We start from the raw sequence: 144179 nt of genomic DNA, 5'->3' as shown, positions 1-144179 counted from the left end.
GACAACCCCTCCCCTTAGTAACTGGTTCCTAGTGAACAGAATATGGCAGAGCTGCTGTGTGATTTTTAAGGCGAGGTTAGAAAATGTGATATAGCTTCCATCTGACTTTCTTCTTCTAGGAAACCTCACACTTAGAATCCAGCTGTTGTGGGAAAGCCCAGGGTACCTAGTGAGTCTTCATGGAAATATTCCAGCTGAGACTGCCCTAGCTAACATCCTAGCCAAAAGCCAGCCTCAACAGCCAAACATGTGCATGAACAAGGTTTTAGATGATTCTAGTTCCCAGAGTCCAGTCATCCCAGGTGATGCCAAATGAAGAAGAAATGAGTTGGCCTTACTCAGCCTTGTCCAAAGATTTGTGAACAAGATAAATGCTGTTTTTTGAGCCACTAGGTTTTAAGATGGTTTATTATACAGCAATAAATAACTGGCACAGATACTGACATTAAAATGGGGTGCTTCCATTAAAAAAGAAAACAAAAAAACTGAAACTAAACCTTCTTTGAACCAGGAGGTGGGTGGAACCTGAAAGAAGAGTAAGAGTGAGAAGTAGAGAAGAGTAAGAATGAAAACCAAAAGGGCTTCCAAGAGACTGTGAGTGGAAACCTGATGGCCCTTGAAGAGGCTTACAGCAAAGGTTTCTAGACAAGTGAAGAAAATGACACTAGAGGGAAAAGGAACTCGTACCACAAACCACGTGAAAGTAAAACTGGTAGGAGAGATAAGCTAAAGAAAGACTATTCAATATGAAGGAACCAGGACTTACTGGATTCATCTATCTGTTCCTCATTTATAGCCTCTCCACATACTGTATTGCCAAATAACGCTAAAATAAAGAAATGGCTTCTGGGTTAAAAGCAAATCCAGGAAGACATGGCCTATGGATAAAGCCAAAACTATAAACCCTTTATTAAGACTTGAGAAGGACTTAAGGTGTGCCTCAAATTTCTTTAAGTATCTTAAGAGTGTGAGAATTTGAAAGGCATTGTCAAATGAGAGCTGCACGGGAAACCTGAGGTGAAAGCTTATCTCAAAGACCCAGGAGAATGGCTTTTCTAATGGCATGAAATCCAATCGTATTCTGTCGGGGGCAGCTACGTACATAATACGCAACATGGCGCTTGCGCCCGCAGCCAGACAGAGGACCTGCGCACCACCTGAAAGATGATTGGCTGTGCCCAGAACAGGAAGCCCGTGGACACTGCGTGCTTTCTATCATGCTAAGCGTTGATCATGCTTCCTTTCACGTGTACAGTCTGCTGATTGGAGGAGAGGGGATATAAATAGGGGTAAACATCCGGGTAAGGAGAGAACAATAAAGATTAGCAAGCTTGTCACTCCGTGTCTCCTGGTCGTTCTTGCTGGCGAGAGTGACAGTATTCATGGAAAACTCAAAAAACTAAGAGAAATATAGTAGCAAAAACACTGTTTGTGAGCTTGGACTAAAAGAGACCAAGATAGTACAAACTAAAAATAGGCCGTTGAGTCTTAGAATTCCCACCAGGAGGAAGCAGGCTGAAAAAGAAGCTACAAACACAGGTCATTCCTTATGAAAAGGACAGAACCAAGAGCTCAAAAAGTAAAGCAAACAGCCATGGAGAAGCATTCCCATGGTTAGGACTAAGTCCTCTCGGAAGAACTGACAGCATGCTTCAGGGTGTGTTTCAAAACTGCTATGGACTAGTGTGCCTCCCATCTTCTTTCAATGGGAGAGTCCTTAGCAGGTTATCAGAGTGTTCCATTTTGAGTGGTAGAGAACTGTCTTCCTTAATTCCCAAGTGTTCAGATAGAGAAGACTTGCACTCAAGGGACTCTACTTCAGGCACCTTATCCCTGCTGTACCTGATTAAGATGGTAAGATCTTGGACTCAAGCCCAAACCCAATGCCAGGAAAACTGAGATTTGTGGGAGGTATGGGGGGGAGGTGAGTGTATTTTTCATGTGGGAGGAATACAAAAAATTGTGGCCGGTGGGTAAATCATGCTGCTTTTAAAATGTGTCCATAGGTTTTTTAATATTCATTCCATTAAAAAAAAAAAAAGACCATGGGCCTACCTTTGTGACTTTCTCCTAATAGAATATGGTGAATGTGATGCTCTGTGTATTCCAAGGCTAGGTTACAAAAGACAATCTTGCTCTGCAGCTCAGGCAGCTTTTTTGGATTGGCATTTAGCCCCCCATCTTGTAAGAAAATTCAGGCCACAAAGAGTCTAGGTGTGCCAGTGTAAGTGTTTTGGCTGCCTGCCCCAACTGTAGTCCTAGACAATAACCAGCATCAACACCACCAGATGTGAGTGAGCAAATCTTCAAAGAGTTCCAGCCCTAAGCCTTTCAGCTGCCCCACCTGAAGCTAGGGGAAGAGAAAAAGCCACCATAGTCACACTTTTCCTAACAGTAGATCTGTGAACAAAATAAATGTTATTTAAGCCACTAAACTTTGGGGAGTTCGTTAAGAAAAAACAAACATAGAAAAATGGATGACAAAAAGTTAATAAGATACATAATTTATATATTAGAAATTGGTCTCCATTAAAGTGGGAAGTTAAAAAGGTTAAGATTAATTTTTTTTATTTTAAAATATTTATTCATTTGGGAGAGATAGAGAGAGACAGAGACCCAGCAGGAGGAGAGGCAGAGGAGAGGGAGAAGCAGACTCCATGCTGAGCTGGGAGCCTGACATGGGACTTGATCCCAGGACCTGGAGATCATGGCCTGAGCCAAAGGCAGATACTTAACCATCTGAGTCACCCAGGTGCCCCTAAGATTAATTTAATAATGACAAACAGTGCAAATGAGAAGAAGCCCATAACTAGAAGCAAGACCTAAGAAGTTTTTCTTTCTGTTTTCCCCCATTTAGGATGTCATTACCTGTGCATTTTTTAATATATGACCTTTATTATGTTGAAGTATCTTCCTTCTAAATCTACTTTTTGAAGGTTTTTATCATGAATGGAATTTTTACTCTTTTATCATGAATGGATGTTGCACTTTGTCAAATTCCTTTTTTTAAAGATTTTATTTATTTATTTGACAGCAATCAAAGGAAAAAGAGAGGCAGGCAGAGAGAGAGAGGGCGAAGCAGGCTCCCCGCCTAGCAGGGAGCTTGATGCGGGGCTAGATCCCAGGACGCCGGAATCATGACCTGAGCCGAAGGCAGAGGATTTAACCCACTGAGTCACCCAGGTGCCCCTCACAAGATTTTCCCACATCTTTTGAAATGATCAGATGATCCTTCTCCTTTTATTAATTTGGTGTATCACAATGATTGATTTGCAGATATTAAAACACCCCCATAACCTAGGAATAAATCCCATTTGATCATGGTGATGATTTTTTTAATGTATTGTTGGATTCAGTTTGGAGTATTTTGTTGAGGATTTTTGCATCCATGTTCACCAAAGATACTGGTTTAGAGTTCTTTTTGTGGCATCTTTGTCTGATTTTGGTATCAGGATACTACTGGCCTCATAGAGTGAATTTGGAGTTTTTCCTTCCTTTTCTGTTTTTTTGGAATAGTTTGAGAATAGGTGCTAACTTTTCCTTTAAAATGCTCAGTAGAATTTGCCTCTGGTCCTGGACTTGTGTTTGTTCATAGTTTTTGGATTAATGATTCCATTTCTTTGCTGGTTTTCAGTCTGTTCAAATTTTCTATTCTTGTTTCAGTTCTGGTCATTTATATGTTTCTAGGAATTTATCCATTTCTTCTACATTGTCCAAATTGTTGGCATATAGTCGTTCATAATATTCTTTTATAATTGTCTGCATTTCTGTGGTGTTGATTGTTATTTCTCCTCTCTCATCTATGATTTTATTGGGGTCCTTTTTCTCTTCTTTCTGATAACTCTGGCTAAAGCCTTATAGGTTTCATTAATTTTTTCAAAGAACCAGCTCCTGGTTTCATTGATCTCTCCTATTTTTGTCTTTTTAAAGTTTCTATAGTGTTTACTTCTGCTCTAGTTTAAAAAATATATATATTTGATAGGTGCCTGGGTGGCTCAGTGGGTTAAGCCGCTGCCTTCGGCTCAGGTCATGATCTCAGAGTCCTGGGATCGAGGCCCGTATCGGGCTCTCTGCTCAGCAGGGAGCCTGCTTCCTCCTCTCTCTCTCTGCCTGCCTCTCTGCCTACTTGTGATCTCTCTCTGTCAAATAAATAAATAAAATCTTTAAAAAAATATATTTGAGAGAGAGAGAAAGTGGGGAGAGGGTCAAATGGAGAGGGAGTGAGAGAATCCTCAAGTAGACTCCCCGCTGAGCACAGAGCCAGAAGCAGGGCTCAATTCCAGGACTCTGAGATCATGACCTGAGCTGAAATCAAGAGTCTGCTGCTTAACCAACTGAGCTACCTACTACTACTACTACTCTAATTTTTATTATCTCCTTCCTTCTGATGCCTTTAGGCTTCATTTGTTGTTCTTTTTCTAGCTTGTTTAGGTGATGGTTAGGTTGTTGCAGATTTTTCTTATTTCTTGAGGTAGGCCTGCATTGCTATATACTTCCCTCTTAGAACCATATTTACTGTATCTTAAAAGTTTGGGCAATTGTGTTTTCATTTTCATTTGCTTCCATGTATTTTAAAAAATTTATTCTCTTATTTCCTCATTGGCCCATTCATTGTTTAGTAGAATGTTACTTAACCAACATGTATTTGTCGTCTTTCAGATTGTTTCCTGTGGCTGACTTCTAATTTAATAGTATTGTGATCAGAAAAGGTTCATGGTATGACTTCAATCTTATATTTATTAAGACTGGTTTTGTGGGTATCATGGAGGGCACGTATTGCATGGAGCGCTGGGTGTGGTGCATAAACAATGAATTTGGGAACACTGAAAAAAATTAAATTTAAAAAAAAACTTGTTTTGTTGCCTAATATGTGTTCTATTCTACAGAATGTTCCAGAATGTGTATTCTGTTGTTTAAGGATGGAATATTTTGAATATATCTCCTTAGTCTATCTAGTCCAGTGCATCATATAAAGCCACTGTTTCTTTGTTGACTTTCTGATCTGTCCATTGATGTAAGTGGTGAGTTAAAGTATCCAACTATTGATTATTTCTATTTCTTCCTAAAATATCTAAATTGTACATTGTCTTCATGGATACTTTTGAAATTGGGAATAAAAGAAATGAATTTCATTTAAAACATATATAATAAAATTAAAGGACCCTAGTATTATTGTATTATTATCAATTAGTTCTTTTATGTTAGTCATTAATTGTTTTATGTGCTTGGGTGATCCCATGTTGGGTGCATAAATATTTACAATAGATAGTTCTTATTCCTGTCAGACTGTCCTCTTCATTATGATATAGTGCTCTTGTCTCTTACTGCAGTTGTTCTTTTAGACTCTATTTTGTCCAATATAAGTATTACTATTCTGGTTTTCTTTTTATATCCATTTGCAGGATACATGTTTTTTCCAACCCCTGACTTCCAATCTGCAAGTGTCCTTATGACAAAAATAAAACTCTTGCAAGTGGCTTATACATGGGTCTTGTTTTCTTCTTCTTCTTCTTCTTTTTTAATCCACTCTGACATCCTATGTATTTTTATTGGAGCACTTACCCCATTTATACCCAAAGTAATTATTGATAGATATGTATTTGTCATTTTACTACTTGCTTTGTGGTTGTTTCTGGAGATTTTCTCTGATCATTTTTTGTGTCTTCGATGTTTTACTGGTTTTCTTTAGTGATATATTTGGATTTATTTCTCCTCTTTGAGTGTTTATCTGTGTTTTGTTGTTGTTGTTGTTGTTGTTGTTGTTTGTTTGTTTTTAGAGAGGGCATGAATGGAGTGGGGAGAGGGAAAGAGAATCTTAAGCAGACTCCATGGCTAGAATAGAGTACAGTGCAGGGTTCAATCTCACAACCCTGAGATTATGACCTGAGCTGAAATCAAGTCAGATGTTTAACCAATGAAGCCACACAGGCACCACTATTAGTGGGTTTTGATATATAATTTGTATATAACCTCTTCTGCATATAGCAGTCTATATTAAGCTGCTGGTCTTTAAGTTTGAGCCCATTCTTTTCTCTTCTTCTCCCTATGCTTTAGGTAAAATATTACATTTTATATTCCTTTTTCCGGAGTTCCTTATTTTTTATATAAATGTTCATTTTTGCTACTTTTGTGTTTCCTGCCTTTATACTGTCACAATTGGTCTCTTTTTTCCACTCAAAGAGTCCCCTTTAATATTTCTTGTGGGGCTAGTTTAGTAGTCACAAAATCCTTTAGTTTTTATCTGGGAAACTCTATCTCTCCTATTCTGAGTAATAGGCTTGCTGGATAGATATTCTTGGCTACAGATTTTTCCCATTCACCACGTTGAATAGATAATACCACTCCCTTCTGGCTTGCAACGTTTCTGCTGAAAAAGTTCCTGCTAGCCTTAAGGGGTTTCCCCTGGAAGTTACTGACTTGCTTTCCTGCTTTTAAGATGTTTTCTTTATAGGTATATTTTGCAAATTCAATTACAATAGGTCTTGGTGTTAGCCTACTATTGTTGATTTTGATAGTTTTCTGTGTCTCCTGGATCTTTTAGATTATGGACATTTTCAGCTATATTTCTAGAAACAAGTTTTCTTACACCTTTTTTCTCTCTTCTTCTACTGGGATTCCTATAACATGAGTGTTATTACATTTGATGGAGTCAATGAGTTCCCTAGGTCTGGTCTCATTTTGCATAATTCTTTCTCCCCCTTCTTTGGCTTCATTGCTTTCCATTACTTTGACTTCTTAGTTGTTAATTTGTTCCTCTGTTTTTTCCAGCCACTGTTCATTGCATTAAGTGTGTTTCTTAACTCACTTATTCCACTCTTCAACTCTGATTCTTTTTTAACTCTTTTATCTCTGTTGTAAGGGTCTCCCTGATGCTGTCATTCTTTTCTCAAGTCCAGTGAGTGTCCCTATTATCACTACTTTAAATCCTCCATCAGCCATGATATTTACATCTGTCTCACTTCAATCTGGACCCGTGGCTTTATCCTGTTCTTTCATTTGAGATAAATTCCTCTGTTTTCTCATTTTATCTAAGTCTCTACCAGCTTCTCTGTGTTAGAAAAGCCAGTATGCCATCTTCTCCCAAAAGTAATGGACTTATGACAAAAGACGTCATGTAGCACCCAGGGTCTCATGCTTAGGGGAGTATCTCTAGTGTGTGCAGCATGCACTCTGCTGTTGTGTTCTGGCTGCTCTATCCCTCAGGCCAGACATCTGCAGAGGCTCTCCCTCACTGCTGTGGGCAGTGTTTGGTACCTGGCCTGAATGTAGCAACTTTTAACTAGGTGTGCCCTGGTGTGCTTGTGAAATGAGACCTGTCACCACCTCCACTGGAACTGAGGCCCTCCTGAATCTGGTCAGATGAGGTGTGGGCAGGGGCTTGTGCTGATTTTCTGGGGGAAAGGCCTGCTGTGGTGGAACTGAGGCAAGAATGATTGAGCAGGGCAGTTCCACTGGAGTGCAAGGGGATGGTGCTCAGTGTAAACAGATTAGGCAGCCAGTGTCAGAGCTGCACTGCTTCCCACAGATGACTCTGTGCTTGTGCTGAGGGGCACTGGAGGGAAATGGTAACAGCTTGTTCCTTTGTTCCTAGAGAGTGGTCTCTGTGAACACTGCCTCTCAGGGAAATGCTCTGAAAAGAGTGAGTAATTTCCCTACTGTATTCTCCAGACACTGTTCAGATCACTGTTTCCATGCTGTATGCTCCCGGGTTGTTTGCCTGCCTTTTCTCCAAGAGCAGCACAGTGCACTACAAGCTCTATCCCAGCCAAGCCCAATGACCTTTAGAATTCCAGCTTTTAAGCCCCCCTCATTGTAAGAACTCATGAAATTAAGCTCCTCTCACTTTCCAGTGTAGCCAGTGGCTATAGGGAAATGTTTTTGCACAGTCCCGTGTCTCGCTCCTGCCCTTCTCCATGACCGTGACTCCCTTTCCTCTGCAGCAGCCAGGATCTGTTTCTCTCCTAAACCACATCTCTGTAATTCCTACCTTATTTGGTGTGGCCTCTTCTCTCTAATAGTGGGCTTTGTGTTGTTAGTCTTCAGGGATTAGGTGAACCTAGGCTCCTCTTACTCTGCCACCATCTTCTTTTCTCTTGAAATATTTTTCTAAGTTTCCTTTCAATTACAAATTATTACAACTGGCAGGAACACCTTTTCAGATTTCCCCCTCAAGTTAGGGGAAAAGAAAAACTCGCAAGCAGAGAGACAATATGATTTGAATTATAATAGCTGAAAAACTAGAAATGGTTCAATAACCAAAATTTGACCTTTTACCTGATTTCCATTAACTGAAATTCTAAGAGAAATAGACAGCTTTGAGTATTTTTTAACCAATCTAATACTCAATCTTTATTCTGCTTTCATCAGGAGGAAATAAAGAGAACATTATGGAATCATTTTTTTTAAAGATTTTATTTATTTATTTGACAGAGAGAGAGATCACAAGTAGGCAGAGAGGCAGGCAGAGAGAGAGAGAGGGAAGCAGGCTCCCCGCTGATCAGAGAGCCCGATGCGGGACTCGATCCCAGGACCCCGAGACCATGACCTGAGCCGAAGGCAGCGGCTTAACCCACTGAGCCACCCAGGCGCCCCATGGAATCATTTTTAATCTTTTCATTCTCAAGCCCAAGCGCAGCTCCACAGCCACTGCAGGTCCTGCCCTCATTAGTCCGCCCTTTCCCCTCACACTGGTTCCTAGCCTGCCAATCACATTTTGGTCCCACCCCTTCAGTTCCAGAACAGAATTTTCCCGCTCCCGGCTCACCCTGCCCCTCTGCACAACCACCGGCCGTGTCTGCGCATCCACTGGCGTCTACCGTCTATCCTCTCACTTCGCTTCATCCCCACGCGGCACCGCACTCACCTTCTTCGGAGCGGGACTGCTTCGCTGAAGCCTGGCGGATGACGAGATGGAGCAGAAGGTCCCGGAATTTCAAATCCGTGCGCACCTCCGTCAGCGTGGGCCCCCGGGAGGAGCGTGCTGCATTGCCACGCCCCCACCCCAGTGCGCCTGCGCAGTCCGGAACTCGGAAGGGCGGGTGGGCTGACTCGCCTTTTGTATGTAGGCGCCTGCACAGCGGATTCAGCGGGAATTTTTTTTTCCCCCCTGGCGCCGGAAACCGTTGTCATGACAGCACCCTAGAGGCTGGGGTCAGGATTCTGGGCTTTCTCCTTTTGCCCTCCTGCCAGATGCAGGATGTTTTAGTGATCTTCCACTGACTGGCACCGAATGTACTGAAAGACCAAAAGAACCCCCCTGGTTAGAAGTGCATTTTTATCCTGCTAACCAGCTAGTTTCACTTCTGTAGGAATGCTTGCTTTTTCGCACACGCGGGCTAACCGGCCAGTTCTGCTTCTGTAAGACTGATTTGCTTGTTTCGCGCATGCGGGCCCCCTGAACCAATCCGCTGGCGCCAAGTATGCCTGTTCAAACTGTCAACCAATCAGCTCAGCCCCACTCGAAACTTGTTTGTATCTGTCTATAAAAACCCTGCACCAACCCAGCTCTGGACCTCTCGGCGTTATGGGCAACAAGCAGCGCAGAGGTCCAGGTTCAAACCTGCAATAAACGACCCTTGCTGCTTGGCTTTGACTCACATCTCTGGTGGTCTTTTAAGGTGGGAGTAATTCTCTGTTGGCATTTCATTTGGAGGTCCCACGGAGATCTCCCCTTCAAGCCCACCAGACAACTGGTCAACAGGTCGCTGCAACCAATCGGTAAGAAAGCCAGCTTTGTCTTTTGTCTCTATGTTTTTCGTATGCTTTGTTCTTATGTCCTGACTGTGTGTTTTGTCCTTTCTGTGATTATTCCTGAGTTAGAGTCCCAGGGCAGTGACTGGCAAATACGCCCCGGCGGATGCGCTATAGGGTTGCCAGCGAGCCGATGGAGACGTCCCTCGTGCCCGGCAGGAACGGCCCCTCAGAGATCGTGGGTTCGAGTCCCACCTCGGAGGCCAACAATGTATGTCTTCATGTATGTCTCCATGTTATGTCTTTAAATGTGGTTATATGTTCCTTGTACTGGTTATGAAGGTTACATTCTGTTTAAGGGGAGGGTGTCTAACCCGTTTGAATCTGAGGAATGCCTGACTGTATGAATGTGTTTGTGTGGCTCCACCGCCTTTGGCTACGGAGTCTGACTGGGCTGAACCCTGAGTCTCGCAGAGCGTCACACGGCATAACGGTCATCTACTCCATGGAGTAGCCTGGTCTGGGGTTTATATGGATAGACCTTAGCTAAGATGCTCCTAAGTTCCCGCGAGGGATGCGAGCAGGACAGCACCTGAAAGGTCTCCCTCCCCTTGTCTGCGACCTCGTACATATCGGGAGGGAATATAAGAGATGGGTATTAAGAGCTAAAACCAGATTCAATGAGTCAATGATATGAGAGTAAACAAATTATGAGAATCCTAACGTTCTGAATACCGCTGGTCCCTTGTACCTTAACAGTTCCTCCTCCAGGTTGGAGGAAATTATTTCCCTAATTATCCTGCCCACACTCTCCTAACCCATGTCACTTTCAGGTTCACCCTGGCGGACAGAGGAAAAGAATTCCTACTCTCGCCGTCTGAGGATGAAACTTGCCTAGCTCCTACCTCCAGGCCACCAAAGGCTTTCATCCACCCCTTCGGACTGGTTGAACCAGAACACACACCCTCAATTCGCCCTTTCGAATTCCTCACTTGCTCGTTCGTCTCGCTCCCCTTACACTGGTGTCTCTGTCGCTTTCTGCCTATTCTAGGCGCCTTTCTTTTCGTCTCAACTATTATCTTGATCTGGGAACAACCTAGTCTAATGGGCAAACTCAGAGTACCCCACTCTCCCTTCTCCTGGCTAACTTTAAGGATGTTCGGGCGAGAGGCAATAACATGAGCCTGGATACCCGGAGATCAAGACTTATCACTTTCTGTCGCTCCGAATGGCCAACCTTCGGAGTAGGATGGCCCACCCAAGGCACTTTCTGCCTCCCCATAATTCTTAAGGTTAAGGCTCAGGTATATCTCCCAGGTAAAGAGGGACATCCAGACCAAGTCCCTTACATTACAGTCTGGCAGGATCTTGTGGAACACCCCCCCCCCCTTGGTTGGCCCCCTTTCTGTTCCCAGAAAGCTGCAAGGTTCTCGCAGCCAGGCCGACAGAAGCACGAGGACCTCATGCCCCATCTGCACCCCCTCCACCCGTCCTCCCTGATAGTCAAGACTTACTTAGTCTAGATCCGCCCCCTTATCAAACCCCTCCCCTAGCCGCTGTGGCTGAGCTTTCTCCCCCTGTGCCCGCCCCAGCTGAAGCCCCCACGCCGGGCCCTGAAGCAGAAGGTCGAGAAGCAATTGCTGCAGTCCCTGCCGCTCAGGGAGGGACTGACGGCCCTGCCGGGCACACTAGGGGGCGCACTCAGAAAGAAAATCCATTTCGCCCGGCAGATTCAACTGTGGCTTTGCCCCTTAGAGAGATTGCCACCCCCCCCCCCCATGATACTGGTAATCCCCGACTCCAATATTGGCCCTTCTCAACTAGTGATCTCTACAATTGGAAAGCCCAAAATGCGCGCTTTTCAGATAATCCAAAAGATCTCATAGCCCTTCTAGATAGCATCATGTTCACCCATCAGCCCACCTGGGATGATTGTCAGCAGCTCTTGCATATCCTATTCACTACCGAAGAAAGAGAGAGAATCCAGGTGGAAGCAAGGAAGCTGGTTCCCGGAGATGATGGCAGACCAACCGTGAATCCAGACCTCATCAATGCGAGTTTCCCTTTAACTAGGCCCAACTGGGACTACAACACGGCCGAAGGTAGGGGACGGCTACTCATTTATCGCCAGACTCTAATGGCGGGTCTCAGGGCTGCTGCCCGCAAGCCCACCAATTTGGCCAAGGTATATGCAGTATTGCAAGGTAAGACAGAGAGTCCAGCAGCATTTCTAGAGAGATTAATGGAAGCCTTTAGGCAGTTTACCCCTATGGATCCTGAATCCCCTGAGAATCAGGCAGCAGTAGTCATGTCTTTTGTGAATCAGGCAGCATCAGACATTAAAAAGAAATTACAGAAACTAGAGGACCTAGAGGGCAAACAGATTCAAGATCTATTCCGCATTGCACAACGGGTTTATAATGCCCAAGATACCCCGGAGGATAAGCAACTCAAAGTAACAAAAGAAATGTCCAAAGTCCTAACTGCCTTTGTCCAGGAAGAATCAACCCTTCGAGGGGAAGGGGAACCTCAAAAGGCCCAAGGCTTCCAACGCAATCTGGACCCAGATCAATGTTCATATTGTAGAGAAAAGGGACATTGGGCACATAATTGCCCAAAAAAAATAAGCGTAGACCACAACCATGGGGGACGAAACCCAACCCCACTCTAGTTACCCGAGATTCAGAATAGAGGGGATGGGGTTCGGATCCCCTCCCCGAGCCCAGGGTAACTCTACAAGTGGAGAGGAATTCTGTACAATTTCTGGTTGACACCGGAGCTCAACATTCAGTATTGACCAGACCCCATGGAGAAGTTTCAGACAAATTTTCCTGGGTCCAGGGAGCCACTGGGACTAAAAGGTACCCTTGGACAACTCAACGGACTGTTAACTTAGGTACAGTAGAAGTAACTCATTCATTCCTCATCATCCCTGATAGCCCTTGCCCTCTGTTGGGAAGAGACTTACTCACCAAGATGGGAGCGCACATTTATTTTCAACCCGACGGCCCCACGGTAACTAGCTCTCAGACCTTGCCATTATCAATACTCACAATGCATTTGGAGGACGAACATCTACTCCACCAAACCACCCCCCCTTCCCAGGAACTCAACATCGAGTCCTGGCTTCACTGATTCCCTAAAGCCTGGGCAGAAACAGGAGGAATGGGGCTGGCTAGACATCGGCCGGCCCTCTTCATAGAGCTAAAGCCTGGGGCTGACCCCGTCCGAGTCAAACAGTACCCCATGCCCATGGAAGCCAAATCGGGCATCACCCCACATATTAGACGTCTCCTGGACTCAGGTGTGCTACGCCCCTGTCACTCACCCTGGAACACACCTTTGTTACCGGTGCGTAAACCCAATAGTGGGGACTACCAACCTGTACAAGACCTAAGGGAAGTTAATAAATGGGTTATGGACATACACCCTACTGTCCCTAACCCCTATACTCTCCTCAGTGCCCTGGGGCCCACCAGAATATGGTACACAGTTCTTGACTTAAAGGATGCTTTTTTTAGCTTGCCCTTGGCCCCCAAGAGCCAGGATCTTTTCACATTTGAATGGACAGACACTGAGAGAGGTATAAGTGGACAGTTGACATGGACTCGCCTCCCACAAGGGTTCAAAAACTCGCCCACCCTGTTTGATAAGGCCCTCCACGAGGATTTAAGTGAATATAGAAAGCAAAACCCGGATATAACACTCTTGCAATATGTAGATGATCTCTTAATAGCTTCAGATTCCCAACAGGCCTGCCTACAAGGAACTGAAAACCTCCTCCAGGCCTCAGAGAAAAAGGCCCAAATTTGCAAGTCTGAGGTAATGTACCTGGGATACTTATTGAAAGGCGGACAAAGGGGCACCTGGGTGGCTCAGTGGGTGAAAGCCTCTGCCTTCAGCTCGGGTCATGATCTCAGGGTCCTGGGATCGAGCCCCACATCGGACTCTCTGCTCAGCCAGGAGCCTGCTTCTCTTCCTCTCTCTCTGCCTGCTTCTCTGACTACTTGTGATTGCTCTCTGTCAAATGAATAAATAAAGTAAAAAAAAAAAAAAGAAAAAAAAAAGAAAGGGGGACAAAGATGGCTCACCGACGCCCGCAAGAACACTGTACTCTGCATTCCCTGACCTGCTACACCACGGCAGGTAAGAGAACTTTTGGGGACGGCAGGGTACTGTCGGTTGTGGATACCGGGCTTCGCTGAGATGGCCAAACCCCTGTACGTAGCCTCTAAAACTCAGCAGACCTTTGAGTGGATGGAAGAGGCAGAACGGGCTTTCCAACAGATGAAAAAGGCCCTCCTTTCAGCCCCGGCACTAAGACTGCCAGATGTATCCAAACCATTCCACCTATACATGGATGAACATAATGGGGTGGCTAAGGCGGCGTTGACCCAACATCTAGGCCCCTGGCCTAGACCCATAGCATACCTGTTAAAGAAACTAGACCCGGTAGCAGCAGGATGGCCTCCCTGCCTCCAAATGATAGTGAAAGACCCCCCCCCAGTCTTTAAATAATTAACTGCTCTTTTGTTGTGTAAGAGTACCCCTCCTCCCCTTGCAGTGAAAAGACCCTTCCCCCAGGGTTGAATTCAATGTAACTGCTCTTTTGCCTTTCTGTAACAGCTTGGCTACTAAGGCATGACACTTAACTCCTGTTTAAACAAGATACCCTCTCCTAATAGCAGGGGCATGGTCATGTAGGCAAGGGGGCTGCATGGTCACATAGGTCACGTAGACAGGATGCCTTTCTGCTGAGTAATAAGGTCAAGCTTCCCCTCTTTGTTTCCCCTTCCCGCCTTTCTCTTCGCTCGAGGGGGTCTTCCAGGGCCAATCCACTAACACCAAGTATGCCTTTTTCAAAAGTTCAAACTGTCCACCAATCAGTTGCGCCCCACCCAAAACTTGTTTGTACCTGTTTATAAAAACCCGGCACCACCACAGCCGGGTGTGCTCAGCTAGCAGGAGCTGCTGACCACCCGCAGGCGCGCGCTGACCACCCGCAGGCGCCTGCGTAACAATAAAGAACCTCTTGCTGATTGCATCCAGTGGCAGTGTTGGATTCTTGGGTAAGGGGATCCGCGGGTCTTTCAATAGCAGCCACCGCCTTGATGGTAAAGGATGCTGATAAACTGTCACTGGGTCAAGAATTACGAGTGACCACTCCACATGCCATTGAAAGCGTCCTCAAACAGCCCCCTGACCGATGGATGAGCAACACTCGCATGGTCCATTACCAGGGACTATTGTTCAATCCTACAAGGATAGTCTATACTTCCCCTCAGGCCCTAAACCCCGCATCACTACTGCCTGACCCAGACCTGGATGCTCCCCTCCATGACTGTATTGACTTCTTAGCCCAGGTCCATGGGCTACGGGAAGACCTGCAGGACTATCCCCCTGAAGTTGTTTGGTTCACTGATGGCAGCAGTTTCGTCTGCGAAGGACAAAGGTATGCAGGGGCCGCAGTCACCTCAGAGACGGAAATTATCTGGGCTGGTGCATTGCCTCCGGGCACCTCAGCGCAAAAAGCCGAGCTAATCGCCCTGACACAGGCCCTCAAATTAGGGCAGGGCCTCCGGATGACTGTATATACAGACAGCCGATATGCCTTCGCCACGGCCCACGTCCATGGGGCAATCTATAGGGAGAGGGGATTACTCACCGCCGAGGGAAAGGACATCAAAAACAAGGATGAAGTTCTGGCCTTACTAGCAGCCATCTGGGCCCCTAAGAAATTGGCCATAGTACATTGTTCTGGACACCAAAAACCAAGCGATCCAGTCTCTAGGGGAAACAATTTTGCTGATCAGATTGCTCACCAAGTAGCCTGTAGCAAAGTCCCGACTCTACCAATACAACTACCCAACCCGGGACCCCGAGAACTGCCACCTCATCCGGAATACTCCGAAAAAGACATCGCATGGATGAGTAAACTCCCAATGACCCAGGTTAAGGATGGCTGGTGGCGAGATATGAAAAATAACATCATCCTCCCCAAGGCCATGGGACAAGAAGTTCTAGAGCGAATTCACCAAACAACTCATTTAGGTTCCAGACGGCTACAGGACCTTATGCGACAATCCAAACTATCTATCAGAAACGTCGTTGAAAAATCAGAAAGAATTGCCACCGGATGTACAGCTTGCCAACTCCAAAACGCCTGCCCACACTCCTCTACAACCGGATCCCGAGAGAGGGGAACCCTGCCGGGAGCCTATTGGGAAATAGACTTTACAGAAGTAAAGCCTGGGAAATATGGCTATAAGTACTTACTGGTGTTTATAGATACCTTTTCAGGATGGACTGAGGCTTTTCCAACCAAGCACAAGACTGCACAGGTAGTGGCAAAGAAACTACTTGAAGACATTCTGCCCAGGTATGGCTTTCCTGTTATGATGGGATCAGACAATGGGCCAGCCTTCATCTCTAAGGTAAGTCAGGGTCTGGCTTCCATACTTGGGGTTAATTGGAAATTACATTGTGCATATAGACCCCAGAGTTCAGGACAGGTAGAAAGAATGAACAGAACCTTAAAAGAGACCCTTGCTAAATTGACCATGGAGACTGGCGCTAACTGGGTGGCTCTGCTCCCCTACGCTCTGTATCGAGTACACAACACCCCATATAAGCTGGGGTTCACACCTTATGAGATCATGTATGGTAGGCCTCCTCCCATCATACCTAAACTCAGAACTGACCTTATCCAGTCAGATCATGATAACTCCTTTTTATTCTCCCTCCAAGCTTTACAACGAGTCCATAAACGTATTTGGCCAAGACTAAGGGACTTATATGCAACAGGACCTCCGTCTGTACCCCATCAGTTCCACCCTGGAGATTGGGTTCTTGTCAAGCGACAATGAGCCGAGACCCTCGAACCTCGTTGGAAGGGGCCCTTCCAGGTTATCCTGACTACCCCTATAGCCATCAAGGTGGACAGCATAACAACCTGGATACACCACACCCACGCAAAGCCAGTTGACCCACTGTCAGATCTCATCAGAAAACCCAACCAGGATGTCAGTTGGACAGTGGACCGCAGTAAGGACAATCCTCTTAAACTAACCCTGTGCCGAAGACCTGACTCCCGTTTCCCTAATAATTAATATGAAACCTCCTCTCTTTGCTCTGCTGTTTATACTCCTGCCATGGTATGGGGCTTCCAGTCCCCATGCCCCAGCCATTTTGACTTGGCAAGTCACTAATAGTGTGGGCTTAGTAGTTTGGAACATGTCACACACAGCTACTCCCTACACCTGGTGGCCTAACTTATACCCTGACGTCTGTAAGTTGGCCATGGGAGCCCCAGGCAACTGGGACATAGAAAATTACTTTGACCTACAGAAGCCCCCTTCACAACCATCCCCCTGGGGGCGACTCGGGTTAGACCCTTGGGGAGGCTGTGGGGACTGGAGTCAACGAAGTATGTTAAGCACACTTACCTTCTATGTATGCCCCGGGTTTCCCAGGCCCAGGGAAAGGACCCACTCATGTAGTGGGGCAGCCCACTTTTATTGTCGCAATTGGGGCTGCGAAACCACGGGTGACACTTACTGGAAACCCACCTCAGGTTGGGACTACATAACCGTGATGGCGAATTATTCTCACACCAGGAGCATTCCCAAATGGACACAGAACCCAGCCTGTAAAGACCAGTGGTGTCACCCACTCAAAATAGCCTTTACTGAGTCGGGAAAAAGACAAACTAACTGGGTGAGGGGGTATACCTGGGGCCTCAGATTCTATAAAGAACGTTATGACGATGGTCTAACGTTCACGATAAAACTTTCTATAGAAACCTCTAAAGCCACCATAGGGCCCAACCCTGTACTTGCCCCACCACCTCCAACCAGGCCCCGTCTAACAGTTGTCACTCAGAGCCCTGCCACTTACGGAGCAACACAGATGGGCCACAATCGAACCGTAATCCTCCCACTCCCCACAAGCCCCACCAAACGACCTATAATAAGTACTGAAAAACCTAGATCAAGAAACCCCAATGACCACCTACTTAAGTTGATCCAATATGCCTTTCAAGTCCTGAATTATACTGATCCCAATGCCACTGAGTCCTGTTGGCTATGTTATGACATAGCGCCCCCTTTTTATGAGGGACTGGCCACTCCAGGAGGTTACAATCTATCATCCGCTCCCTCCATGTGATGGTGGACAAGTCGAAGCCCCCGCCTAACCTTAGCAGCCGTTCGGGGCCGGGGGACATGCGTAGGAAAGATCCCGCCTGAATACATGCACTTATGTAGTCAGAACCTTACTATAAATAACACAGAGCAATATGTAATACCTCCCCAAGATGCCTGGTGGGCCTGCACCAGTGAGATAACTCCATGCATCCACCCAGGAGCATTAAACCGGAGTGCAGACTACTGTGTAATGGTCCACCTGATTCCTCGCTTAATCTATCATCCTTATGAAGATTTAATGTCATATTGGGAAGGAGGATTATGTAGAACTAAAAGAGAACCCGTAAGCCTAACCCTGGCACTTATGCTAGGCCTAGGGTTAGGTACCGCCAGGGTGGCTACCGGGGCATCAGCCCTAATTTCACAACAACATCACTATCAATACTTACGAGAAGTTATTGATATAGATATACAGGAATTAGAATTATCCATTTCTAAACTTCAGGAGTCTGTCAGCTCATTAGCAGAAGTTGTCCTCCAAAATAGACAGGGATTGGACCTCCTATTCCTCCAACAAGGTGGCTTATATGCTGCCCTTAAGGAAGAATGTTGCTTTTATATAGATCACTCAGGAGTAGTCAAAGACTCGATGGCTAAGGTACGGGAAGGATTCGCAAAACGAAAAAAGGAACGTGAAGCTGGGCAAGGTTAGTTCCAGTAATGGTTTAATTCATCCCCTTGGCTGACCACCTTAATATCCTCCTTACTAGGACCCCTTTGTATTCTGATCCTTTTACTGACCTTTGGCCCATGTATTTTAAATCGTCTGGTGGCCTTTGTCAATCAACGCCTTCAAGACAGTACAAATCATGCTCCTAAGAAAGCAGTATCAGCCCCTAGACTTGAGCAACAACGACGACCTCACTGATGACAACCAAGGACCCAAGATTGGCTCCTCAGGCACCTGAGAGAAGGGGGGAATGAAAGACCAAAAGAACCACCCTGGCTAGAAGTGCATTTTTATCCTGCTAACCAGCTAGTTTCACTTCTGTAGGAATGCTTGCTTTTTCGCACACGCGGGCTAACCGGCCAGTTCTGCTTCTGTAAGACTGCTTTGCTTGTTTCGCGCGTGCGGGCCCCCTGAACCAATCCGCTGGCGCCAAGTATGCCTGTTCAAACTGTCAACCAATCAGCTCAGCCCCACCCGAAACTTGTTTGTATCAGTCTATAAAAACCCTGCACCAACCCAGCTCTGGACCTCTTGGCGTTATGGGCAATGAGCAGTGCAGAGGTCCAGGTTCAAACCTGCAATAAATGACCCTTGCTGCTTGGCTTTGACTCACGTCTCTGGTGGTCTTTTAAGGTGGGAGTAATACTCTGTTGGCATTTCAGTACTGAGCTAAACAGTTGCTTGACTCGATCAAATTGGCCAGTATTGATCAAACACCCGAAGGACGACGTGCTGTAACCAAGAATCAGAAAACCCCTATTCTGGTCCCAGCTCTTGTCAGGCCTTACAAATGAACCTCAAGTTATTTTACCTCTAAAATGGCCGGCATCTGCCTTGGTCACCTCGACAGGGTTGTGCATGGTCTTGGATATCCTGAAATCGTGTCAATTAAAGCACTCTAGGAGAGTGTAGGTTATTGTTCCCACCGAGTGCCAGGCACTACCCTGAAGGGAAGAAAAACAAGGAAATCTAGTAAAGCACCAGACCAGCTATCAGGAGCTTCTAGGTAGGAAAACAAACATGTCACCTTCACATCTCTGGAATTGGGTTCTCCTTTGTTTAGTCTGGGAAATAAAACTATACCTGATCCCTATCAACTTTCTGAAAGTATGTCCAGTGATACTATCTGGAGATAGCATTAGATCCTATGGGTTAAGGGCTCAGTCCTACAAGACTGCTCCTGCCCCCACTTCAGACACCAATTACAGGTCCGGGTTGTTACATATGCCTCTGACCCACTGGGCTATAGATGATGCGAGGTTCCCATGACCCCACCTTACCCTCCAGTCAGATTGATTTGCTGTAGAGAGTCAGGGAAACATTTGCGTACTAGGTCACCAGTTTATTATAAAACCCAGATGAAACAGACGCATAGGGCAAGGTTATGTGGGAATCGTCCATGCCTTATCTAGTAGTACTGATGAAGTTCTAGAACCTAGGTGAGGTTCGGTGGGCTGAAGTCCGGAGCCAATGACCAAGAAAGAATTCTTGAGACGTCTTTGGTGCAAAATGGTGGTTTACTAAAGCACGGGGACAGGACCCATGGGCAGGAACAGCTGCTGCCCCGGGTTGTGAGAGATGGCAGGTTATGTACTTTGCGGTTGGGGGAAGGTGAGGGGAAGGGAGGTTTCAACGGAACTTTCATATGTTAAAGAGGGCCTACAAGAAACTGAGGCCTTGCGGCTTGAGGCTTGATCAATGTTGTCTTTTGGCAAGCCATTCACATTTCTGCTATCAAGCGTCTTTGTTAGTGAGATTTGGGTTTAGAAGAAATTTAACTTTATTTAGGGCTTGAGGAACTGAGTTATTTGCCTCTGGAAATTGTGCTATTGATAAGGTAACTTCTTTGTAGATCTAGGACATTTGTAAACCAAGGGAGACTCTTGTCTTACAGGATTGTGATCTCTGCAAGTTAACTATTTGTTTCTCGCTTATGGCAGTCAGGGGTGCCTGAGGAATGTCACACACGTTACCGAGGGGAGCGGGTGGAGAGGGGGTACGAGGTGCCAGCTTTTGCTTTGTCTTCAGCCAGCCTCCTGCTCCTTCATCAGTACCACTCTCCCAGGACCTGCATGCATTCACTAACAGAAATCTCTGAACCCACTACTCCTGGGGTTTTACTGAAGTTTCATTATGCAGTCATGATTGATTAAATTATTGCCATTGGTGATTGAATATTTTTATCTCCAGGCCTTCTCTCTTCCCAGGAGGTCTGAGGGTGGGACTAAAGTTCCAACCTTTTAATCTCTTGGTTGGTTCCCCTGGCAACCAAGCTCCATCCTTTGGTTACCTAGGGGCCTTCCAAAAATCACTACATTAACATAACACGCCTCCATCTATCTCAGTAAATTCCAAGGATCTTAGGAGTTCTGTGCTAGGAATGGGGACAAATACCAAATACATATTTATTACCACAATATCACAGAATTATCCTAAGAAATGATAAAGGAGACATTTTATACTAAGTGCTTCTGCAGAATGACATAGGTAATTGGTCTGATGTCCCAGCAGGATCAAGGGATGTTAGGGATAGTTTGCTAAAATTTGAAGGCAAGGCTTTCAGGAAGAGGAATGAGTGTTAAAAACTGCATAAATCATAAAAGTTAAAAGCTGCATAAAAGTGGGAGTTTATAAAAGGTGATTCTGATGTCGGAAAGAACATTCAGGTTCGAAGCCCACGCCAAGAAAGAATTATTGAGACATCTTTGGTGCAAAAAGGTGATTTTATTAAAGCATGGGGACAGGACCTGGGGGCAGAAAGAGCTTCAGTGGAGTCATGAGGAGTGGCCCATTATATTCTTTTAAGCTGGAAGGGGACTAGGGATAATGGAAGTCTCTAAGGAATTTTGAAAGTGAGGTTTCCAGGACCTTGAGGGGGCTGGCTATTGTTGGGAAAAAGTCATTTATTACTGTCTAGCAAAACCTTAGGGGTCACCTGGGTAGCTCAGTGGGTTAAAGCATCTGCCTTCGACTGAGGTCATGATCCCAGGGTCCTGGGATAGAGCCCCACATTGGGCTCTCTGCTTGGCGGGGAGCCTGTTTCCCCCTCTTTCTCTGCCTGCCTCTCTGCCTACTTGTGATCTGTCTGTCAAATAAATAAATAAAATCTTAAAAAAAAAAAAAACCTTAGTCATGAACCCCTTTAGTTGCATATCGGTGGGCCATATGCTTGGGGGATGATGGCCAACATGTATCTTGGGGGGGTTAGAGATAAAGGAAGTTTCCAAAGGAATTTTTATATGTTAAAGAAGGCTTACAGGATTTGGGGGTGGGGGATAGCTAAGATTGTCTTTTGCCCTTAGCAAAGAGTCAATATGGAGGCAGTTGAGTCCCTAGAAAAATGTCACTCTTCCTGTTTCAAGGACTTGTCAATGGGCCATAGGTAGTAAGGAAACTTAATAATTTTCCTTCTTCGTTTCCCACATCAATTCCGGTGTCAGTTATTTTTGAGTACTTCTGACTACTAGTGACTGGGGGTAGTTCGAAGTTACTAAGAAAGTAATAGGGTATTGAGATGTGGCCCACCAAAATCCCAAAAAGGTCTCTGATGCCCTGCTTTTAGCTTTAAAGTTGATGTAATATTGTACTCTATAGCATGTTTAAGAAAAAATAAAACTTTTTTAGAGTAACTGTCATCTGGTAAACTTGACTCTTAGAGATAATGCTCACTAGGTTTTGGCCCTATTGCTTCTAAACTCCCTCTGTCTCTAGCCACACACACACACTCCTAGGGAATTGAAGCCTCTGATTTAAGAAGCACCATTGAAGGAATTAGAGAGGATAAGACTCATGAAGGTAAGTCAGGGTCTGGTTGCAGAAGACTTTAAATAGCAAGGTAATACATTTAGACTTCATACTTGTAAAAAACAAAACAAAATTCAAATAAGTAAATTTGAAGATCTAATTGGCTTTTTTAAACAATTCACTCATCCCATCTAGGAAGCCAAGAGGAGCTCCACTGATTTAAACAGAAGTAAGGTTTTTGAAGAAAAAGAAGGCATTTAAAAGGAAGAAAGGAATTTGTTAGGGAGGAATGAATTGTTTAGGCAAGGTTGACCCCTACCCTAACCTCAAAGGGAGTGGAAGGGATATATCAGTAAATTTCCTGGTCATTGACCAGCAAATTCCCTGTTGACTGATTGGTTAAAGGTTAAATTCTTAGGGGTTCAAACTGCAACTAGATTAGATATTGATTCTTGGTTTACCGATTTGGCCTAAGTGACAACATTTTGGACCTATCATCTCCTTTTTAACATACTGTAAGCAATTTGCAAGTCACTGAAATATTTTTGAATGGAGGGACAAAATTGAAAAAGCAATGTCTTGGAAATATTAAGCCGGAAGCAATGTGGAAGTGATGCCAACAGACTAGATCCCGGGACTCAGAAGGGGATCCTGCTGGACCAGCCAGGAGGCCCCCTGGCTGCACATAGGATAGTAATCAAATGTGAGCCCAAGAGGAGGTGAAAGCCAAGTTTATTGGAGATATTAAAAGAGTGCAGATACAGAGTGTCTGGGAGACTCAGAAAGGAAAAGAGAGGGTCTTGTCTATGTTTGGGGTCTGGGGTAAGTATTCTCTCAGGCATCCAGGAACCAGTTAAAACAAAGATGAGGGCCCAGTTGTTATTCCTTGGAGGCAGGGGATCTTGGTGTCAAGATGTCTAGCACCCATGGTCTGGAACACACATAGGATTGATGAAGTCCCAGAACCTAAGTCAGGTTCGGTGGGGTAAGGAGGTTCAGAGCCGACGACTAAAGAAAGAATTCTTAAGACGTCGTTGGTGCAAAATGGTATTAAAGCACGGGGACAGGACCCGTGGGCAGGAAGAGCTGCTGCCCCGGGTTGTGAGGGTTGACATGTTATATACCCCACGGTTGGGGGGAGGTGGTGAAGGGATGGGAGGTTTCAACAGAGTTTTCACATGTTAGGGAGGGCCTACAAGGTGCTGGGGTGAGGTCTTGCCCTTATGGCCTGATCAATGTCATCTTTAGGTCAGGCATTAACATCAAGATAATTGGGAGATTCTTGGTGGGGTATAATGATCCTGCTGTCATTTACATTCCCTTCTACCTCAGTCTCCTCCAGTTTATGGTGGGAGGGAGACATTAGGGCTTCAGGAACCGAGAGTTATTTGCCTCTGGAAATTTGTGCTATTGATAAGGTAACCTCCCTGTTTAGGTCTCTGGGACATCTATAGAGCAAGGGAGATTCCTGTTCTGCAGGATTGCGATCCCTGCAAGTTAACTATCGTTTTATGGCAGTCAGGGGTGCCTGAGGAATGCTACACATATGGAGGGGAGCGGGTGAAGAGGGGGTGCAAGGCGCCCGCTTTTGCTTTGTCCTCAGCCAGCCTCCTGCTCCCTCATCAGGATGACTTCTTCCGGTCATGTGCACCTGCTCCTTCCTTAGATGTTAATTACTCTAAAGAAGTCATAAACTCCCTGTCTCTTCCAAAGGAGGACCTACATTATTTGCACTATGAGGCGAGGGTATACTTTACCTTATACTTTAGGCCTTTACCCTACTTGCGTGCTGGTTCTAGCAAAGATAGAAACCAGAGAAGACGCAAAAAGTAGGTTTTTTAATCAAGTCCTTCAGTTTCTCCATCTCAAATGGTGTTTTGGAAGGGAAAGAGACCAGAAACAAGCACACAAGCCAGGTTGTGCAGTAAACCTGACCATGCAATAGGGATCTGCACTTCCAAGGGTGGCAGCAATAGAAATGAGAGAATGGAGGCAGTTACTATGAGGCTATAAACCTGCAGGTCACCCTCTATCCTCCCCTCATCCCCACCCCATGGATCATCTATAAAATACACACCCCTAACATTAGACCTTGGGCTTTGTCCTGAGGGTAAAATCAAAACTGTTAGACCTATGTGGTCCACCTCTGCATTTCTTATTAAACAGCCTCAGATAATGTCATTCATTGAATTAGCGCAAAGACTTTCTTAACAAACTCCTCCCTAAACTCAAGGCCAGGGAGAAAAAAAAAATATCATGTACAAATGTGCTTTCTATAACTCAACAGTGAGAGCTATTGTGATGGGGTCCAGGAGCAAACGGTCACGGAAAAATTCTTGAGATGGTTTTGGTGCAAAAAAAGGTGGGTTTTTTAAAGCACAGGGACCAGGACTTGTGCGGAGAAAAGGGGCACTGGGGTTATGAGGAGTGATGGATTGTATACTTTTAAATTGGGGTGGGGGGAAGGGGTAGAGACAAAGGAAGTCTCTAAAAGGATTTTCATTATGTTAAAGAAGATTAATGAAGATTTAGGATCCTGCAGGCCTAGCTATTGTCAAGCTAAGGTAGTTTTCCTCTCTAGCAAGGCATTAACATTAAGAGTTGGGGGTTGCTGCAAGAGTGTTAATTTCTGCCTGTCTCAAATATTTGTCAATGGGCAGCAAGTTAGAAGGAAATTTAATTGTATCTATATTTCCTTTTGCCTATGTTCTCTGCATCAAGAGCTCCTTAAGCCCATTATATGTTCCTCTTTGACTTTGCTAATAATCTCAAAACTAAATGTGTGTTGTTTTAGTTTTTCATTGGCTAGTGTTTTTTTTTTTTTAATTTACTGATTTATTTGAGAGAGAGAGAGAGCACAAGCTCACGTGCCCACCCATCCAAGTAGGGGGAGGGGCGAAGGGAGACAGAATCTCAAGCAGACTGCTGAGCACCCAGCCTGATGCAGGCTTGATCTCGGGACTCCTGAAATCATGACCTGAGCTGAAACAAAAAATCAGAGACAACTGACTGAGCCACCCAGCTGTCACCCCATTGGCCAGTGTTTTTTGATGCTTATTTTTTTTTCCTTATTACTTCTTGATCATTTTAAGTACACGCTGTAGTAGTCAGACCATCTGGGTTCAGATCCACAGTTAACAATCTTGGTGACTCTGGCAAGCTGTTTAAGGCCTATGGGCCTCAGTTTTCTCGGTTATATAATGGAGATAATAGCAAGACCAACCTTCCAGGAGTCTTCTGAGATAAATGAGATCATCTTGGTAACATTGAGGGCTTAGCTCCAGGCATCCCATGTTATAAAAGCTCAACAAAGATTAACACTAATATGAATTGGGTTTGGTTTTATTATAAGTTTTTATTTATAAAATATAAAATATAAAATGCTTTTATTATAAGTTTTCTTAGATCCCCTTTAGATAGAGCTGTAACATAAATCTAACAAAAATAAATAAAATCTAATAATAAGTAAAGCTGGGTTCTAGCTGTGAATCAAATTTTGAGATTTAGGCCTTTAGCCATTGCAAGAGCAGAAATGAGGTAAGGAGGAATAATGCATTTTGAAGGGGGATAGGGATATTCTACCTCTGAGATATCTGAAGTTATGCAGCTTGATGGGGTACACATGAGTTACATGCCGTGTTACAAGCAGGACCAGGGCATCTCAAAGGCAACTTTTTCCAGGGTAAAGCCTGGTCATCCTATTCATTCTGATGAAATTCTAGAACCTAGGTGAGGTTCAGTGGGCTGAGGTCCAGAGCCGACGACCAAGAAAGAATTCTTGAGACCTCTTTGGTGCAAAATGGTGGTTTATTAAAGCACAGGGACAGGACCCGTGGGCAGGAAGAGCTGCTGCCCCTGGTTGTGAGGGATGGCAGGTTATGTAACATGCAGTTGGGGGAAGGTGAGGGGAAGGGAGGTTTCAGCGGAGTTTTCATATGCTAAAGAGGGCCTACAAGGTGCCAGGATGTCCCAGGTCTACCAGAGGCCTTGCTCTTGAGACTGGATCAATGTTGTCTTTAGGCCAGCCATTAACATTAAGATACTTGGGAGACTTTTTGGTGGGATGTCACAATCCTGCTATCAATTGCCTTTGTTAGTGAGATTTAGAACATTTGTAAGCCAAGGGAGACTCCTATCTAGGAGGATTGTGAGCTCTGCAAGTTAACTATTTGCTTATTGTTTTTGGCAGTCAGGGCTGCCTGAGGGATGCTACACATATGACAGAGGGGGCCAGCTTTTACTTGGTCTTCAGCCAGCCCCGTGCTCCCTCATCAATTCATTCAATGGATACCAATGGAGCCTCACTCCAGAAGCTGAATTCTCTTAATAAACTCAGAAAGTTCTTATCATACAAATGCACAATCACTAAATTTACATCCCTGTCATTGGATTCGTTTATAAAGGAGCCACTTCCAGTGAGGGAAAAAAAAATTCATGTCTTCCTATTTGGAAAGCCAATGTGAACTGGAAGATTGCTTGGTAAGAATAGAATCAGAACAAGGAAATCATAGGAATCTGAGTGAAATATCACCACCTAGGCACTAGGAAGCTCCATGAAATGCACCTGTCATATAAGAGAAAACCTCCAGGGGCACCATGGTGGCTCAATCCATGAAGTCACTGAGTCTTGATTTCAGCACAGGTCTTGACCTCAAGGTTGAGAGTTCAAGTCCCATGCTGGGCTCCATAGCCAGTGTGGAGGCTACTTACAAAAAAGAGAGAGAGAGAGGACCTCCAGAGAGCAGATTGGTCCCATCCCCCCGACTCCATGTGCCACTCCCTGGAACAGTGCAGGATGCACTCTAGTAATACTTCTCCGAGCCCTGGTGTCTTTGAGTACTAGGTTTGGTATATATCTAGGTATAAAACTTTTCCTCACTAAGCCACACTCTAGTGAGCATAGAATACATTCTATTTCCTCATATAATAGGTTGGTCTCAGGGATACTGGGGTGGCTCAGTTGCTAAGCATCTGCTTTCAGCTCAGGCCATGATCCCAGGGTCCTGAGATTGAGCCCCACATTGGGCTCCTTGCTCAGTGGGGAGCCTGCTTCTCCCTCTGCCTGCCGCTCTCCCTGCATGTGTGCTCACTCGCTCTCTTTCTGACAAATAAATAAATTAAATATTTTTATTTATTTTTTAAAGATTTTATTTATTTGACAGAGATCACAAGTAGGCAGAGAAGCAGGCAGAGAGGGGTGGGGAATCAGGCTCCCCGCTGAGCAAGGAGCCCAATGTGGGGCTCGATCCCAGGACCCTGAGATCATGACCTGAGCTGAAGACAGAGTCTTTAACCCACTGGAGCTATCCAGGCACCCATAAATGAAATATTTTTAAAAACAAAATAGGTCAATCTCATTTGTCAGACTGAATTTCAGGCTGCCCCCCTCCCCAGTGTTTCTATGAGGTCTTCAGTGGTATTTGAAAATGGAGGACTAGAGTTCAGGAAAAAGGCAGAGGCTGGGTATATGAATTTGATCACCTCTGGGTTAAAGAATTAAAGCCATGATGAGTGATAAAATTTCTGAAGATGTGAATAATTTTTAAAAAGAGGGAGACATGCAAAAAATAAAGTCAGACCCTTACCTTATACCAAATAAAAAATTAACCTGGGGCACCTGGGTGGCTCAGTCAGTTGAGTTATCGATCTCAGCTCAGGTCTTGATCTCAGGGTCATGAGTTCAAGCCCCACATTGGACTCCATGGTGGGGATGGAGCCCACTTAAAAAAAAAAAAAAGAAGAAGAAGATTAATCTAAAATGATTTAAATGTAAAAACTAAAAGTATAAAACTCTTAGAAGAAAACATAGGGGATTTGGATTTGGCAATGATTTCTTGGATAAGATTCCAAACGCATAAATGTAACAAAGGTAAAATGGATAAATTGGACAACAATAAACTTTAAAACTTCTCTGCATCAAAAGACACAATGAACTGTGAAAAAGCCTCTTAATGAATGGGAGAAAATACTGGCAAATCCTACATCTGATAAAAGGCTAATATTTAGAATACGTAAAGGTCTCCTACAACTCAACAGCATCAACAACAAAACCAGCCCAATTAAAGAATGGGCCAAGTGTCTGAATAGACATTTCTCTGAACAAAGCTATTCGCATGGCCCAAATAGCCAACAAGCCCATGAAAAGTTGCTCAGCATCACTGACATCACTCATCACTAGGGAAATGCAGCCAAAACTGCAATGAGATACCACCTTATACCCACTGGGATGGCTACTGCGAGGACATACAGAAAATAATGAGGGTTAGTAAGTACGTGGAGAAATTGGAACCTTATACACTGCTGGTGGGAAAGAAAATGGTGTAGCTACTATGGAACAGTATGATGGTTTCCGAGACAATTAGATACAGAATTACCATATGATCCAGCAATTCCACTTCTGGGTAGCCACCCAAAAGCAGTGAACACAGGGACCTGAGTAGGTGTTTGTACACACATGTTTGTGGGCACGTTATTCACAATAGCCGAAAGGTGGAAGGGACCCAAGTGTCCATCAATAGATGAATGAATGAACAAAATGGGATATTTACATACAACAGAATATTTTCCAGCCTTTGAATGAAAGGATATTGTGACATATGTTTCAACATGGGTGAACGAGGACATGACAGGGTTATCCAGAAAGACAGGTTCAATATAGGATGTAGAGAGAGAGAGAGAGAGATTTATTTTAAGGAATTGGCTCACATAGTGGAGGTTTGGCAAGGCCAAAATCTGATGAGGTAAGCAGGCAGGCTGGAGACTCAGGGAAGGGGAGAATTTCAAGTTCAAAGGCTGTGGGCTGGTACAATCTCTTCTTGCTCTGAGGAATCTCCCCTTGTCTTGTTAAAGGACCTTCACCTGATTAAATGCCGCTGACCCACATTAGGGAGCATAATCTGTTCTACTCAGAGTCCACGCATTGCAATGTCAATCACATCCAAAAACCACCTTCATGGTGCACCTAGGTGGCTCAGTCAGTTAAATATCCGACTCTTGGTCTCAGCTCAGCTAATGATCTCAAGGTTGTGAGATCGAACCCCAAGTCATGCTCTGTGTGGAGTTTGCTTAAGAGTCTTTTCCACTCCCTCTTCTTTCCCCTCTACTCCTCCCACCTCTTGCACATGCTCTCTCTCAACTAAATAAATAAATAAAATATATTTTTAAAAAATCTTCATGGAAACATCCAGAAAATGTTTGACCAAATATTTGGACACCATAGCCTACTCCAATTGACACGAAAAATTAACCATCACATTGTGATAAGCAAAATAAGCCAGTCACAAAAAGACAAATACTGTAGGATTCTACTTACATGAGGTACCCAGAGTAGTCAAATTCATAGAGACAGAAAGTAGAATGGAAGTTACTAAGGGCTGAGTTGAATGGGAAATTGGGAACTGTTGTTTAATGAGCAGCGTGTTTCAGTGTTGTGAGAGGAAGGGATTCTGGACATCAGTTGCACAACAAAGTAAACACAGTTAACACTAAGCTGTACACTTAAAAATGGTTAATAGAGTTAATCTTACATCATGTATATTTTAACACAATTTAAAAAAAAAAAGAGGATAAAAGCAAGGAATGACCTTTAAGAAATGACCCCAACCAGGGAAAGGAAGTGAGGAATTGACTAATTAGAGCAGCAGAGGGCAAATTAGAGTCCTCATGAGAGCAAAAGAGAAAATGATAAAAAATACTGCATATGAGGACGCCTGGGTGGCTCAGGTGGTTGAGCAGCTGCCTTCGGCTCAGGTCATGATCCCAGTGTCCTGGGATCAAGTGCCACATCAGGCTCCTTGCTCCGCAGGGAGCTTGCTTCTCCCTTTGACTCTGCCTGCCTGTGCTCTCTCTCTGACAAATAAATAAATAAAATCTTAAAAAATATTAAAAAAATAAAAAATAATAATGCATATGGCGAGGTCAGGGAGAATAATAACTAGAAAAAAATTCCCCTGGTAACTTTAGGCAGGAGAGTTGGTACAGTAGTTGGAACAAAATCACTTAGCATGGTTTAAGAAGAGCCTAAATAATGAAGAGGTTGGAGGAGCAGAAGTACTGCGTCCATTTCAAGGACCTGGAGAGGAGAAGGGGAACAAGGGAGGGATTCATGCTAGAAGGCAGGAGGAGGGGAACTGGGCAAATGAAGACAGGATGCTGACATTGGACCAAGTGAGCATGCAACTTCTCCCCCTGCCGTTGACCACTTCTTCAGCTGGGTAGCCTGATTTGGTCAAGGCCCTCCCCAAATACAAGACTAGGGGCCCTACGAGAACCTGGATCTGGAGAGGGCAGCTATCTTCGCACAGAATGTACAGCCAGGGAGCAGTGACAAGAATTAGAGGTCATGACAAGGTTGGGGGTATCCTGAGAAGTCCACGTTTGAAGGAAATTGAAGAGAAAGTCAGAAAGTCAAAGATGGAGTGTACAGCTAGGCTGAAGGCCAGTGGAGCAAATGCCAATATACAAAGCACTGGAAGTCTCAGTGCTTTGGTTTGGAAGCTGGGTCACAGTAGTGTTTCTCCTTTAAAGTTCAGCTTTCCTACCAATGCTCACCAACTCTCCCCTTTGTCATCCCAAAGAAATGACACTTCTCTGTTGACTCAGAGGAAGCAGCCTTATACCTACTGTATTAGTCAAGATTCTCCAGAGAAACAGAACCAATAGTGTGTGTGTGTGTGTGTGTGTGTGTATAGAAAGGGTAAGGGAGAAAGAGATTGATTTAAGGAATTGCCGATTATGGAGGTCAGCAAGTCCAAAATCTGCAGGTTGGACCATCAGACTGAAGACACAGGGAAGAGCTCATGTTGCAGTTCAAGTCCAAAGGTCATCTGCTGGCAGAATTCCTTCTTGCTCTCAGGAGGTCAGTTTTTTCATTCCACTCATGTCTTCAACTGATTGAATGAGGCCCACCCACATTATAGAGGGCAATCTGATCTACTTATTTATAATTGCAATGTTAATCTCATCCAAAGGCATCCCCATAGAAACATCCAGAATAAAGTTTAACCAACTATGTGGGCACTGTGGCCCATCCACCATGACACAAAATTAACTGTCATACCCAGGTAATAATGAGAGCCATTTATTAAGCCATATCTCATTTCATTCCATAAAGCCTATAAAGTGAGTTCAAACATTCTCATTTTTAAATATGAGGAAAACAGTTTTAGACGGATTTTATATAAAAGTTCATAAAATTTAGAAGCAATCAAAACCATCCTGATCATGGTTAACTTCAAAGTTAACTTTGAAAGTTAACTTCAAAGTCAAATTAATCAGTTTGACCAAAGTGGGAACTAGTTCTTTGGTCTTTCCATACCTTTCCCCCCATCCCAAACCTATTATGTTTTTAAGTAGGCACCATGCCCAGTGTGGAACCCAGGGTGGGGCCTGAACTCATGACCCTGAGATCAAGACCTGGGCTAAGATCAAGAGTCAGAGTTTTAACCAACTGAGCCACCCACATCCCCCTTTCCATATCTTTCAAACTTTTCAGAATTGAGTTCCCATAGCCTAAATGTCAGGACCCTTGGGGAAAAAAAAAAATTATTTCCCTCAGGGCACCTGAGTAGCTCAGTCCGTTGAGCACCTGACTCTTGATTTCCACTTGGGTCACATCCCTGGGACATGGGATTGAGCCCTGCACCAGGTTCCTTGCTCAGCAGAGAGTCTACTTCAGGATTCTCTCTCCCTCTCCTTCTCCCCCTTCCTCTAGAGGCTCCTTCCCTCTCTCTCTCTCTCAAATAAATAAATAAATATTTAAACATTTTTTTAAAAAAAATTAGAATGGACTCAAAGTTATCTCATCAAGAATGTCATCCATCACCATCCAAATGCACTTTCTTCAGTGAGAGAGATCAGGCTGGAGTTATTGCCACTCCAGTGTTTACACCCACAGTCTGCCTTTTTCTGATCGGACCTGAAATCTGAACGTAATGTGTCAGGCCTGGGAATTTCATCCAGTGTGTGTGTGGGAGGAGAAAAAAAGAGATTGGACACTAGGGGCCACACTGTTCTGGCACCCAATTCTGCCTCCCTCTTATCATTCAAAACTTTACCTGAAGGTTGAAGGAGATAGTTCCAGAGCTGAACCTGTCACTTGAGTTTCTCCTCAGCCCCCCAAAACCAAGATGAACATCAACTTGTCTTAGGATGAGAAAATAAGTTTTATTGACAAATGAATATGCTGGTGGCCAGAAATCCCCAAGGGAGACAAAGGACCAGAAACACACTGTTGTCTTCTAAGATCAAAAGTGCCTCCTTGGGTGTAATCCTAAAGTAGCCCATCCAGTGGGACTATGGTCGGAGAGCTACTGGGAGGCAAAGTCCTGACATCTGGACAAACAAATGGAAAAGGCTTTAGTCCCAGAGCAGTTGGAGCAACTTAGTTTAGGCGGCCCCGGCCTCTGCAGATGGACTTCCAGACGTCGGGACCTGTGACCATACTGACTATTTCTCTGAATTGCCTATTATGACTGGACTATTTTTCACCCTCCTATTGGACCGCTTGCGCAGTAGATTCAGAGGGCTTTGAAGCCACTTCCAGATTTTCTGATTGTCATCTCTTTCCCGTTTGACACTCTTAAACAGCCTCTTCTTTCTTTTTGGGGTTTTCATGCCTGTGACTTTGAAGATGTTATTACTCAGCTGACTCAACCTGGAAGTAGCGACAAACCCGGGGTTAACATATTCATCAATTTTTTTCAGAGTTGTATTGACCAAAGACTGCACAGACTCCACAGGATCATTCCTCAGACTTCCAACAGCTGAAACCAGAAAGGAGGTCAACTCAGACTCTTGATCTCCAAGGACTACCTATCCAAACCCCATTATTTTCCACCCCACATACCAGGATATTCTTATATAACTTCATTTAGAATAACTTTTGTCACCGTTAAAGTAATACTTATTTTACTCTAGAAAACTGTTTACATAAAAATCATTCCAAAAGGAATGAGAGAAAAATCACTTAGCTGTCCCCCTGAGATAATATTATTAATATTTTCATACCAATCCCTGCAGTATATATATTTTTAAGTCATCTCTGTGCCCAACATAGGGCTTGAACTCACAGCCCCGAGATCAAGAGTCTCATGCTCTACTGACTGAGCCAGCCAGATGCACCTGTTGTAGTTTTTTTTAAATACCAAATATGCATACTTCTTTTTACAAAAATAAGATTTCCATTTTTTCGTCACATAAAATATTCCTCTATAGAAGGTGCTATCCAGTCATGTGATCCTATCATAATCTCTGTGATGAACCCTCTATTAGTGAATAATGAGGTTGTTTGCAGTTTTTCACTGTTAGAAACCATAACCATTAATTCATTTGACTGTGGATATGGAGTACTTGCTAGGTGCTGGGGTTGCAGTGGTGACCAAGAAAGTTTCCCCACCCTCGAGAACTTGACATTCCAGTGGAGGAAAGTCAAAACAAACAAGGAGGGGCACTGGGTGGCTCAGTGGGTTAAGCCTCTGCCTTCAGTTCAGGTCATGATCTCAGGGTCCTGGGACCGAGCCCCACATCCGGTTCTCTGCTCGGCGGGGAGCCTGCTTCCCCCTCTCCCTCTGCCTACCTCTCTGCCTATTTGTGATCTCTTTCTCTCTGTCAAATAAATAAATAAAATCTTTAAGAAAACAAACAAACAAACAAGGAAACACAAATGAAGTACAAAGAAGGACATTTAACAGAGTAATGAGAATGAACAACCAGGAAGGACCTCCTTAGGCCGGTCAGGGAATTGCTCTCTGAGAAGGAGACATGTGAGCTAAGAGGTAAGAAGCCACAAGAAGAGCTTGGGCAGAAGCATTCCCAAAGGTCAGGGAGGGGGTCACCTACTGTGTAAAAAGTAACCAGTGGGGCTACAGCTTCTCGTGAGAAGGGAGGTGTTACAGGCTCAGAGTGGAGAGAGAGTCAGAAGCTGGCTCAATCAGGGCCTTGAGGCCAAACATAAGGGACCAGACTTTGACCCAAAGAGCAGTGGAAAGCTACTGAAGGGATTTAAGTCCAGGGGTGACATGATTCAGTGTACACATTTCAAAGAGAATATGGCTGCTGTGTAGAGAAGTATAGAGAAGCAGGGCATGTAGGGATTGTTCAAGCCATCAGATTAGGGAATGGCAGCCAGGGGCTGAGATTGCGGTGGGAACAAAGGCTGCTAAATTGCTTGACATCCAAAGGATGAAGAGAAAAGGAAGAACCTTGGCTCAAAAGGGCCTTCAAGCCCATCAAAGTCTACAGTTCCATGCTGATCTCATTTATACTGATAACAGGAGAAAGCACCTGGCTTTGGCTACGCAGTGAATATGGAAATCCCACGAAGAACTATTTCTTGACCACAAGGCTTGTTAGGCACTGGATATGGATATAAACGTAACTAGAATTACCTTCCTTGGGAAAAAGTCCTCCTGTCTAGGTAAGGTAGGCAGTCTTTCTTGGAGGCTGGGTGGGATGAGGAAGGCAAGGTGAATTCTCTGATACACTGAGGAGCCTAGGGTTTTTGTTCTAAAATACTTTTGCTGAAATTCTCTGGTTGCTGGGAACAGGGGTTCCTTACCCTGTAGAGACTTCAATTGGAAAAAATGAGGAGAAGGCAGCACAGGTACAAAATGTCAGGGTCAGAAGCAAGGATTAGAACCCCAAAGGGACAGAGGCTACTACCTAGTCACTAGAGGACTGGAGAGAGCACAGCTACAGTCAGCAGCAGCTAACAAATTCATTCTCCCCTGACCAGAGCGCCAGGTGCCCTCCCTACCTGCCACTGCCAGCACCTTGCCCCATCTTGGCCCCGAAGCTGGGTCAACTCAACACAAAGGGTTGGTGGGACACACCCATTTGTAATCGATACTTAAACAATGTTTAAGGTCAGCACTGTTATGCCCATTTTATAGACAAAGAAACTGAAGCGCGCAGAGGCAGTGACGTGCCCAAGTTCACACAGCTCATTGCGGAGAGAGCTAGTATTTCAGACCGGGCTGGCTGACACTGGAGCCCATGCTCGTCATTACACACTGACTTGGAAGAAAGGACCCTTTAAAGTCATTCACCTCTTTTTCGTTTCAAGATAAAAAGCTGTAACAAAGCATAAAGGAAACAAGAACATGTCCATCTCCAGGTGTCTGCTAGGCATTTCCTTTGAAATATGACGCCACCATTCCTTCAAAGGCAGCGTATCCAGCTTATTAGCTTGAAGCAGGCGCCAGGAAATGAAATGGGCTCCAACCAGAGGGTAAGTGCCTGAGGACAAGCACGTGCAGGACCAGAACAGCCCCAACAGCGAAGCTGGAGCGTGGGCATTCTGACATACACGCCCGCTCTTTTGCCCAAAAGCACAGGCACCCACCAGCAGGGCGATAAAAGCCAGCATTCTCTCCATCATATCTCTCTATCAAAGGAAGCAAACTGTGGAGATGGTAAACAACAAATAACTCAAACATCATTTCTATTGGGCACTGGAATGAGTCACCTATCCAGCACCTATCACAGACACCCCTAACCCTTCCTGCCACCGCCCTTTAGAGAAGTGATGAGCTCTGTTTCACCAAGTACCCCTACCACCCACAGCAAAATCCTCAATCTTCACCACAGCTGAAAAGCCCAGTAGTATCCTGGCCCCACTGTGATCCTCTGAGTCGTTATCCTCCTCTTCCTTTGGTTCACTCCATGCCAATCACATTGACTTCTTGTTCTTCCTTGAACTGCTGAGTGCTCTTGTCTCAGATAATCAGCTGGTTCAAGCCCTCACTGCATCCAGGTCTCTGCTCCTGCACCCCTTCTCAGAGGGGCACCCCTTCCCTGCCCTCCGACCCCCAACCATTGGCCGTGTCTTACTTTCTCCATTGTGCCTGCTTACATATATGTACTTGGTTAGAGCCCTTTCCCTCCCCCGCTGGAAGGGGTGGAGGTGGTGGGAACGGACAACATCAGTTTTGTTTGCTGTGGTATCCCAGTGCTTAGGAGAGTGCCTGGTATACAGTAGGTTTTCAATAATTAAGAAACTCAGTTAATTGAGAGCAAGGGCAGAATTACCAAGAATAACAAACATAGGTGTGGCTGTTCGTCTCTTTGAGGGACCAAAGGGTTCTGAAGGGGAAGCAAAATTTCTCTTCTGATATACACTAGGAACACCAGCTCTTCTTCTGCCACACCCCCGATTCCCATTCCCTTTTTCTCAGGACTTTGGTCAAATTAAAGGACAATGGAGTGAGCATGAGTTAGTGCAAAGACCCCTGAAGTGGCAAGTCTAGCTCTGGCTCGCCCAGTAATTCACTTCTGTGACCTTGGACAAATGACTCAGCCTCGGAAATGAGGAGGGTTATAGTTCAGGAGGAGGAAATGCTTCTCTGAGGGAGCCCTAACTTCAGAGGCAGAAGAGAGTGAATGGACAACCTCAGGGGTCTAGATGAGTTACCTCAAGTGCCATATAGTCTACAAATCCTTAGGCTCTCTTTTATCTTAAAAATTCATGCATCATTTGCCTTGTACTCCAAAACATGTCTATTATTAAAACACTTCTAATGTTTTAATTTAATTATTTTTTAATTTTATTTCTTGAAAGTAGTCTTGCCATCCACTGTGGGGCTGGAACTCACAATGCTGAGATCAAGAGTTCATGCTCTACTGACTGGCTGGCTGGCTCAGTTTTAATATTAAAGGAGTTTTAATATTTTATGTTTTAATATTAAAAGGAGTAGCATTTAGAAATGCATACTAAAATTTTATAGATGAATAATATGAAGTCTGAAGTTTGGTTCAGAATAATCTGGCAGGGAGGGGTGCAGGTAAAGAAATAGAGAAAATAAGGTAACCATTAGTTGATCCTTGTTGAATCTAGGGGGCGGGGGGAGGGGTTATTAGGTTTCTAGACTTTTATTTTTATTTATTTTTTTAAAGATTTTATTTCTTTATTTGACAGAGAGACACAGTGAGAGGGAACACAAGCAGGGGGAGCAGAAGAGGGAGAAGCAGACTTCCCGCCGAGCAGAGACCCCAACCCGATCGGGTCTCCAACCCTGACCTGAGCCAAAGACAGCTGCTTAACCAACTGACCCACCCAGGTGCCTGATATTCTAGACTTCTAACGAATGCTACAAATGAAAAATATTAAAACAGCCAGCTAAAAGGGCTAGATTACCTGCAATGGAAAAAAAAAAAAAAATAGAATGACGCAGGCTTCCTTTTAGCAACAAAGAGAACCAGAAGACAGTAGCATGGTATCTTCGAAGTGCTCGAAAAGAAATTGTGGTCTAGAATTATGTCACTAGTAGGGGCCCCTGCTGGCTCAGTCAGGGGAACATGCGACTCTTGATCTCGGGGTTTTGGGTTTGAGTCCTACCTTGGGTGTACAGATTACTCTAAAAATACATATAAGATCTAAAAAAAAAAAAAAAAAAAAAAAAAAAAAGAATTGTGTGACTAATAAAGCTACCTTGCAAGAATAGGCTTAAGAAAAAGTCATTACAAAGGAACAAAAACCAAGAGAACATAATAGGAAGATACCCACACTAAAGAGACTTTCAAAAAGTGTACTTAAGGATGAAAAAAAAGAAGGATGGTCAGAGATACAACAAGGAATGGGGAGCATATGACATGGCAAGTAAATCTACATTGTTTGTATAAAGTAACAACAATAATCATAGTATCTAAATTGTGGGTTTAAAAAAGAGAATTGAAATATTCACTAACAAAAGCCTGTTAAGTGAGAGGGGTGGGCATCAGAATTCATGTCAATACTGGAGAGAAAGTTAAAATGTTTCCTTTAAACCCTGTTAAGCTCAAAGTGCATGATGAGGAGTCTGCTTTCTGGACAGATACCATATGATGTCACTCCTGTGTGGGATTGAAGAAACAGAACAGATGAAAAGAGGGGAAGGGAAGGAAAAATAAAATAAGACAAAAACAAAGAGGGAAACAAACCAGAAGAGACTCTTAACTCTGGGAAACAAACCGAGGGTTGCTGGAGGGGTGCGGGGTGGGGAATGGGGTAACTAGGCAATGGGCATTAAGGAAGCCCCTTGATGGAATGAGTACCAGGTGCAACTGATGAATCACTAAATTCTACCCCTGAAACTAATAATACACCATGCATTAATTAAATTGAATTTAAATTTTAAATGTTTTTTAAAAGTCTACTTTCTGGCTAACTCGCCTGAAGAAATACTTACACTTATATTCTTACATACAAAGAGACATACATAAGAATGCTCACGTAGCAGTTTTTGAATAGCAAAAAACTAGAGATGATTTAAATAATGATCTACCAAGATTGTAGCAGATCTGTATGTACCAACATAGGGAGTGGGGAAAAAAGCAAGTTGCAAAAACCGTGTATCTATATCTATATATCTATCCATATGATAAATATCACAAATTATATATTACATAACATATATTCTATGTGTACAACAAAAGAATACAAGACTAGAGCAAACAGACAGGAGGAATTGGGGAGAGGAACCAGACTTGGGGGTGAATAGAACTTTACTCTAAAACCAAAAACTTTATCAATAATGTTTCTACTTTTTTTGCACAGACTATATTCATGTACTTTTTCTATAAATATAAACAAATTTTAAAATATTTTACTGCAATAAAAGAGAACACAAAACTACAAGTTCTTCAGGGGACATGAATACCATTATAGGTAGCAGCTGACAACACATGATAAATGTTGAGTGACTAGAACATTTTTGTACGCTGTGTTTTTCTCTAACTAGCATGATAATAGATAACTCATTTTCTTCCTCTGACTTAGTCCCATTTTCTACTTTTTAAAATTTAGTCTTTCAAGGTTTAATTTTATTTATTTTTTAAAAGATTATTTATTTATTTATTTATTTGACAGGCAGAGATCACAAGTAGGCAGAAATGCAGGCAGAGAGAGGGGTGGAGGGAGGCAGGCTCCCCGCTGAGCAGAGAGCCCATTGTGGGGCTCAATCCCAGGATTCTGAGATCATGACCTGAGCCAAAGGCAGAGTCTTAATCCACTGAGCCACTCTGGCACCCTTCAAGATTTTGTTTTTTTAAGTGATCTCTACACCCAACATGAGGGTTGAACTCAAAACCCCAAGATCAAGAGTCACACGTTCCTCCAAATGAGCAAGGAAGGTGCCCGATTTTTTACTTTTATATATAACATTTATAATAGTAAAAATATACTTTATTTGAAGTAACAAAATAGGTCCTTAAGGAATTCTTTCCCCCACTTTCTGTCTTGCCCTTTTGCCTCATGTCACCCAGATCTCAGAGACAAGGCTCAGACTCACCATTCTGTATGACCTCCACATCATCATCATATATTTGAGTCATGTTTAGCTTCTTAGTTGTTAATCCTAAAGATAGGACAGATGCAAAGTCATTCCAGAATTCCTGGGTCTTTGGGCCACCCTTACCCCTTGGTCCCAAACACGGAAGCTTGTAAACCAGTTCTAGCAAAAAACGTTTCTATGAGATGCCTTGTAGCCTACATGTCAGTGTTCTAGTTGAACAACCCTCAGAGCAGCGGTGACCCAGAAAACTGTTGTTGACAGGTGACAAGTAGGGCATGAACCCAGGACGTCAAACTCCATAGGGTTCTCACACCAACAGAAAAATGGACAAAAGGCATGAGGCAATTTATTTGCAAAAATAAAATATGCTTTGCCAATAAACGTAGGAAAAAAATATTTCACCTCACTTCCGATAAAAAAAATATATATATTAATCCAAACAACAACTCTTTTCGCCTATCAAATCAGTAATGATTTTTAAACTATCACCGAGAGTTGGCAAATATCCACAAAATGGATACTTGCATATAATACTGGTTAACAATGGAAAATGATTCACTTTTTTTTTTTTATAATTTTTTTATTTTTTATAAACATATATTTTTATCCCCAGGGGTACAGGTCTGTGAATCACCAGGTTTACACACTTCACAGCACTCACCAAATCACATGCCCTCCCCAATGTCCATAATCCCAACCCCTTCTCCCAAAACCCCTCCCCCCGGCAACCCTCAGTGTGTTTTGTGAGATTAAGAGTCACTTATGGTTTGTCTCCCTCCCAATCCCATCTTGTTTCATTTATTCTTCTTCTACCCACTTAAGCCTCCATGTTGCATCACCACTTCCTCATATCAGGGAGATCATATGATAGTTGTCTTTCTCTGCTTGACTTATTTCGCTAAGCATGATACGCTCTAGTTCCATCCATGTTGTTGCAAATGGCAAGATTTCATTTCTTTTGATGGCTGCATAGTATTCCATTGTGTATATATACCACATCTTCTTGATCCATTCATCTGTTGATGGACATCTAGGTTCTTTCCATAGTTTGGCTATTGTGGACATTGCTGCCATAAACATTCGGGTGCATGTGCCCCTTTGGATCACAACATTTGTATCTTTAGGGTAAATACCCAATAGTGCAATTGCTGGGTCATAGGGCAGTTCTATTTTCAACATTTTGAGGAACCTCCATGCTGTTTTCCAGAGTGGCTGCACCAGCTTGCATTCCCACCAACAGTGTAGGAGGGTTCCCCTTTCTCCGCATCCTCGCCAGCATCTGTCATTTCCTGACATGTTGATTTTAGCCATTCTGACTGGTGTGAGGTGATATCGCATTGTGGTTTTGATTTGTATTTCCCTGATGCCGAGTGATATGGAGCACTTTTTCATGTGTCTGTTGGCCATCTGGATGTCTTCTTTGCAGAAATGTCTGTTCATGTCCTCTGCCTATTTCTTGATTGGATTATTTGTTCTTTGGGTGTTGAGTTTGCTAAGTTCTTTATAGATTCTGGACACTAGTCCTTTATCTGATATGTCGTTTGCAAATATCTTCTCCCATTCTGTCAGTTGTCTTTTGATTTTGTTAACTGTTTCCTTTGCTGTGCAAAAGCTTTTGATCTTGATGAAATCCCAATAGTTCATTTTTTCCCTTGCTTCCCTTGCCTTTTGCGTTGTTCCTAGGAAGATGTTGCTGTGGCAGAGGTCGAAGAGGTTGCTACCCGTGTTCTCCTCAAGGATTTTGATGGATTCCTTTCGTACATTGAGGTCCTTCATCCATTTTGAGTCTATTTTTGTGTGTGGTGTAAGGAAATGGTCCAATTTCATTTTTCTGCATGTGGCTGTCCAATTTTCCCAGCACCATTTATTGAAAAGGCTGCTTTTTTTCCATTGGACATTCTTTGCTGCTTTGTCGAAGATTAGTTGACCATAGATTTAAGGGTCTATTTCTGGGCTCTCTATTCTGTTCCATTGATCTATGTGTCTGTTTTTGTGCCAGTACCATGCTGTCTTGATGATGACAGCTTTGTAATAGAGCTTGAAGTCCGGAATTGTGATGCCACCAACGTTGGCTTTCTTTTTCAATATCCCTTTGGCTATTCGAGGGCTTTCCTGGTTCCATATAAATTTTAGCATTATTTGTTCCATTTCTTTGAAAAAGATGGATGGTACTTTGATAGGAATTGCATTAAATGTGTAGATTGCTTTAGGTAGCATAGACATTTTCACAATATTTATTCTTCCAATCCAGGAGCATGGAACATTTTTCCATTTCTTTGTGTCTTCCTCAATTTCTTTCATGAGTACTTTATAGTTTTCTGAGTATAGATTCTGTGTCTCTTTGGTTAGGTTTATTCCTAGGTATCTTATGGTTTTGGATGCAATTGTAAATGGGATTGACTCCTTAATATCTCTTTCTTCTGTCTTGCTGTTGGTGTAGAGAAATGCAACTGATTTCTGTGCATTGATTTTATATCCTGACACTTTACTGAATTCCTGTATAAGTTCTAGCAGTTTTGGAGTGGAGTCTTTTGGGTTTTCCACATATAGTATCATATCATCTGCGAAGAGTGATAATTTGATTCTTCTTTGCCGATTTGGATGCCTTTAATTTCCTTTTGTTGTCTGATTGCTGAGGCTAGGACCTCTAGTACGATGTTGAATAGCAGTGGTGATAATGGACATCCCTGCCGTGTTCCTGACCTTAGCGGAAAAGCTTTCAGTTTTTCTCCATTGAGAATGATATTTGCGGTGGGTTTTTCATAGATGGCTTTGATGATATTGAGGTATGTGCCCTCAAACCCTACACTTTGAAGAGTTTTGATGAGGAAAGGATGTTGTACTTTGTCAAATGCTTTTTCAGCATCTATTGAGAGTATCATATGGTTCTTGCTCTTTCTTTTATTGATGTGTTGTATCACATTGACTGATTTGCGGATGTTGAACCAACCTTGCAGCCCTGGAATAAATCCCACTTGGTCATGGTGAATAATCTTTTTAATGTACTGTTGAATCCTATTGGCTAGTATTTTGTTGAGTATTTTTGCATCTGTGTTCATCAAGGATATTGGTCTATAGCTCTCTTTTTTGGTGGGATCCTTGTCTGGTTTTGGGATCAAGGTGATGCTAGCCTCATAAAATGAGTTTGGAAGTTTTCCTTCCATTTCTATTTTTTGGAACAGTTTTAGGAGAATAGGAATTAGTTCTTCTTTAAATGTTTGGTAGAATTCCCCCGGGAAGCCGTCTGGCCCTGGGCTTTTGTTTGTTTGGAGATTTTTAATGACTGTTTCAATCTCCTTACTGGTTATGGGTCTGTTGAGGCTTCCTATTTCTTCCTGGTTCAGTTGTGGTAGTTTATATGTTTCTAGGAATGCATCCATTTCTTCCAGATTGTCAAATTTATTGCCGTAGAGTTGCTCATAGTATGTTCTTATAATAGTTTGTATTTCTTTGGTGTTAGTTGTGATCTCTCCTCTTTCATTCATGATTTTATTTATTTGGGCCCTTTCTCTTTTCTTTTTGATAAGTCGGGCCAGGGGTTTATCAATTTTATTAATTCTTTCAAAGAACCAGCTCCTACTTTCGTTGATTTGTTCTATTGTTTTTTTGGTTTCTATTTCATTGATTTCTGCTCTGATCTTTATGATTTCTCTTCTCCTGCTAGGCTTAGGGTTTCCTTCTTGTTCTTTCTCCAGCTCCTTTAGGTGTAGGGTTAGGTTGTGTACCTGAGACCTCTCTTGTTTCTTGAGAAAGGCTTGTACCGCTATATATTTTCCTCTCAGGACTGCCTTTGTTGTGTCCCACAGATTTTGAACCGTTGTATTTTCATTATCATTTGTTTCCATGATTTTTTTCAATTCTTCTTTAATTTCCCGGTTGACCCATTCATTCTTTAGAAGGATGCTGTTTAGTCTCCATGTATTTTGGTTCTTTTCAAACTTCCTTTTGTGGTTGAGTTCTAGCTTTAGAGCATTGTGGTCTGAAAATATGCAGGGAATGATCCCAATCTTTTGATACCGGTTGAGTCCTGATTTAGGACCGAGGATGTGATCTATTCTGGAGAATGTTCCATGTGCACTAGAGAAGAATGTGTATTCTGTTGCTTTGGGATGAAATGTTCTGAATATATCTGTGATGTCCATCTGGTCCAGTGTGTCGTTTAAGGCCTTTATTTCCTTGCTGATCTTTTGCTTGGATGATCTGTCCATTTCAGTGTTGGGAGTGTTAAAGTTCCCTACTATTGTATTATTGTTGATGTGTTTCTTTGATTTTGTTATTAATTGGTTTATATAGTTGGCTGCTCCCACGTTGGGGGCATAGATATTTAAAATTGTTAGATCTTCTTGTTGGACAGACCCTTTGAGTATGATATAGTGTCCTTCCTCATCTCTTATTATAGTCTTTGGCTTAAAATCTAATTGATCTGATATAAGGATTGCCACTCCTGCTTTCTTCTGATGTCCATTAGCATGGTAAATTCTTTTCCACCCCCTCACTTTAAATCTGGAGGTGTCTTCGGGCTTAAAATGAGTTTCTTGGAGGCAACATATAGATGGGTTTTGTTTTTGTATCCATTCTGATACCCTGTGTCTTTTGACAGGGGCATTTAGCCCATTCACATTCAGGGTAACTATTGAGAGATATGAATTTAGTGCCATTGTATTGCCTGTAAGGTGACTGTTACTGTATATGGTCTCTGTTCCTTTCTGATCTACCACTTGTAGGCTCTCTCTTTGCTTAGAGGACCCCTCTCAAGATTTCCTGTAGAGCTGGTTTGGTGTTTGCAAATTCTTTCAGTTGTTGTTTGTCCTGGAAGCTTTTAATCTCTCCTTCTATTTTCAATGATAGCCTAGCTGGATACAGTATTCTGGGCTGCATGTTTTTCTCATTTAGTGCTCTGAAAATATCATGTCAGCTCTTTCTGGCCTGCCAGGTCTCTGTGGATAAGTCAGCTGCCAATCTAAGATTTTTACCATTGTATGTTACAGACTTCTTTTCCCGGGCTGCTTTCAGGATTTTCTCTTTGTCACTGAGACTTGTAAATTTTACTATTAGGTGATGGGGTGTGGGCCTATTCTTATTGATTTTGAGGGGCATTCTCTGAACCTCCTGAATTTTGATGCTCGTTCCCTTTGCCATATTGGGGAAATTCTCCCCAATAATTCTCTCCAGTATACCTTCTGCTCCCCTCTCTCTTTCTTCTTCTTCTGGAATCCCAATTATTCTAATGTTGTTTCGTCTTATGGTGTCACTTATCTCTCGAATTCTCCCCTCGTGGTCCAGTAGCTGTTTGTCCCTCTTTTGCTCAGCTTCTTTATTCTCTGTCATTTGGTCTTCTATATTACTAATTCTTTCTTCTGCCTCATTTATCCTAGCAGTTAGAGCCTCCATTTTTGATTGCACCTCATTAATAGCTTTTTTGATTTCACCTTGGTTAGATTTTAGTTCTTTTATTTCTCCAGAAAGGGCTTTTATATCTCTCGAGAGGGTTTCTCTAATATCTTCCATGCCTTTTTCGAGCCCAGCTAGAACCTTGAGAATTGTCATTCTGAACTCTAGATCTGACATATTACCGATGTCTGTATTGATTAGGTCCCTAGCCTTCGGTACTGCCTCTTGTTCTTTTTTTTGTGTTGAATTTTTATGTCTTGTCATTTTGTCCAGATAAGAGTAAATGAAGGGGTAAGTAAAATACTAAAAGGGTGGCAACAACCCCAGGAAAATATGCTTTAACCAAATTAGAAGAGATCCAAAATCGTGAGTGGGGAGAAAGGGGATAAAAAGAGGTTCAAAAAGGAAGAAAGAAAAAAAAAAACAAAAAGAAAAGAAAAAAAAAAGAAAAGAAAAGAAAAGAATTTTTAAAAAAAGAAAACACCTAAGAAAAATGTAAAAAAGAAAAAATATATATATTAGATAAACTAGTAAAAAATCGTTAAAAAAGAAAAAGGTAACAGTTAAAAAAAAATTTTACCCGAAGGCGAGAAAAAAAAAAAAAATGAAAAAGAAAAAAATTAAATTAACTGCAAGACTAAAAAAAAATCACAGGAAAAAAGCCATGAGTTCCGTGTTTGGCTTTCTCCTCCTCTGGAATTCTGCTGCTCTCCTTGGTATTGAAACCGCACTCCTTGGTAGGTGAACTTGGTCTCGGCTGGATTTCTTGTTGATCTTCTGGGGGAGGGGCCTGGTGTAGTGATTCTCAAGTGTCTTTGCCCCAGGCGGAATTACACCGCCCTTACCCGGGGCCAGGGTGAGTAATCCGCTTGGGTTTGCTTTCAGGAGCTTTTGTTACCTGAGAGCTTTCCGTAGAGTTCCGGAGGACGGGAATACAAATGGCGGCCTCCTGGTCTCCGGCCCGGAGGAGCTGAGAGCCCAGGGCCCCACTCCTCAGTGCGCCCTCAGAGAACAGCGCCCAGTTACTCCCGTCTGCCTGACCTCCGGCCGCGCTCCGAGCTCACCGAGCCTGCGACCGGTTCAAGGTAACACGGAGCTGCGAGCTTACGGTCAGCTCTGTCTCAGTAGCCGGCTTTCCCGTTCCAATACCCGCAAGCTCTGCGACACTCAGACACCCCCGATCCTTCTGTGACCCTGCGGGACCTGAGGCCACGCTGACCCCGCGTGGGCTTCGCCCCGGTTTAGCCTCTGGAGCGATGTCCCTCAGCAGAACAGACTTTTAAAAGTCCTGATTTTGTGCACGGTTGCTCCGCTGCTTGCCGGGAGCCGGCCCCTCCCCCCGGGGTCTATCTTCCCGTCGCTTTGGATTCACTTCTCCGCCGGTCCTACCTTTCAGAAAGTGGTTGTTTTTCTGTTTCCAGAATTGCTGTTCTTCTTCTCTTCGATCTGCCGATGGATTTTCAGGTGTTTGCAATCTTTAGATAAGCTATCTAGCTGATCTCCGGCTAGCTCAAAATGATTCACTTTTTTAAAAAAGATTTATTATATTTATTTTGAAAGAGAGAGCATAGGGGAGAGAGGGAGAGGGAGACGGAGAGAGACAAGCAAGCAGATTCTGTACTGAGCATGGAGCCCGACATGGGGCTCGATCTCACAACCCAGAGATCAGATCTGAGCTGAAACCAAGAGTTGGATCCTCAACCAACTTTGCCACCCAGGGGTCCCCTGACTCAAACTTTTTAGAGGGCAGCTGAAGCACCAAAATCCTTAAAATTTTACATATCCTTTGGTCCCAGCAATTCTAGTTAAGAAATTTATCTTAAAATAATCATGATGGCAGGTAGAGATTTTATCCCTGTTTATAAAAACAAAAGATGAGGTGGCCTACTTTAAAAAAAAGACACAGTCTCAATATTCAAAAATAAACACAGGTTATATAATTCCAAAATCCACCCATAGTGGAATTAATATTACACAGTGGTGAAAAGCAATGCTGGAGGGCACATAAGGGCATGTATTTGTGACCTAGCAAAGGAAAGCAACAGTATACCAAGCCTCATATTTTTAAAATGGCTGTGTGTGTGTGAGTGTACGTGTGTGTAGAAATTCTAGAATGTTAACAGTGGTTAAATCCAAATGCTTAGAATTTCTGGCATTATTTAATTTCATCTTTTTTGCCAACTTGAATCTTTTACATCAACATCTAACATCAACACATCAACACATACTGTACTACTACCCTAGTTTAAAAGAAAAATATTTTTGTTTTAAAAATTTTTGTTTTGTTTTAAAATGCACAGGATTCCCATGGAAGCAATAGTTTTTCCCCTTTCAAATGAATACGGTTCCCTTCTGAACGCTGCAAAGTGCAGACAGCTGGGGTGGACTTTCCCAGAGTGCGGCAAAGGCACATAGCCTTCTCTTCCTCTTCTGGCCTAACAGGGACTCTTGAGCCTGGCCCCAGGACAACCTCTCTAATTACATAAGAGCTAAGGAAGGAAGTGACCCAGTTCACAGTACCATGTTTTTGGCTCAGTCCTTGAAGAAGGTTAAGGAGGGCTCCCCTGTTGAAGAGGGAAGGGTTGCCAGGAGGAAGCATCTTACCTATTAAGTTGATGGCAGCTGCCCTTAGGAAGGACTGAGGGCTCTTCAGGAAGTCAAAGCTCTGGGACAATAAGTCCCCCACCAGCTGGGTTTTGCTTGTGCTCACCTGTAAGGCCAAAGAGGGGGTGGTGCTGACCAGGAGCTGGGGGTGGGGAGCCCTGGGAATGCTCCTAATCCTCTCACCCTGTCCACAGTCCCCACTGTTCTGTCTTCACCCAGTGGAAGGTGCTTGAACCTATAGCCTCAGACACCCACACCCCAGCAACAAGGCAGACTTAGTAGGAAGGTCACAGAGAGAATTTTGCTCCTTCATACCTACATGGTAAGAGAAGAAACGACAGATGTGGAACCAGGAGACCCAGGATTGAATCCTGGCCCTGACACTGGCTTCAGTTTTCTGAAATAAAACCTGTCCAACCTCTTTCACCTAATTGTAAAGCTCCCATGGGATAATGGATATAGAACTGCTTTGTGAACTCTAAAGTGCTCTACCTGTGGAAGGTAATAAGCATCAAAATCCATAGTATTAAAATTATTAATGGTGGTTCCTAACCTACTTGCTTAGCCCTGAAATATTTACTTTTCCACCAGGATTCCTGATCCTGCCCTATCCTCAGCATCATAGGAGCCACAGACCCTTAATGCCATGACTGATGTAAAGCCTCAGTGACTCCTGCCACCATCTTTTCCTACCAGCTGTAACCAGAAAACCTCTGTTCCATTGCATTCTGCTCTCCTCGCTTGACCTTCCTCACCGCTGAAGGCAGAGACTGGGCTACTGCTAAGAGAATCAGATATGAAGAACGAGGGACTGGCCCAATCCATGTGCATTCCAAGAGTTTGCTGATGATAAAGAATGAGAATCAAGGAACAGAAAGAATGTATCTTTTGTCAGCCCTCCCATATTTAGCCTCTCAGCCTGCCTTTGAGCCCCTAACATGAGTACGGTGGGACTGGCTTCTCAGAGACACTCACCAGGTACTTGCACGTCTCTTCCAACACCTGGATGTGATCGCTGAGGGTGGCATGCTTGAATATCTGGGTGAGTGAGGACCAGCCGATCACAGTGGTCCACTCTGTCAGGGCCCCTCCGCAGGCCTACAGGATGGAGGGAACAGACTTCCCGAAGCCTCCTTCCTATGGCTCTACAGAGCCAGGCCATGAGGCTAAGGGGAAGACCATGAAGCTAGCCCCCAAGGGCTTGGGTGAGGGTTTGAAGCTGGGATCAGGTGAAACACGGGACCTTGGGCATGACATGGGACATAAACAGTTTCAGGGAGGAGAACTGTATCAGGATACGGTGAGGGGGAAAGTGCTCAGAGCTAGCCTGGAGGATGACACCAAAGCGGTGGGTGTATAATGTACAGCCAAGGCTGGGCTCATGAAAAGAGCCCAAGGCGATGCTCTACCAGCAAGAGAAATGAATCAGGCTGATTTGCGGGACCGAGGTCATCAATACCTTGACTACCTCAGGGTTGTTATCCTGAAAGCTAAGTAGCAGCGGGACTAGGAAACTGTAGATCTCTCTTCTGGTGGAGAGTCCAGGCTTGAATTTGTAAATGTGACGCAACATGTAGCCCAGGGCAGAGGTGGCCGAGATCTTCACCTGGTCCCTCTCCTGCCATACAGAGTGACATGGAGCTAAGTCGGCTGTGGTTTCCCTCTAGCCCCGCCTGGCCTGGTTTCCATACTCCCACATCACACTCCTACGTCCAAACTACATGGATGGCATCGCGTTACGTAATGTAAAGGCATCATGGTTTGTGTATCTCATTAGAGCCGCAGAGCTAACAAGTCCCTCTCTGTTAAGGCCCAGAGCTAGGGAAACCAAGACTGTAGTTTCAGCTCTGCCCTAGACTGTATCTACAGCTTGTAACTTAATCTATTCCTAGGGATTTAGCTTTACAATCTATGTATTTTAAAAATACATACAGTTATCCTAGTTATGCTATGAATAAATTTGCTGAATCTATATTGGTTTGTATTAATTATCAATGATCATGAACAGCTAAATTAGACGCTTTCAAGAGTGTATTATATAGGGGCACCTGGGTGGCTCAGGTGATAACAGTTGCCTTTGGGTCAGGTCATGATCCCAGCGTCCTGGGATCAAGCCCCACATCAGACTCCCTGCTCAGCAGGAAGCCTGCTTCTCCCTCTCCCACTCCCCCTGCTCGTGTTTCCTCTCTCTGTCTCTCTCTGTCAAATAAATAAATAAAATCTTTAGTAAACCAGAGTGTATTATATACTAATTGAACAAACGTTTACTGAGTAGCTGTCATGACCTAGGTATAGTGTCAAGTAACAGAGACATGGTGGGACAAACAGTTGCTGAAATTGTAGGATTTGGGAAGCAGACATTTTAACAAACTGGAGGCACACATATTTTGCCCAGTGAACATAACAACCAAACAGAGAGATGATTCAAAGTTAGTACATTAAAAAGTATCAATAGGCAGATCAGCTCAAGATCAACGATTATCACTTCAGTTATCCCTCCCTGCTCCAAATCCCTGAAAGAAATAGTAGAGATACAGTTTTTGTTTTTTTTTTTAATCTGTAATGGATCTGAAATAGTAGAAGGGATACCCCTACAGAGAACTAGAATATCCCTGAAAGACAAACAGCAGACAGGATTGGAATTAAAGTTGAAACCACAGCCTGAAGTGTGGGCAAGAACAGACTGCTGGAGGAGGCAGGTGTGTTCTGGGAACGTTCCAAGCCTAACAGCTGTGAACACCGGGAGCAGAAGAGGAAGCTGGGCAACTGACAGGGTGGTCACTCGGAGTGCCGTAGCTCCTGCATATACTCTCCTTCCATCTTCTCCGTGCACTCGCCTTCCCAGGGTCCTCCTTACTGAATAGCAAACAGCAGAGGAAGGTATCCCCCCAACACAGCAGGGAGCATGCTCTCTAGACCAGAGAGATTGGACGGTGCCCTGGGTTTCTGGCAATACCCAGAAAGAGCAGGGAGCCCTATAGTCAAAATATTGGCTATTGGCACATCCAGCTGTCCACATAGCTCTGGCTGCTTCCCCACAGTTACTGAAGTCAGACTGCAGGAATAGGCATTACTTTCACAGAGGGCTGGCCAAGAGTCAGTAGTGCAAAATCTCCAGAACTCTACCAAGACTCACCAAACGTTTAGGAAATTCAGCACCATGAGAGAAACGAAAGACCCCCACCCCCACCCCGCAACATCCAAGGGAGCAATTAGTAATATAATACAAACAAGACTTTAGAGAAAGTATAATTGAATCCTCGGGAAGATTATGTAAAAAAAAGTTACCGAGTCAGAAAGTTGAAAATAGAGCTACCCTACGACCAGGCAATTGCACTACTGGGTATTTACCCTAAAGATACAAGTGTAATGATCCGAATGGGCACATGCACCCAAATGTTTATAGCAGCAATGTTCACACAGTAGCCAGACTGTGGAAAGAACCTAGATGCCCATCAACAGATGAATGAATGAAGAAGGTGTGATATATAAATAAATAAATAAATATATATATATAGTGTGTGTGTGTGTGTGTGTGTATATATAGTGTATATACAGTGTATATATATAATATATTACATATATTATATATATAGGTGTGTGTGTGTACACACACACAATGGAATACTATGCAGCCATCAAAACCCCCAGATAAATAATAAATAAATAAATATATATATATATATATATATATAGTGTGTGTATATATAGTGTGTATATACAGTGTATATATATAATATATTATATATATTAAATATATTGTGTGTATATATAGTGTATATATACAGTGTATATATAAAATATATATCATATATATATAATATATTGTATATATATAGTGTGTATATACAGTGTATATATATAATATATTATATATTATATATATATAGTGTGTGTGTGTACACACACACACACACACACACAATGGAATACTATGCAGCCATCAAAACCCCCAGAATTCTTGCCATTTGCAATGACGTGGATGGAACTAGAGGGTATTATGCTGAGTGAAATAAGTCAATCAGAGGAAGATAATTCATATAATCTCTCTGATATGAGGAATTTGAGAGGCAGGGCAGAGGGTCGTGGGAGGTAGGGAGGAAAAAATGAAACAAGAAGTGACCGGGGAGGGAGAGAAACCATAAGAGACTCTCAATCTCACAAAACAAACTGAGGGTTGCTGGGAGGGGGGGGTGTGGAGAGGGTGGTGGGGTTATGTACATTGGGGAGGTTATGTGCTATGGTGAATGCTGTGAAGTGTGTAAACCTGATGATTCACAGACTTGTACCCCTGGGGAAAATAATACCTTATACGCTAATATAATTAATTAATTAATTAATAAGAAGTTACTGAGGACACTTTTTAAAATGGTTGAAAATCCAAACTTTGAAATTATAGATAAATAAGTAAATAAATAAGCACAGGTAAGGTAAGGCACTGTCCCTATAGAATAATGTAATAACTATTCAGATATCACACCATCAACCAGAAGAAAAAAAAAGCGAACCTGTGTCTTTAAAAAAAACAGAAAACAAAAACCCACAAACAAGCAACAGCAAAAAAAAATCCCCTAAAAATTCAATAGGTGTGTTGAGTAGCAGAATAGCCACAGCTAAAGTAAGAGGAGAATCAGCCCAGAAAATGTTCCAAGGTAGACAAAGAATGGGAGATAGAAAATAAAAATTAAGAAATACAGAGAATAAATCTAAAGGCATTCCAAAGAATAGAACAGAAAGAAGAGAGAAAAGAGGATACACTAAGAAAATAGTAGAAGAAAATTTTACAAATGATAAAACTACTAAGATTTGCTTAAGTAAGTTCCTATGAGTAGGTGAGTGGTAAAGCAGAACCAGGAACCTGGAAGACTAATATCTTCTTTTCATTCAGCCAGGTTAGCATTGTGTAGATGACATTTTACTATTTCTTAATTAGAATTTCCATTCTAGCAGTATGGAAGAAAAGAAAACCTGACAACTTTCCCACTATAAATAACTTTGAATGCTAGATAAAATATACAAAATCCTTTTTCAATGCATAGCAGAGCTTTAAGAAAGTAAGATCCCCAGAGGCCAAAGACAAAGAGGTGGCTGACCCTCAGCTACTGTGGGGGCAGGCAGACGCCACTGGTCTCAGTAACCCGGATCACACGGATCTCCCCTGCTTGTCTTACAAGGCAACCAGAAGCTGAGAAGCAAGCACCATGGACAGACAGACAGCTCCAAGAGAAGCCTTATTGGGCTCCCTGCTCAGTGGAGAGACTGATTCTCCTTCTGCCCCTCCCCCAACTTGTGCACACACTCATATGCTCACTCTCTCTCAAATAAAGTCTTTAAAAAAAAAAAAGAAAGAAAGTGGAGAAATACCTCATTTCTTTTTTCTTCCCTCTATTCTCTCATATCACAGTTCCAAAAGAAGACACTGGGGAGTGTACAGAAGCCAAAACTCTTACTCTCCATTTCAAGGAGCTGAGGTCCCAAGAGGATGGACAAACCCCATTGCTCTATTTCCTCTGCCCTCATGCCACTTGGCCCAGTTGTGGGCACAGTCACAGAAGTGCCTGACATTGCAGAGTAACTAAAGCACCAGCTTTTTTGGTGGACAGTAAAACAGTAAACAGTAAAACCAGGAAAGCAATGGAGAGGGAGAAGCCAGGGAAAGTGACCCTCTAAAGTTGTTTATGAACTCCTGTGCTCACTCCATGCATATCTGACCCTAAACCACATACCACCGACTTTGAAAACTGAACTACAGCAGAGACAATGGTTCAGATCTCAGACTGGCCAGTGGGTGGCTCAAACTCAGAATGGCAAAGGCTAAGAATTCAAGACACATTGAAATCACAGTCCACACACAGAGAAGGCTAGTCAGGACTTGCAGCCTGAAGTTAAACAGGTCAATGGTTACTAATGCTATTTATATCAACATTCTTCATAGGATTTAGGTGACACCAGGAGTCAATACTCATAGTGTCCATGATACAATCCAAAATTACTCAGCATGCAAAGACCAAAAGCAGTTACTGTACAAAATACTCCTAAAAAGCAACAATGGGCTCTCTTGAAATAAATACAGAAATAAACATTTTCAGAAAAGAAACAGAATATATCAAAAAGAAACTTGAGAACTGAGAAATACAAGACTGGGTACATTCATTGGCAAAACAGATGTCACAGGAAATAATCAGTGAACTTGAAGACAGAGCAATAAAAAGTATCCAGTCTGAACAAAAAAAGAAAAAGTGATTGAAAATGCATACAACCTTGGGACCTATGGATGAATAACAAAAAGCCTAAACATCTGTGCTATCAGATTTCTAAAAAGAGAAGAAAAAGTATAGTGCTGAAAAAAACTTGGAAGAAATAATGGCTGAAAACCTTCCAAGTTTGGTGAAAAACATAAACAGAGATGTCAAGAAACTCAGAGAACCCCAACCAGGGTAAACCCAAAGTAGTCCACGCCAGCACCTACTAAACTATTTAAAGCTAAAGACACTTGTGAGGCAAAATAAAGACATTTCCAGACAAAGACTGAGAGTGTTTCCGATTAACAGAGCCTTGAGAAAGAAAATACAAAGGAAGAAGGAAAAAATGTATCCAGAAGGGAAGAGAGCTGGGAGAAGAAAAGGACAGCAAAGACGTTTGTCCATGTTTATAAATCAAAATAAATATTGACTGTATAAGACAATAATGATGATGCTGATAATGACATAAAGCCCAAATCTGGGGATTTTAAAAGACTGTGGAAATGGGGTGCCTGGGTGGATCAGTGGGTTAAAGCCTCTGCCTTTGGTTCAGGTCATGATCCCAGGGTCCTGGGATCGAGCCCCACATCGGCTTCTCTGCTCACCGGGGAACCTGTTCCCCACCCCCCACCCCACTCTCTCCCTACTTGTGATCTCTGTCAAATAAATAAATAAATAAATAAACAAACAAACAAATAAATAAACTTAAAAAAAAAAAAGACTGTGGAACTAAAATCCTAGACAATGTTAGTCTATGATATGGGAGGGTATCAGAGTTAAATCATTCTTTTTAAAAAAAAATCAGGGGGGTCTGGGTGGCTCAGTGGGTTAAAGCCTCTGCCTTCTGCTCAGGTCATGATCCCAGGGTCCTGGGATCAAGCCCCACATCGGACTCTCTGCTCAGCAGGGAGTCTGCTTCCTCCTCTCTCTCTGCCTGCCTCTCTGCCTACTTGTGATCTCTGTCTGTCAAATAAATAAATAAAATCTTAAAAAAAAAAAAAAAAGACTCTGCCTTTCGCTTGGATCATGATTTCAGGATCCTGAGATCAAGGCCCAAATCGGCTCTCTGCTCAATGGGGAGCCTGCTTCCCCCTCTCTCTCTGCCTGCCTCTCTGCCTACTTGTGACTTCTGTCTCTCTCTCTGTGAAATAAATAAGTTAAAATAAAAATAATAAAAAAAATTTTTAAAAAGAATCATTTATTTATTTTAAAGAGCTAGAGAGAGCATGTGAAATGGGGGGAAGAGTCAGGGGAGAGGGAGAGAGAGAATCTCAAGCAGACACCCATTGAGCAGAGAGCCTGACACAGGGCATGATCCCACAGTGCTGAGATCATGACTGGAGCTGAAGACAAGAGCTGGACACTTAGTGGATGAAGCTACCCAGGCACTCCAGAGTTAAATCATTCTAAGGTCCTTTAATTGTTTGGGTGGAAGATAAAGATATTATCTTCAGGCTTTGTTAAGTATACATGGTGAACTTTAAAACATGTAAAAATGGATAAATCAGGTGTTGCCTGGGCAGCTAAGTCAGGTAAGCATCTGACTCTTGGTTTTGGCCCAGGTCATGATCTCAGGGCTGTGAGATTGACTCTGGCATCCGGCTCCACTCTCAGAGGGGTGTCTGCTTGAGATTCTTTCTCTCTCCCTCTGATCCCCCCCCACCTCAAATATACATATAAAATCTTTTTAAAAAAAGAAAAAAACTAGATGAATCAGACATTGACCCTGCCATCATGGAATGTCCAGGCTCACAGAAGATAAGAGACCCATACAAAACTAATTCAGATCCCAAATTAAAAAATGGAAGATGCCAGAATAAGAGCATTGAAAGCATGCATGTCTGTTGTCAAGTCTATTTTGGCTCTAAAATTCTACCATCTGTAGGGAGACCAAGACACAAGGTGGTATTGCTCTGGGCAGTTCAGATTCCTGAACCTTTGGGTCCTTTCCACAAGGCTGCTAGCCTTCTGGGGCTCCTGTGTTGTCTGGAAAGAGGGTAGAGCTGTGAGTTGTCTCCCCACTCTTTACTCCAGAACCAGTTTCACAGCAGCATGTCATTTTTTTTCCTCCAGTGGTTCCTAGTGGGAGAATAGGTAGATGAGTGTGTCTGGGTCTGTAATAGGGAATGCATTGGGGACAATCCTATACACGGCTTCCAGTAGCCAAGTCTCCTTCTGGCTGCCCTTCCATGACCTCAGCCTTCCACCACTGCTCCACAGCCCTGCCCAGTGCCCTTGGCTCAGTTTCCAGGATTCCTCTTCAGCCCCAGCCCATACGTTCCCAAATGATGCTAGGGATTTAGGCCCATACGTCATTGATGAGTGGACGAAGTTGCTTGGAGATGCTGCAAAAAACCACCTTCGTGTCCTCTCCTTTCCCATGACAGATGATGTTCCGTAGGCTCTTGACTGCCTGCACTGTTACTCGTGCTTCATTCTTCAGCAAGTCTCGCAAAAATGGAACCTGGCTCTTCAGCGATTCTGACTGTTTGGAAGAAGGCAGAGATCACTCACCCTGGGGATCGTGCAACCCTCTGGGAACAGAGTTTTGAGAAAACAGATGGGTGTTGAAGAGAAACAGACATGGGCAATCCGGGGGCTGGATGTGCCCAGGAAGTAGGAGGCCAGTGTTCATGGGGTTTTGGAGGCCCAATGACCAGTCTATGTAAGTCTTCAGGCCAGATGTTGTGCTGCCCTAGGATGAGAGGTTGGGGAACATGCTAAGCCCAAGGTCACTAAGAGACCCCAGGGAGGTAAATTAAGTGCTTCAAGGACTCAAACTTGACTCCCATTTGGTCCTCCCCACTCTTACTTGTCCTGGGTGCAGTGCCAGGTTACTGATTCCACGAAGCCCGACTTCTTTCATAATGAGGTTGGGGTCTTTGACCCACTTGATCAGATTGCTCAGAAAGTCTTGTCCCAGAGTCTGAGCCACTGACCGGTGCCAGAGGAGCTGTGGGTATGAGGAGACAACTGCTATGGATAGTGAAAGATTCATGATACCCGGCACCCACCTCAGCCCTCCCTCGGTACCCCACTCAGGTAAGGAGTATGTCCAGTTGAGAGCAATGGAAGATCTGTATAAATGGGCTGGAGACTAAGATAAGGAGGGAGGATAATGCTGGTAAAGTTTGAATCTTGAGTCAGATGCTAGGATCCACAGATCATTCTGGAGGCTGAGCTACTGGCTCCCTCCTCAGGCTTTCTTTTGCCTCCTTTAACCAAGCACCTGAAGTGCCAGAGAAGGAAATCTCAGTTTAAATGGCTCAGTCTTATTCTGTCCTCTTTCGGGGACTACTTATTTAACATTTCTGTTAAGTAGTCCTCAGCCCAGGAAATGAATGGCCCAGGCTGTGGGCCCTTCCCCAGGCTTCACCTGTGCATAGAAAGTCCTGGCCAGGATCTTCCGATGGTAGCTGGAGCTATAGAGGTAGTTCCTGACAAGGTTGAGGACCCGGTGCAGGACGGCAGGCTCACAGGTCTTCACAATGCCGCTGGGGTGGGACACAGGAAGCCAGCAGTTGCTGGGGGGCAGGGAGGTAGCAAGGGACCAGTGTGCATGAATAAGGAAGACGTGAGGGCTGAGGAATCAGGAAACCAGAGGGCTGGGAGGTGGGGAAGGGACAGCTGAAGGCTGGGACTCGGGATCTTGGGGTCAGGAGATTAGAGTGGTGCCAGGGTCACTGGGGAAATAGCCTCACCTTGTCAGGTCCATGATCCCTATGTAGTAAAACCTGGGGCAGGACAGAAGGTCCCAGCAGTGATGCTGATTTGCATAGGTCACCACTCCATCATATGCAGCAGCCAAGAACACCAACTTCACGACTTCCAGGGCACAACTGAAGGTCACAACCATTGGTGAAGAAAAGAAAGGGACAAAAGGGTGGACAAGGCATTATGCCCTCATTTGTATCCTGTGCTGGGAAGTCAGGAGACAGTTTCCGTTCTGGTTGCTATGGTCTGCTCTCCTGCTGACAAAAATCCATGGTTCTTGTGAAACCCATCTCTGACTGCCCATCCACTCCTTCAGCTTTGGCCCTCATCCAACCACAGAGTCCTACAAAGAAAACTATAGAGAAATCTCAGTGCTTTGGTTTTCCACTTCTGCTCTCCAAGGGCAAAGAATGGGGTTAGGATATAGATTTACCTCCACACCCATCTCATCAGAAAATCTCTGCTTATTGGGTCTATTTGTTTTCATTTAACATAAGATTCCATTTGAGTAGAATATCCTGAGGTTTAATAAAAATTTTAAAAAGTGACAACCACACATTTAAGAGTCAACCCCCATTTTCGAGATGAGAAAATGGAATCCCGCTCGTTGACTTGTGCAAGACAGCAGAACTAGTGACAAAGCCAAGCCAGAGGTCAATGAGATTCAAGTGGCCCCAACCACATGGAGAAAATGACCTAGATATGGGCTTGCCCTGCTGCCCACCATCTAGTTGACTCTCTTCCTGTGCAGTTACAAACAGGGACATTATATGTCCAGTGAGTCAGCTGAAGTGTGCATACAACAAGAGAAATGAGAAGCTTGAATATAGGTGAGAATATTCTAGCACACGGGTTGCCCAGGACCCTCTGGAACTGGCTAGTCCCAGCCATCCATCACAAGGGGGTTAGGCTTACCTCGTGGAGTCAAAGGGCTTGCTCTTGCTGCCTGGGCCCCCCTCCTTGCTATAGACCACCATCTTCTGGGGGACATTTTGCTCAATCACCCAGCAGAGATGATATAATATAGCCATCAAGAGCCGAGGGTAGAGCTCCTGGACGGCCTCCTGGCAGAGGGACCCTGAGAGCATCTCACACAGGGCACATGTCACCTGGGAGACAGCAGAGGAAGACGTAAGATGGTACCATGGCCCCATACACTGAGTCCCACCTTGCCCTCCCTATCACTGCCCAAATGGCACAGTCACTCTGACTCAGGCTTGTAAGAAGCTCTCAGAGACTGAAAGCCCACCACACTTCCTTAGGGAAATGAGATTGCACACGGGCAGCCTGCTTTCTCTTCACTCTCCCGACATCAAAGAGAGAATGGGAAGCAACTCGAACTTTTTAGCCGAAAATGATGTGGGGATTACTTTGTCTACTCCAGGCAACCAAATCTCTTTTGCTTCCAACCCTCATGCTACCCCCCCAGGCCCTGGAAAAAGGAGTGCCAGCCCCAGAATCAGGAGACAGAGAAAGCTGCTTAGCTCTAACCATCAGTTTCCTTGTCCAAAAATGGGATCAATCCTTGTTCTCTCTACATCACTCAGTTCTTAGATATACAGGCGGAAAAAGGAAGTAAAGTATAGCACTTCCTTAAAGGTTTATCTATTTATTTTAGAGACAGAGAGAAAGCATGAGCAGGAGGAGGGCCAGAGAGAGCGGAAGAGAGAGAATCCAAAGCAGATTCCCTGCAGGACATGCAGCCCAACAGGGAGCTGGATACCACAGCCCTGAAACCAGGACCTGAGCTGAAATCAAGAGTGGGACGCTCAACCGACTGAGCCACCCAGGACCCCTCGAATGTACAGTATTAGTGAATGCTCCTCTAAGACCTGCTCCCACCCTGCGGCCCTTGACCTTCAGCTCTGCCCCTGAGTCCCAGAACAGTAAGTTGTTGGGTCCCCCTTCCCTCATGCTGACCGCCACAGGTTGGAAGGCCATCTCCTCAGTCTCCTCTCTGGAGTGGGGTTTTTCCAGGATGCCTATGAGCAGCTGCAGGACGCTGATTGTGGTCTCTCGCTGAGTGCCAAATGCCTTCCATAGGGCCAGACTGGTTCTGCAGGAACCGGGGACAGCTATGTCATGGGCCCTGGTGACCAACCTCCTAGGGCTAGTCTGGTCTTGGGCCCATGAAGGGCTGGTTCTCAGGGTCTAGACTTGGCCAGAGAACACAGAGATCAAGTTCAATTGGTGTCAGAGGGAAAGCATCCCAGAGGAAAAGTCATTTTTGTGTAGAGCTCAGGTAAGGGAGGGAAGGGTTTGCTGGGCTGGAGAATGTATTCCCAAGCCCTGGGAGAGGTACCTATCCCAAGGCAGGGACTTGCTGAGAAGCAAAGGCACAACACTCTGGGTGTTGTTGCCGGCCAGCAAGCACATGCCCCGCACAACCTCCTCCTTTGTGCTGGGCTCCAGCTGGGAGTTGAGCCGGTCCAGGATCCCCTCCACGATTTCCTCGATCTATAGGGAGGAGCCACAGGAGTCTCAGTGAGCCTACCCGCCTCCTCCCTATCTACCAACTCCCAGACTCAAGGCATCCTTGTAATCCTGCCAGTGATACTCTTCTTAAGGCTGAGTTCTAGGGTGCCAGAGGCCAGACCAGCAGGGGTCACCAAAAGAACTCCAGAAGCTCATGGAGGCCCGCTATGATGAAGGCCTGCCCACAGCCCAGAGTTCAGAGAGTCGCTCCAAGCTTACTTGGGAGACACAGGAGACTCCAGGAAGGAAGGCAAAGTCCCTGGGGACACTTCAGGTCTTTGTCTCCCCACTGAGATCAAGTTTCAACCCATGAAACTGTAGGGGCAGTTAGCACTGGAGGTGGGTGTACCACAGGACTCTGACTTGGCCCTCAAATTCCTGATATATGGGTCTCCAGGAAGTCCATTTTATTCTACTACTTCAAGGACACACCTCCATTTCTGGTACCTAGACCAGGCAAGTCATATAAATGAGTGAAGGCAATGGGTGTCCGGAGATTCAGAGAGAAGAAAGCCTGGAGAGCCCATGCCACATATAAAAGGGACCTTGGCTGCCCGTAGAGTTGCCCTATGTGGCCTCATTTAAAAAAGTTTTTCAGTGGAGTGGGAAATGTGGACTTCTATATGCTATTCTGGAAGAAATTTTACTCAGCGCTCAGTCATTCCATGAGCTTACTGGTTTGTAATCCGCAGCCTTACCCTTCCCAGAAATTGAAGCCCCCTGACACCCCTAGGCAATCAGGGTGAATCCCCCCACAACGTTTTCTTGTGCTCTGGCACTAGGCCTCACAGGGCTCATACCCCCACATGTGGTGGTAGTTAATTGATGAGCCAGCCTTCCAGAGCTGTTCCAAGTACTCAAGAGTACAGCTGTCAGAGCTCAGGGGACCCCAGAGAAAATGTAGCCCAACCCTATGTTTTCTTTTTTTTATTTTTTTTAAAAGATTTTATTTGTTTATCTGAGAGAGAAAGAGAGAGTACAAGCAAGGGAGTGGCAGAGGCAGAAGGAGGGCAGACTCCCTACTGAGCAGCGAGCCTGACAGGGGGGCTCAGTCCCAGAACTCCGGAACCATGACTTGAGCCAAAGGCAGACACTTAGCTGACTGAGGTGCCCAGGCGCCCCCCAAGTCTACATTTTAAAAGAGAGTGAGGGACTGCCCAGGACTCTTTGGCTGGTTAGGGACAGAACCAGGGGAGAGCCCAGATGGGTGTGCTGGTCAGAGCTCCCACCACAGCCCCACACTACCTTAATCATGTCTCGGCCCCGCTCTTTCATGACCGCGCTCATCAGCTGGGCCGTCGCCAGAGACACTTTGACCCTGCTGTCGGTCAGGCCCTCCATGGCCGTCAGCACCAGGGTGGTGAGCTGCACCTGTGTGAAGTACTCTGCAAAGGCCTGCAACAGGGTGATGTCAGGCTACCTGCCCTGGGGCCTCCTGCCAGAGATAGCCTGTCCCACCTTCCTGTTAGCACAGGTGGAGAGAGCCTCTCCTGGGAACCTGGAGTGCTTTGTCCCAGGCCTGTGCCATCTGCCTAGCACCTAGAAGACCCTTTTCCTGGGAACAGAAACTTTGGGGCTGGGAGGGAGAGAACACTGACCTCAGCTGCTCTGAGAGGCTCACAGATCAGAGGCCCCAGGGGCAGAGTGCTGGGAGAGAAGGGCTGAGACCAGGATCGGGGTGATGGGATCTTTGAGGCAGGGGCTGAATCTACACATCACTCACAAAGCATTGTTAGCATGAAGTAGATGCTTCTAGGGGAGAATGGGTAAGAAAGGCGCATTAGGGCCCAGGATGCTTAGGGGGAGGGTGGTGGGAACAAGCGGAAAACATCCCCCAAGGCAAGAGTTCACAGGCCAGGCGGCAAAAGAATAGAAAGGAAGTTGGGCTGGAAAGGACCACCACCCTCCCCACCTCGGGGTCTAGAACCTGACGCAGATGAGAGGCCCAGGCTCTTCCCACTTAGTCTCTGGCACGGCCCTCTCACCTTGGCAATCTCAAAGGTGTTGTTATAGAACACGTTGGGGCTATAGACTTCACTCGTGCCCTCTTCTTCCCACAAGCCCTGTTTTTTCCTTTCCATTTCTGAAACAAAGACACCCGACCCCACCCCTCAGACACTCAGAAGTTGTCTCAGGTTGCCCGCTTTCCCATCTGCCCAACCCAAACCACCCACTGAATTGAGTCAGCTTGGCATAACGTGCGGCCCATGGGGAAGGGGGTAGAGAAATGGGTAGCAAGATCACAAGGAACAGTGAGAGCCAGTGTCAAAGGAGCCCCTGTGTTGCCTGCCTCAGGGCAGAGACAGATTGGGGTCAGGGTATAGGGCTCAGCCAGAGGAGGACAAACTAATTCAAAAGAACTGTTTGTTTAGTAGCTATTTTGTCCCAGGAGGGAATATGCTGGGGCCTAGAGGCAGGTTCCTCGTTGGAAGGAAGATGCTCAGGGAACCACTTAGCTCTCACTCTTCTAGGACAGCGTGTGAGAGAATGACCAAACAGAGGTGGGAGGCCGGAGCAGAAGTGAAAAGAGGAGATTCTCCCTACGCTTTTGCAGCAGGAGGATACAGTAGAGGTTGTAGACAGCCTGTGCAGACAGGAAGCAGATGTTGTCCACTGGGTCCTGGCAGCGCATGGCCAGCAGCCTTACCAAACGCCCCAGCCGAGTGAACTCAATGTCCATCTGGGGAGGAGAGCTGGAAGTTACAGGTTACCCCAGCCACTCTCTCTGGCCGAGTCAAAGCAAGAAGAGAGGAAGAGGGAATGCATGAGAGATAGGAGAGGTGAGACTAGGTGAGGTTAATGGAAATGGACTTAGAGAGGTATGTTGGGTCATAGTTTTGGAATGACCTTACACTGCACCTCTTTTTTGCCTCTTGGCACGGCACTCGTTCTTGGAGCCTAGCTCAAATATCCCCTCCTCTAGGAAGATTTCCTTTCACTTGTACTTCATTTGTGTTGTGATATTTTATTCCTACTGTATTTGGAGTTTTCGCCTTCTATTTAAGTTTATCATTATCGCCTTCTATTCAAGTTTGTTCTATGCATGCCTCTCTCCCCAGTTGGACCGTAAATGTCTCGGTCATCTATGCATCCTCTGTAACACCTGGCATGGTACCTGGCACAAGGTGAGTATTCAGTAACTGCTTGTTGAGACGAATGGAATTAAACTGAACCCAGTGGAATGGAACCAAATTGGTGAGTAGGGAAAAAGTCCAAGGGAGAAAAGAGACAATAGGATGCACAAAAGAAAATAGAGGGTGGGGCCAAGGAAATGGAGGGTAGGATGAGTAATTGAGGCTAGGTGATATGTGATGAAGTTTGAGGTAAGGGTAGGAATGAGGCCTAGACTCCAGGGCAGGCTCACACTTACTCCAATGTTATTCATTTTTGCAGTGAAGCCAAGAATATGGGCAGCACACCACATGGCCCGTTCCCTCTCATTGTCCTTTTGGGAATTCAGCCATGTGTCCAGAACCTAAAGGAAGAAGAGAATGAAATGAGGGGTGAGGGGTCTGTTCAGCTGTGTTCCAGAGGGTAGAAATGTAACCTGAACTTCTGCAAAGGATCAGGACAACACTTCTGAGAATAGGATTTCTTTTGCTTATAGGCTGGTTATATATGGCTTTGACACCAGAAGCTTCATTCTTCTAGCTCCCAATTTTGCCTTATCTAGATGCTAGAAACATCTTCAATTAGTATCTCCTTTCAAATGAAGGAAGTGGCTCTGAAATTATGTTGACTGTAATTCATTTTAATAGGTCAACATACCCCAATGCCTACCCTACTAATGTTTTCCAATTCTTCAGTAGAAAGGGAACTTGGTAATAACAAATTACAAAAATAACAAATAACAAATAACAAAAAAGAATCACTGTATTCACAGACTTCTGGCTGAATTATGTATAAATATGTTTAAGAAATATAATTATGGATGATTTCTATTTGGAACACAATCTGTAAGTGTCTCACCATTGGTAAATTATGGGCCCTAAATACCACTGATCCAAAGATGCACTAATATGTCCACTTACAGCAATCCATCTGGCAATGACTCGCCTAACCAAACAGCAATTCATAATTGAAAAAGAAGAGGAGCAGATGAAAAGTCTACAACAAATGGAAGAGAAGACTAATGCTGCATTGATAAGAAAACACATTCTTCCTGAAGATATAAGCAATTCTAGTGGGAGGGCTGCAAGTCTTCCTCATAGCCAGACTCTGACGAAATGTCCCAATGCCAAGATTGTGATCTCTAAATGCCATTTTTCTCTAAGAGCAATCATTGTTCCTTGGAGTAAGAGTTCGTTCCAGGACTGAGACAGGAAATATACAAGATATTAAACTGGAGAACAAGTCTATGGAAGACTATGGAAGTCATGTTAAAGGGATTCAGGAGCCAACCTGAAGAGGCTCTCATTGACCAAAGATGGGATCATTAAGAATAATAGTTGTAACTGATCAAAATATATGAAGCATTTCAAAATTCATTTTAAATTCAAATGATACTAGAGAAACAACCATTGGTAGTCATCCTTGGAGAATATTAGGAATTACTTCATTACTTTGACAAATGATAAAGAAAAATGATCCAGCATTTATCTTGTCTTTCTTAGATGAGCTATACCTCAAACTAAACAAATAACTTATAAAGGCAATTTCTCTTTATAGAAGAATTCCCGATAAAAATGAGTAAGGAGTGAAAGAACTACAATGTCATCATTTTGCAAAAATAAGTAGAGGTATGTTCATTCAACAGAATACTACATAGAAACAAAAAATGATCTGATGCTACATGTAACAACATGGGTGAGTCTCACAGATAAAATATTAAAGGGAAATAATACAGGCACAAGAAAGTACATATTATAAAATTCTATGTATGTGAAGTTTAAGAACAAGCTAAATCAGTGGTTATTCAGTGGAAGAGGAACATTTTGAGGTATTGGAAATGTCCTATATCCTGATCTGATATTTATACATATGTAAAAATGTATCTAAGTATACACACAAGATTTTTACACTTTACTGTAGCAAGTAATATCTCAATAACAAGGTCTTTCTTTAAAAAGAATATCCCCAATTTTCAGCCACTAATGAACAAATGAATCAAAGCAGTGATCACCAAAAGTAATGAACAGTAATGATGTGATACTTTATGTGGAAAACCCAAAAGACCCCCCTCTCTCTCGCTGCATCCTCTCTGCCTACTTCTGATCTATCTGTTAAATAAATTAATAAATTAATAAAATCTCTGGAGTGCCTGGGTAGCTCAGTGGGTTAAAGCATCTGCCTTCGGCTCAGGTCATGATCCCGGGGTCCTGGGATCGAGTCCCACATGGGGCTCTCTGCTCAGCAGGGAGCCTGCTTCCTCCTCTCTCTCTCTCTGCCTGCCTCTCTGCCTACTTGTGATCTCTGTCAAATAAATAAACAAAATCTTAAAAAAAAAAAAAAAAAAGACTCAGTCCCAAAACTGTTAAAATTCATACAGGAATTCAGTAAACTGGCAGGATATAAAATCAATGCACAGAAATTAGCTGTATTTCTATACAACACCATCAAGACAGAAAAAAGAGAAATTAAGGAGTCAATGCCATTTACAGTTGCACCCAAACCCATAAGATACCTAGGAATAAATCTAACCGAAGAGGAAAAGGATCTGTACTCAGAAAACTACAGAATACTCATGAAAGAAATTGAGGAAGACACAAAGAAATGGAAAAACATTCCATGATCATAGATTGGAAGAACCAATATTGTTAAAATGTCTATGTACCTAGAGCAATTTACACATTCAATGAAATCCCTATCAAAATACCATCAACTTTTTTTCACAGGAATGGAACAAATAATCTTAAAATTTATATAAAACCAGAAAAGATCCTGAATAGCCAAAGGAATGTTGAAAAAGAAAACCAAAGCTGGAGGGATCACAATCCTGGATTTCAAGCTCTATTAGAAAGCTGTTATCATCAAGACAGTATGGTACTGCTTCAAAAACAGACAAATAGATCAATGGAACAGAACAGAAAGCCCAGAAGTGGACCTTCAACTCTATGGTCAACTCATCTTCAACAAAGCATGAAAGAATATCCAATGGAGAAAAGACAGTCTCTTAAACAAATGGTGTTGGGAAAATTGGATAGCCATGTGCAGAAGAATGAAACCAGACCTTTTCCTTATACCATATACAAAAATAGACTCAACATGGATGAAAGACCTAAATGTGAGACAGGAATCCATCAAAATGCTTAAGGAGAACACAGGCAGCAACCTCTTTGACCTCAGCGGCAGCAACTTCTTCCTAGACACATCACCAAAGGCAAGGGAGGCAAGGGCAAAAGTGAACTATTGTGACTTCTTCAGTATAAAAAGCTTTTGCACAGCAAAGGAAACAATCGACAAAAGATAACCAATAGATAATCAATAGAATGGGAGAAGACACTTGAAATGACATATCAGATAAAGGGCTAGTGTCCAAAATCTATAAAGAACTTAGCAAACTCAATGTCCAAAGAACAAATAATCCGATCAATAAATGGGCAGAGGGAGGTGCCTGGGTGGCTCAGTGGGTTAAAACCTCTGCTTTTAGCTCAGGTCATGATCTTAGAGTCCTGGGATCGAGCCCCGCATCGGCCTCTCTGCTCAGCAGGGAGCCTGCTTCCCCCTCCCTCTCTGCCTGTCTTTCTGCCTACTTGTGATCTCTGTCTCTCAAATAAATAAATAAAATCTTTTAAAAAAGAAAATTAATATTAATTATAAATATATTTTTTTTAAAAGAAATGGGCAGAGACATGAATAGACATTTCCACAAGGAAGACATCCAAATGACCAACAGACACATGAAAAAGTGCTCAACACCACTCAGCATCAGGGAAACACAAATCAGGATCACAATGAGATACCACATCAAACCAGCCAGAATGGCTAAAATGAACAAGTCAGGAAATGACAGATGTTGTGAGGATGAGGGGAAAGGGGAACCCTCCTACACTGTTGGTGGGAATGCAAGCTGGTGCAGCCACTCTGGAAAACAGTTCCTCAAAAAGTTGAAAATAGAGCTATCCTATGACCTACTGAATATTTACCCAAAGATACAAATGCAGTAATTTGAAGGGGTACCTGCACCCGAATGTTTATAGCAATAATGTTCACAATAGCCAAACTATGGAAAGAGCCCAGATGTCTACTGACAGACGAATGGATGAAGATGTGGTGTATATATACAATGGAATATTATGCAGCCATCAAAAATTGAAATCTTGCCATTTGCAAAGATGTGGATGGAACTAGAGGGTATTATGCTAAGCGAAATAAGTCAATCAGGGAAAGACAATTATCTTATGATGTCACTGATAAGTGGAATTTGAGAAACAAGGCAGAGGATCATAGGGGAAGAGAGGAAAAAAACTGAATCAAGATGAAACCAGAGAGGGAGACAAACCATAAGAGACTTTTAATCTCAGCAAACAAACTGAGGGTTACTGGAGGGGAGGGGGGGGATGGGGTGACTGGGTGATGGACATTGGAGAGGGTATGTGCTATGGTGAGTGCTGTGAATTGTATAAGACTGATGAAACACAGACCTGTACCCCTGAAACAAATAATACATTACATGTTAATTCTTTTTAAAAAGTCTGAATACCACCAGAAGACAACCAGACATTGTGTGCCTCTTAAAAGAAGACAAGACTACTTCTGAAGTAATCTTGCCAAAAATTCATCAGATTCATGATCTAGGTCTGAGAATCAGAATCAGAATCTAACATATCCTAGATTTAGCAATTTATAGGAAAGATTTGGGCAGAGGAATTTGTTATGTGGCCCCTAAAGAATGTAATCATCACATTCCAGAATGTGGAAAATTCAGAGAACAAATGTCTAGGTTTCTTCAACAAATAAATTTCAAGGAAAAAATGATAGAAGGACAATCTATAGATTAAGAGAATTAAGAGAAAAACCAATCAACTGGAATGTCTGAATATTTAATGACATTTAGAAATGAAATTAGTTTCTTTCTTCCATGTTTTATAGTTTTCAGAGTACAAGTCTTTTTACTTCATTTGTTGATTCCTAGTTATTTTATCATTTTTTGGTGCAATTGTAAATGAGATTGTTTTCTTAATTTCTCTTCCGGCTACTTAATTATTAGTATATAATAATGCAACAGATTTCTGTATATTAGTGCATCCTAAGACTTTACTGAATTCATTTATCTGTTCTGTAGGGTTTTTTTTTTTTTAATGAAATCTTCAGGGTTTTCTATATATAGTATTATGTCATCTACAAATAGTGAAAGCTTTACTTCTTCCTTACCAATTTGGATGTCTTTTATTTATTTTTATTGTCTGATTGCTGCGGTTAGGACTTCCAATAATATGTTGAATACATGTGGTGAAAGTGGATCTCCTTGGATTATATCTCACAGATACAATCAGATAACACTGACTTCATTGTAAATAACCCTGAAAATGACCCAAAGGCTGGCAGAACTACTCCACAACTACCTGTAAAGAACAGCCAGATCAAAGAGGATAGGAAAGGGAGACATATGGTGGGGAGCTAAACAGACCTGGGGGACTGTCTACTGGAGGAAGGGATTCCTGGACAGAGGAGGGAAAGGAATAGACTATCACACCAGGAAGCCCACACAGAGAAGGCAAATGGCATAACATTTGGGTTTGAAAACCAGAGAAGCCAAATTTCCTCAGTTCTTACAACCAGCAGACCTAAAACCTGGAATTTTAAGCATCAGCAGGACTTGCCTGTGGGAGAGCTAGAAGGGTGCTCTTAAAGGGACAGCACAAAAAACAGTCCTGCAGAGATGGAGCTAGAAGCAGCAGTTTGAAAAATGCCTGGGGCACTTGGGAGGGAGCATTTACTAATCTCAGAGTGGGTCCTAGAGGGACAGAGATTGTTGGGAAATTTCTCCAGGAACAAAGGAGTGGACAGGTGCCATTTCTCTCCCCTGCCTCCCCCCACCCCAATAAACACACAGCCGTCTGTGAAAACCAGTAAGGCACCACTACCTACCTCACTTGCTAAAGTCACACATTCTGCCCCCTCCCCAATGGGTCTGCAGATCCATTATCTCCAGCCAGGCCTGCCCCAGTCCCAGTGCTGTGGGTCCCCTCCCCCAGAGGACCAGTTCACAAAATCTGTGAACACTGCACTTCCTGCCCTGAGCACATTTCAGACCCACCTCCTCCAATGTACTCTTGGCCTGACCCCATCCAAAGTAGTGACGCAAGCTTGGCAGTGTAAAAGCAGCTATGACAGGGGCCAGCACTACTCCAAAGTGACTTCAGCCCTGAGAAGAGGGAAAGATCAGCACACACACCAGTCAAACTGTTGCCCCAGCTGTGGGTGGCAGGCGGGCAGCTGGTGGGACTATAGGCCCTACCCATCAACGAAAACTTCTTAGGGACAACACAGGGAATGTACCTTGAAGTTTTATGCTATTGCATGTCTGAAAAATGGCTGGTCTGATTCAGTTCAAGGCCAAGGTGGCGCCAGACTGGTGTACTAACCACACAGGGGCCAAACCCCACCCACAACAGGCAAATACCTATCTGCCATTGCAGAGGACTGGATTGAAGGCAAAAGCAACTCAGCCACGACGAACAGGTACACACATCACACATAGGCATCTCCTATGTGTGATGTGTGCCAAACATTTATCACCAGATTCTGGTGAACAGGGGACTACAGGGCACTGCAAAACACTGCAGGACCTTTTATTCATAAGACCATTACTTTCAAGAGTAGGGGACATAGCTGACTTTCCTAACTCACAGAAACAGACATAGCAAGTTACACAAAAGGAGGGGATAGAGAAATATGTCCCAAATGAAAGAACAGGAACAATCACAGCAAGAGACCAAAGTGAAATGGTGATAAGTAATATGTCTGATAGAGAATTTAAAGTAATGCTCATGGAGCACCTGCCTGGGTGTTTCAGTCATTGGGCATCTGCCTTTGGCTCAGGTCATGATCCTAGGGTCCTGGGATTGAGCCCCTCATTGGGCTCCCTGCTCAGTAGGAGGCCTGCTTCTTTCTCCCTATCCCACTCCCTCTGCTTGTGTTCTTTCTCTCACTGTTTCTCTCTCTGTCACAAAACAAATAAAATCTTTCAAAAAATGATACTAATAAAAATAAAGTAATGTTCCTAAAGATAGACTTGATGAAAGAGTGGAGGACATCAGTGAGACTCTTAACAAAGAAATAAAAAAGAATGAATTAGAGATGAATAATACAATAGATGAAATTAAAAATACACTAGATGGAATTAATAGCAGACTAGAGGAAGCAGAAGAACAAATCCATGACCTGGAGGACAGACTATTGAAAAGCAATCAAGATAACCAGGTGAAAGAAAAAATAAATTATACAAAATGAAAGTAGACTAAGGGAACTCAGTGACAATACCTAGTATAATAATATTTGCATTATAGTGATTTCAGAAGAAGAGAGAGAAAAGGGGGCATAAAATTCGTCTGAATAAATAATAACTGAAAACTTACCAATTTGAGGAAGGAAACAGAAATCCAGATCTAGGAGGCACAAAATCAAAATCAATCCACGGAGGTCCACACCAAGAAACATGGTAATTAAAATGGCAAAAGTAGTGATAAAGAGAGAATTTTAAACACAACAATAGAAAAGTTAGATACAAGGGAAATCCCTTACGGTTCTCAGCAGACTTTTTATCTGAAACATTGCAGGCCAGAAGAGAGTGAGAGGCATGATAGACTTAAAAACGCTGAAAGGAAAAAATCTGCAGCCAATAAGAATACTCTATCTAGCAATGCTACCATCCAGATTAGAAGGAGAGATAATTTCCCAGACAAATAAGTGTTAAAGGAATTCATGGCCCCTAAATCAGTTCTATGAGAAATGTTAAAGGAAACTCTTTGAGTAGAAAGGAAAAACCATAAATAAGAGCAAGAAAAGTAGGATACACAAAAGCAGTACAAATAAGCATATGTGGGGGTGCCTGGGTGGCTCAATGGGTTAAAGCCTCTGCCTTCAGCTCAGGTCATGATCTCAGGGTCCTGGGATCAAATCCCACATCAGGCTCTCTGCTCAGCAGGGAGCCTGCTTCCTCCTCTCTCTCTCTGCCTGACTCTCTGCCTACTTGTGATCTCTGTCTGTCAAATAAATAAAATCTTTTTTAAAAAAGTATATATGAAAAAAAGTATATCTGTAAAACTCAGTCAAGGGTCTCATAAAGTAAAAGGATAGAGGAGTTCAAACTTAAGCGACCATCAACTTAATATAGACTGTTATATGCAGAAAATTTTATATACAAACCTAATGGTAAACAAAAATAAAAAACCAATAATAGACATGCAAAAATAAGGAGAGAAGAATACAAGTATATCATGAAAGAAACCCAATTTATTATGAGAGAAGAAAGGAATAGAGAACTACAAAAACAACCATTAAAAATAGTAAGTACATAATAGTCAATAATTACTTTGTATGTAAATAAACTAAATACTCCAATCAAAGACATAAGGTGATAGAACGGTTAAAAAATAAGACCCACCTATAGGCTATCCACAAGACACTCATTTCAGACCTGAAGACACATGCAGATTATAAGTGAAGAGATGGAGAAACATTTACCATGCAAATGGATGTGAGAAGAAAGCTAGACTAGCAATGCTTACATTGTACAAACGGACTTTAAAACAAAGACTGTAACAAGAGGCCAAGAAGGACCTTTTATAATCATAAAGAGGACAATCCAACAAGAGGATATAACAATTGTAAACATTTATGCACCCAACATGGCAGCACCCACATACATAAAAAATAACAAATATAAAGGAAGTAATCACTAGAGATACAATAATAGTAGGGAACTTTAACACCCCACTTATATCAATGAACAGATCATCCAAACCCAAAATCAACAGGAAACAATGGCTTTGAATAACATATTGGGCCAGATGGATTTAATAGATCTATTCAGAACATTCCATCCTAATACAGTACAATATGCACTCTTTTTAAGTGCACATGGAACATTCCCTAGAATAGATAACATTAGGCCACAGAACAAGAATCAACTAATTAAAAAAGACTGAAGTCGTACCATGCATCTTTATTTTTTTTCTTAAAGATTTTATTTATTTATCTGAAAGAGAAAGACAGAGAGAGGGTGCACAAGCCGTAGCAGGGGCAGAGGGAAAAGGAGAAGCAGACTCTCTGCTGAGCAGGGAGCCTGACATGGGGCTTGATCCCAGAACTCTGGGATAAGGCAGATGCCCAACTGAGCCACCCAGGCATCCCCCATGTATCGTTTCTGACCACAATGCTGTGAAACTAGAAATCAGTTACAAAAAAAAAATCGAAAAAGAACACAAATACATGGAGGTTAAATAACATGCTACTGGGGCACCTAGCTGGCTCAGTCAGTTAAGCATCTGCCTTCTGCTCAGGTCATGATCCCAGGGTCCTGGGATTGAGCCCCACCTTGGGCTCACTGCTCAGCAGTGAACCTGTTTCTTCCTTTCTGCCTTGCTTGTGTGCTTGCTCTCTCTCTCTCAAATAAATAAATAAAATCTTAAAAAAAAAAATAATATGCTACTATGTATGACCCAATGAAAGGGTCAACCAACAAATCAAAGAAGAAATCAGAAAACACAGGGGAACAAATGAAAATGAAAACACAATGGCCCAAAATCTTTGGTATGCAGCAAAAGCTATTTTAAGAGGGAAATTTATAGCAATACAGACCTACCCCAAGAAGCAAGAAAAATCTAAAATAAACAAACAATGTAAACTCATACCTAAAGAAGTTTGAAAAAGAAGAACAAAACAACCCCAAAATAGTAGAGGGAAGGAAATAATAAAGACTAGAGCAGAAATAAATGAAATAGAAATAAGAGATAGTAGAACAGATCAATGAAACCAAGTGCCAGCTTTTGACAAGATTAACAAAATTGATAAACCTTTAACCAGACTCATCAAAGAATTTTTAAGTGAGAGGACTCAAATAAACAAAATCAGAAATGAAAGAGGAGAAATACCAATCAACACCACAGAAATACAAAGGACTGTAAAAGAACATTATGAAAAATTATATGCCAATAAATTGGGACAACCTAGGAGAAAAAGGTAAATTCCTAGAAACATATAACCTCCCAAAACTGAATCAGGAAGAAATAGAAAATTTGGACAGACTGAATGCCAGCAATGATATTGAATCTGTGAAAAAACAAACAAACAAACAAAAACAAAAACAACAACAAAAAGTCCCAACAAATGAAAGTCCATGACCAAATGGCTTCATAGGTGAATCCTACCAAACATTTAAAGAAACTATTTTTAAAAATAAAAGAGGAAGGAAAACTTCCAAATTGATTCCCTGAGGTCAGCATTACCCTGATACCAAAACCAAGAAGGACATTACAAATACAGAGAATTACAGGCCAGAGTCACTGAACATAGATGTAAAGATCCTCAACAAATATTAGCAAATGGAATCCAACAATACCTTAAAAAAAATAATTCACCATGATCAAGTGGGATTTATTTTGGGGATGCAAGAGTGGTTCAATATTTTCAAATTAATCAACATGATACATCACATCAATAAGAAGAAGGATAAAAACTATATGATCATTTCAACAGATTCAGACAAAGCATCTGACAAAGTACAACATCGATTCATGATAAAAACCCTTCACAAAGCAGGTTTAGAGGGAACATACATCAATATAATAAAGACCATATATGAAAAACCCATAGCTAACATCATACTTAATAGTGAAAAACTGAGAGCTTTTCCCCTAAGGTCAGGAATAAGACAAGCATGTTTGCACTCACCACTTTTATTCAACATACCACTGGAAGTCATAATCACTGCAATCAGATTAGAAAAGAGAATAAAAAGCATCCAAAAAGGTAAGGAAGAAGTAAAGCTTTCACTATTTGCAGATGACATGATACTATATATAGACAAACCAAAAGACTCTACCAAAAAACAAAACAAAACAAAAAAACCTACTAGAACTGATAAATCCATTCAGTAATATTGCAGGATACAAAATCAATGTACAGAAATCTGTTGCATTTCTATACACTAACAATGAAACATCAGAAAGAGAAATTAAGAAAACAACTTAATTGATAATTGTACCAAAAAATAATTAAAAAATAGAAATAAACTTAACCAAGGAGGTTAAAGATCTATACTCTGAAAACTATAAAACACTGATGAAAGAAATTGAAATAACACAAACAAATGGAAAGATAGTCCATACTCATGGATTGGAAAAACCAATATTGTTAAAACGTCCATACTACCCAAAGCAATCTATAGATTTTATGCAAGTATTTTTCACAGAACTAAAACGAAAGATCCTAAAATTTGTATGGAACTGCGAAAGACCATGAATACCCAAAGCAAATTTTAAAAAGAAAAAGATTGAAGTATTATAATACCAGATTTCAAGTTATACTGCAAAGCTTTAGTTATCAAAACAGTATGGTTCTGGCACAAAAACAGACACACAGATCAAAAGAACAGAATAGAAAGCCCGAAAATAAGTCCATGATCATACAGTCAGTTAATCTTCTACAAAGGAAGCAAGAATACGAATGGGGAAAAGATAGCCTCTTCAACAAATGATATTGGGAAAACTGGACAGCTACATGTGAAAGAATGAAACTGGACCACTTTATTACACCACATAGAAAAATACACTCAAAATGGATTAAGGACCTAATGTGAGACCTGAAACCATAAAAATCCTAGAAGAGAACACAAGCAGTAATGTCTCTTATATTACCCATAACAATATTCTTCTAGATATATCTCCTGAGGCAAGGGAAGCAAAAGCAGAATTAAAATATTGGAATGACATTAACAAAACAGAACAAAAAAACAAGCTTCCACACAGCAAAGGAGACAACAAAAGGAAAAGGCAACCTGTGGAATGGGAGAAGATACATGTAAATGACATATTCCATAAAGGATTAGTATCCAAATTTTATAAAGAACCTATACAACTTGACATACACAAAACAAATAATTCAATTAAAAATGGGCAGAAGAGGGGCGCCTGGGTGGCTCAGTCATTAAGCATCTGCCTTAGGTCATGATGCTCAGGTCATGATCCCAGGGTCCTGGGATCGAACCCCACATCAGAGTCTCTTCTTGGTGGGGAGCCTGCTTCTCCCTCTGCCTGCTGCTCCCCCTGCTGTGTTCCCTCTCTGGCTGTCTCTCTCTGTCAAATAAATAAATAAAATCTTAAAAAAAAAAAAAAAGGAGAAGACATGAACAGACATTTCTCCAAAGAAAACATGCATATGACCAAAACAAATACGAAAAGATGCTAAAATCACTCATCAGGGAAATGCAAATTAAAACAATAATAAGATATCACCTCACACCTGTCAGAATATCTAAAATAAAAAGATAAGACACAACAAAGTGTTGGTGAGTATGTAGAGCAAAAGGAACCCTCAAGGACAGTTGGTGGGAATGCAGACTGGTGCAGTCACTTGGAAAACAGTATGAAGGTTCCTCAAAAGAATTAAAAATAGAACTACCCTATGATCCGGTATATATACTGGGTATATACCCCCCAAATACAAAAACACTAGTTGGAAAGGTTATATGGCACCCTATATTTATTGCAGCATTATTTATACTAGCCAAATTATGGAAGCAACCCAAGTGTCCACTGATAGATGAATGGATAAAGAAAATGTGAGATACACACACACACAAACACATGCACACATGCACAGTGAAATATTCGGCTATAAAAGAGAATGAAATTTTGCTATTGGCTATTTGCTATTTGTAACAACATGGAAGGATCTAGGGCATATAACACTACGGAAAATAAGTCAGCCAAAGACAAATACCACATGATTTCACTCACATGTAGAATGGTATGTCTATAAACCAAGGGACACCAGGGGCTGCCAGGAATAACCAGAGTCTAGGAGAGAAGCTCCTTCACAGCTTCCAGTAGGAAGCAACCCTGCTGTTACCTTGATTTTGGACTTCCATCCTTTACAGCTGTTAGAAAATAGATTTTTGTTGTTTGAAGCCTCTCAGTTGTGATACTTTGTTACGGCAGCCCTAGGAAACCAATATACCGGTTTCAAGGGCTTCTTCTTACTGACCTCCAAGGAGTTCTGGATCCGAGAAGGCATCTCAAAAATAAGTGTCTCCATTAGCTTTAGAAGGGATTGCAGGGTCTCCCTGTACAAATCCTGAGGGGAGAAGAGAGAACTCAAAGAATAGTGGAGATGTCAGCCCCACCCCTCCTCCTAAACTTAGCTCAGTGCTTTAGCTCTCCCAGGAAGCTTTTCCTTGAGAAATTCTGCTCCACAGTTTCCCCTAAAATTTAAAGTGCCATTTGCCTCCTATTAACTTGAACCAATTCTTCTGTTGTTTTCAGCAGAGCACAAATGTCTGCCTGATGTGCAGTTTGTCCTAGTGGACTGGGAGTTCCCAGCTTAACCCAAACATGGGCAAATCCTGTCAAAATACCTTCCCTCTCTATACCTACACTGAGGAAGGCCTCATGGGAATACAACCAGAGGAAACCCACCTCAGCCTTCTCTGTATGTACCATACAGAGAATGGTACATAATATAAATAATATAATATAAATAAATACAAACTTCATAATATAAATAAATATGAACTGACAAAGAAGGATCACCAGACAGCTGAAGAAGAGGCCCAAACAGACCAACTGACCCTCAAAAAAGCTAACCTAATTCAGAAAATAGAAACTTTTATTTTTAAAGATTCTTACTAATACCCTCAAAAAAATCAAGGGTTTGTGGCATCAATAAAACAAGTACAACCAATCAAGATAAAGGAGTAATCAGAGAACATGAAAGAATTCCTAAGAATTAAACATACAAATGCAAATTAGTAAAGTGAATTGTTCTTCCTTCCCTCAAGGAAACACTAGAGGCTCTGTGGGAAATGGATTCAGCTCTCTTGCACCTGAGATTCTCTAAACTTATTTATCCATGCACCTTTAGTAAAATCATGTCTGAACCTTTCAAACTGGTTTCAACTGTATAACAGTTAAAAATTAGATATGAGTGTCCACTTCTGGGTCAGAATTTTAAAGTATGACAGCAGTAATCAATGAGTGCTCTCAAGAAAGAAGTACATATCATGACGAACATTCAGACTATATGACCTGGTAACCTCTTCAGATGATCGCATTTTTATCAAAGAAGGTAGAAGAGTCTTATGTGTAACTGCCAAACCTATATTTCTCATCCTCTCGATAAAACAACAACAACAACAACAACAAACCACACAACCTACAAAGAGACAAACATCAAAGAGATCATTACCACAGTGCCTTCGGCCTCCTGGGAACTGGACGCCTCCTTCAGCAAAACTTCTGTGGGTGGCAGGCAGAGCACACTCTTACAGCATGTTCGAAGAAGATCTGTTCTTTCTTCCACCTCTGTGAGGGGACTGAGGTTCCTACAATCCAGGAGGAAGTAGTAAAAATGTAATGAAACAGTAATGCCCAGGAATAGCAGCTGAGGAAGGTTCAGAGAGGGACAGGTGGCAGTAAGAAGTTACCAGAAGAAAAAGAAACAAAAGAAAAAGGAAACAGTAAACAAAGTTTATCAATGCCAGGAACAGCCCTGAAAGCAGAAGAAAGCCTGAACCAGAAGCAACAGCAAATGCCTGTGAAGATGAGAGAGGTGGTCTCTGCCAGGAGCTCCAAAATCCCATCTAAAAAAAATCTTGGTGAAAGGAGGTGGCAGATATTGTACGGTGGATGTATACTACTGCCTGGGGCCCCCTGTGACTAGAAGCAGAAGCAGAAAATAAGCTGGGGACAGACTAGGGAATAAAGGACTGAAATCCACTCAAAGCACGAAGACAGAGTGGCTGGAACACCCATTACCTGAAGTCAGTGATGATATTCATCGCCCTCAGCCTAACGGAGCTGGAGATGGAATTCAATGGCTCCTCCTTGATTAACTCCTGTAATACACCCACCCAACCCCCCCACCCCAGAGACCAAGAGGATATGAACATATTTTTGTTGCCTTCTTCCCCATCCTCTCACCCCACACTGTATTCACAAGAAACTAGAACCTAGAATTTTCAGGGACTTCCAAAAACTCAGGAGGATAGCCCTTCTCTCCTACTCCCAAGCATACCTTCCCCACAGTACTCACACCCACCCTGAGGATAGGAAAGGGAACAATAAAGTAGGAAAAGGACACTAGAAAATCTGGACTTTTTTCCTCCAGGCCAAGCCCAGGAGCACTGCCCATGGTTTCCCTGAGGACCCACCCTCCCTCCTCTGTGCATTTCCACCATCATTCTCCTGAGTTGTACTTACCACCATGAAAGTTACAATTTCTAGTTTCTGAACAAACTTGAACTGAAAGGCCATAGGCTGGTTGCTAATGATGTTTGTTAGCTTGCTCAAGGCGCCCAGGTACTCCAGCTTCAGGTTCTTATCCTGAATCAATCGGTATGCTCAGGGGTTTCCAAGGTAGGAATGATCTTGGGTTAAGGGAAAACTACCTACACAAAATCTGGGAGACAAGAAGCTGAGGCTTCCATAGCTTTCTCTAGGCTGAGATCTTGACTCTTCCCTCTGAGGACCGCTTAGGAAAGCAAAGCCTGTGGCCTCTTTATGGAAGAAGAGGCCACCCCTCTTACCAACCTCTTTCTGGAACTTCATACTTACTCTTAAGTTAGGACCGACCTAGCTAGATTTCTTGTCACTCAAGTTATTGTCTTTTTACCAAGTAAGTTCTCCTGAAGGATGTCTAGTTGGATGGTAAATGAACAGGAGTTGGGAAAGGCTTCTTCTCCTACCCTAGGGGCACATTCTCTGGACAAATGAAAGAGGTAGGAAAATTCTTTAGGGACTCCTTCTTACCTCCCCTAAAGGAACTGCAATAGTCCCACCCCACCTTGTTCCATCCAAGGCCATGCATTTTCTCGGAGGGGAAGGCTAAAGAAGGCAGGGAGGGGACACTGGAGAAGTAGAGTAAACAGGAAGTACCTTTTCAACAATGCAGTTGCGGTAGTGTTGGAGGGCCAAAGCCAGGATGTTGTCCAAATGCATGACGATGCCTCCCTTGCTCTCGAAAATAATCTTGCTATAGCTTAAGTAGATGATGTTACAGACCAACCCCCATTCCCTTTGCTGATGTTCCTGTAGGAGGAAGGGGGAAACTTGCCTTCTCTTCCTCTTAACCTCCTTGCCTGATGGGGAAATGGAGGTTCAGAGAGGAATGGATTGGCTAGATGGTCCAGAAGGGAAGATGGGGTTGTGGAATGGTGAACAGCTGGGAGGAAGGTGGTGCCTCTGATGATACCAGGGCCTGAAGCATGGGCATAAGGGAGCACAGGAAAGGGAGAAGAAGATGAAACTTCCCCATGGTTGATCAGAGGGAAATACAAGCATTTATAGGTGAGTCACAAGGCCTCAGAGAAGTGGGAAGTCTGGAGTGATGGGGATGCTTCAGAAGGCTCTGTGTGGGAGGATGGCAGAGTTTCCAGGAATGCCATCACCTTCATTAGTTTGAGGATGAATGATGAGCCCTTGTCCATGAGGATAGCACTGTACTCTTGAAGTTGGTCCAGGACTATCTTCAGATACTTCATGGACACGATACTCAGTGCTGTAGCAATGCCCTGTAATGGGGATAGCCTCAACCTCATGCCACAGCTAAGAGTTAGCCAGGCACCCTTTATGCTCTCCCAAGGGATTTAGAGAGAGGAAGGGAGAGAGAGGGGAAAGAAAAGAAATGGAAGGAAAATTGGTTCCCCTGACTTGAACTACTTAAAATACAGATGGAGAACAAAATATCCTTTCAAGAAATAATTCAAGAAGCAAATTACAAGAAACAGACTCTTAAATACAGAGAACAAACTGATGACGACCAGAGCGGAGGTTGGTGAGGCAATGGGGGAAATAGGAGATGGGGATTAAAGATCAGACTTATAATATTTTTAAAAAACCTCCAGAAAATAGATGATTAGATAGATAGACAGACATATAAAGAGGCACAGGGTATGTCAAAATTAAAGAGTCTGATTTTTTTTTTATTTTTCATACTAACTGACAACAACCAGAAAAGCCTTTCCTGAGTATCATGGACCAGAGGAGAACCATACCCTGCATAACGTTTGTGAACAGTGGGTCCTCATGTATATGAATTCATCTGTGAATTCAGTAGAGATTTGTTTGGTACTTAATGCCTGGGGGTGGGAAGAAGCAAATTATCACAGACTATGAAAAATTAGAGTCACAGATTTGCAAAACCTTAGGAGTATCAAATCAAACACTGCAGAATACAGAAGATTTATATGCACTAGTAATTCAGAGAAGGGTTTTGAGGATGGGAGAGAAGGGAAGAACAAAACCAAGGCACGTTACGAACAGGATTGGATGGATAATCAGAGGAAATGGAAAAGAGAGAAGACATACAGATAATGCCAATATTTCTAACTCAGGAGAACAAGAAATAGCAGTAACTGACCAAAAGGGGCAGGTGGAAAGGGCACCTGTCCAGGGCTGGGGAGAGAGGAAGGAGGGAGTTCCTGCATTTGTCTTGTGGGACATAGTAGAAGGACAACTAAGTGAAAAATACTGTAGGTGGATACTGAGCATCTCCACCTGGCTCCCTACCAGGGGCACCCTGATGTCTCCCCATCAAAATCTGAATGCATCATCTTCCTCCCCATTATGTCTTCCTTTCCTGATCTCAGTGAAGGGCACCACCTCCCAGCTGAGCATGCCAGAAACCGGGGAACTATCCTGAACATCCTCTGCCCTCTTAATCATTACCCTCTGTATCCAATCTGTCCCCAGGTGTTGGCAGAGATGTCATTTGTACTTCCCTGGTATAGTCCCATTATATCACTGACTATTCTGTAGACATGCTCCCAAAAGTTCTTGTCTTGGAATATTATGTCAAGTAGAAATACCCACTTCCCTTCTCCTAATCTAGACCCAACTCGCCCAAGTCCTCACCCTTCCATACATCAGCCACTATATATCTCTGTTACCACTCATGTTGCCTTTAGTAAGGCTATTCTGTGTAGCCAGCTCTCTTCTTCCTATATAAGTCTGTCTCCTCAGTGATACTGTTCCAACCTTGGGCTTGGAATATAACTGATGATAGTCATGATGGTGATGGGTGCTTCTGTGAGAATTCTGTGAGAATCTGGCAGGGAAGGGGCTTTGGAGAGGGGATGCTTGAGAGGACAGCCACCAATTCTACCAGTAAGCAACACTTAGAGAGGGCTTGTGTCCCAGGCATTGTTCTCGGAGCTTGTATATTTTTAATACCGAAAAACACCCCATGACACACAGATTCCATAGTATTCCCACACGAAATAGATCATCTAAACCTAATCATGAAGGAGACAAACAAAAAAATGAGCTACATTCTTCAAAACAAATGGTCCATACATTTTTAAATGTCAAGATCATGAAAAGTAAATGTTGAGTGGTCCCAGATTAAAAATATTAAAGCTAGCCAATGAGGTTTATCTGAGGCGCGATTATTGCTAATTGAAAAATATTAAAGCTAAATGATAAATTGATTCTAATTTGGATCCCAGACCAGAGGAAAAAAAAATGTCTTTCTTTTGCTCTAAAAAAACATGGGCAGGACAATTGGCCATTTTCAGATAAGGTCTATAAATTAGATAATAGTACTGTAGCAATGTTAACTTCTTAATTTTGATCACTGTGCTTTGATTATGTAAGAGAATATCATTATTTTTAGGTAGTACACCCTGAAAATGGGTAAATGCGCATAACTGCAACTTCCTGAAAATAAAATAATAATAGTAAATAGCTTGCCCAAGGGCACACAGTGAGAAAGTGGCAGACCTAGGATTCCAACAGGTTTTCTAGCTTGCCAGATCTCAGCTTTTAACTACTTTGTCATCCTGCCTTTTAAAGGAAAAATGTTTCTTTCCCCTTTGTCAGTTCCTCCACCTCACCTCCCTCTCCTGCAGGTCTTCATGGACACTTTGTAGGATAGAGGAAAGCATCATCTTCACCAGTTTCATATTCCTTGAGGTCCGCAAGGTAAATCCAAAGAATTTATACAGGAAATCCTAGGAGGGGTGAAAAGGCAGGGTCATGCATAGCTTGGAATGAAGTTAGGGTAGCTTGGGGAATAGCCATTACCCAAACTGGTTTTGAAATGGTCAACCAGCATCTTCCCCACTGCCCTATCCTCCACACTGGCCCTCTGTTCTTTGGGGGTCATCTGGATAAGACAGTAACCCTAGACAGCAGGGGCTAAAGCTAGAGATAAGAGAAAGCTGTATTTATTTTTTTTTAAAGATTTTATTTATTTATTTGACAGACAGAGATCACAAGTAGGTAGAGAGGCAGGCAGAGAGAGAGAGGAAGGGAAACAGGCTCCCTGCTGAGTGGAGAGCCTGATGCGGGGATCAATCTCAGTACTCCGGGATCATGACCTGAGCTGAAGGCAGAGGCTTTAACCCACTGAGCCACCCAAGTGCCCCGAAAGCTGTATTTCTAATTTCTCAGCATCTTAGGGTACAGATCATCCCTTTAGGAACTTTCCCTGATTCATATAATTCCTATTTCCAGCTAGGAAATAAAACGTTCCTTACATCAATGTTTTACCATTTTCAGAGTACAGATCTTTCACCTTCTTGGTGAAGTTTATTTATACATATTTTACAAATTTTGGTGCAATTGTAAAGGAGATTATTTTTTTAATTTCTCTTTCTGATGTTTCATTAAGTGTAAAGAAATGCAACAGATTTCTGTATATTACTGTTGTATCCTTCACTGAATTCACTTATCAGTTTCATGGAGTTTTTAGGATATTCTGTATATAACATCATGTCATCTGCAAATAGTGGAAGTTTTATTTCTTCCTTGCCAATTTGAATGACTTTTCTTTCTTTTTCTTGTCTGAATGCTATGGCTAGGATTGCCACTACTATGTTGAATAAAAGTGGTGAGAATGGACCCCCTTACGTTGTTTTTTGATCTTAGGGGAAAAGCTCTCACTTTTTCTCTATTGAGTATGGTGTTAGCTCTGGGTTTTTCATGTATGGCTTTTCTTATGTTGAAGTATGTTCTCTCTAAACTTACTCAGCTGAGAGTTTTTATCATGAATGGATATTGTACTTTGTCAAATGCTTTGTCTGCATCTATTGAGATGATCATATGGTTTTTATCCTTTCTCTTGCTAATGTGACCTATCATGTTGATGAATTTGTGAATACTGAACCACCCTCACATCCCTGGATTAAATCCCACTTGTTTATGGCGAATGATTTTGGATTCTGTTTGTTAATATTTTGCCGAGCATCTTTGCATCTATGTTCATCAGAGATCTTGGCCTGTGGTTTTCTTTCTTTATAATGCCTTTATCTGACTTTGATCAGGGTCAGATACTAAAAATGACACTAAAAAATGACACTAAAAAATGGAAAGATAGTCCATGCTCATGAATTGGAACAATCAATATTGTTAAAATGTCCATATTACTCAAAGTAATCTACAAACTAAGGCAACTCCCATCAAAATACCAACAACATTTTTCACAGAACTAGAATAATCCTAAAATTTGTCTGGAATACAAAAAACAGACAAATAAAAAAACAAAAAAGTAAACAAACAAAAAATCCAAATAGCCAAAGCAGTCTTGGATAAGAAGAACAAGGCTAGAGGTATCACAGTCCCAGATTTCAAACTTTATTACAAAGCTGTAGTAATCAAAACAGTATGGTACTGGCCAAAAACAGACACATAAATCAATGTAACAGAATAGAAAGTCCATAAGCAAACCCATGCTTTTTATGGTGGGTCAATTAATCTATGACAAAGGAGGCAAGAATATATAATGGGAAAAAGACAGTCTTTTCAACAAATTGTGTTATAAAATCTGGATAGCCACATGCAAAAAAAAAAATGAAACTAAACCACTTTCTCACACCATACACGAAACTAAACTCAAAGTGGATTGAAGACATAAACATAACTGTCTCCATTTGATCCATAAATTCTTTTTTTGTTCAAGATTTTTATTTATTTGACAGACAGACCACAAGTAGTCAGAGAGGCAGGCAGAGAGAGAGAGGAGGAAGCAGGCTCCCCGCTGAGCAGAGAGCCCGATGCAGGGCTCCATCCCAGGTCCCTGAGACCATGACCAGAGATGAAGGCAGAGGCCTTAACCCACTGAGCCACCCAGGTGCCCCTGGAACCACAAATTCTTAAAAGAAAACATAGGCAGTAATTTCTTTGACTTCAGCCATAGGAACATTTTTTTTTTTTTTTTTTTTTTTTTAGCTATGTCTCCTCAGGCAAGCGGAAATACACCAAAATAAAAAGCTTCTACACAGTGAAGGAAACCTCCAACAAAACAAAAATATAACCTATTGAATGGGAGAAGTATTTGAAAATGTTATATTTGATACGGAGCTAATATCCAAAATATATTTTAAAAAACAAACTTGTACAACTTGACACCAAAAAAGCAAATAATCCAATTAAAAAATGGTCAAAGGACCTGAATAGACATCTTTCCAAAGGGGACGTATAGATTGCTAGTAGACACACGAAAAGATCCCCAACATCATTAATTATCAGGAAAATGCAAATCAAAACCACAATGACATATCATTTTACACCTGTCAAAATGGCTAAAGATAAAAACGCAAGAAATAACAAGAGTTTGTGGAGATGGAGAGAAAAAGGAAACCTGTGTCCTGTTGGTGGGAATGCAAGCTGGTACAGCCACTGTGGAAAATAGTACAAATGTTCCTCAAAAAACTAAAGATAGACTAACCACATAGTCCAGCAATTTCACTACTGGGTATTCACCCAAAGAAAATGAACACACTAATTCAAAAAGATATATGCCCTCGGTTTATTGCAGAATTATTTATTTACAATAGCCAAGAAATGGAACCAACCCAGTCCATTGACAGAGGAATGGATAAAGATATGGAATGGAATATTATCAGCCATGAAAAGAATGAAGTCTTGCTGTTTGCAACCACACGGGTCAATCTAGAGAGTATAATGCTAAGTGAAATAGAAAAAGACAAATACGACACGATTTCACTCAGATGTGGAATTTCAGATATGAAACAAACAAACAGAGAAAAAAAGAGGCCAACAACAAAAAAAAGTCTTAAACACAGAGAATAAATTGGTGGTTGCCAGAAGGAAGGTGGGTATGGGGACTTAAGAGTACACTTACTTTGATGAGTACCAAGAAATGTATAAAATTGTTGAGTTACCATATTGTACATCTGAAACTAATATAACATTGTTGGTTATACTTGAACGAAAAAATAAGTTAAAACAAACAAATAAATAAATAAATAAATTTTAAGAGCAAAGATTTCACTTGAAAAAATTAAAAATAAAAAGTTCCGGGTGCCTGGGTGGCTCAATGCATTAAGCCTCTGCCTTTGGCTCAGGTCATGATCTCAAGGTCCTGGGATCAAGTCCCTCATTGGCCTCTCTGATTGGCAGGGAGCCTACTTCTTCCTCTCTCCTTCTGCCTGCCTCTTTGCCTACTTGTGATCTCTGTCAAATAAATAAATAAAATCTTTTTTTAAAAAAAAGTTCCTTAAATTTGCATAATTTAAAAATCAAAATAGCATAATCAAAAAAAGTATTTTTATGTAGTCTTTCTGTCTCCCTCTTCTGAATTTTAGCAGCCTTGATTCTTGCTTACTGTGCATTGCCCTGTCTACCTTGTAATATCCATATTTATGCACTCAAACACTTTCCTGCCTCACGATTTCCATATTTCCCATTTCCCCTGTCTGAAATCTTCCCTGGGTTCTTCAAAATGCTGTCTCACTCTCATCTTTCTGATCCTGGCTCAGTGAACCTTCCTTGACCTCCTAAATCCTCTCTAAGCTCACCATCCTGATACTTTCATTCAAGGCTTCATCACAGTCACTAGTCATCTTATTTATGCATTTGTTTGGTTAATTCTTAACTCGCCCCAACCTCTCATCTCCAGTGATAAAGCAGGCTCAGGAGCAGTGTACGTCTTGTTCTTTGCTCTACTCCAGTACTTACAGAGTGCCTGACACAGTAGACAAAAAGGGTATACCACATGTTCAAGGAACGTTTCAGCTCTCGCCCTAGAACCCCCTCTCGACGGGCACTTTTTCTTCCTCTAGCAGATGCTCTTCAAGCCTTATCCAGAGTTGAAGTTTCCTTCCCTTCCCTGGCTGTGGGCACCATTGTGAGCTGTTCCCACCTGCAGTCTTTTTGGATCCCTTTGTCTGGAGACGCCTGAGAGTTATATTCTTCTCTCTCCCATCCCTGCCCCTTAACAACCATAGAAGCCTGGCACTGGTGACAGAGAGGTGGAGGGGTGGGGAGGTACAAAAGCCATCCCTTCTCACTTGTCTCTAAGCAGGATAGACTCTACAGTGTAGTTTCCATCCAGATCTCCCCACGTCCTTTCTTGGCCTCTCCTCTTCTATCCTGCGTTCTTTACCTGACCACAGCTTCTTTCTTGCCAAATCACTTGACAAGGACCCTCACCTTGGGCTCTGCTTCTATGAAACCTGACCTGAGGCACCTGGCTCTCTGCTTAGCTGGCACATTACTCATCTTCCCAGACTTAATCATTTGTCTGTAGAGTGACAAATCTTCCCAGTTTTCCCAGTACTGAGGCATTTCCTAGTATGCTGGACTTCTGCATCTGCTTCTTCTTCTTTTTTTTTTTTTTTTAAGATTTTATTTGTTTGACAGACAGAGATCACAAGTAGACAGAGAGGCAGACGGGGGGCACGGTGGAAGCAGGTTCCCTGATGAGCAGACAGCCCAATGCGGGGCTTGATCCCAGGACCCTGAGATCATGATCTGAGTCAAAGGCAGATGCTTTAACCCACTGAGCCACCCAGGCGCCCCAGTATGCTGGACTTTTAAAGCTAAAACCAGGACAGTCCTAAGTGAAATGAGATGGTAGACCACCTTTGAGAAAGTTTTTCTGGCCAGCCCGATCGGGCCAAGAAAATAGCTCTCCCCTCTGCTCCCAAGCATACAGTGCACATTCCAATCTCGACAATTACCGCACTTATAATAATCCACTCTCTCCTCTGTTCACTCAAGCAGTGATTTCCTGAAGGCAGAGTCTGTGCCTTTTATGTGAGTACCCTGTGCCTAGTTCATGCCTGCTATGCCATAAGCATTTGTACATATTTTTAATAACTTAATTAATAAGATCAGGATCCCTGCTTGCTTCATTCTTCCATCCACAAAGCTTTGCACATAGCAGGTGCTTCATAAATATTTGTTAATAATTAAAGAGCTAATATTCAGTCTTGGAAATAAGGCCTCTTCTCTGGAGGTCCCTCAAAGCCCAAATAAAATGTTGCTTGGCAACAGGAAAACAAGATTAAAAATGAAGAAACCTGGATTCAGGTGCCAATTTTACCAATAAATTGCTTATCTAAATCCCTCTAGATTATGTCTCTCCATCTGGGAGTCAGGATAATGAGTTGTCTGTTACTTGGTCTTTTGACTTTTACAAAGCAACTGCACAGGTGTCTTTGTCTATCCTCACCCACTCTCCTGTGATCAGAAGTCATTTCTGCCACTGCCCAAGTGAGGTGACTAAAATCTCACAAAGGCTAAGACAGTTGACCCAGACTGCACCAGGAGTGCAGGAAAAGCCAGGACAGGAACGAGGCCTTCACCAGAACAGACCTTGAGGTCTGTGAGCAAAGGAGCCCCTTTCCTAGTCAGCTCTGCAACCCCAACATCACATATACTCCTGAATCCATAGTATGACCTCAAATATTACTTGAACTAACTTGCTTCAATCTGACCCTTAGGTCAATGATCTTTCCACTGCACCAAAATACCAGCTCTATTCTTTGACCTCTGAATGACTGGGAGGTTCAGTTAAGACAACAGATGGCAGAGCTCTTGATAAAACCTTAAATAGGGGATGCCTGGGTGGCTCAGTTGGTTGGGCAGCTGCCTTCGGCTCAGGTCATAATCCCGGCGCCCTGGGATTGAGTCCCACATTGGACTCCTTGCTCAGCAGGGAGCCTGCTTCTCCCTCTGCCTCTGCCTGCCATTCTGTCTGCCTGTGCTCACTCTCTCTCTCTCTGACAAATAAAATCTTAAAAAACAAAAACAAAAACAAAACAAGACACCTTAAACACTAAGCAAATGTTAAGATATTGATTATTTTTGCTGTTTCTGTGTGACCGCCAGCTCCTGGTACGCTCCATCCTTCCATTCCCCGGGGCCCAGAAACATGGGCTGGCTTTTCCCACAAGGCCTGTCCTTCGTGTACATTTCTGTATTCCTTCCCCACCAAACTCCTCCACACCAGCCTCCACCCCCACTTCCCTCCTTGCAACTACCACCAGCTGCCTGATATGCCCACCTGCGCACGTGCACGCACATACACACACCTTCTCCTCACCATCGCTGAAATAATTTATCCTCTCCAAGACAACCTTGATGAGTTGCTCCAGCCAGCTGTCATCATTGATGGCCAGTAACGACCGACTTGAAAACTAAGAGGAAGGGAGAAGAGGACCACACAGAGCAGTGGCTGGGCTTTTCTGCCTCATGGAAGTGGGTCAGAAAGAAGCAAGAGACAAGGGGGTATGGTCTGTGAATATGAAAAAAGAGCTCAAGAAATGGGGAAGAGCTGAAATACATAGGGGGGGTTAGTTAGGGCTGAAGAATAACAATATAGGGACAATGATGGTATTACCAACTCTATGTGTGAAACCCTTTACAGTTTGCAAGGCTCTCCTTTTCCTGTATTATCCTATTTAATTCTGGGAGATGGAAGTTATTTCCATTTTGCAGATGAAGGAGCTGAGGCTGGCAAAGGCTAAATTACTTGCCCAAGGACACAAAGCTAGGGCCCCGTTCCCATACTCTCTCTGGACAGTACAATTTTGAGGGTGTGGAATGTAGGATAAGGTCCAATGTAGAGGCCGGGAGTCCTCTCAGAACCTCAGAAAGAGGTCCTCTTGAGTAGGGAGGTCCCTTGATCATGTCTCTAGCTCAGGGGGTCTGGGGCCTCTTCTCCTTAAGGATCCTAAAGAGGGGAAGGAAGGCAAGTGTGGAGAATGGTATGTCTCTTAGAGTGCGTACCTGGAGCAGCCTGTCCTCCCACTCCTCCTGATCCAGATTCTTCTCAGTGTGATCTAGGAAAGAAGAGAGTTATAGGGACCTGCAGACCAGAAGGCCCCAGCCAGGGAAAAAGAACCAACATTGGAACACCATTCCAACAGGTTTTTGCCCATCATCTCATTTAATTTGGATTGCGATCCTACAAGATAATTGTTCCCCCTTCTTTACAGAGGCTCCAGGAAATGTATGACTTTTCAAAGGTCAAACATACCCCGCTGGCAAACGTTAGAGCAAGGATAGGAACCTGGGTCTCTGGTTCCAAAGCCCACACTCTTTCCCGATCCTCTGAGCACAAGAAAGAGCGTTCTGGGAAATCTGGAGGCACAGAACTCTGGGCTGCATATCTGTTCAGTGCAGAACATTGTCCAAACAAACAGACCTACCCAAACGGCATCTCAGAAAGACAGAGACTGGTCCTGGTGCTCCTTACACCAGGGAAGATCCATCCTGCACCTCAGGACTTCATCTCGGATTCTGCCCCAATGCCCCAGCTCCATTCCTCCCACCTCGAAGCCAACCCCTCACCATCCAGAATCTGCAACATCTGGGGAATCTCCTTCATCCACAGCTGGCCCACATTTGAGTTGATAACAGGGTGCAAGGAGGTGATAGGATGCAGGGCATGTAGTAGCCTTAGAGAGCTTATCCCAAGCTCCCTTTCTTTATAGGACTTCAGGGCAAACACCTGGGAAGCGAAAGAAGCAAGCAGGAGGCAGAGAAAGGATTGAAGGGAAGAGAAGGAAGAAAATCAGAACAAACTCATAGAATGGTGGAGCTGAGGCTTAGACCCTTCCTATTCTTTTCCACCTGTGAACTCCTACATATTCTGCATGGTGCTCTCAAAATGTTGCCTCCTCTCTGAATCCTGGAGACCAAGTCTTCCCCTTGCTCTACTAAGATTCTGTCATAACTTACGTATTCCTCTACTAGCATCTATCACACTGCATTCTGGGTGGTTATTCCCAGGCTTGTCTTTCCCACTAACTCTGTGAACACTTCAAGGGAAGTTCTATACTTTGTCTTTCAAAGTTTTCATAATGTCTAGAACATTCTCACAGCATTCTTGCTGAGAAAATGAGATCTGGAAAGGCATGCAGACTTTCCCAAGATCAGCAGAGAACAGCTCACTATAAGGCTACGTAGGACACAGGTCAGACCTTCCCCAGCCTCACCACTTCCTCACTTCAGGTGTCAGCACTATGGTCCCAATTCCCTGCCCCAAGCTGTTTGATCATCTCTCCCCAAAGCCCCTATGCTCTTTGACCCTGCCCCTTATTAGATGCCCATCTCAATGCCTGGAATAACCTAGTACTCAACTATTTGTGGAATGAAGAGATGGACGGATGGATGGACAGTATTCATCCTCTACATTTATCACTTACCACAAGATGGGTCAGAAGTTTCTGTGGGGAGATGAACTGGGTAGCTAAATTAAAGAGAGAATAAAAGAAGAGGACAGAGTCAGTATCAGCTCCAGGATGCCCAACTTTCAGTCCCTTCTCCCACCCAACAGCCCACCACCCATTCTTCAGGGCAGGAGTAAAAGCAAAGTGGAGAGTGATTATTGGTGCCATTGCTCTGGGGATTGTGACATTCTGACTTACCCTAAAAACAGACCATTTTCAGTATTAAACACACACACACACACACACACACACACACCCCTTCTACCTGTCAGAATGGCTATCATCAAAGACAAAAATAAAAAGTATTGGCAAGAATATGGAGAAAAAGGAACCCTCGTGCACTGTTGCAGGGAAAACAAACTGGTGCAGCCACTGTGGAAAGCAGTACGGAGTTTCCTCAAAAAACTAAAAATAGAAATCTCATACAATCTAGTAATTCCACACTGGGCATTTACCGAAAGAAAACAAAAACACTAATTTGGAAAGGTACAGGTGCCCTTCTGTTTACTGCAGCCTATTTACTGCAAGAGCCACGACATGGAAGCAGCCCAAGTGTCTGTCGATAGATGAATGGCTCCAGAAGAGGTGGTCTGTACACACAGACAAACACATACAAGGAATATTACTTGGCTATAAAAAGAATATCTTGCCATTTATGACAACTTGGATGGAACTCGAAAATGTTATGCTAGGTAGAAGTTTGACAAAGAAAGACAAATACCGTATGATTTCACTTATGTGTGGAATCTACAAAACTAAACACATGAACAAACAAAAATAGAAACAAAAAAACCCATAAATATGGAGAACAGACAGATGGTGGTCAGAGGGGAGGGATGGGCAAGACAGGTAGAGGGGAGTAAGAGATACAAACTTCCAATTATAAAATAAATGTCATGGGGATGAGAAGTACAGAATAGGGAATGTAATGAGTAATCTTGTGATGACACTTGTGGTGACAGAGGGTGACAACACTTACCATGGTGAGCATACAGTAATGTATAGATCGTCAGATCACTAATATTTTTAAAGATTTTTTTTAAAGGTTTTATTTATTTATTTATTTATTTGAGTGGGGAGAGTAGAGAGAGAGAAGAAAAGGGAGAGGCAACCTCCTTGTTGAGCCAAGAACCTGACACGGGGCTTGATCCCAGGACCCTGAGATGATGACCTGTGACAAAGGCAGACACTTAACTGAGCGAGCCACTCAGGAGCCCCCATACAGAACACTGTATGTCACTTATACCACAATAAAAATATTCAAATAAAGAGACAGACTAGGGAAGAAAGGCATTGTCCAGCGGAAGCATGGTAAACAGTCACCACTCGTGAGTGTGTCCTATTAGTTTATACCTTGAAAGGATCTCCCACTATCCTGAGAAGTTCTTATCCAGGCACACATTTTCATGCCTTTCATATTTGAAAATCCTAGGTCGACCTTTTAAATATCTATTGTTTACACTGATTATAATCAGGACTCTCAACACTGGGAAAGTCATTTGCTACCTCTCCACCTTTTAAACCCTAACAGACAATGCTTATTTTCCAAACACACAAACTCCCACACACCCCAAGTAATGTGCCAAACAGATAGCCTCACCCCGACTCTGACTCTCCCTGGAAGTAGCAGTCAGGGATTGGGTGAGCAAAGAGTGAGGCTCAGAGTCGGGGCAAAGAACTAAGGGTCAGGAATGTCTGTGTACGCATTACTTTTAATTAACAACAAAGTTTGTGCATCTCTACTCCAGTAGAGGAATAGAGGAAAAAGGATCTGTTGGGGTGGGGGTGGAGGGGTGGATCTTGCCTCTCTTCCAGAAGAATCCCTTTTCATCCATGTGAAGAGCCAAATGGAATCAAGCTGCTGCCCTAACCCTTTGCCTTCCCCCTCCGTCCAGGCCCAGGCTCACAGCTGTGCCCTTGTGGCCCTCCCAGCAGATCTGCACCCTCTCCCCACACCCCTCCAGAGTCCCAGTCCCTCTCCCACCCTCCCCTCCCGCCTGTGGCAGCCTGTTTCACAACTGCCCCCTCTCCACAGTCTCCTCGACCTGTGTACTTACGACTGAGGTGGAAGCTGCTTAGATAGGGAACCTGGCCCAGGGACCGGGCCTTCAGAGCCATGTCTGTAGCTATCTTACTCAGCAGCATGAAGGCCAAGGTGTTGTTGGGCTGGCATGCCAAGGTGATCAGTTTGGGCAAGGACACCTGGCAGAAGAGGTGGCAAGGGGATTCGATGTCAAGCTCCAAATTAGTCCCAATCATAAGTTCTCTAACCCTTTGACTTTGTCCTCCTTTCTAGCAGGGGCATTTGAGACCTGTATACCCAGCCCCCTCCATCTCACTGATAATCCCCCTTCCCTCTCCTCCTTCCCCCCACATGTTGGTAAAACACAACCAAGGTCCTGATGAAAATTACAACAGGATGGACTTGATTAAATAGAGGGGCTTCTTGAAATGTGGAATTGTGTGACTTGTCATCGCCTTCACAGGGGGGCATTCCGGGGGCAAAAGACATGCTAGCCGTGGGGAGACAGCTTGCTGGGAGGGAGAGGGGGGTGTCTGGGAAGAAGAGTAAATCACAGCTGTCCTTTGCTTCTCATGGCCCCTGACTCAGCTCTGACCCACACAACAACTCGTAGAGTCTCCAAGAATCCTTAGAGGCTGCTAAGAGTGGGCAGGTTGGATAATTGCCCGTCTTTTTTTTTGGGAGAAACTATAGCCTGGAGAGCAATTTACTCGAGATTTTATAGCCAGAAACCGGCTGAGCAAGACCCAGGCTCAGGCCTCCAGGTTTACCACCCAGTGACCCTCTGCTCCACTGAACCACTCCTCAGAGGAGCCCCAGACACTCGAGTGGGAACAGACAGAGGGGGGAGGGTAGAAGGGACAGTACAGGGGGTTAGGTGGAGTGGGGGGAAGGGGGAGACAGAGAGAATGCAATCTGGGGGTCAGGGTATCTGGGCAGCCAGGAGAGGAGGAGATGAAGGAGCCTCTTTGACCCTAGCTGCTTGTACCATCTGTAGGATTTCGGAACACATTCGTTGGATGTCCTCTTCATTCTGGAATAGGAAAAGATTTAAATCTGAAACCAATGCTAGCTGAGTCTTCTGATTCAAGGCCTCCCCTGGCTCACTGCTCAGAGTTTTAGACACCAAAGCCCCTTCCCACTGTGCCAACGATGCCCTCTTCTTCTTTCCCTCGTGCTCCCGAACCTGCCCTTCTCTTGCTGCCACCCTCTGTCCCCTCCCTGCCTGGCCCCTGCTCACAGAGCAGGCAGACTCGCTGAGCTTGATGACATAGTTGATGATGATATTCCCCTGGGGCACGGCCAAGTAGTCATGCCGGCCCAGCATCTCGATGAAGTGCAGGAGGGCCTTCCGTACCTGCAGGGGGTAGTTTTGAGGGGGGAGCGTCACCTGTCATGTGACTAGATAGGAAGGCACATCAGTATGACCCTTCATGTTCCAGGTGAGAACACAGAGGACAAGAGCCTGTGACAGGAGTCTTCAAGGGACTCAGATCTCCCAACTTCAAGCCCAATGTGACTCTTCACTGGTCTCTAGGTGATGACAGACAACCCTACTCGACCCTGAAGTTCTAGCCTATTTCAGTTCTTACCATTCTCCTGAAGAACTGTAAGCACTGAGCTTGCCCACGCCTTACATAAGTAATGGACAGAAGAGTTGGGTAGGGAGAAATCAGAGTCCAGGAGAAGTCCCATGTTCTAGCCTTCATAAGGAAAGTCAGAAATGAATCCCACAAGTCTGAGGGCCCAGCCCTCAAGATCCAAGTCTCTCCATCAACCTTCTGAAGATTTAGGAATTGGTTTTTAGGGATGGTGCCATAGTTGTCCACCTGGTCCAATCCAGAGCTGGGAGCAGTATTTGCTGCCTCCAATTCGGGCAAAGGTTGCTAAAAATATGGTGCCACGGACCCCATGCTAGATATGATGTTTGAGGTCTTCTTTCCCCCAAGAAAACTGAATATTTAGGGGGCAGAATTAGTATGCAGGGTGCCTGGGTGGCTCAGTGGGTTAAAGCCTCTGCCTTCAGCTCGGGTCATTATCCCAGGGTCCTGGGATTGAGCCCCGCATCAGACTCTGCTCCGCGGGGAGCCTGCTTCCTCCTCTCTCTCCCTCTGCCCGCCTCTCTGCCTACTTGTGATCTCTGTCTGTCAAATAAATAAATAAAATCTTTAAAAAAAAAAAGAATTAGTATTCCTTAGAGCTCTGTGTCCCCACTGACGAGGCTCAGAAAATAGGTAGGAACCACCTGTCCACTTCTCAAATCCTTCTCAGGCTCCGAAGAGCTCACATGTAACCCATGGGCAGAGTCTGAGGCCAGGGCGGGCTTGGTAAGGGGATGCCTAACCTCTCTCATCCATGAACAGCCTCCCCTCTCCATTTTATACAACTTCAAGGTCTCAAGAAAGCAACTGCCCTCCCGGCCCAAATATTCTGCCTTTCTACTCACTGGTTTGAGATCGTCCTGAATCATGATGATGACGGAATGCATCACTTCATTCTTCAGTTGCTCTGTCTGGGGCACTAGAGAAAAGACACACACGCAGCTGGGGATCAGTCTCCTTCCGCCTCCTCTGTCGTATTGGGAGGCACAAGACAGACAGGTGAGAGGAATTCCAGGTACTGTCCTGGTCTTCGAGGACCAGATAGAGCGCCCAAAGATTATCTCCACCATCCCTCTGCTTCAAACCAGACTGAAGAGTGACAAAAAATGGGATTTTCATCAAGCTGGCTTTGGAGCCCCAGCTCTTTCCAGTCTCCTACGAATGCCCACGAACCCAGTCAAGCTATTCCCGCAACCCCCACTGCCCCATACACCACAACCTTTAAAACTATGACAACTGTTCTTCTTTATGTAAATTCCATCTCCTAACTCACTGTTACAATCTCCTTCCCTGCTCCAGAGCCCATCCCATCTCCCGACTGACCCCTTCTCTATATTCCTATTGCAAATAACCACGGTCACATTTGAACAACTTTTCACGTATTATCTTGCATTGTTTCACACTCTGAACGCAATAGTGAACTCTTTGAGAGCAGGGACTATGTCTTATTTGAGTGTCTGTTCTCAGTGCCTTGCATTCTGCTAGACACAGAGCAAAGGTCTAGCAAACACTGGATTGGAGTTGATGCTTGTTCCCCAAGATCATAATCACAGACTAAACCACTACAAAACTCACTGCATATTGGGGAATAGTCTAAGTATCTCACATCCATTTTCTCATCTAACCTTCACGAAAAAATCCTAAAGGAAGCATTACCTTCATTTTCAGGTGAGAAAATAGAGGCACAGACTAAAAGCAATCTGCCCCTGTTTACACAGCTAATAAGAAGTGAAGCCAAGATTTAAACCTACTGAATTTACTTTGAGTTTACATTAAGTTTAAAACTGTGACTTGAACTATACATGGGACTGTTTCCCGGACAAAAGAACTCTCATAGGAAAGAAGATCCCCGAGATTAGGCCAATGGTCACTCACCTTCTGGGAACACATCCATGAAAACTTGAAGGGCTGATACTATCTTGGCTGGATCACTTGTTTTCATGGTCTTTTGTATTAAGAATAGCACCTGATCATTGTATAACTTGGCTATCAGAAGGGGGCAAATACAAGGGAATCAAGAGTAAGTTTAACTAGCGAGTGGTAAGTAGAAGTAAATCATGCTTACAGCAAACCATGATGTCATGAACCAGATAAATTAGGGTCTTTTAGGCTGGAGAAAAGGAAGAGGATTGGCATCTAGCTAGATGCTTTCCTAAGTTGGGCTCTGTCCCTCCCCTGCCCCACCATGTGCCCTCCCATAGGTCAGCATGCCTCACATGATCATTAGTGCTGTAATGACAAGATCACCCTTCTAAGCTTGTATTCATTGAAGAAGAAAGGGAAGCCAACTTCAGGTGAAGGGAGTGGAGCTACATCTTTGCCCCTTAAGATTCCTTGAATTTCAAGCAAAGCTCACACGGATTATTTTGCATCTGTTCTAGAAGGATAGAAGCCCCTTATGAGAACCTAGGTCCCTGCTCTGGTCCAGGGAGACACGAAGGTTACTCTAAGTGCCCACCCACACAAATACCTAGGTTTAGGGAACTGTGTTAACTTACATAGGGTGTAGAAAGCCTTCAGGGCAAAGATATGGTTCCGTGCAGAGTGAGGCTCTGACTCCTGGACTGTTTCACTCAGCTGTGGGGAGACCAATGCCATCAGACCCAGGAGGACTGAAATTAGGGGCCATGGGTGTGGATGGAGGAACCAAGGCACCATGGAAAGTGTAGAGCTTAGCCATAAAGGGGAATAGGAAAACAAACCCAGGAATCCACATTCCCAGCCCCAAAGAGAAGACAGTGGCAAGCAAATTAATCATACAGAAGGTAACACCTATTTGCAAAATGTTCAATTACCTTCTTACTCTAGGCTGCAACAGAGAGGCCCTGACATTTTTCACAGACATGATGGGGTGCTTTGAACCTCTTGCCATTTAGCTAGAGATTAGGGGGAGCAACAAAGTTCTGTGACCTTCAAGGAACACACAGAACGTACCCAATTTATCTCATGGAGAATATTCTAGTCTATGCCCAGAATCCAGACATTTATCTATTCCAGGGAAACCTGAGATGTGTATGGTTAAGGTTACCATGTGAAAGACACCTGCCTTTACAGAGGTTGTGACCTGGGCTGTGGGAGCCATCGCCTCCAAAGAAGAGAGAAAAAGCAAGCCCAGGATGCTTCTAGCCCCACAGCACTCACCTGATTGAACAGCATGTCTGTAATATTTTCCAGCTGGGATTCCAAGTTTATACCTCCACAGCCACTAAGAGCCAGAGCATCCATAAGTTGGTAAATACACTGTGTGCATAAAGACAGAGTAAGCATAAGGTAGCCCAGACTTGCCACAGCCTCTGCAGAAATCCTCTGTCCTCACATCTTCTCTTCAAGGATGGGCCAAGTCATCATGGTTTCACACTGCCCTCTTGGATCCTTCCAAAAAAGGCTCAGGGTCTAATTCTTTCATAGTCAAATACAGCCATGACTTGCCCTTCCCCCTGACCGAGTAAACTACACTTACTTCCAAATAATCTCATTACTCCACAGAAAACTTTAGGGAAGGTCAACATTTCGAGTATTGGCTGACTTCAAGGGAGCAGAGTAAATTAATCAGAGCCAAAGCAAGAACTGATTCCATGATTCTATGAGTTTCAAAATTCTGAAAACTGAATCTAAAAGACTACATTTCTACTCTCTGCCTGGTGGTTTCTTTTTTTTTTTTTAAGATTTTATTTTTATTTTATTTGACAGAGAGAGAGAGAGATCACAAGTAGGCAGAGAGGCAGGCAGAGAGACGGAGAGGGAAGCAGACTCCCTGCTGGGCAGAGAGTCCGACGTGGGGTTCGATCCTAGGATCCTGAGATCATGACCTGAGCCGAAGGCAGAGGCTTAACCCACTGAGCCACCCAGGTGCCCCTACCTGGTGGTTTCTTATTATTTTGTGGGTTCTTCTTATCACTGGTATACAACAGTTCTACAGATAACCTTAGTTTTCACATGTGTAAACATGCCATTTGGTTTTCTTAAAACAGGTTTATTAACATCTGATACCAAAAATGATATGTATCTAAGGTGTCCCAGGGTGTCTGGGTGGCTCAGTGGGTTAAGCCTCTGCCTTCAGCTCAGGGTCCTGGGATAGAGCCCCTCATCAGCCTGTCGGCTCAACAGGGAGCCTACTTCCCCCTCCCCCTCTGCCTGCCTCTCTGCCTACTTGTGATCTCTCTCTCTCTCTCTGTCAAATAAATAAATAAAATATTTTTTAAAAATAAAGTGTTCAATTTATTAAGTTTTGATAAATGTATACTCTCAGGAAACCACCACTATTAACGTAAGGAACATACCTACTACACCTGAAGTTTCCTCTTAGGTCTTTGTAATTTCTCCTTCCCTCCCCTTCCAGCACCTTTCCTTTCCCCAGGCAAATATTGATCTGCTTTCTGTCATTACAGACCTTCACTTCCTTTTTAAGAAACTGCCAAACCGTTTTCCAAGGTGGTTTGCCAGTTTACATTCTGACAGATGTATAGTGGCATCTTGTGATGATTTTAAAGTCCCTCACATCTATGCAATGTTGAGCAACTATTACCGTGGTGGCTGTCTTGTCATCCTCATATCTTCTTTGGTGAAGCAGCTGTTCAATTTTTTGGTCTGCTTTTTAAATTTTTTTAAATGGGTTTTGTGTTTTTCATATATTCTGGGTATGTGTGTGATTTGCAAATATTTTCTTCCAGTCTGGCGCCTGTCTTTTCATTCTAACAGAACAGAAGTTACTCACTTTGATGAAGTCCACTTTATTCGTTTTGTGTTCTTTAATGGATCATGTTTCTGGTTTGTAGCTAAGACATCTTTGCCTACTCCAACTGCACACAAATTTCTCCTGTTCTCATCTAGAACTTTGATAATTTTAAGGTTTACATTTAAGTATGAGCCATTATTTTTTAAGATTTTATTTGTTTATTTGACAGACAGAGATCACAAGTAGACAGAGAGGCAGGCAGAGAGAGAGAGAGAGGGAAGCAGGCTCCCTGCTGAGCAGAGAGCCCGATGCAGGACTCGATCCCAGGACCCTGAGATCATGATCTGAGCGGAAGGCAGCAGCTTAACTCACTGAGCCACCCAAGTGCCCTAAGTATGAGCCATTTTTAAAAAAAGACTTTATTTATTTATTTGACAGACAGAGATCACAAGCAGGCAGAGAGGCAGGCAGAGAGAGAGGAGGAAGCTGGCTCCCTGCTGAGCAGAGAGCCCGATGTGGGGCTCAATCCCAGAACCCTGAGATCATGACCTGAGCCGAAGGCAAAGATTTAACCCACTGAGCCACCCAGGTGCCAACAGTATGAGCCATTTTGAGTTAATTTTTATACATGGTATGGGGCGCCTGGGTGGCTCAGTGGGTTAAGCCGCTGTCTTCGGCTCAGGTCATGATCTCAGGTCCTGGGAACGAGTCCCACATCAGGCTCTCTGCTCGGCAGGGAGCCTGCTTCCTCCTCTCTCTCTGCCTGCCTCTCTGCCTACTTGTGATCTCTCTCTGTCAAATAAATAAATAAAATCTTTTAAAAAAATAAAAATAAAAATTTTTATACATGGTATGAGGTATGGATTGAAGTTTTCTTTTTGTGTATAGATATACAAATGTTCTAGCACCATTTGTTGAAGAGACTATCTTTTCTCCAAAGAATTGCCTTTTCACCTTTGCCAAAAAAATCACTTGGCAGTAAATATGTAGGTCTATTTCCAGAATCTCTATTCAGTTCCATTTATCCATTCATCTGTCTTAATACCAATACTACAGTCTCCATTGCTGTAGTTTTATAAGTTGTCATTCTTTCTCTAAACTGTTTTGGCTGTATTGGGTCTTTTTCATTTCCATGTGAGTTTTAGAATCAGGTTGTCAATTCCTATTAAATAAAGCCTTCCGGGGGGGCCTGGGTAGCTCACTTGGTTGGGTGACTGCCTTCGGCTCAGGTCATGATCCGGGAGTCACAGGATCAAGTCCCACATCAGACTCCCAGCTCAGTGGGGAAGTCTGCTTCTCCCTCTGACTCTCCCTCTCTCAAATAAATAAATAAATAAATAAAACCAGAAAGGAAACAAGCAAGACTGCTAGGTTCTTTTTTTTTTTTTTAAGTAGGCTCCACACCTAGTGTGGAGCATAATATGGGGACTCTGAATTGACTGACCAACCCAGGCGCCACAGACTGCTAGGATTTTGGTTAAGCTTGCCATGAATCTGGGGCACCCACCTGGATCAATCAGTGGAACAGGTGGGACTCTTGATCCCAGGGTTGTAAGTACAAGCAAGCATCATATTGGGTGTAGAGATTTTTTTTTAAGATTTTATTTTTATTTTATTTGACACAGAGAGAGAGAGAGAGAGATCACAAGTAGGCAGAGAGGCAGGCAGAGAAAGAAAGGGGGAAGCCGGCTCCCCGCTGAGCAGAGTCCGACGTGGGGTTCGACCCTAGGACCCTGAGATCATGACCTGATCTCAGTGTCCTAGAAAAAAAATAGAGACCTGAGATCAGCTCATGATCTCAGGGTTCTAGGATTGTGCCCCGCATCGGACTCTCTGCTCAGCAGGGAGCCTGCTTCCTCCTCTCTCTCTGCCTGCCTCTCTGCCTGCTTGTGATCTCTGTCTGTCAAATAAATAAATAATATCTTTTAAAAAATGTCTCATACTTAAATGTAAACCCTAAAATGATCAAAGTTCTAGATGAAAACAGGAGAAAATGTTTTTAAAAATGAGATTTTTAAAAAAGAGGATTGCAATGAATCTAGATCAACTTGGGAAGAACTGATAACTTATTAATATTGAATCTTCAACCCCTGAATACTGCACATATTTCTATTTACTTAAGTCTTCTTTAATTTCCTTTAGCAATGATTAGTAGTTTCCAGTGTACAGGTATTACCTTTTTTTCAGATTTATTCATGAGTATTTCATATTTTTATGCAAATAATCATGTTGCCTATGAATAAAGACAACTGTACTTCCTTTCCAATCTGTGCGCTAATAGGGTAAAGTTGTTTGATAGTCCTCAGATCTTCTGTACACTTTCTGATCATCTACTTGTTCTATCAATTGTTGAAAGGATGTTGAAATCTGATTGAAATTATGGGTTTTTCTGTTTCTCCTTGCAGTTCTATTAGTTTTTGCTTTATATAGTTTTAAAGCTCTGTTATAATAACAGACACATAATAGCAGGTACATAAACATTTAGAATTGTTAGGTGCTGTTGATAATTGACCCTTTCATCATTATGAAATGACATTTTTTAATACTTTATGATATTCTTTGCTCTGAAATATACTTTATCTGATATTAATACTGCAGAAACAGCTTTTTTCCATAAATGTTAACATGGTACAGCCATACCTTGTTTTATTGCTTCACTTTATTATGCTTTGGAAGGTGTTTTTGTTTTTTTATAAATTCAAGGTTTGTAGTGACCCTATATCAAGCAAGTCTGTCTGCACCATTTTCCCAACAGCATTTGTTTACTTTATGTTTCTGTGTCACATTTTGGTAGTTCTTATAATATTTGAAATTTTTTCACTCTTATTTTTGCAATGGTGATATGTGATCACTGATTATAACTCACTAAGGTCTCCAATGATGCTTTCTTTTAACAATAAAGTATTTTTAAAGCACTTATATTGTATTTTAGATAAATGTTATTGTACACTATACTACAGTGTAGTGTAAATATAGGTTTTATATGCACTGGGAAACCAAAAAATTCATTTTACTTGCTTTACTGCAATATTCATTTTATTGCAGTAGTCTAGAACCAAACCTGTAATAACTCCAAGATATGCCTAAATATTTTTATTTATCCTTTTACTCTTAATCTATTTGTATCTTTATCTTTGAAGTGCATTTCCTATAGGAAATATAGGATATAGGTGGGTATTGTTTTTTTAATCCATCTGACAATCTCTGCCTTTAATTGGGGTACTTAGACCACTTATATATAATATGATTATCTATTTACTTACTTATTTATTAATTATGGTTAGGCTAAAATCTATCATCTTGCTATTTGTTTCCTACTAGTCCTAATTCTTTGTTCTCCTGTCCCTCTAACTCTGCCTTCAAATTAATTGAATATTTTTTATAATTCCATTTGATATCCTTTGTTGGCCTATTAGCCATAACTCTTTATTATTTTAGTGGTTGCTAGACAGGGTTTGTAGCACACATTTTTTAAAAAGATTTTATTTATTTATTCATCAGAGAAAGAGACAGTGTGTACAAGCAAAGGGAGCAGCAGGAAGAGAGAAAAGCAGTCTCCCCGCTGAGCAAGAAGCCTGATGCACAGTCAATCCCAGGACTCTGGGATCATGACCTGAGCTAAAGGCTGGCACTCAAAGGACAGAGCCACCCAGGTGTCCCTATAGCACACATTTTTAATTTATCCTGGTTAATCTTCAAGTGATATTATACTACTTTTCGTACACTAAGTATAGGTATACTAATACTACACTTTGTGCTATTGTCGTCATAAATTTTACTTCTACATACAACAAATTCCACACTACATTGTTATGTTTGTTAAAATAGTTACCTTATAAAGAGATTGTTTAAATAAAAAAAAAATTCGCTCACATAATTACCATTTCTAATGGTTTTCTTCATTCTTTCGTATAAATCCATAATTCCATCTGGTATCATTTCCCTTCTGCCTGAAGGACTTTAACGTTTCTTATAATATGGGTCTACTGGTGATGAATTCTTTCAGCTTTTTTTAATGTGTGAAAATGTTTTTTTCTCTTAGTCTGAAAGATATTACCACTAAGCACAGAATTCTAGGATATAGTGTTTCTCTTTCAGTACCTTGAATTCTACTATGTTTTCACTTGCATTGTTTCCAATTAGAATCTTTATTCCTCCCCCTTTGAAACGTGTTGTTTTCATTGTTTCATTTTTTGTTTTTACTTTCCGCATTTAAGATTTTCTCTTTTCCACTGGTTTTGAGAAATTTGAATATAATATGGTTTGGTGTAGTTTTATGTTTCTTGTGTTTGGGGTTTACTTAGTGCCTTGGAACTGTGAATTTATCAATTTCTTCAGATTTAGAAAATTCTCAACCACAATTTCTTCAAATATTTTTCTGTCTTTCCCCTTTTTGGTGGAACTCCAACTGAACATAAATGAGGCTGCTTGAATTTGTCCATATCTCACGAAGCTTCCTCTTTATCCTCCTTCTCCTTTCCTCCCTCCTCCTCCTACTTCTTTTTATCTTTGTGTTTCATTCTGTATACTTTTTATTGCTATGTCTTCAAGTTAATCAATCTTTTCCAATCTAGCTTTCAAACCTACAGAATACAGTTAGAATACCTGTTTTAGTGTCCTTGTCTACCATTTCTGTGTGAGTTCTGGGTCAGTTTTGATTGATTTTTCTCCCTATTATACATCATAATTTCTTACATCTTTGTGTGTCTGGTGATTTTTTATTTAATGCCACTCATTGTAAATTAACCTTATTAAGTGCTGGGTATTTTTGTATTCTTATATTCTTGAATTTCTTCTGGGATGTAGTTACTTGGAAATGGTTTGATTGTGGGGGGAGGGTCTTGCTTTTAAAATGTGTTAGACCAAACAGTATTCAGCCTGCTCTTAATTTTGCCCCACCTTCTCAGTGCTCTACCCAATGCCTATGAGTTATGAAGTTTTCAAGCTGGTTGGTGTGAACAGGTACTATTCCTGGCACCATGTGAACTCTGGCTACTGTTCTCTCAATTCTTTGTTCTTTTCCTCACCTGAAACAGTTTCCTCATATTCACAGACTGTTTAATATTCTGCTTTGTAAACTATAGCTTCATTGGTCTCCCTGGATTCTCACTGCCACCTTGTCACCTCAGGAAGTCCACTAGACTCTTCCTGGGTTTTCTTTCCCTATGCCACAACCTGGAAACTCTCTTAAGAAAATTAGCTGGGACAACAAGAGGGCTCACCTCATTTTTTTCCTATCAGGAATCACTGTTCTTTGTTGCCTCCTACCCAATGTCTTAAAAACCATTATCTCATATACTTTGTCTAGCTTTTAGTTGTTTCAGGCAAGAGAGTAAATCTGCCCCAGTTACTCCCTCTTCACCAGAAGCAGAAATCCCTCCACTGGATTTTGGATATTCAACATTTCCTCTTTTCCTTCCCCTACCTGATGGATTCCCATTAGGGCCAGTTTGCTTAACTAGGGCTGGTTAGTGCTGGTTGATGTCCAACCAAAATTATATTATAGGCTGATAAATATCTTGATTCTCAATCACCATGCCCTGGAGTGAGAGAGGAGGAAGAAGGAGAAGGGAAAAGGGAGTAGTCAAAACATTTCCACTGTGTGACACATGAACAATCTGTGGACTAGTAGTTGGAGAAAAAATCTCGTCCTCCAACTGACTAATTGACTACATAGAGCAAACCTTTGTTCCAAATTCACAGACCCTACCCTAGGCAACATGCAGACACATGCCAGGAGGGAGATCAAACAAGAGATTGTGTGGGTGGTCCATTAATCGGAAAACTCAGAGTAGCTATGTGAGAAAGTTCATCTCTTTCTATAACAAGGGAAGTGCATTTGAGGTGGTGGTGTAATGGTAGACTGCAAACCGTAGTCCCTGGAAACTCGATGTTAATGAGTGTTGCACAAAAAAAAAAAAAAAAAAAAATTCTCATCTTGGAAATTCACAAATGTACATTAGCATATTTAGCAACCCTGAAAAATAGACCTCTCAGATGCCTATTCTGAGGTGCATAATTAACCATTATCTCTTAGATATCTTTTAGAGCTGTCATGCTCTAAAATCCATCATTGTGTTAAAACGGAAACCAGATTCCCACAGGTTTCTTCCAGCCAATGACTGAATATGGCAAGTCCGCTAAGGCAGACCTACTCCTTCAAGATATGGGACTTTTCTGATGGGTGGCTTTGGTTCAGGGACTCCATGTTGGCCTTACTGAAACTTTTTTAGAACCATACTGTCATCTAAGGCCTTCCTCACTTTTTCCCTCCTTCCCTTCCCTCCCTCCTTTCCCTTCTCCTTGCCAAGGTTCAGACATACATCGCCATCTGAGTGCTCCCAGCCTCCTCTGGCTCCCTCCCTATTTTCCCTCACAGATGTTCCTCCAATAAACCTCCTCCAACTCTAACACCATGTTGGTGTTTGCTTTTTGTAGGACAAGACTAGCCTGTGTATTGAAGGCTCTAAGGAAATTCTACATTTAAGATACTAATTTTAACTCAGTATTTCCCACCCATTTTGCCAAATAACACAGGTTACTTTGTGAAATACCCATTAAAAGTTGGATGGAACTTTGTTGGAGGAATGCCACTGAAATGGAAGGACTAAAACAACAATCAGAAATTTTTGGTTCCAGTACTGCATCCTTTGCTCCTAAAAATACTTAACATTAGTATAACAATTCTTAGGTAGGCAGAATTCTGTAATGGCTCCCAAATTTCAGGCCCTCTTTCCCAGTTACTGAATCAAGCAGTAATCTAGATGTTGATATGAAGGGATTTTCACAGATGTAACTAAGGTCCCACATTAGTTGACCTTAAAACAGATTATCCAGGTGGGCTTTGTCTCTCTAATGAGCCATTTATGTCTGAATCTAGAGGTCAGAAACGGGAAAGTCAGAGAGATTCAAAGGGCTATTCAACAAATTCAACAAATGTGCAGAGTGGAATTCCAACACAACCTTATTTAACAAAAACAAGCTTCAGGCTGGATTTGGCCTGTGGGCCATGCTTTGCCAAGCCTAGCATTAATTACTCAATAAATGTGGAAAGCAAAAACTAATTAAATTATCTTCTCACCCCATTCCAATCACCTGGGAAATGTAGAAAGGTGTCACTTTTGCAGATACCAAAGTCATAAGCCATCGGGTTAACCGGTTCACTTCATTCTTGAGTTTGGAGGATGGCATGAGGAAGAAGAGGTGACCGATTATTACCATAGCTTGCTCTGTCACCTGTGCCCAAGGAGACACAACAAACTTGCCTCAGCTCAGGGATGAAGACAAGACAATTCCTTAGGGGCTTTTCCTTATTCATCTTTTTATCCCCAGGGCCTAGCACAGTGCCTGGCTAATAACAGTAATCAGTAAATTTAAGTTGCTTAATTGTGTATTTAACAAATATGGAGCTTGACAGTGGCATTTTCTGACATACTCTTCTGGAGAATGGGAAACAGAGCCCAAGGAAAGTCACCCTGCTCTTTTGGAAGAGCCATTGAAGTTATCCTTCCACCATTAAATAGACAGACATGGCCCTGCCCCATCTTTGGCTCAAGACTTACTCCTGCAGCCATCCACTCAACCCCACTACTCCAAATCCCACCTTGTTGTTGGTCTTTAGGGACCAACGATTGAAGAGAAGCCTGAGGGTGAGATAAGCCTTGAAGGACACGGCCTCTTTTGTGATGTCCATTATTTCATCATCTGTAGTGGACAAATCCACATGTTTCCGGGCACTGATGACCAGTCCTTTGAGCACTGTGAGGAATGCAGGGAGTATGAGCTGCCCATCACCTTTCCCTTCCCCTGGGAAACAAACACACATGTGGGCACAGTCTTCTCATCTCCAACCCTAAAAGTGTTTCTAGGGTCCTATACTGGGAAACACCAACCCATTCACCACCACTCCAACTATTTTTCCTTTGTGACCACACCTGGAACACAGCAAGGGAAGGAAAAGTGGTTGAGGGTATCAACGCCGATAGCATCCTTATCAAACTTGGTCCTTGCCCCAATCCAGGCCAAGAAGTCAGATGCAGAAGAGCAGCTGTTCACACCTGGTCTGCTCTCAGTCATTTCCTGGCCCTCCCCAGCCTTCCTGGATCCCTACTTAGAGGGACCAGCCTCTTTATTTGCCCTTCTTTCCTCCCTCCCTGATTCCAACAGAGTCTTCCCCAGACCCTCCTGACCCTTACCATGACATAATGCCAACATATCATCCTCTGTTTGGGCCATCCTCAGAAGGCGCAGGATATATTCCCATGTGACCCCAACGTATGAAGCTGCATCTAAGAGGGAAAGTACAATAAAGACATCCCTATCCCAGGGAGGGGAACATCCTTCACTAAGGCCAGGAACATCCTTCACTAAGGCCAACATTATAGACTGGAGGCCAGGATACCCAGGTTCTGATCCTAGTTCTACCTCCAGAGTCTGGGCAACCCTGAACCTGTTATTTAATTTATCTGAGTTTCAGCTTCTTTAACTGTTAAATAGCAGTACAGTTCCTGACGTGACCACTGCGCAGGGATGCTGGGAGGATCAAGCTCGATAGTGGATATTAGCATAGCACAAAAATGCAAATTATTAGGACAGGCTAAACATGAACACTCCTTTACAAAAACCCTTAGGAAATAGAGAACTATGCTGTCTGAGATGGATGTGAAGACATTTGCCCTGATTAGATCAAGCGACATGTTTCCAGCTTCTGTTGCTGTGTCCTCTGTGCTCGCTGGGTCATGCCTTGTCATTTTGAGCCCAATGCTCAGAAGGCAAACTTACTCCCCCCAGACTCTCTTTCCCCCAGTTCCAAGTGGTAGAGAAAAGGTCACTAGTCCTGTGACTTGATTGCCTTTTCACACTTTGTGATAGAGAGAAGGGAGCAGAATGGGTAAGCGAGCCACCACCATCACCAGGAGCCACTAGGGCAGAGACTGAATGGTGAGTCTCTGCCTCCTCCTGCCTACTCTATTAACTTCCAAGCCTCTAACCAAATTCAACACTGCATGCTCCCTTAAATAAAGCCCTCCTTGCTTCCTCCTTGCCCCCACCCACCACTGCTGAATGGGTACTTTCTATTCTGCCTTCTCTCTTCACCTGGAGTCTTCTTTCCAGCTCTGTGGGTCTCCCATGCCCTAATACATCCTATTATGCCATTCTTGGTCTCCAGAAACTCCCTCCTGAGGTCCCAGGAGCCCAGTAGGGATCCTAGTTTGTTCTCCCACCTGCACATACACACCCATGACTGAAATAAGTGGAGATGTCCAATGAGAGAAATCAGGAATATAAAGCTGATCTAGAGCATATACAATGTCTCCACGCCCTGCTGCCCCTGTTCTCTTCTCAGACTAACTCAGATTATACCCTGGCGGTGGATGAGTCTCCCCACTGCAGTCAGGAGGCAGTTTGGGGGCAAGGTGTTGTGCCATCTGTCCCACAGCTTAAAGATGACCATTCCTGGAGACTGGAACCCCAGAGCCATTAGGACCGTAGTACACAGCTCCTCCAGTTCTCCCTCGGGCTTCTGGAAAAGAAAGATGAACTATTCAAAGGCTAATCCCCAAGATGAGTCCCGTAACTTCTAAGAATCAGCTTTGGTCAATAAGTGATTCTCTTCCATCTAGAAGGCAAGAATTCCACTACCACCCCATCCAACAAATGCCTTCCCAGTGATGGAGGGCAAGACCTTCCTAGAGCATGCAAAGAACAGGTAGACAAAAAAATCTGCAAAGTCTCTGTGTTGGGGGCAGGGGGGTTGTGGGGATTGAAGATTTTAGAGCAGAGAAATTCCCACACAGCACCCAGGGAATCATCAGGAAGGTGAGTAGATTATGGAAGCAACTTTGGAAATCTCTGGCAGGTCAAGAATCTTGATCATAAGACAGGCATGCCAAAGAAGGCAGGTAAACCAGAAGAAAGATAATTCATAGGTAACCAAGAAAATAAGAAATGAGATTAACCAGTGTCAGGAACGTGCATGTAAAGTACGTGGGTAGATAGACAGGTAGACATTATGAACGTTCAGTCTAGAGGTGGGCTGGCACACGGGTAAGTGGATTTGAAAGACAGTGAGATGATTAGTTGAATTGCAGTAACAAAGCTGACTAAGGTATAGCAGGACACAGTCTGAAAACCAGGTCAGACTTGGAGCCCAACAGCCCAAATCCTTCCCCCCTTTCCGTCTCCCTTCTCCTGCCTCACCACTTTGCTTCACTGCTGTAGCTTGCAATTCTGTCTAGGTCATGGTCCTTGAGATATGCTCAGAGTATTAGGTACGGACTCCAGAAAACTGTTTAGAAATGAGACACTCACATCCCAGATCCCCATTGGTTTCCAAGTGTCATCATCCACCAGAAAGAACTCCTGGGCTCAGACCTGCTGTTTTCTTCCCCCAAAGTCCCCAGCCCAGAGGCACAGGCTCCTCACCGTGGTCCTCAGGTAGTCAACGAAGATATCGGTCACCTTCTGGCATAGTGGAGGTACCATCTTGTTGTTTAGGATTTTAACTTTCAGCAACTTGAGAGTTTTAAAGACATTATCTGTTGACAACTACAGAAGACAGGGGACTCAGGAAGAAAGGAAGGTTGAAGGGTAAAGATAATAAAGAGAATAAGGGCCCCTGGTAGAGAAAGGAAGAGGAGGAGTGAATCCAGGAAGAGGGTTAAAGCTGGATCAGGGATTGAGGGGATGGAGGGAATATGGGTCAGACTAGGGACACGGGAATCAGACCTGGAGCTATGATGGCCTGGACCAAGTAGTGCTCTGCTAACTGGTGATTTCTCCTACTCTCCTGGCACAACAGGTATGTACCCAACCAGCTCCCTGGATGGAAATGGTCCTGTGCTGGTTGGAGCCAGTAAAATGTCTGAGATGTCCTCACCTGATCAGCAGCTTGGAGTACCTCCATAATGTCCTCAATGTTCTTTCCTGAAGTATCCCATTCCTGGCTCCTCTCAGTGATCTCTGAGGACTGTATCATAGCTATAAGTATCTCTGTAAGAAGTAAAGAGCGTGAACTGGGGGAGTTGTTTCTCTCTTGCTACAGGTGGGCATTTCATCAGAGGGAGATACCATGCTACAAACAAAAACATACAAGGGGCACTGGGTGGCTCAGTGGGTTAAGCCTCTGCCTTCAGCTCAGGTCATGATCTCAGGGTCCTGGGATGGAGCCCCGCATTGGGCTCTCTGCTCAGCAGGGAGCCTGCTTCCCCCCCTCTCTCTGCCTGCCTCTCTGCCTACTTGTCATTTCTGTCAAATGAATAAATAAAATCTTAAAAAATAAAAAAATTTAAAAAAAATTTTTTTAAATATAAAAGTTCAGATTTGTCTTTACTACAGACATTATTTAACATGCTTTACTTACTTCACTCATTTGTAAAATGGTCATCGTTGTGGTAGTGATAGCAGGAGTTGCTGTTGTACAATATCCAACTCATAGAGTTGTTAGGCACATTATATGAAATAATATATGTGGAATAGTGCCTGACATATAGTAATAGCTCAGTAAATATTGACTACTATTATTCTCAATTAGAAACTGTTGGGACTGTACCCGAATCCACAGCATCCCCATATCTCTATAGGAGAAAAGATTTTTGTTGTCATTTTAAGACCAGGTCCTGGACATTAGATCAGGGTTAGGGGTAGCAAATGAGACAACCAAAAAAGCAACGAGAAAGGAAGTGTATTTAACAGGAGGGGAGAGAGAGGGAAAGGAGGAGAAATAGAGATGTTACATAAAATAAACAAGCCCAAATTCCCAAAGACATGTAGAAATCTAATGGTAGGAAAGACAACACAGCAAAACCAACAATTGGAACAGGAAATTAGTTCAGAGGAAATTAATTTTGTAAAACAGCCTCTGCAAGACTTCAATAAAATAATAGTAATGATAATAATTGTTGCCATCCTCTTCCTCCTCCTCATCATCAAACAAATATGCTTCGGATGCTAAAAAATGGAGAATAAAGGGGGTCCCTAGGGGTGCAGTTGGTTGAGGGTCAGACCCTTGGTTTTGGCTCAGGTCATGATCTCAGAGTCATGAGACTGAGTCCCGCATCAGGCTCCATGCTCAATGGAGTCTGCTGGAGATTCTCTACCCCTTTTCTTCTGCCCCTTCAGCTGACCCCCTCAAATAAATAAATAAACCTTTGAAACTGATTATGTAACTATAAAGAAGAGTTATTCAAGTAACTTTTAAACATAATATTCTAAGTGTGTGCCTTTAATGGGATATCTCCTAAGGATAAAAAGACCTGCAAAGAAGTCTTGAAATTTATCTAATGAGTTTGTTATTGGTAGTGTTATTGGGGAGGTAGTTATGAAACCATTGCGTATGTTGAAGTAAATATACTGTTTTTCAGCAAACAGGATTGTTAGCATGGAAGAAGGGAGCTGCAAATATAGAATGGGAGCCCATGATGTTTAAATTTTAATTAATTTTAAATAAATTAATAAAGACTTCATGATTTAAAGTATTTCTCTCTGTTGAAGATGCCCAAAAACCAATGAGCACACCTGCTACATACCATTTATACTCCACTCTTTTTTTTTTTAAGATTTTATTTATTTATTTGCAAGAGTGTGTGCAAGCACAAATGCGGGGATGGGCATTTTTTTTTAATGTTGATATCATACTTATATTATTTTACACTACTTTCCCTCATTACATCCATGTTTTTGGCTCTCCAGGCCCTATGTGTCCATGAAATGGAAGCTTTTGCTTCCTTAAGAATGTCTTGTCTGTCCTAGTAATGTGATTATCTCTGAAAGTCTTCTCAGGCTATGTAATATCCATGCCACTTCTTTGGGAAGTGGTGGTGGATCTAAAAACATTCAGTTAAGAATCAAGAAAAACATAAGGCTTCAGCCATGCAAGTTCTCTGACTCTTCTCCACATTTCTGTTACCATCACAAAGTTAGATGATTCTTTAATGCCCTACAGATACATTTTATTGCTAAAACGTTTAATTCTACCATTGCAATTTAAGTTTAAAAAAGTTACTTTTAAGCTGGAGGGCTCTGGCAGGGTGGGGGATGGTGGCGTCAAGATTGCCTTGATTCAAAACTGAGATTAGCCATTCTCCAGTTATGCGTCCTGGTGAGTTTCATCATTGCCGGATGCAATATGGGCCTAGATCTCATAACCCTGAGATCATGACCTGAGCCAGTACAAAGAGTTGGATGCTCGTCCAACTGAGCCACACAGGCATCCCTATAACCCACTCTTTTAAAAAAGGAAATAAAAAAAAAAGCCTTCTTGAAGAAATGGCAGATTTCTGGTCATAAATGATTGGGGGTAGAAAGAGTACAAGAGGGGCACCTGGGTGGCTCAGTGGGTTAAGCCTCTGCCTTTGGCTCAGGTCATGGTCTCAGGGTTCTGGGATCGAGCCCACATTGGGCTCGCTGCTCAGCAGGGAGCCTGGTTCCTCCTGTCTCTCTGCCTGCCTGTCTGCCTACTTGTGATCTCTGTCAAATAAATAAAATCTTAAAAAAAAAAAAAAAAAAAGAAAGAGTACAAGTAGGTCCCTATACTTTTGTGCCAAAAACAGACACATGCTCAAAAACCCAATGGGTATACACTAAAAAGGCAGAAGACCCAGATGAAAGGGGTCTCCCATTGGTCAAATGAGCAACATTTTGAACATCAAAAAGAATGACAATAATAATTTAAAATCCATTGAATAAAAAATAAAGAAGAAAAAGAAAGGAACCCATGGACCCAAACTGGAACTTAAAAATGGTAGTGGTACACCTGGGTTGCTCATTCAGTTAAGCGTCTGCCTTCAGCTCAGGTCATGATCCCAGGGTCCTGGGATGGAGCCCCATGTCAGGCTCCTGCTTGGCAGGAAGCCTGCTGCTCCCTCTCCCACTGCCTCTCTCCCTGGCTTATACTCACTCTCTCTCAAATAAATAAATAACATCTTTTAAAAAATATATATAAAGATAAATTAATAAATGCATGGTAGTTATAGTGGGGGAGGAGGGATTCCACTTTAAAAGATGCCAGCTAATAAAAGAGAAGGAATGACAGAATTGCAACTATAGATGAAATAACTGTTGCAGGCAAGAAGCACCAATGATATTGACATGGCCTGAAGCATTACCACACATATTATGCATTAAGTTACAATAGGAGAAAAGCTCTTTTACAACAGAGAGATCTGATGAATACCCCCTTCACCAAGCTATCAAGTGTAAAATCACCAATAACAGAACTGACCGATATTATGTTTCCTGATGATGCAATGGAAGACATGCTTCCCCACGCAGTATTTTTTTTGCCCACTACATTTAATTTAAATCTAAAATGAGGAAGCGATCAGTCAAATCCAGATTATAGGACAGTCGACATGACCACTAAAGACGAAAATGGTGGGTGGGCTATCTTAGATGAAAGGAGAACGCAATGGATCATCTTTGATCGGATCTTAGGTGGGCTGAAGAATAGCTAGAAAGGAAATTTTAGCTGGAAAGAAAATTTTGAGGACACTTGGGGAAATTTGACCACAGGCTATGTGATAATGATAATATTGTATCAATATTAAGTTCCTTGAATATAATAAAGTTATAAGAATTCTCCTGGAATACTTAAAGTCCATAATATAAGTGTGAACTTACTCTGGAATGATTCAGATCTCTGTGCATGCATCTGTATATGGATTGAGAGAGACAGAGTATGAGATGAGCACAAACATGGCAAAATATTTAGCAAATTGGAGAATGTAGGTTGAAGAATAATGGGCGCTCATTGCACTATTCTTTTAACTTTTCTATAGGTCTGGTATTTTTTCAAAATAAAATGTTAGGAAAGAAATCAAGATTCACCAGTTATCAAAAGACACCATTAGGTGAGTAAAAAATGGCAAAGCTCAGAGTGCAAAAAGATATATATGACCCATAAAATCAACAAAGTATTCATATCCAAAATATATGATAATCCCCTGCAAATCAAAGAAAAATGGGTAAGAGACCTAAAAGGAATTTATAAAAGAGTATATCCAAATGACTCATAAACACATTTAAAGGTTTGCCTCAATCTAACTAGGAATTAGGGAAGTAAAAATTAAAACCACAGAAGTATATTGCAACACACCCACCAGAATGGCTTAAACTTAAAAGGTTTACAATAACTAGTGTGGAAATGATGTGGAACAGTGGGGATTTTCATATACTAATGGGATATAAAAGAATACAGCCACTTTGGGAGACAACTTGGTATTATCTACCAGAATGCTTAAGATATGCTTACTCTGTGATCCTTTCCCAGGTAAACACCTAACGGAATACATGCTTACTTATGATAATAGACATGTGCATGAATGTTCACAGTGCCATTATTCATAACAGCCCTAAACTGCAATGTCAAATATCACCATAGTGGAGAAATTGTTATTATTCATACAATAGGCATATTGTGGAATAAATATAGCAATGAAAAATGAACAAACTATAATGTCCTGCAACAATAGGGATAAATCTAACAAATATGAAATAAGTGAAAGATGCCAGAGACAAAATATTTCATGATTATATTTATTTTAAAAAAAAAAACTCAAAAATAAGCAAATATGAACTACTGTGTTTGGGGATTCAAACTTAGGTAGTAAAAGTTTAATGAAAAGCAAGAATATGATTTTTTCTTTAAAAAATGTTTTTTGGGGGATGCCTGGGAGGCTCAGTGGGTTGAGGTCTCTGCCTTCAGCTCAGGTCATGATCCCAGGGTCCTGGGATCAAGCCCTGCTTCAGGCTCTCGCTCAGTGGGAAGCCTGCTTCTCCCTCTCCCACTCCCCCTATTTGTGTTTCCTCTCTCATGGTGTCTTTCTCTGTCAAACATACAAATAAAAAATCCTCAAAATAGAAGAAGCTATATTTTTAAAAGATAATACAGAAAACAAAAACATAGAAATTATACAACTCATTAGATAGGTTTCAGAGTAGACTAGATGCTGCTGAAGAATGAATCAGTGAATTGGAGGACACACTGGCAAAAGTGACCCAGAATCTAGCACAGACACATGGATAAGAAAATAAAAGAGAGCCATTTAGAGACATGGATGAAAACCTCCAACATATGCTTAATGGGAATGCCAAAGGAATGTAGTGAATGGGCAAAAGGTAATAGTTGAAGTGATAGTGGCTACAGATCTTTCAGAACTAAAGCGAACATGAATGCTCAGATTGGAAAAGCACACCAAGTCTTTCACAGGATAAAGAAAATCAATCCATTTCTAGATACACTGGAATAAAATAAAAGACCGAAGAAAACAAGAGAACTCTAAATCACTCAGAGAAAAAAAAGATTACCTGCAAGAAAAAGACCACCAGACCAACAGCAGACTTGCCATCAGCAACAGTAGAGAAGACAATGCAATAATAGTTTCCAAGTTTTAAAAGAAAGTAACTATCCATCTAGAACTTATACCTGGCTCCATCATTCAAGAGTAAGAGTTGGGGCGCCTGGGTGGGTCAGTGGGTTAAGCCTCTGTCTTTGGCTCAGGTCATGATCTCAGGATCCTGGGATCAAGTCCCGAATCAGGCTCTCTGCTCCACAGGGAGCCTGCTTCCCCCCTCTCTCTGCCTGCTTCTCTGCCTACTTGTGATCTTTCTCTATGTGTCAAATAAATAAAATCTTTTTTTAAAAAAAGAGTGAGATCAAAATGAAAACATTCCAGATAAGCTAAGAAATTTATTATTCATATGCCCCCACTGAAATAAAACTAATAATCTTCCTTCTTTCAGCAAGGAATGAAATAAATCCGTAAAGGAAAAGAAGAATGCAAGAAATGTATTAATCATGTACTCAGAATTAGTAAAACACTTGGTATCCTGAGTATCTTCTGTTGGCTCTCCAGATGCTCCCTACCTTCTTCTTCATTCTGTTAAATGTTTTGGAGGCCATATCCAATAAACCCCCTTGTCCTATGGCTTGCAGTTGGGTTTTGCATATGGGGAGCCCCAATAGGAAGCTGCAGAAAGAAAGGATGGTCAGGTCACAGTATATATTCTCCTGGTTCCTCCTGGCCATGTGATTCTTGGATGGGTGCATACCTTGAGGTCACTGCTTCTCTCAAGATAGCCCTGTATGCACAACGCTCCTTTCAGCTTTTCACGATTTCTCCCTCCCCACATCCCTTCAGGACTAGGGATGACTCAACTCTGGCTGTTACTGGCTTCAGCATATTTACTATCTCTTGTGGGTTTCTTAATCTCTACTCACAAATACTCATCCGAAATAGTTGCTTTAAATCTGTTAAACTCTCCTCAAATATTCCAAATTTGAATGTGTAGTTTGTTTTCTGGTAGGTGCCTGGGAAGGTGGTAAGTTTAAGGGAGTATTGTCAGTAAAATATAATAATCACCACTAAATCAAGAGAGTTAAAGCCCTGATGGAATGAGACCGTTAGACAGCACAGTACAAAAGATGAACAGGCTGAGGTTGAAGGGCAGGGATGGAGTTTGATATCGTTATTTTCCTTAGAAGGAAAATAGAGAATCGGTGCACTTTAAACTTTATTTTTTAGAAAAATGAAGAGGATAAATGCTTATTATTTTTAGAGTAAAAAAATCTCTCCAGGTGTTGAGTTGCAGAACCTTATTTCAATATTTTAGACTTCTTCATTTGTTATACTACTTAAATTCAATACATCCAACATTGAATATACTATCTTCTCTCCTTCCCTAAATTAATCCCTAAATCTGAGCAGTGCTTGAGTCTTGGTCATCTTTGACTTCTCTCTCACAACACCCATAGCCCTGCCAGGACAGAGGATTTTACTTATTCAAGGTCCCTTGAACCCAACCCTTTGCTACCCTTATACAGCCACTGTTTGACTTCATTTCTCATGTTCAGACTCACCTCCTTTTTAGGCTTGACCCTGCTCCAGTGTCTGTTTCTGTCCTTCTCACCCACACCAGACAAACAACAGCACTACAAGGAAGAGGTTGAGATGACACAGAGGTAACGTCTCCTGGGAATATGACCCAACTGTTGAGAAATAATCATATCTTAGCAACCAAACTGAGAATGCTTACATTAGAACTAACCCACCAGCTCCTTAATTCTAAAGAACCTAAGGTGGAATAGAGCTTCCCCTCCCCCAAAGACAACTCCTGGAGAGAAATAGCTTTATTACAACTTCTTCTTTAAAATACCTGCTGCAGGGGCACCTGGGTGGCTCAGAGGGTTAAGCCTCTGTGTTTGGCTCAGGTCATAATCCCAGAGTCCTAGGATCAAGTCCTGCATTGAGCTCTCTGCTCAGTGGGAAGCCTGCTTCACTCTCTCTCTCTCTATGCTTCTCTGCCTACTTGTGATCTCTGTCTGTCAAATAAATAAAATCTTTAAAAAATAAAAATAAAATACCTGCTGCAGAGTAGCTATTCAACAAATGTGTTGAGAAAATAAATGAGTGAATGAGTTATATTTTTTAAACTTGTTATGTTGACGCAAAGGTGCGCACAGGGTTTATATATAAATATATTTACCATGGCACTATTTATCTATAAGTAAAAATTCAAAATTCTTTTGACACTCAACAATACACAGATACTTACATTACAGTTCATACATATGTGCAGTTGTTAAAATTAATTTTGTAAAATATTTAATGACATGACAAAATGTTCACATAGATTGTTAAAAAAAGGCAAGTTATAAAGTGTGTATAATACTGTTTTATATATATTCAACTATATATTTTATATATATATACATATAACCGGACTATTCACACATGTCTATATACACACACACATATGAATGCACAGAAAAAACTGGAAGAACATACATCAAAGTGGTAACATATCCAGATGGTAGATTTATAAGGAATTTTTATTTTCTTCTAAGGACTTCTCTATAAGTTCCATGCAGTTTAAAATAAACATATGTTACTTTTGTCATCCAAAAAGTGTTACTTTTAAGTATGTTCTTTTAAAAATGTAAACTGATGATTCAGAAAATGTTTTATTAAAAGCAAGGAGGTTTATAGAAAAAAGCCTAATTCAAGTGACGTCAGCAAATTTTTTTTAGCTTTGTCTATATGATGGGTGTTGTGAGGGTATTTCAGATAAAGGTAACATGATTGCTGACCCAAAGAACTTAGAGTAAGAGTAAAGAACATATGACAGTTATAAGATAAGACAATACACACAATATTATAGGCATGTACAATGTTCTAAAAAACAGAGATGAGAGTATATAATTAAGTCTGTAAGAGCTAGCGAAGGTTTCTGAGAGAATGGGCTGGTGAGTGTGGCTTTTCAGGATGAAAGAGGATAGAGGGCATGATGTGGAGGGAGAAGGAACCTCTCAAACAAAGAAACAGAATATACAAAAAGCACTCAGCCATGAGACAAGGCATGAGACATCATGTTAGTGGACGTACACACAGAACCAAATAATGTAGTGATTTCAAGTGACGGAAGTGTCATGTAGCTGCTAAAATTAAGATTTTTTTTAAGATTTTATTTATTTATCCGACAGACAGACATCACAAGTAGGCAGAGAAGCAGGCAGGGAGAGAGGAGGAAGCAAGCAGGCTGAGCAGAGAGCCCAATGTGGGGCTCGATCCCAGCACTCCGGGATCATGACCTGAGGCGAAGGCAGAGGCTTAACCCACTGAGCCACCCAGGTGCCCCTAAAATTAAGTGCACTTGTGAGTTCAATATTTGGTAGAAGTGTACAGAATGCAAGTGAGGAAGAGAGGCCTTGTCACCATGCTGTGACAACAGGGAGTCCTTGAAAAGCTCACATATCAGAGGGTCTGGGATTTGTGATTGAGAGGAACCACTCTGTTTGTAATGTAGAAGATGGGCCTGAAGAGGACAAGACTGCAGGCAGGGGGGAGAAATGATAGTTACCTGACCTGAGATAGTAGCACAGGAGATGAAGAGACAAGAACAGATCACAAATATACTCTGGAGGTTAAAATAGGCAGAACTTGGCAATGGATTAGAAGAGGTGAGAGAAGACGCCAAGGAAAAGCAGGCGCGTGGGATCTCTCCCAGGTTCAGAATTGAATACGGTAAATGGAAGAAACATTCAATATTGAAAATACAGAAAGAGGAACCCATGTGAGAGGACAGGGGATAATGGGAAGTTTTAAGAACATGATGGGTTTGAGATTTCTCTAGATATCCAAGGGTAAAACTTGGAAGCATTAGGATATACTAGAGTTTAAGGGGAACTAGAGATGTAGATTTTGTAGCTCAGAGGTGATGGTCAAAGCCATTCTTTTGCCTCAGAAGAGAAGAACAAGTGCAAATGGCCAAGAATCCTGAAGAAGATAAACATTTAACAAAATGAGCAGAAGCAGGTGAGAATATAGAGGAGGAGACCGAGTGAAAATAATGAAGTGGAAGGGTATGCTATAGAGCTAGCACAGTGATTGAGAGCTTGGTCTTTGGACAATTATCATATGATCTCACTGATGTGTCGAATTTAAGAAACAAGGCAGAGGATCATAGGGGAAGGGAGGAAAAAAGCGAAACAAGACAAAACCAGAGAGGGAGACAAACCATAAGAGACTCTTAATCTTGGGAAACAAACTGAGGGTTGCTGGAGGGGTGGGGGTGAGGAGATGGGGTGGCTGGGAGATGGACATGGGGAGGGTCCATGATGTGAGGAGCACTGGGTGTTGCACAAGATCAATGAGTCACAGACCTATACCCCTGAAACAGTTTCCTTATTCATGAAACTGGATACAGATAACATCTAGGCATTCATGAAAAAAAATCCTCAACAAATTAGCAATAGGAAGTTACTTCCTCAATATGCTAAAAAGCATCTGTGAAACCTACAGCTAGAGTATTTAATAGTGAAAGACCAAGAGTTTTCCCCCTAAGATTGGGAGGAAGGCAAGGATATACATGCTCACCAACCCTATTCAACAATGTACTGACTATTCTAGCCAGGATACGTAGGCAACAAAGGTATAAAAGGCATCCAGATTGGAAAGGAAGAAATAAACTATCTTATCCACAAATGACATGATCTTGTATACAGAAAATCTGAAGAAATCCACTAAAAAAACAAAAAGCTAGAATTAATGAAGGAGTTAATTAATGAAGGAAATTCACAAAATCAATATCTAAAAATCAGCTGTACTTCTATACACTAGCAATGAACAATACAAAAATGAAATTTAAAAAATTATCACATTCCCAATAAGATCAAAAAGTAAAATACTTAGGCATAAACTGAACGAAATGGGTGTAAGAGTTTTACAATGAAAACTATAAAACATTGCTAAAAGAAATTAAACAAGACTTAAACAAATAAAAAGACATTCCAGGTTCACGGATGAGAAGACTAAACATAATTAAGATGGACAGTCTCCCCTCATTGGTCTACAGATCCAACACAATCCCTATCAAATTCCCTTCTGCCTTTTTTGTGGAAATCAGAAAGTTAATTGTAAAAGTTATATGGAAATGCAAAGAATCCCAAAATAATTCTAAAAAAGAAAGGATAGAGGACCTATACTTCCTGATTTCATAACTTACTACAAAGATAATCAAGACAGTGTAGTACTGTCATTAAGACAGACATACAGGTTGATGGAATATAATTGAAAGTCCACTAATAAACACTCACATTTATAGTCAATGGATTTCCTACAAAAGTACCAAGAAAATCCAGTGGGAAAGAAATTGTCTTTTCAAAAAATGGTGTTGGGGCAATTTGGATAACCCAAAGGACAAAAAAATTAATTTGGGCCCCTACCTCAGACCATACAAAAATTAGCTCAAACGGATCACTAACCTAAATGTTAGAACAAAAACTGAGAAGAAAATCTAAGAGTAAATTTTTGTGGTCTTACATTGGGCAAAAAGCAAAAGCACAAGGAGAAATCAAAATGGCGAATTTAAAACTTCAGCACTTCAAAAGACACAATCAAGATAATGAAAAGATAACCATAGAAGAGAAGAACATATTTACAAGTCATAGAGATATATGTGACCTACCTCTTACAATTTAGTAAAAAGCACAAATAACTCAATTTAAAAATGGGCAAAGGAGGGGCGCCTGAGTGGCTCAGTGGGTTAAAGCCTCTGCCTTTGGCTCAGGTTGTGATCTCAGGGTCCTGGGATAGAGCCCCGAGTCAGGCTCTCTGCTCGGCAGGGAGTCTGCTTCTCTCTCTGCCTGGCTCTCTGCCTACTTGTGATCTCTGTTTGTTAAATAAATAAAGAAAATCTTAAAAAAAAAAATGGGCAAAGGATCTGAACACACATTTCCCCAAAGAAGATATATTAATGACCAATAAGCACATAAAAAGGTATTCAACATCATTTGTCACTAGAAAATGTAAACCAAAACCACAATGAGCTACTACTTCATATCCCCTAGAATAACTATAGTCAATAAGACAATTAACAAGTGTTGGAGAAGATGTGGAAAAATCCTCATACATTGCTGGTGGAAATGTAAAATGGTATGACCACTTTTTTGGAAAATAATATGACAGTTTCTTAAAAGGTTAAATATAGAATTACCATAAACTCAGAAATTTTACTTTGGTTATCTGCCAAGGGAAAATGAAAACATAGGTCTTCACAAAGATTTATACATAAAATGTTCATAAAAGCACTATCCACAAGAGCTAAAAGGTGATAATAATTCAAATGCCCATCACCTGATGAATGGATAAACCAAGTGGTATTTCTATGCAATGGAAGAGTATCCAACAATACCAAAGAAGGAAGTACTGAGACATGCTGTCATAAGCTCTATGAAAGAAGTAAAACACAAGAACACACATTGCACGATTCCATTTTTAACAAATGTCCAAAATAGGCAGATACATAGAGACAGAAAGTAGGTTAGTGGCTGCCTAGGGCTGGGGGTGAGAATGAGGAGGGACTCTAGTAAGCATGAAGTTCTTTTGGGGTGATAGAAATGTTCTAAAATTAGATTTTGATGGTGGTTGCAAAATTCTGTAAATATGCTAAAAATCATTGAATTGGACACTTAAAATTGGTGAATTTTATGGTATTTAAATAATACTTTGATAAAGCTATTAATTTTTTAAAATATCCTTTTAAGATTTTATTTATTTATTTGTGAGAGAGAGAGGGTGAGCTTGAATAGGGGGAGGGGCAGAAGGAGAAGAACAAGCAGACTCCTCCCTGAGCAGGGAGACCGATCCAGGATACCCTTCCAGAACCCTGATATCATGACCTGAGCCCAAAGCAGATGCTTAACTGACTGAGCCCCCAGGTGCCTCAATTTTTAACTTAAAAAGAAATATGTCTATCACTGGCACCAAGATTGTGGCCTCCAGATACCCTTTCCCACTAAAAGGAATGAGGACTTCTTAGAGAAACTGTTGATTCCAGGTCTGGGGACAATAATGTTTAAGATGACCCTGGAACGTATTGCTACCCTAAAGAGCAAGGAATCTATCAAAGATTATTTGTTTCAAGAGCCAATTTCAAGACTGGCCAAAGATGAAAGTTGAGACCTTTTAAACAGTAATAAAGATAATAATTAAAATATATTGAAATATATCAAATGCATTTACACACCTGAGTTCATAATGATTTTTTTTTAATTTATTTGACAAACAGAGATCACAAGTAGGTGGAGAGGCAGGTAGAGATAGAGGAGGAAGCAGGCTCCCCACTAAGCAGAAAGCCTGATGTAGGGCTCGAGCCCAGGACCCTGAGATCACCACCTGAGCCAAAGACAGAGGCTTTAACCCACTGAGATACCCAGGTGCCCCAGTTTATAATGATTCTTTTTTTTTTTTAAGATTTTACTTATTTATTTGACACAGAGAGAGAGACCACAAGCAGGCAGAGAGGCAGGCAGAAAGAGAGGGGGAAGCAGGCTCCCTGCTGAGCAGAGAGCCTAATGCGGGGCTTGATCCCAGGACCTTGAGATCATGACCTGAGCCAAAGGCAGAAGTTTAACTCACTGAGCCACTAAGGCGCCCCGCATAATGATTCTTAAAGGGGAAAAAAATTGGTCATATTTGAAAAAATGTATATTATTTTGAAAAATGATAAATAAACAGAACAAATCAAGCAATTATCCAGACTCTTCTATATAAATTGTACCACTGGATAACAAAAACAGTTTATTAAGTGGCATACTTTACAGAAGTATGCCAGTTAATGAAAGAAGAAGCAATGATATAATAATATCATGATTTTTGAATTCATAGTTGATCAAAGGGTGCTAACATCTCCCCGCCAAAAAAAACCCAAAAAACCTCTAATCTGAATCTGATCAAGCCTCCAGAATGAACTAGTAATTTCCAGTAAATACAAAGAACAGAGGAACATGTTAAACAATTCATGAGGCTATGGTTAGCAAAACCCAAAATGTGGGAAAACAGTCTTGTTCCTTCAATAAATAAATCTCAAGAGAGAAAAAAGAGATGAAAGGGGAAATTAAAGGTCAAAAAAGCTAAGAGACAAATAAAACAGTCATAAAGTAGGACTTCACTTGGATCTTGGTCCAAACAAACACACTATAAAAAGAAAATATGAAATAATTGTAAATTTCAAGATAGCAATATTTGATGATATTGAAGAATAATTGTGTGCGTGGTTAATGTGATAACGGTATTTGCTTATGTTCTTTTAAAGAGATCATATCTTTTACAGATATATACTAAATATTTATGGATGAAATTATATGTCTGGGATTTGCTTCAAAATAATAAGGGATGGGGAGAAATGGTGGGAGTAGATGTGAAACAAGATTGGCTTTGAGTTAATAAATAGTGCATTTGGAGATGGGTACAGGAAAGCTCATTGTGCTATTTTCTTGACCTCTGCATATGATTAAAATTTTTTGCAACAGAAACTAAGCTCTCCCAGGCACCCTCTATTATATTCCATTTCCCCTTCTTCATAGCACTTCTTACTCTCTGAAATTATCTTATTTGTTTATTGTCTGTTTCCTCCCGGCAAACAGGTAAGCTCCGTGAGATGAGGAAACTTGCTCATCTCGCTCATTTCTGTATTTCTGGCCTAGATTAGGTCCCCAGTCCCCATGTCTTAAACGAAATGAACAAATGAATGAGTTGCCCTCTTTGCTCTGGGCTTCCTTCCCCGAACTACCCTTCTGCCTCGGCCCCTTCCAACTTCTCCCCGAAGCCTTCAGAAAAGCCTCTGCACTGCAAAAAATTCCCTCCATCCTCAACTCTTCATTTACTGCCCTTTTCATCTCATTTCCTCGGTGGAAACTCGACACCATGGTTTCTCCTGTGTACTCTGCCGTGCAGCCTGCTTGTTTCTTCCTGTGCTGCGTGACTCAGGATCAGGCCCCGCGCAGCCTTGTTTAAACACTTTCTCCCCATCCCCAGCCCCACTGCCACCCACTCCCGCTGCAGGCAAGCCTCTACTCATCCAGCTGACCCTTAGTGTCATTGCTCTGGGAAATGTCCTTTGGTCCTCTGGCCCATACTGCCACTGTCCAGGGTATACGTGCCACCCCACTGAACGTCCTCACCTATGAGAGCATTTTTCACACTACATCGCAACTATCAGCTTCAGTTACATGTCTCATCCTTCATCCCCATCCCCGCCTCGGCCATAAGCTCTGTGGGTGAAGGAACTTCTCACAGTGCCTGCACACAATGCACTGTCCATAGACATGTATTAAATGAAGGAAGTCAGGAGATCTTCCAACAGTGAGAAAGACTAAACATGGAGAGACCCAACAGGAAGTCTCTGTCTCAGAACCAGTGGGAAGTGGTAAGAGTCTAGATTGGGGGAGTATGGCAGAACCAGATGGAGACCTGGACACGACGCCGCAGACTTACCAGTAACACAATCTTTCTTGCCAGATCACCGCTCCTCCCTTCCGTTCACCTCATTGGCGCCACCAGCCTCCACCCCCACCACTGGAGACAGAAACCTGGGACACTTCTGCCCTCATCCCACTCCATCTAATCAGAGACCAAACCTCATGTCCAACCTTCCTTCCTACCCCCATTGCTTCCGCTTTCATTCAGACCGCCATCATCTCACATTCTGCTTGTTTCAAGTAAATCTTATGGGGCCATCCATCTTTAGGTCTGCCCGTCCTACATCGCTATGCTATCTTTTCTCCGCACGGCTTGAAGAGTGAACTTTAAAGCGCCAATCTGTGTGTTATTCCCCAAATTAAACCCCTATGATGGCTCCTCATTGCCTTCATGGCTTTAGCCCAGGCTCCTCAGCATGGCGGCCAAAGATCGCACTCCGTGATCCATCAGCTTCCTGAGGCTCTTGCCCTGCCCCTTCTCTAGGGGCACTTCCCTTACCCACAGTGTGTGTCATGCTCATCCTGGTTTCCCTCCCTGGGATGTGTTTTCTATCTGTGTACACTGCAAAAACAAAACAAAACAAACAAACCCATCATCTTTCTTTTTTGGTTTTGTCTCATTTTGTTTTGACAGGAAGTAGGATTTATTGGTGAGCATGAATGGGAGGGGTGCAGTGCTGAGGTTCTCAAGAGCACAGAGCCTACCATTTGTCCTAGGGACCATGATTTGGGGGAGGGGGGAGAATGCACAGAACTCTCTCTTTAAAGATATTTATTTATTTATTTGACAGACAGAGATCACAACTAGGCAGAGAGAGAGAGGGAAAATCAGGCTCCCTGCTGAGCAGAGAGCCCGATGCAGGACTCAATCCCAGGACCTGGATATCATGACCTGAGCAGAAGGCAGAGGCTTAATCCACTGAGCCACCCAGGCGCCCCCCAAGGGACCATGATCAGGGATATATCTGACCCACGGCCATCTGTGATGAACCACTTTTCAGCTCCCATGTCTTCATATTCTTCCCCATTAAACTTAGTAAGGCCACTTCTTGGAAATGTGGATCTTCTGGAGGCCAGGGAACTTGACCTTGGCCCTGCATGGGGCCTCAATCCCATGCTCCTTGTTTTGCTGCTTGATATGGATGGACACAGTGACTTGGCCAACATGGACCCTGACTTTCCAAAGACACCCCGCATACCTGTCTGGAGCCTAGATGAGAGATAACATGAGGTCAGACATCAATGTCCACTAGGAAGGGCTGTGTCCAAGGTTCCTTAGGGCAATCCTTAGGGCAATGGGCTGCGTATACTACCAAGGAGGTTCCTGTTTGCAGCCATTGTGCACTGGGCCCCTATGGGGAAAGAGCACAGTCAGCTTAACTGGCTGCAGACCCAACATCTTTCAAGACCCAGTTCAAGCCTCTCCTACTTTTTTTTTTTTTTTAAGATTTTATTTATTTATTTGACAGAGAGAAAGACAGCTAGAGAGGGAACACCAGCAGGGGGAGGGGAGAGAGAGGGAGAAGCAGGCTCCCTGCTGAGAGCCCGACTCTCAACGGGACTCAATCTCAGGACCCTAGGACCATGACCTGAGCCGAAGGAAGATGCTTAACAACTGAGCCACCCAGGTGCTCCTTATGAGGCACTTTTTAATACCCCTATTGTCCCCATCCCCCCTCAAGACACAGCAGGGGGGGCACCTGGGTGGCTCAGTGGGTTAAAGCCTCTGCCTTCAGCTCGGGTCATGATCCCAGGGTCCTGGGATCGAGCCCCACATCGGGCTCTCTGCTCTTCAGGGAACCTGCTTCCTCCTCCTCTCTCTCTGCTTGCCTCTCTACCTACTTGTGATCTCTATCTGTCAAATAAATAAATAAAATCTTAAAAAAAAAAAAAAAAAAAGACACAGCAGGGACCGTATCTCAGTCAGTTTTGCAATCCCAGTGCTCAACACAGAGCCTGGCATATAGGAGGCCCTCAGTAACCACGGAAAACTGACTGGAATCCTAGAAGCTCGGAGGGTACACCTGAGTGGTGGGGGGAATGATCTGCTGCCCTCTCCTGGCAACGTGAGGCATTGTCCTAACCACAGGCACCACCCCTGGGAGGAAGGGGAAGCTGCAAAAAAGGAGGATGGAGAATGGACTGGATTGAGTTCTTGGGGGGACACCTTTATCAGCTCCCACACAGTTCCCAAGACCATGAAAGCTAGGATGTGGAAGCCAAGTCAGTGCATCCAAAGGACGGCATATCCTTAGAGTGGGTCTGTCCCCCACACTAACTATAAATTCCCCAAATTATACCATATTTGTCTCCCACTCTGTCCTGTTGTCCTTGTGGTTGTTCCTATTCCTGCTGCTTTCATTCACTTTAGCAGGCGATCACTAATTTCTTCTTCCAACGTTATAACAGCGTGTTTTTTTTTTTTTTCTTGTGCATGGAAAGGCTGAATTTGACAACTAGTTTCTCTTGATTTTAACTCAGCTTCCCACTGGTAGGAGGTGGTCTCTAGTGTTCTGGGTGTCTCAGCTTTCTGCCAAAATCCAACCACCAGCTGGGATCCCACAGCCCTCACTCCCTCCACAGCTTCAATAAGCCATGTGACATCATGGCCGGGGAGGGCGGTTCTTGGCAAAGAGAATCATTACCTCACTCCTTTGGGGGCTGCAGGCTTATTGTCTGTATTTTGACATGTGGAAAGTTGCCTAACACCTAACATGAGAAATGGACGTGGGAAGGAGCTTGGGGCTGGAGAGAGAGGTTTGAGAGTGACATGCCCCCAGGTAGGTAAAAACTCAGAGCAGCTAAGATAGTCCACTTGTCCTTAGTACTTCTGATTCTTCCCTTTTTTCCAGCTGAGTACAACTGAAATCCTCAAAGCCACTAGCCATGGGATGTCAGGATGCATTTGTGACATTCTGTGTAGCCTTATGTTAATTCATATGATCTCCCTGATATGAGGAAGTGGTGATGCAACATGGGGGCTTAAGTGAGTAGAAGCAGAATCAATGAAACAAGATGGAATTGGGAGGGAGACAAACCATAAGTGACTCTTAATCTCACAAAACAAACTGAGGATTGCTGGGGGGAGGGGGTTGGGAGAAGGGGGTGGGATTATGGACATTGGGGAAGGTATGTGCTTTGGTGAGTGCTGTGAAGTGTGTAAACCTGGTGATTCACAGACCTGTACCCCTGGGGATAAAAATATATGTTTATAAAAGATAAAAAATTTAAAAAAAAAATTTAGATCCTTCTGCCTGCTTGATCATACCCAGAGAACATCTGATTAGAGGCAAAGTTGCAATTCCTAGTACCCTCCTGTAGAGAAGATAGCCCCAAATTGAAGTAGAGGTCAGCATTTTATTCCACTTTGTGTATTTCCTTGTTTATTTTATTTTTTTTCTATCCTTGTTTATTTTATTGAGTTTTATCAATATACGTGGGTGAAAGTAGTGTCAACTCTAGCAGAAAGCTTGAGGCAGGTGAAACTTACCTGCAAATGCTCTTGCTGTCCTCACTATACCCTTTCTTCTTTCTAGTCCTCCTTTGCAAGTTTTCAGTGGTGATTTCAAAGTCCTCAAATGTTCTGTCCTCTCTATCCCATCAAGAAACATCCTTATGGAAAAGGATTACCTAGTAGATATTAATATGCAAGGGATCCTTTTATTTTTAAAAGATTTAATTTATTTTGACAGAGATCACAAGTAGGCAGAGAGGCAGGCAGAGAGAGAGAGGAGGAACCAGGCTCCCTGCTGAGCAGACAGCCCAATGTGGGTCTCGATCCCAGGACCCTGGGATCATGACCTGAGCCGAAGGCAGAGGCTTAACCCACTGAGCCACCCAGGTGCCCCTATGCAAGGGATTCTTGAAATTTACTTTGGTGCATGTGTCTGATATCATTTTGCATTTTAATAATAATGCCTTAACCTGGTAAAGTTTAAGTTATAACATTCTGGGTATCAAAAACAGGCTTGGAGGAAAACGTGTGTGTGTGCGTGTGTGTGTGTGTGTGTGTACTATGTGGTGCCTCTCAAATCCTACCACATTGATTCTTAGATGCTAACTATAGAACAGATAAGTCCAGCTTATATTTTAAGCAACAGAATGTTGCCTCAATGTGTCTGTACATTTGTGTAAAATGGTTAATGAGGGAAAATGGTCTCTCAGATAATCCAGTGGAATCAAAGATAACATTGCTAATCCTGCTTCAGCTAATATCCACAACAGGTTTCCTGACTCATCGTTAAAATGCCCTGCACGAAGACTAGGAGCAGAGTATCCAGTCTATCCCATGCTATGTACAAGTAACAGGAGGACATACAAAGCCCAGAGTTGTTACAGAGGAAGGGCTGAATTCTGGTGTGGCTTCAGAGGCAACCAAAGGAGGCGACAGAGAATAGAGTATCAAAGCACAGATTGGGCGAGATAAATCAGACCTTAAGAGATGGACAAAGAAGATGGTTTGAGTTTATGCATTTAATTTTTAATGGATATTAATATGTATGAAGATGGCTTCTTTTTTTTTTTTTAACAGGTGTCAGGGTTGATGATATGTTCATAATGATTTCTGCCTGGCAGAAGACCAGCCTCATGGATAACATAAAACCAGTGTCTATTCCAAAGTGGCAGTGTCGATTACAATTACCACCATCACCAACGTCCTGGCCTTCTATACAGGGATTATGACCTCTTTCAGATCCGTACAGTACTTTTGCATCTATACAGGAACAGCCCTGCTCTTTTGTTATTTCTATAACATCACCTGTTTGGGGGCATTTATGGCCCTGGATGGTAAAAGAGAAAGAGTCTGTCTATGCTAGTTGAAAAAGCCAGAAACTCCTAACCAAAACTGTTCCTCATTAAAAAGAGCCTGCTGTCTTCCATGTGATTCTCTCCCGGAAGAAGAAGAAACTGATGTCCATCCAATGAATATGTTCTTTCGAGACTATTTTGGCCCTTTTCTCACAAGAACTGAGTCCAAATTTTTTGTAGTGCTTGTATACATTTTGTACATCATAAGTAGCATCTATGGGTGTTTCCAAGTGCAGGAAGGTTTAGACCTTCGAAATTTGGTAAGTGACGATTCCTACATCACACCATACTTTAATGTAGAGGAAGAATATTTTTCAGATTATGGTCCTAGAGTTATGGTTATTGTTACAGAAACTCTTAACTACTGGGATAAAGGTGTTAGGCCAAAACTGGAAATATGTCTGTCAGATTTGGAAAACAGTGACTATGTAGATAAAAGTCTTACAGAGTTTTGGTTACAAGAGTATGTGCAATATACGGAAAAGAGCCAGCAAGATGTAAATGATAAGGATACTTTTATGAATAATTCACCCAAATTTTTAACACATTTTCCACTTTTTATGTATGATATTAACATTTCATCATCACATGAAATCATTTCTTCCCGGGGTTTCATTCAGACCCTGGGTGTTTCTTCTTCAATCAATAAGAAGACAGTGTTATCCCAGTTACGAAGCAAAGCTGAAAAGTGCGAAATTCCCCTAATGGTGTATAACCATGCATTCATATATTTTGATCAGTATACTGCAATATTAGAAAATACTGTTCGAAAAGTCATTGTTGCATCAACCGCTATGTTCATTGTTTCCTTATTGTTAATTCTTCACCCACTGTGTTCCTTGTGGGTAACTTTTGCTATTGCTTCTGTGATTGTGGGAGTCACAGGTTTCATGGCATTCTGGAATGTCAATCCTGATTCCATATCCATGATTAATCTTGTCATTTGTATAGGGTTTTCTTTTGATTTTTCTGCACATATTTCTTATGCATTTGTTTCCAGTTCTAAGCCCTCGGTAAACCAAAAAACAATTGAGGTGTTGTATCTGCTAGGCTATCCAGTGTTACGAAGTGCACTTTCAACAGTAATAGGGGTGTGTGTTTTATCTGCAGCTAAAGCATATATCTTCAGGACATTTTTTAAGATTATGTTTCTTGTTATGGTATTTGGGGCTGCTCACGGCCTAATTTTTATTCCAGTATTCTTAACCTTTTTTTGAAGGTTTGTTTGAATACCTGCTAACAAATCAAAGACCAATTTTAGAATTCCTGATTGCCAGAATCCAACCTGATAAAAATGCACTATCAGAAATAGTCAATAAACTTAAAACAAAGGCATGTTTCCTTGGCTTGGAAATCCCATTTAAAGATGTTATTTAAAATATCCTGAGAAAGGGGCAGGGGGTGGGAGGTCGGGGTACGAAGTGGTGGGTATTATAGAGGGCACAGATTGCATGGAGCACTGGGTGTGGTGCAAAAATAATGAATACTGTTATGCTGAAAATAAATAATAAATAAATTGAAAAAAAATAAAATATCCTGAGAAAAATTAATTAGTCTTACATTAAGATATCTTTACTAAATTAGGAAGTTTTGTCATCTTTATTATAGTCTATATAATCAAGCATAAGGTATGACTTTCCAATTATTTTTTCCTTTTGTTTCATTGTTAGAAGTTTATGCCTGGAATTCAAATATTTTATATGTTATAATATAAATGGAATATTATTTTCATTGTACTTCCTCTCTCATTATTATGTAAAAGTACAACTTATTATTTATTCTCCCAGTCTGGGGCTTTGTATGCATTTTCTTAATGGTATATTTTGATAAACTGAAATTTTTAAAGTTTTGAAATCCAATATATCATTTTTTTAATGACCAATGTTTTCTGTGTCCTAAGAAGTCTTTGTCTATTCCAAGATGACAAAAAAAAACCCACCTATGATATCTTCTCAAAGTTCATAGTTTTAATTTTACATTGAAGTCTGTGATCCATAAATCTTTTGTTGAGAAGTGTGGATAGAAGTTCATTATCTTCCCATAATAGTTATCATCCAGTTTTCCAGCATCATTAGTAAAAAGACTGTATTTTCAGCATAGAATTAATTTGGCACCTCTGTCAAAGAATCAGCTGACAATTTATGTGTGGCTGTATTTCTGTGCATTGATCTGTTTGTCTATCCTAAAGCCAATACCACAGTACCTTGATTACTGAACCTTTATATTAAATCGTGAAATTAGGTTGTATAATGTATCCAACATTTTTTTCTTTTCCAAATTATTTTGGCTATTCTTGGTTCTTAGTATTTAGATACTAATTTTAGAATCACTTGTCAATTTATCAGAAAGCTTTCTAGGTTCGTGACTCAGTTATAATGAATCTACATTTTAATTTGGAGAAAATAGGTATCTTAGCCATTTGGAATCTTCTAATCTATGAACATGGTTTATCTCTCCATTTATTTGTGTCTTCTTTAATTTTCCTCAGGACTACCTTATAGATTTAGGTAGATTTACTTCCAAGTATTTTCATCTTTATGGCTTGTAAATAAATTTAAATTCCTTTTCCATTTTGTTTTTACTACTATATAAAAATACAATTGATTTAGGTATACCTAAGTTATATTGTGTAACCTTGTTAGGTTCATTTATTAGTTCTTGTTGATCCTTGTAGTTTCTTTAGCAGTTTTTATCTGTGCAAAGGACATATAAAGGCCATTTTATTTCTTCCCATATAATTTTTCTCTCTTACTTGACTAATTGCACTGGTTTAAAACATCCAGTAAAATGTGGGGAAACACACTAACGGCAGATCTCATTGCCATGTTCCCAACTCTGAAATGTTCAAATATTTCATCACTAAATATGATGGCTACCTGGAGGTATGTCATAGCTGTTTCTATCAGATTGGGGAAGTTCCCTTTTCCTTCTAGAGTACTGAGATGCTTTACCATGGATGCATATTGAATTCTGTCAAATAATTTTTGTTCATCTATTAAGATTATCATTTTTCTATTTTAATCTATGAACGTGACAATTTATGCTGAATGACTTTTTAGTGTATTCATCAACCTTGCATTCCTAAGATGACTCACATTAGGTCACGGCATATTAGTGTTACCATATATTATTGTCTTTGTTTTGTCATTTTTTCAATGATATTTGTTCCTGTGATCATGAGGGATATTGGTCTGCATTTCTCTTTTCTCATAATGTCTTCTTCAGGTTTTGATAGCAGGGTTATGCTTCCCTCAGGAAATGAGCTGGTAAATATTCCTCTTCTATTTTTTGAAATATATATAATGTATGATTGATACAATTTCTTACTTAAATGTTTAATAGAATTCACCAGTGAAGTCAACTGGGCATAGAGCTTTTCTGGAAAGTTTTTTTTTTTTTTTATTTAAAATTCACTTTCTTTAACAAATATAAGGACATTCAGATGTTTTCTTCTTGGATCGTTTGGTATGTTTTAATTATCCCTTTTAGCTAAATGGACAATGAATAATTTTCTTATTATCATTTTAATGTCTCTAGTGATGTCCCCTGTGCAATTTTTGATATTGGTAATTTGTATTATATCCCTTTTATTTCTTGATCAAGGAATTATCAATTTTATTAAATTTTTCTAAGAACCAACAGTTGACTTGATTGATTTCTTCTTTTATTTCTCTATTTGCTGCTTCACTGCCTTTTACTCTTTGCTCCTTCTTGTTTTCTACTTTGAGTTTAATTTTCTCTTCATTTTCCAGCTCTTTAAGGAGATTGATTTGATTTTAAACCTTTATTTTTCAAAGAAAGCATTTAATGCTATAAATAACCTTCTTACTACTGTTTTAACTGTATCCACAAATTTTTATGCAATGGGTGTTCCTTAACATTCCTTTCAAAATAAGTTCCCATTTCTCTTGTGATTTCTTCTTTGATCATGGATCATGCCTTTGCTTTCTCTTCATTTTTTTTTTTTTTTAAGAATACTTTAACTGGATTTAGAACTCTGGGTTAAGAGGGTTTTTTCAGCACTTAAAAAAATGTCATTGCATTGTCTACTTGATTAGAATCCAATTTCCATTGTTATACTATTCTTCTCTATGGACTATGTCTTTTTTTTTGTTTGTTTTACTAGCTGCTTTTAATATTTTCCTTTGTTACTTGTTTTTAGCAATTTGACTATGATGTGGTGTTGTGGTGCTTTTTTCTATTCAACTTTCTTTGGATACCTTGAGCTTTTAGGACCTGTAGCTTGATATTTTCTATCATATTTGGAAATATTTTAGCCTTTATTTCTTGAAATATTTTTCTGCAACATTGTCTCTATCCTCTCTTTCTGGGACTCTAATTACAAATATGTTCTTGTTATTTTTAGTTGGTGCATAATACTGTAATATTCTTCAAGTTTGCCTTTTGTCATTAATAAATTTGAATTTGTTGACACCTTCAATAGATTCTTCTCTTTAACCCATATTTTATTGAAAAAACAGTCTTTCTACATATGGTGAGATTTCTCAGGGATATTCCTCAGGAATAGTCTACTCCGTGAAGGTTATTAATAATGCTTTTGTGTATGGAAATATTTAAATAATCGAGTCAATATATGTTCATCTACTGTCTCTTTTTGTTTTATTGAGATTATCATTCTTAGAAAATATTTTATAACACAAAATTCATCAAATAAATTCTCACTATCTGATTATCTTCAATATTTGGCCAACAATTGGAGATGCTGCAAAATAATAGGTTTTTCATTACAGAATGTAAATTTATCCCCCAAATGGAAGCTCATCAAAAAATTCTTCTCCCAAGTTAAGAAATTACAAAACACAATTATAAAATTGCAAAATTAAATCAGATACATTGTTTGAGCTCTCCTTGTTTGATTTGTTCATTTCCTTCCTGGCTTTTGTAGTGATGAACTCAATGGCTTCCTATTCACACACTTTGTTTTCAATAATTCCAATTTGCTAAATGCTTCAAAGCTTTATGTTTCTTTGGTCTTCCCTTCATTGAACACTTGATTAAAGATCACAACTGATTTTGAACAAATTGCAACAAGAACAAATAGAGATACTTTATTGGTAAAGCCATACACAAACTAGTCCAATACCATTGTAGTGCACTAGATTGATTTTCAAAGTAGTTTTTCAAAGAGTCAAGCATTTGTAAAATCTGGCTGATGTTGGACAGTTAAGAGGAAAAGGTACATATTGTCATGTTTGAATATCTTTAAATTCAATGTCCGCTTTATCAGCAAATATTTGTTCACTTATTTCAGGTATTTTATTAGCTCATCTTGTTCCTTCTGCATGTATTCCTCAGATGTAATTTTTGATTATCTATTCGTATTTATAAACGAAGCCTATTTTGCTTAGTATAGGTTATTACTAAGTTTTCTATGTGATTGTTAATTCTATCCCCAGCAGCCAAAACTGGTTTTCCACTACTGTCCTGGTATACCACTTAATTTAAATTAAATTTGAATGTCTTATTTTAAATTAAGTATTATTATTATTAATAGTTGAATTAAAATAAGCCTGGATTGGTTTGATATACTTCTGCTTTTTACTTTCAGATTCTTCCTTGTCTAGTGATGTGGATGACACAGGTGCACTGAATAGAATTCTCACTTTAACATATGGTTAACTCTGAAAGTCACACATGATAAATCACTTCTCTTCCAGATCCTTTACAAATGCTATGCAACTAATACTTCCTGTCCACTGACAGTTGGCAGAGTGCTCACTGAATAAAATGAAGTGTGATCAGACACAAGTGGTTAGGGACAGCTATCTCTTCACGTGATACTTTATTGGTAAAGCCATACTAGCCACTTTAATAATATGGCCCAGCATTTTAGTGGCTTATCCCAATGGAAGAATGTTTCTCACTCATGTAACAATCACAGTAGATTTTCCTAATTAGTGAGTAGCTATCTTGACCATGGTAGTTCAGGGACCCAAATTCCTGCCAACTTACAGTGCCATAATTTAAATGGGTTCCTCTGTTGCCTCAGTCTTGATGGCAGAACAGATAACTTCTTTTTTTTTTTTTTAAGATTTTTATTTATTTATCAGAGGGGGGGGAGAGAGCGAGCATGGGCAGACAGAATGACAGGCAGAGGCAGAGGGAGAAGCAGGCTCCCTGCTGAGCAAGGAGTCCGATGTGGGACTCGATCCCAGGACGCTGGGATCATGACCTGAGCCAAAGGCAGCTGCTTAACCAACTGAGCCACGCAGGCGTCCCAAACAGAGAACTTCTTAAAGGTCTTGGCCTATAGGTGATACACATCACTTCTGCTTAAATTCTGTACTTGATTACAGGCCACATGGCTACACATGTAGGCCAAAGGGACTAGAATATGTAGTCCTTGAGTGGGCACCCATGTTTCAATTGCCATTCCATATTATGGAAAGACAGCACAATTTTTGCTTAACAGCAAGCACTCAATGTCATTGATTCTTAACCTCCTACACTACACTAAAATAAATTCCAGATGGTTATTTAAATATTTTATGAAGTAGTTAACTACAATCACAAAGTCTGTCTATTATGACACAAAATCTAGAACTCATAAAAGCAAAGTGTTAGTTAATTCACTTACAAACATGTGCCATGGTCACCAACAAAGGTGGCAGGGGTGGGTGGGTGGAGGGAAGAACTTTTGACTCAAAATACAGGTAAAAGTGATCCTTTCTTTAATATATGAGTGGTTCTCATAAATCAAGAAGAAAATCCCAACAGTCCAAAAGGTAAACCAGAAAAATGGTTGAAAGCTCACCAAAGAGGAAATATGATGATTCTAAGCAATAATATAAAAATAAAATCAAAATAAGATACCAATGACACAAATCAAATGATTTACTGACATTCTGGTATAGGCTATGTCAAAACAAAACCTCATACACTGCATTCGAGGGTGTAAATTGATAAAATCTAAGCATATTAGTTTATCAATAGCTCTAGAAATTTGAAAGGGGATATCCTCTGGCCCAGTAAACCTACTTCTAGAAAATTATCTCACAGATATGGATCTTGTGTTCTGAATAAAAGACATTTATTCACTTAGCATTATTTACAATAATGCTCTTTATTTTTTTTTTTTTTTTAGGTTTTTCATTTAGTTTCTTTTTTTTTTTTTTTAAATTTTTTATTTTTTATAAACATATATTTTTATCCCCAGGGGTACAGGTCTGTGAATCACCAGGTTTACACACTTCACAGCACTCACCAAATCACATACCCTCCCCAATGTCCATAATCCCACCCCCTTCTCCCAAAACCCCTCCCCCCGGCAACCCTCAGTTTGTTTCGTGAGATTAAGAGTCACTTATGGTTTGTCTCCCTCCCAATCCCATCTTGTTTCATTTATTCTTCTTCTACCCACTTAAGCCTCCATGTTGTATCACCACTTCCTCATATCAGGGAGATCATATGATAGTTGTCTTTCTCTGCTTGACTTATTTCGCTAAGCATGATACGCTCTAGTTCCATCCATGTTGTTGCAAATGGCAAGATTTCATTTCTTTTGATGGCTGCATAGTATTCCATTGTGTATATATACCACATCTTCTTGATCCATTCATCTGTTGATGGACATCTAGGTTCTTTCCATAGTTTGGCTATTGTGGACATTGCTGCTATAAACATTCGGGTGCATGTGCCCCTTTGGATCACTACATTTGTATCTTTAGGGTAAATACCCAATAGTGCAATTGCTGGGTCATAGGGCAGTTCTATTTTCAACATTTTGAGGAACCTCCATGCTGTTTTCCAGAGTGGCTGCACCAGCTTGCATTCCCACCAACAGTGTAGGAGGGTTCCCCTTTCTCCGTATCCTTGCCAGCATCTGTCATTTCCTGATTTGTTGATTTTAGCCATTCTGACTGGTGTGAGGTGATATCTCATTGTGGTTTTGATTTGTATTTCCCTGATGCCGAGTGATATGGAGCACTTTTTCATGTGTCTGTTCGCCATCTGGATGTCTTCTTTGCAGAAATGTCTGTTCATGTCTTCTGCCCATTTCTTGATTGGATTATTTGTTCTTTGGGTGTTGAGTTTGCTAAGTTCTTTATAGATTCTGGACACTAGTCCTTTATCTGATATGTCGTTTGCAAATATCTTCTCCCATTCTGTCAGTTGTCTTTTGATTTTGTTAACTGTTTCCTTTGCTGTGCAAAAGCTTTTGATCTTGATGAAATCCCAGTAGTTCATTTTTTCCCTTGTTTCCCTTGCCTTTTGCGTAGTTCCTAGGAAGATGTTGCTGCGGCAGAGGTCGAAGAGGTTGCTGCCCGTGTTCTCCTCAAGGATTTTGATGGATTCCTTTCGTACATTGAGATCCTTCATCCATTTTGAGTCTATTTTTGTGTGTGGTGTAAGGAAATGGTCCAATTTCATTTTTCTGCATGTGGCTGTCCAATTTTCCCAACACCATTTATTGAAAAGGCTGTCTTTTTTCCATTGGACATTCTTTCCTGCTTTGTCGAAGATTAGTTGACCATAGATTTGAGGGTCTATTTCTGGGCTCTCTATTCTGTTCCATTGATCTATGTGTCTGTTTTTGTGCCAGTACCATGCTGTCTTGATGATGACAGCTTTGTAATAGAGCTTGAAGTCCGGAATTGTGATGCCACCAACGTTGGCTTTCTTTTTCAATATCCCTTTGGCTATTCGAGGTCTTTTCTGGTTCCATATAAATTTTAGCATTATTTGTTCCATTTCTTTGAAAAAGATGGATGGTACTTTGATAGGAATTGCATTAAATGTGTAGATTGCTTTAGGTAGCATAGACATTTTCACAATATTTATTCTTCCAATCCAGGAGCATGGAACATTTTTCCATTTGTTTGTGTCTTCCTCAATTTCTTTCATGAGAACTTTATAGTTTTCTGAGTATAGATTCTGTGTCTCTTTGGTTAGGCTTATTCCTAGGTATCTTATGGTTTTGGATGCAATTGTGAATGGGATTGACTCCTTAATATCTCTTTCTTCTGTCTTGCTGTTGGTGTAGAGAAATGCAACTGATTTCTGTGCATTGATTTTATATCCTGACACTTTACTGAATTCCTGTATAAGTTCTAGCAGTTTTGGAGTGGAGTCTTTTGGGCTTTCCACATATAGTATCATATCATCTGCGAAGAGTGATAATTTGACTTCTTCTTTGCCGATTTGGATGCCTTTAATTTCCTTTTGTTGTCTGATTGCTGAGGCTAGGACCTCTAGTACGATGTTGAATAGCAGTGGTGATAATGGACATCCCTGCCGTGTTCCTGACCTTAGCGGAAAAGCTTTCAGTTTTTCTCCATTGAGAATGATATTTGCGGTGGGTTTTTCATAGATGGCTTTGAGGATATTGAGGTATGTGCCCTCTATCCCTACACTTTGAAGAGTTTTGATCAGGAAGGGATGTTGTACTTTGTCAAATGCTTTTTCAGCATCTATTGAGAGTATCATATGGTTCTTGTTCTTTCTTTTATTGATGTGTTGTATCACATTGACTGATTTGCGGATGTTGAACCAACCTTGCAGCCCTGGAATAAATCCCACTTGGTCGTGGTGAATAATCTTTTTAATGTACTGTTGAATCCTATTGGCTAGTATTTTGTTGAGTATTTTCGCATCTGTGTTCATCAAGGATATCGGTCTATAGCTCTCTTTTTTGGTGGGATCCTTGTCTGGTTTTGGGATCAAGGTGATGCTGGCCTCATAAAATGAGTTTGGAAGTTTTCCTTCCATTTCTATTTTTTGGAACAGTTTCAGGAGAGTAGGAATTAGTTCTTCTTTAAATGTTTGGTAGAATTCCCCCGGGAAGCCGTCTGGCCCTGGGCTTTTGTTTGTTTGGAGATTTTTAATGACTGTTTCAATCTCCTTACTGGTTATGGGTCTGTTGAGGCTTTCTATTTCTTCCTGGTTCAGTTGTGGTAGTTTATATGTTTCTAGGAATGCATCCATTTCTTCCAGATTGTCAAATTTATTGCCGTAGAGTTGCTCATAGCATGTTCTTATAATAGTTTGTATTTCTTTGGTGTTAGTTGTGATCTCTCCTCTTTCATTCATGATTTTATTTATTTGGGTCCTTTCTCTTTTCTTTTTGATAAGTCGGGCCAGGGGTTTATCAATTTTATTAATTCTTTCAAAGAACCAGCTCCTACTTTCGTTGATTTGTTCTATTGTTTTTTTGGTTTCTATTTCATTGATTTCTGCTCTGATCTTTATGATTTCTCTTCTCCTGCTGGGCTTAGGGTTTCTTTCTTGTTCTTTCTCCAGCTCCTTTAGGTGTAGGGTTAGGTTGGGTACCTGAGACCTTTCTTGTTTCTTGAGAAAGGCTTGTACCGCTATATATTTTCCTCTCAGGACTGCCTTTGTTGTGTCCCACAGATTTTGAACCGTTGTATTTTCATTATCATTTGTTTCCATGATTTTTTTCAATTCTTCTTTAATTTCCCGGTTGACCCATTCATTCTTTAGAAGGATACTGTTTAGTCTCCATGTATTTGGGTTCTTTCCAAACTTCCTTTTGTGCTTGAGTTCTAGCTTTAGAGCATTGTGGTCTGAAAATATGCAGGGAATGATCCCAATCTTTTGATACCGGTTGAGTCCTGATTTAGGACCGAGGATGTGATCTATTCTGGAGAATGTTCCATGTGCACTAGAGAAGAATGTGTATTCTGTTGCTTTGGGATGAAATATTCTGAATATATCTGTGATGTCCATCTGGTCCAGTGTGTCGTTTAAGGCCTTTATTTCCTTGCTGATCTTTTGCTTGGATGACCTGTCCATTTCAGTGAGGGGAGTGTTAAAGTCCCCTACTATTATTGTATTATTGTTGATGTGTTTCTTTGATTTTGTTATTAATTGGTTTATATAGTTGGCTGCTCCCACATTGGGGGCATAGATATTTAAAATTGTTAAATCTTCTTGTTGGACAGACCCTTTGAGTATGATATAGTGTCCTTCCTCATCTCTTATTATAGTCTTTGGCTTAAAATCTAATTGATCTGATATAAGGATTGCCACTCCTGCTTTCTTCTGATGTCCATTAGCATGGTAAATTGTTTTCCACCCCCTCACTTTAAATCTGGAGGTGTCTTCGGGCTTAAAATGTGTTTCTTGGAGGCAACATATAGATGGGTTTTGTTTTTTTATCCATTCTGATACCCTGTGTCTTTTGACAGGGGCATTTAGCCCATTCACATTCAGGGTAACTATTGAGAGATATGAATTTAGTGCCATTGTATTGCCTGTAAGGTGACTGTTACTGTATAGGTCTCTGTTCCTTTCTGATCTACCACTTGTAGGCTCTCTCTTTGCTTAGAGGACCCCTTTCAATATTTCCTGTAGAGCTGGTTTGGTATTTGCAAATTCTTTCAGTTGTTGTTTGTCCTGGAAGCTTTTAATCTCTCCTTCTATTTTCAATGATAGCCTAGCTGGATATAGTATTCTTGGCTGCATGTTTTTCTCGTTTAGTGCTCTGAAAATATCATGCCAGCTCTTTCTGGCCTGCCAGGTCTCTGTGGATAAGTCAGCTGCCAATCTAATATTTTTACCATTGTATGTTACAGACTTCTTTTCCCGGGCTGCTTTCAGGATTTTCTCTTTGTCATTGAGACTTGTAAATTTTACTATTAGGTGACGGGGTGTGGGCCTATTCTTATTGATTTTGAGGGGCATTCTCTGAACCTCCTGAATTTTGATGCTCGTTCCCTTTGCCATATTGGGGAAATTCTCCCCAATAATTCTCTCCAGTATACCTTCTGCTCCCCTCTCACTTTCTTCTTCTTCTGGAATCCCAATTATTCTAATGTTGTTTCGTCTTATGGTGTCACTTATCTCTCGAATTCTCCCCTCGTGGTCCAGTAGCTGTTTGTCCCTCTTTTGCTTAGCTTCTTTATTCTCTGTCATTTGGTCTTCTATATCACTAATTCTTTCTTCTGCCTCATTTATCCTAGCAGTTAGAGCCTCCATTTTTGATTGCACCTCATTAATAGCTTTTTTGATTTCACCTTGGTTAGATTTTAGTTCTTTTATTTCTCCAGAAAGGGCTTTTATATCTCTCGAGAGGGTTTCTCTCATATCTTCCATGCCTTTTTCGAGCCCGGCTAGAACCTTGAGAATTGTCATTCTGAACTCTAGATCTGACATATTACCGATGTCTGTATTGATTAGGTCCCTAGCCTTCGGTACTGCCTCTTGTTCTTTTTTTTGTGTTGAATTTTTCCGTCTTGTCATTTTGTCCAGATAAGAGTAAATGAAGGGGCAAGTAAAATACTAAAAGGGTGGCAACAACCCCAGGAAAATATGCTTTAACCAAATTAGAAGAGATCCAAAATCGTGAGTGGGGAGAAAGGGGATAAAAAGAGGTTCAAAAAGGAAGAAAGAAAAAAGAAAAAAAAAAAGAAAAGAAAAGAATATTTTTAAAGAAAGAAAACACCTAAGAAAAATGTAAAATATATATATATATATATATTAGATAAACTAGTAAAAAATCGTTAAAAAAAGAAAAAGGTAACAGTTAAAAAAAAAAAATTTTACCCGAAGGCGAGAAAGAAAAAAAAAAAAAAATGAAAAAGAAAAAATTAAATTAACTGCAAGACTAAAAAAAATCACAGGAAAAAAGCCATGAGTTCCGTGCTTGGCTTTCTCTTCCTCTGGAATTCTGCTGCTCTCCTTGGTATTGAAACCGCACTCCTTGGTAGGTGAACTTGGTCTCGGCTGGATTTCTTGTTGATCTTCTGGGGGAGGGGCCTGTTGTAGTGATTCTCAAGTGTCTTTGCCCCAGGCGGAATTACACCGCCCTTACCCGGGGCCGGGGTGAGTAATCCGCTTGGGTTTGCTTTCAGGAGCTTTTGTTCCCTGAGCGCTTTCCGTAGATTTCCAGAGGACGGGAATACAAATGGCGGCCTCCTGGTCTCCGGCCCGGAGGAGCCGAGAGCCCAGGGCCCCACTCCTCAGTGCGCCCTCAGAGAACAGCGCCCAGTTACTCCCGTCTGCCTGACCACCGGCCGCGCTCCGAGCTCACCGAGCCTGCGACCGGTTCAAGGTAACACAGAGCTGCGAGCTTACTGTAGGCTCTGTCTCTGTAGCCGGCTTTCCCGTTCCAATACCCGCAAGCTCTGCGACACTCAGACACCCCCGATCCTTCTGTGACCCTGCGGGACCTGAGGCCACGCTGACCCCGCGTGGGCTTCGCCCCGGTTTAGCCTCTGGAGCGATGTCCCTCAGCGGAACAGACTTTTAAAAGTCCTGATTTTGTGCGCGGTTGCTCCGCGCTTGCCGGGAGCCGGCCCCTCCCCCCGGGGTCTATCTTCCCGTCGCTTTGGATTCACTTCTCCGCCGGTCCTACCTTTCAGAAAGTGGTTGTTTTTCTGTTTCCAGAATTGCTGTTCTTCTTCTCTTCGATCTGCCGATGGATTTTCAGGTGTTTGCAATCTTTAGATAAGCTATCTAGCTGATCTCCGGCTAGCTGAAGCAGTCTCAGCTTGCTACTTCTCTGCCATCTTCAAGAGCTGTGTCCAATAATGCTCTTTATAACAGTCTCTGCTTATGACGAAAAGACTCTAAACAACCCACCCACAGATCAATAGGATTATGACTAATTTATGTTTCACTCATAGACTGGAAGATTAGAGAACAGTTCTAAAGAATAAAATATACATATGCACAGACATGTTAAGATCCTTTGATGTATTATGAAAAATGAAATTTTCATACACAAATAGTATATAACATTTATGAAAAACATATACTTACAAGTATTTTGAAATGTGCAAATGCATAAAAAATGGTTTGTTAGGATGAAAACCCATTTTTCATTTAATGTAATTCTAACTTTTTATAAGGAGAATGTATGCACCAATTACTTTTGTAATTAGGGAATGGAAATAACTAAATTAGGTGTACAGGTTCACAAAAGCCTTACCTAAGAACTATGCTGCTGGATAATCCCCTGAAAGGTAAAAACTGCCAGTTGGAATTCATTTGTATGTGGGTGGGTGTGGGTATTTGTGTCTGAACAAGCCAAATTCCCCCTATAAACTGTGAGTCCTGTAGAACCTGTACAAATTTTATGCACCTTTAAGAAGTGTTTTTTGTATTAACTTAGCTCCTGAGAGGACAGACACACCACAAACCAGTTTTGCTCAAACTGGTTGCTCCCCACCATTGGAAGATCCCAGGATCTGGGCACGAGCTGCAGGAGCTCAAACGGACTCTCTTAGAATTTCTCCAGAAAACTGTGGGTGGGGTAGGGTGGAGACGGGCGCTCTGTCTAGTAGCTGCTGTCTCACCTGCCGTCAGATTAGAGAACAGATTAGAGAACAGAGGACATCCTTACCTTCCCAGAAATGAGCCTCAGTCCCTCGAAGGCTGTTCCTGAGCCGAGTCTGATCACTATCCAGGACCCGGCCTGGAACTGAGAGCCGATCTGGAACCAGAAGCCAGACTGCAGCCAGAAGCAGAGCAGGGCGGGGCCAGGACTTCTTGTCAACCCGAGAGGGGTTGTCAGCAGTCATCAGTGGGCACTGGGGTCAGAGTGGCTGGGATCCTCAAGAGAAGTATCAGAGCAGCTCTACAAGAAAGTGTAGTGCAGGGGTCAGGGGCCAGATCCAAGCCAAACATCCAGTCACAAATCTTTGGGGGGGCCCTAATCTAAGTGGAGACTGGCATCGGGAGGGTTTCTGGAAGTGTTCTAGGTGTCAGAGCACAGGCTGATCGCAAGCCAAGCAGGGAGTCAGCCCCG

General features: G+C 42.1%; 1 protein-coding gene and 1 non-coding gene across 2 annotated transcripts; both read right to left on the bottom strand.

Annotated features, from left to right (window-relative positions):
* Positions 1-32465: 32465 nt before the first annotated feature.
* Positions 32466-116828, bottom strand: LOC131838637 (maestro heat-like repeat-containing protein family member 1). Its single transcript, XM_059185067.1, has 41 exons — positions 116741-116828; positions 109763-109875; positions 109309-109431; positions 108247-108406; positions 107079-107171; positions 106487-106641; positions 105979-106119; positions 97350-97448; positions 96707-96785; positions 96084-96194; positions 95054-95127; positions 93848-93964; positions 93596-93640; positions 92642-92786; positions 90561-90604; positions 89704-89863; positions 89140-89192; positions 88443-88547; positions 81996-82112; positions 79551-79673; positions 79039-79191; positions 78364-78486; positions 77920-77999; positions 77351-77486; positions 76151-76240; positions 63372-63476; positions 62546-62681; positions 61987-62084; positions 61247-61396; positions 59829-59983; positions 59447-59582; positions 58442-58635; positions 57514-57651; positions 57189-57306; positions 56625-56765; positions 56124-56297; positions 49030-49188; positions 48546-48668; positions 47571-47676; positions 39573-39638; positions 32466-33071 (listed from the first exon to the last, which is right to left on the bottom strand). Exons 2-41 carry the CDS (start codon positions 109859-109861, stop codon positions 32755-32757), a joined length of 4941 nt encoding a protein of 1646 aa, XP_059041050.1. The 5' UTR covers positions 109862-109875; positions 116741-116828; the 3' UTR covers positions 32466-32754.
* Positions 116829-125896: 9068 nt separating this feature from the next.
* On the bottom strand, positions 125897-126029 carry LOC131840062 (small nucleolar RNA SNORA70). The gene has a single exon (XR_009357173.1). It is a non-coding gene; the product is annotated as a small nucleolar RNA SNORA70 (small nucleolar RNA).
* Between the last annotated feature and the right edge of the window lie 18150 nt (positions 126030-144179).

This window comes from Mustela lutreola, chromosome 8 (assembly GCF_030435805.1).
Source record: "Mustela lutreola isolate mMusLut2 chromosome 8, mMusLut2.pri, whole genome shotgun sequence".
NCBI classification, from domain to species: Eukaryota; Metazoa; Chordata; class Mammalia; order Carnivora; family Mustelidae; genus Mustela; species Mustela lutreola.
The sequence above is the reverse complement of the archived record's forward strand: the minus strand, read 5'-3'. Positions and strand labels throughout refer to the sequence as shown.

What these genes read in the sequence shown, in the direction of transcription:
- LOC131838637 (XM_059185067.1), bottom strand. Translation starts at nt 109,861, where the DNA reads ATGATACAGTCCTCAGAGATCACTGAGAGGAGCCAGGAATGGGATACT. An exon ending in TTCGTCCACTCATCAATGAC is followed by an intron (nt 49,189 to 56,123) that starts GTATGGGCCTAA and finishes TCTGTATGGCAG; the next exon opens with GAGAGGGACCAGGTGAAGAT. An exon ending in TGTGGAGGTCATACAGAATG is followed by an intron (nt 33,072 to 39,572) that starts GTGAGTCTGAGC and finishes TTCTGGTTTCAG; the next exon opens with CTGTTGGAAGTCTGAGGAAT.